Consider the following 121,081-nt stretch of genomic DNA (forward strand, 5'->3'; position numbering starts at 1 on the left):
TCTTATGTCAAGGAATTCCTTCCTTTCACCTGTGACCTTAATCCCCTTGCATGGCCTATTCCTGGGTTCTGAGGACAAGGACGAGGACATCTGCGGGGCCATCATTCTGCCTGTCACGGCACCAAGTGCGGGCGAGGACGCAGAGGAGCTAGATCTCTCCTCCATGGCCGGTGAGAACATGAAATGATGCAGCCTCGCTGTTTCTTGGGAAAGTTAAATGTGCATTTACGTGACCCAGCAACTGCACTCTTGGGCATTTACCCCAAAGAAAGGAAAACTTAGGTTCCCACAAAAAGCCTACACGTGAACGCTCATAGCGCTTTATTTTTACCAAAGACTGGAGACCACCCAAGTGTCTTGGGATGGTGGGCAGCCCGTCCGCATCCCGGGCCTGGCAGCCGGCAGGGATGGACATCAGCAACCAACACGCCCCAAGCTCAGATGAACCTCCAAGTACACAAGTGGAAACCAGATCTCACAAAGACACGGACGGCGTAATCCGGGAGCACGGCCTTCATTTCCCACGGGACTGCGGGGACGGGGAACCCATGAGGGTTTGCAGGGGTTAGGGACAGGGTCAGCGCGCCCGGGGAGACCCCGCGGTTCTGCGTCTCCACGGTGGCAGCAGGTGCACACCCGCTGGGGGCCGGAGAACCGGCCTCTGAATGAGTTCTGTGGGCTGTCTGGGGGTCTGTCCCCTGGCTTGCCGTTGTCCCGCAGCCACGGGGGGCTGGCGGGGGGTGTCGGGCTGGCCACAGGGAACGGGGACACTTCACAACTTCCTTGACTCTACCGCTGGACCCTGAACAACACAGGTTTGATCCCAGAAGCTATCCCGGACCCCGTTTGCTCAAGTGAGGTTGTGTGGGGCTCCCTCCCGGTCTCCCCTCCAGCTGGCCAGCGTGGATGCTGGGATCCTGCTTCTCTGAGGGGCCAGCCAGTAGGAGGGGGGTGAGGGTGGTCGGGGCCCCCTCCCCATCCTGGGCCCCCCTACACAGGCTCTGCTGGAGCCGCCCCTCCCTCAACAACCCCGCAGGGTCCCTTCACCTGCCACACCACCGTCAACAGCCCCAGGCTCTCAGGACCTGACTGGACTGACGGAGGCTCCGCTGGACTGAGCTGAGACCCGCCAGGGCCGCGGGGCAGGTGGGGGTCTGGGCCTCGGTCCTGGGTCAGCGGACGACCACCGGACAGGCCGGGCCGCGCCAGCTTGGGACTGGGCAAGACGGGGTCCAGTGCAGAAGCCACCACCGGGGGGGCAATCCCTCCACGACAGGATCCTCGTGCCCCCAAGGCCACAGCCCACCCCCGGAGGAGTTTCCGGGGCTGCTGTCGCCAACAGGCCCAGGGACTTCACACAGATTTATCCTTAGTTCTGGAGGTGGGAAGTCTGACGTCAAGGTGGGGGGCACTCCCCTGCCTGCTCCACCCTCGGGGCACATCGCCCGACCTCCCGCTCTGTGGCCACGTCCCCTTCTCTGACCCTGAGCCTCCGGCCCCTAAGAGGCCGCCAGTGAGGACCCGTGGTCTGCAGTCCGTTACCACGTAAGGGGACACAATCCAGGTTCCGCGCAGGGGGTGGAGAGCTCTCCCGGAGACCCACCGCCCCCTGCAGCCCCGTCGTGGGGGCCGAGATTCAGGGCCCAGCCAGCTCTTCACTCTGGGTGGCCCCCACCCGTCCTGGGTGGCCGGCTAGGACCGACGGCACCTGAAACGGAGCTCCAGCCTCTGTGGCCACAGAGTGTGACCTGCCACCAATGTCTGGCCCAGCCCCTCCCTCTGCCCAGGACCTAAATTCTGGAGCCGTCTGCACTCAGCATCCGAGGCCCCTCCCTCTGGCCCCGGTGCCCCAAGCACATTCCTGCCCTCGGATCCCGCCTGGGCCATCCCTCCGCCAGGGCTCCTGGCTCAGCCCCGCGCGGGTGGGTCATAGGGGAGCAGGTGGCGTGGTGGGGCCGTGGGGGTCAGCTCTGCCCCCGTCGCAGCCACAGCCGCCCGGACCCTCCACCCCACACCCCCCAGCGCTGGCTGGCTCCCCCGTTTACAAGAGAGCCCAGAAATCGGAACTTCGGTAAAATCTAGTTTTCAACACCAGCAACAAATGAAAAGATACTTTAATGGGCATGGAGTTTCGCTCTGGGAAGATGTGATGGTTCTAGAGACGGACGGTGGTGGCGGCTGCACCATGGGAATGTGCTCGATGCACCTGAACGTCACTTCGTGCCCCGCGTCACAGTATCTTAAAGGGTGTGGGCTTCCTGCAGCTGAGGCCCCCAGGTCACCTCCCGCCTTGAGATGGGGGAGGAAAGGAGGCCTGAGAAGTGGGGAGGGGGTCGGTCACTGAAGGAGGGCTGGTGGTGACAGCTGAGAGACACTCTGGTGGCTGGGTCAGGAAGACAGGGCTGAGGAGGGTGGGGGCCAGGGGTCTGCGGGGTCTGGCTCCTGAGCCCCCGTGTGGGACCATCTTGCAGCCAAGGACACGGAGGAGCAGAAGGCCCTCTCCACACCTCCACGGTGCCCTCTGGCTTGGGGTGAGGTCAGGAGCCCCTCAGGCACGCCCAGCCCTCCGGTGTGCAGGTCTGCGGGGTCACAGCGCCCCCGGAGGGGTCGACAGGTGCCTCTGCAGGACCTGCCATCCCACACACCCGGGTGCTGCCCTGCACCTTCCCGCCAGGCAGGGCCGCTCCTCTCCAGCACACTTCAGAAGCTGCTCCCTGCCGGAGACTTCAGGAATTGGGGTCAAAGCCAAGGCCTGACCTTCGCCTTCAAGATCTGAGCTGGCTGGACCTCTCCATCCCCTTGTCCCGGCCCTGGGGTGCACAGGGCACTGGGGGCTCTGTGTGGCCTGCTGAATCCACCCCCAGTCCCGTCACTAGCCCAGGTCACCCGGGGTTCTGGTGACTGAGCCACTTACCTCAGCTGTAAACCGGGGGTGCGCACCGTCTGCGACTGGCATCAGGGGCGTTGACAATCCCCGCTGAGGCCGAGGGGGTACCCAGGATGCTCTTCGTGACCTCGGATGATGCGTCCGGTGCTCCACAAACACCGCCTGCCTCCCCTCGACTGAGGGGGTTGACACACCCGGCCCGTGGGGGCAGTCCTGAGCCAGCCAGGTGCCCCGAGGGTGCGGGCGCCCCAAGGGAGACTTCACAGCAGCCGCCGCTCGGAGGGTGGAGTCAGGGGCCCTGGGGGGGGCGGTGAGCCCCGCCACTTTCACCACCAGAGATGGTCTCCAGCGGCGTGCCCCCCAACCCTACATCCGACGTCTTAGCAGGAGAGTGGTCCGGACATAGGGCGGGCAAGACGCCCAAGCGCCTGGGGGCTTAAGCGGGGAGGGGCCTGGAGCACCCTGTCTGGGTGAGGGGGGAGCCCACGGAGCTGTGTGGCAGGATGTGGGACCTCTCCCCAGGCCCTGTGGCTGTTTTCACAGTGGGGCTCAGAACGGGTCGCTCCTCCACGTCCCGGCCCCCGCTTCCCGCAGCCCCTCCGTGGCCTGCTCAGCCCTGACAGCTGACAGGTGGTCAGGGGCTTGCAGCACCTTCCCCACCCCACGTCCAGGCTCCTGCGAACCCAAACCCGCTGCAGGCCAGGCACACGTTGGAGGGCTGCTTACTCCCCTGCCGCGGCCCCCGGGAGACACTCGGCCGGCCACGGGATGGTCCTGACCCGTCTCTGGAGGGTTACCACCTGGGCAGCCTCCCAACCACCCTGCCCTGCGAGGGGTGGGCTCGCCTGCCCTGCAGAACCTCCCCCAAGCCTCTAGCCGCTCCATCTCTACACCCACACTGGGCCCCTCCTTGGGGAGGAGCGCCTGGGCTGTTTGGGTTCAGCTGGCAGATGACACCGGGGACTTACCCCCCCCCCCCCCCCCCCGCAGAGCGTCCACCAGCACCAGGCCTGTGCCACGCGGATGGCAGAGGCAGGGAGCCCCACTGGGGCGGGAACGGGGTCTGGCTCAAGCCTCAGGGGCATCACTTCCTCTGCGGCCCGCACACAGTGTTTGGGTCAGAACGTCCCCAAAGGTCCATCCAACCCTGGCAGAAAGCGCGGGAAGCGGCAGGACAGAGAATGCAGGCCTAGCCTGGTTTCCTTCCCCAGGGAACACGGTCTCGGGCCAGGCCGCAGGACACCCCTTACCCAGGACAACCACGCCAAGCTGCTGGGCAGGCTGTCCACGGCCGGGGCGTGACCGTCCCAGGTCATGGGGGGGTCCAGACTCTCCCAGCGCCGGCTACAGGGTCCCCGAACCCGGTCCTGTCCCCTGACACCGCCCAGGCAGGCGGCAGCAGCCCAACCCCTCAGGGTCACCGACGGGCAAGGGCTGTTGCCATCCACAGCAGAAGAGCCGAGGCGGCGCCCAGCTCTGAGGCCCGGCACACAAGCGGACCTCGGAAGCCAGGCCAGTCGTGAAGAATCACAGCGACTGAGACCACCACCAGGCTCGAGCAGACGCCTGGGTCCCCACCCAGCAGAGCCTGAAGTGACAGGATGTTGGTGCCCGACCACATCCACATGAGCGTCCCCCCCCGCCTGTGGAGCAGACCCCGGTCGGGTGGCCTTGGGTCTGTCCCCAGGTGGGCAGGCCCGGGCACACATGTCTGCAGGGCGGCAGCCGCCTCCCTGCCGCATTTCCCTACAGAACACGGAGACTGTTAACCTCCCACACGCTTCAGGACAAACTGTTAAAGATGGGGCCTCTCGTCCCTGGCAGGCTGGTTCTGGTCCCAGACGTGTGCGTGCTAACACCGCCACGCATCCTCCGTTCACTCAGGAAGCACCCCCAGGTCCTGCCCACTGAGCACGGTCCCCGGGGACGGGGGCGCGGCGGACCCACTGTGCCCGGGAGGGTGCAGGCAGATGCGTGAGCCCAGCACCGCGGGGCCGGCGCCACTACATGGGGCGTGGGGGGTCCTCTGGCGGAAGCTTCGGGATCCTGTGCTCACCTTGGGTTTCCAGGACCTGCTGGAAACCCACGTGGGCTCTGCGGCCACAATCCGTTCTTCTTGATCAAAAGCTCTGATCTTCTGAAAACCACAGGTTGAGACGAGCAGAGTTCGAAAGACACAGGAATCCCCCCTCTGGGGTTTGCTCTGTGTGAGAGCCAGGGGCCTCGTGGCTGGAGTTCCGGAAATGTCCCCATGCACACGCGCGCACACACACAACAGTCTCGGCAGCTGATGACACACACGGACGCCAAAGTGCTTAAATACAGATTTATTGCAAACCGACACTGGAGAGGGACTTCGCAGGCGGGCACCCTGCTCTCCGCGGACCTCGGCTGACGGAGCTCAGTGGCCAATCTGCGGCGGCCGCGTCTAGAGAGAGAAAACACGCAGGCTGCACGGGCTCCAGGGCCCAGGCCGGCAGCGAGGGGCGGAGGACGCCCGTGAGGACAGCCCGCCATCAGCCGCGTGGACCGGCGCAGCGGCCCCGGCCCGCCACTCCCAGACGCCGGTGAGCCACCATCACGACCGGCGGGGCGGGGCAGAAACACAACACTGAAGATAACGTCGGGCAGAGGAAGACAAGGGACCACAGAGTCCACGGCTCCCCGGTCTCCCAAGTGGCTGGGTGCGGGTGCACAGCCCCCCTCGTCACACCAGAAGACCCTCACGGCGTGGCCCAGGGGCCCGAGACCATCGAGAACAGTTCTCACACGAGACGCTGCTGACGTGGGGCAGGCGTGCACATCCCGGGGGCCCCCGAGGACGGGTCTCAGCAGCTCCACGACCAGCCTCAGTGCCAACTACAGGGGACAGGGCTCCGCGCCCCCCCCCCGGCGATGCTCCCACCAGCCACCTGGCGTCTGCACCTCCCTCGATGGCAGCAGAGCCACCCGATGCTTCCCAGGGACTGGGTATTCAGGCCTCCACGAGCCACAAACCTGCCCCCACACGACTGACGAGCCCCCTCCCACCTACTCAGGCGAAGGGGGCAGTTTCCAGAGGGACCATCACCCAGAAAGGAGTCCTTGTCCGCCCCGAGGACAGAGCCATGAGGGGAGGTCCCGGGAGACCTGCCGTCCGACGGCCGACGGGGCAGGGGCAGGGCCGCCGCGCTCTGGTCTCCTGGGGGCACCCGGTCAGCTCTTTTGACAAGAACCGGGTCCCACGAGAAGACGTCGAGGCAGTTCCTGCTGCGCCCGTGGCCACTGGGGACTGTGTCCCCACATCCAGAAGCGGCGACCAGGACCCCGCTTTCTGCTGCTCCTTGACGGGGATGAGCAGGTGGCAGACGCGCACAAACGCCAAGCGACACCACACGCACACGTGGGGCAGGGAGAGGTCAAGGCTAGGGCTCCCCCCGCCCCCCCGCACATCAGCAGCTGGCCCAGCACCCACTCCCCGCCCCCAGCACAAGGAAAGCAAGCAGAGCGTGTGCACGGCAGCAAGAGGAGAGCGGGTGGCCGGCGTCCCGCTCGCCCCGCACTGCTCCCCGCAGTCTGGAGATGGAGGACCGGGTGCCGCGGGTTCACCCTTGAAGGAAAGGATGGCAAGGGCAAACCCGCCGAGTCCCTGGCAGGAGGGAGCCGGGGGCATGGCCAACACCCCGCTCCCGGCCAGCGGGCACTTCCTTTCCTCCGGGCATTAAAACTGCACAGCCCCCGGGGAGATGTTGAACATGGCCGGGTCGAATCGCTGGCCTCGGAAGGGGGAGCCTTCAGCATCCCACCCCTTCTTCAGCATCTCATGGACTTTCTACAAACAGAAAACAGACACAGAGATTAACGCAGGGCCCAGAGCAGGGCTCACTCTGCCTCCTCCGCACGAGGACCCGCTGTCCCTCCTGCCCGCGGCCCCTCTCCCCTGGCGTTAAGCCCAGCGGTGCAGCCGCGAGCACGGCGGACACGGGCCGGGTTAACGGATCACTGCCGACCTGCGGTGCACGACCGCGCAGGGCCTAGAAACCAGCCCCGCCCAACACACGCCGCACCCACCCCTCCTCTCCGACTCCTGCCGCCCGTTCCAAGCCCCCTCCCCGCCGGCCACTCTCTGGACAGGAGCCCCATGCGAGCCCTGACCGCTGGTGAGGACTGTGTACCGGGGCCGTCCAGGGCCGTCAACTCCTGCTCCCCACACGGGCCCTGCCTCCTCGGGAGCCACCAGCCGGTCCTGCTGACCCCCTGGCCCCACATTTCCTCCTCCCGGGGACCTGCTTCCCTCCAGTTCGAGCCTCCACGGCCGTGTGACCTCGGCACCTCTGAGCTTCCCCAGATCTGGCTTCCTCACCACCAGCTCCCGGCACAGCCCTCCTGCCTCATGCTCTCGTGGTCCGAACCCGCTCCCCACACGGCGCTTCCCTCACAGCCGTGTGAGGACGGTCCTCCCCAAAGCCCCGCCGAGCGCAGAGGAGTCCTGGACAGCAGTGCTGGCGCCGCGCATTCAAGCGCAGGTCACCCGGGCGAGAGGCACACCCAGCCCCGGCTCCTGCATGTCTGCTCAAAGCGCCCGGAAAGCGCCGCTCGGCCCAGCACTCACGTCCCCCAGGGCCGCACGCTGCCCCCCGGCACGTGGCAAGTCCTTCCGGAGTCCCTCCCGACTCAAGGCACAGAGGCCCGTCTGTTAGCAGCATCTTTAAAGCTCTTCTTCGGATACGTCCCCATCGGCTGTCCGTCCCCGGGCCCGTCGGCGAGGGTCTCCTGCTCCCCACGAGGGCCTGGGTTCCCGGCCGCTTCCAGGCGGCGGCGCTCGAGCCCCTCCGCGGGGCCCAAGCTCACACTTTCTTCTGGTGGCCACAGGCAGCTGTCCTGTAGCGGACCGCGGCTGCCACCCAACGCCCATGAAGGCGAGGCCCCCATCTGCGAGCTCGGCTGTGCCAGCCGGAGACAGGCCACCTCGGCCCCCCCGGGCCCTGTAGGCCCAGGTGGTCAGGGAGCCCGACCGAGGGAGGTTCAGAGACTCGGGGCAGGAGAACAGAGGCTGGGACCCACTCGGGACTCAGGCCCCAGCCCTGCTGCCCGAGCCACCTTGACCACGAGCCGGCACCAGCACCCGATGCTCCTCTCATGACCCAGCCAGCCCTGCCCGACCGGCGGGTGGTCAGCGCTCCCTGAGTGACCCTCGCAGGAGCAAGGCCGTCTGCGTGGGGCCTTAGGAGAGGGCGGCAGGAGGGAGGACCAGTGAGGACGCCTCGGAACCCCGAATGGCATCGGGGGGATTCCCGTGTCGACACACGTGGAACAGAGAAGACCCCCTCCTCTGCGAGACTTGACTCGGCCGGTGCCCACCACACCCGGGAACCAAAATTAACCTGATAAAACCGGCCCTTCCTGCCCTCAACAGACATTCTTGGGAGCACTGAGCACAAGGAAGAATGAACACGCCTGGCGAATCCGCGTTCCTGCCCCCAGCACGTGCCGCGCGGTGCGGACCTCTGCTCGTGCGGACCCCTAGTGTCCCCTCCACGCTGGCCACCCGGACTTCTCTGGCCTCTGACGTTCCCAGGTGACTCGGAAGGATTTTCTTCCCATGGGCCCTGCAGCAGGGCTGGGCCTGGCTCCCCACAACTCTGCCGAGGGTCCCCGGGGGCTCGGGGAGGGGCCGTCTGGGCACTGTTCCCCCCCCCCCGCCCACACACAGCCCCGGAGAGCCCGGATCATGTGCGAGGTCCCACGTCTGTGTGGACCAGCTGCACATCACAGTCCTGCCACCTGGGCTCTGAACGGGCAGAACCAGTGCCCCACCCTGGAGGGCCAGAGCCACCTGCGAGGACTCCCCCTGCCCGCAGCGCCCCCCACCGCCCCCGCCCCGCACGCCTCCTCACCAGCTCGTGGCTCTGCGGCTTGCCCTGCAGCTTCTGGTGGTAGTCGAAGGTGAGCCTGTCCAGCACTGCGTGCTCCTCCTCGTCCACCGTGGCCATGGAGCGCTCCTTGTTGATCTTGTCGATGTCGATGTGCTCCTCGCCCTCCAGGACGGCGCTCCACCAGTACTCGCCCACCTTGTTCAGGCTCACCTGGGACACACGGGCAGACAGCGCTCCGTGTGGGGGCGGCCCTCGTCCCCCCCGCCCAGGTTCTCTTGGAGGCCGAGGACCTGCGTGTGTGAGTGCCCCGCACCCGCTCAGCGGCCAGGACCCCAGCCTGGCCCCCGCCCCAGCCTCCCTGCACCGCCGGGGAGAGGAGCCTCTGTCCACAGGCTTCTGCCCGCCCCCCCCAGTGCCCAGCACACCCCCGAGGACCTCCCTTGCCTCCAGCACGCCCCCCAAGTCAGGGTAGCGCACGGGGGAGGGGGGCCCAGACGGCATGCCTCCCTGTGGGCTGGTGGCCGAGCTCCTCAGAGGCCGAGAACGGACTGGTGGGCGGTGCACGGTCCCTCACACTGTCCACTTAGTCTCCAAAGGCACGAAAGCCCCAGTCACACCCCGAAGGCTGGGAGGCAGGGCAGACAGGACAGGCCTGCAGCCGGAGCAGCTCTCACTCAGAGCAGCACCCCGAGCAGAGGGTTCCTGGCCAGAGCACAATCGTGACTCCACAGACCCGGAACTGGCCCCCACCAGTGACGTCTGTGAGGACACCATGTGCCTGAGCCCCCCACCGGGGGTCCGGACCTGGCCACCACAGCAGGGCTCCGGCCCAGTCCCGGAGAAGGACTCGGGGTGTGGGATACGGGGCAGGCCGCACGGTGAGAGGGTGTCTGGGTGACAGCATGGCATGTCTGCAGGACAGAAATAAGCCTCCCCGCTGCCGACTACCCCGGCGGGCGTGGGGCGTGAAGACGGGGGGGGGGGGGGGGGGACCGAGACCGCGGGCTCGGAGATGAAGGACTTCTCCCTGCCAACGCCATGGTTGACGTTTGGGGTGGATCTGGTTTCCAGATGCTCCAGTCAGCCGCTCCTCACGGACTTTGCTCCCCAGTTTGTGTGCGGGGACCTGACCTGGCCCTCTGGGACCCCATACCGAGAGCACGGCCCACCTCCGCCGAGACGCAGATCTGTGTGCCAACACAGCCAACACCTTCCGGGGGGAGGGCGTTCCCGGTCTCACTAGCCCCGCTGTTCCCGGAGGGCGCTCCGAGGCCCTTAGAGGCCGCTCTGCCTCTGGGGAGAGACCCTCAGGCCCTTCCCACCTGCAGGCCCTCCGTCATCACCCCTGCCGGGAGCTCTGCACACACCCGGGAGTCAGCAGACCGCAGGGCCAAGGGCAGAGCCACTCGGGGCCCATCAGCGCCCCTCCGCAGAGGGCACAGCAGGGGTCAGGCCTGCAGCACCAGGCGCTCGCCGCCCGCCCCTCCACGTGAACCGCCAACCACACACAGGGCTTCTGGGCAGGACGGGCTGACCCTGCACACAAGGAGCTACCGGGCCTTGCTACCCACATGAGCCCTTTGCAAACCCAAAATCAAGATGAGCCGAGCATCACTTTTAAAAACACTATTTTGAAGGGCGCCTGGGTGGCTTAGTCGGTTAAGTGTCTGCCTTCGGCTCAGGTCATGATCCCGGGGTCCTGGGATCGAGCCCCACATCGGGCTCCCTGCTCAGCGGGAAGCCTGCTTCTCCCTCTCCCACTCCCCCTGTTTGTGTTCCCTCTCTCGCTGTGTCTCTGTCAAATAAATAAATAAAATCTCTAAAAAAAAAATAAATAAGAAACACTTGTGTTTTGAGAGAAAACTCATATAACACAGTCGATCATTCTACAGTGAACAATTCAGTGCGTTTAGCCCACTCAGTGTTCGGCAACCACCACCGCTATCCAGTTCAGAGCACCGTCCTCACCCCAAAGGAGCCCCGTGCCCACCACCAGCCCCTCCCCACCGTGTCGTTATGCTTCCCGGCCCCACACTGCGCACACTCGGTGTCCTTCTGAGCCCCCGCTTCTTGCACTCAGCGTGCTGTCCCCATGGCACGTCCACGCCGCCCAGGTGGGAAGTGGCACGTTGCTCTGGTTCGTGGTTCCGTGACCAAAGACGTTGCCACCCTTCCGTGTGCTCGTTTACCATCGTGTTTTTCTGAACATTTTATTTGGAATAATTTCAAACATACCCGTGTGTGTTTGTCCTGGGCTCCCCCACCGACAGGCTACCCCCGCTCCGTCACGGCACATGCATTTGACGACACGCATAACTCACAGTCCGTTCCACGATCTTGCCCGGAACCACCCCGATATCTCAATGGGTGCCTCCTTCCTGGGGACAGGGATGCTCTTTTCTTTAGCAGAACTTTCCCTCCTGCACAGGATCCAGGCTGGGGTCCCAAATGCACCTTAGCTGTCCTGTCCCCGCTCATCTGGAACATTCCATGGCCTCGTATTTAAAGACCATTCTTCATTTGAGGTTCGTCTTGTGTTTCCTCCTGATTAAGCTCAGGAAGGCGCCCCCAAGAGCATACTGCTCAAGTGACGCCATGCCCCGTCCAGGGTGTCACTCCGCCACATCCACCGGCTTCCTCCCTGAGCCCGTTTCCCCACAATGGCGGCAGGGGCCTCCTCCCCCACGGTGGAGCCATTTAACCACTGTCAGCACCACTCTCGGGTGCCCGGCATCTCGGTGGCTCCCGCTCACTCCCATCCCTCATCACGCAGGTGTTGAGAGTATCCTCGCTAACTCGCCCCCCCCCCTTACCTGGCCTCCCTCCAGGACCCTCACATCGACCTGGTCCCAGATCTCAAATCAGTTTCCCGAAGCGTCCTCACAGAAACTTCCAACCCTGGTGAAGGAGCTCAGCACCCCCACAACCTGTGCAATGACTCAGCAGCCCTGCCTCCCCCTCCCCCCTGCCTGGCAGAACAGCGTCCAAGCAGGGCGGCCTCGTGCCTGACGAGGACAGCGGCCCTCCAGACAGTGGGGACCAGGCGGACACCGTGAGAGCCGTGGACGGTGCTGGCCACGAGGGCAGACGGCGGGACCTGCTCCCTGCAGGCCCCTCCGGAAGGACGTGGGTCCGCATCCAACCACCGACCCCGGAGCTAGCCAGGCACAGCAGGACGACGGGCAAGCGCCCGGTGTTTCGTGCCGTCAACGAGCTTTTTAAGCTCACAGATCAGAGCACTGTGTGGGCCGGACGGAACAGGGCCGGGGCGTGGCTGTGCCGGGGGGGAACGCTGTCTGCGCTCGCCTCTGCGCTCACCTCGCCCCAGGACGGAGGGACGACCCTGCATCCCCTGGGAGCACAGGCCGCTGGTCGTGCCCGGCACCTTCCTGCCGCCCGCCCCCCGGAGCCACAGCTCCTCCCTGCTGGGACTCGGGGACTGCCTGGGGACGGCGCCACGGTGCTGACCGTCCCGACAAACGCCCAGGGTCCTGGGAGACGAGAGCGCGGAAGGCCGTTCCACGGACTGGCTTCCAGCACTTTCCAGAACGCTGAGGTTCCTGAGCCCGCAGCTGGGACGGAGGATGCGCTGTGACCCCGCGGGAAACGCACATCCTCGTCAGGACACGGAGAGGAACAGAGGACGGCGCGCGGGCAGGCCAGCCACGGTGAGTTTGGGTCGGCAAGCCCGTGCCGGCGGCCGCACACACACAGGGCGCAGGACAGTGTCCCCTGGCAGACGGCCGAGGACTACGGGGTGAGCCGCAGCTCCCCTGCTGAGAACTGAACTCCAGGAGAGGGTGCGGGGGCACAGCCCGCACGCACGCACACGCTCGGGGGAGCGCTAAGCGGGGCAGGGGCCGGCCCGGGAACACCCCGCCCCGGCAGAGGGGGCCGTCAGCACCACGCTGGGGGGGGGGGGTAGTGGGACAAGGACAGGGCGCTGGTGCGCCTCTGGGACAGCACGGCTCGGGGGAAGCGCTGACTCCCCGTCTCTCAGCCGAGAAAGGAGCCTGCCTGAGAGGCAAGGAGCCTCGTTTTACACTCTCGAGTGTGGGAGGGAGGGAGGTAAGAGCTGTCATCCGGTTTTAGCTGCCACCCCTGCCCGCTCCGAACGCCTGCAGCTTGTCTGATGTGCACGCCCTCAGGGGACGACGGGGGCTGGGAAGCCAGTGACGTCGCCCGCTGGGAGGTCAGGCACAGACCAAGGACTCTGGGGAGGTGACGGGCAGCCCTGGGGTCGCCCCTCGTGGTCCATGAGGCCCTCACAGCAGTCTCGCCCCTCGGGGCCTGTGCTGGTGCCCCGGGGCAGCCAAGGGCCTTGATGCTCTCCGTCTGGAGGCCGGAAGTCCGACAGGGGCTGCAAGGCTGGGCTGCCTCCGGAGGTCTCCGGGGACGGGCTGTGGCTGTGTCTCCCCAGCGTCTGCCTGTCTTCACATCACTCCTTCCGCCTGTGTGTCCTCCTCCGTCTCCAACCTCCCTCTTGTTCTCTCGGAAGGTCCCATTCGCAGGTTCCAGGCTCTGGCGAGGACACTGGAGCCCTTTCCAGGCCTCTGCAGCCCTCCGGACAGGCGCCCTCAACCATGTTTTTCAGTCGCCCTGGTGCCCAGCGCAGGGCCTGGCCCTGACCCGTCAGCAACCTACGGATGTCTGGGGCTGGACCAGCCAAGGCTCTCAGCCTCATCCTAAGGGTCAGGAATGCAGTTCCCGTGCAGCCGATGGGACTACCCGAGCCAGGCAGTGCCGAGCGGAGCGGAGGCCCGAGGGACGTGGCGCGTGCCCCCAGCAGCAAAGGCGACAAGGGTCTTCATGCATCACGGCAACGCGCTCGCTTGGCCGCGGTATCATCTCAGATACATGACGCCAAACGTCACATGAACCGCGACGTCCAGAACACGGCCCGTGGTCGGGAGGGGAGGCGGGGGGAAGCCCCACACCCCATGGGCAGGGCACGCCGGCTGTGCCAACGGGCAAGCTCGGGGGAGGACGTGCGAGGGCCTTCCCCACGCAGCCCCGGCTGCTGACGGTCAAGCCAGCCCGAGCACCGCGGGCAGTACTCGCCCAGCACCCGCGGACCCGAGGGCTCCCACACGGACCCGGCTGGCAGGGGCTCAGCGGGGGAAACTCCCAGAAACCACGGTCACGGGCAGCGCCAAGCGCACCCCCGCCGTGGCCGGCTCTGCACAGCCGAACTCGCCGAGCGGCAGGCGCGTGGCAAAGGCAAACTAGGGAAGTCAACGGCAGCGGGCACGGCGTGGGCGGACGGCAGGAAGGCCTCCCACGGGCGCCCGCGCTCCCCCCGCCCCTCCAGGGCGCCCCGCAGCTGGGAGGCCGAGAGGCACGTGGGGCTCCACCTCGGGCGAGTCACGTCCCGTGGACGAGCTTCTGGAGAGTTAAAGGGGCCCCGATGACAAGGTTTAACGGTCTGCCGCGAGCCACAGCCGGGTTCGAGCACTCGCACACGAACGCACCGAAAGGCAACGTGGCCGTGAGGACGTCAGTCACGGCTCCCAACCAAAGCCCCGGGACGAGCTCAGGGATCAGCAGAGGCGCGTTTCCACAGCGGACACGGAAAGTACGCGGGCGATAACCCTGACGGACGCCAGGGCAGCGGCTGGGAGGCCGCAGAGCACCAGCGAGCCCTCGGCCGGCCCGTCCGCGCAGGGACGCGGGCGCACACGTCCTGGCGGGGGCGTCAGGCAGAACGCGTGCTTCCCGGCTGGGACTCCCGCTGGGGCGCTGCTCGGGGCCCCCCCCACGCTGTCCGCAGGCAGCGGGCACCCTGGGTCTCGGGTCTCACAGCCCCACCGGCACAGGATGAGCCGCTGGGAGGCTGGGGGTGGAGGTGGTGAGGAGACCCTGACTTTACCTCCCGCAGCCCCGAGAAGCACCAGTGAGGCCGTGACCGGGAAGGCGTTCTGCAATGGGGCCGGGGCGTGGGGGACAGGGAGGCACGGCGTGATGGGCAGAGGGGCTGAGCCCCAGGATGACAACTGTCACAATCCCACGGAGAGGAGCAGAACCTCAGAAGGGCAGGGAGGTGCCAAGCAAGGTTGAGAACAAGAGCTGGGTGGGCTTGGCCTGTGCCCCACGACCTGGTGTCCCCATCACACAGAGGGCCCCGTGAGTGCGCCCCAGCAGCCCCGCACGACAGACCCCTCTCGCGCCAAGCCCTCCGGTCAGCGCACACAGGCTGGCCCACTGGTGCCCATCCTGCGAACATGAAACTGGAACAAACATGTTTCCTTCCCTCCTTCCTTCCGGGCACACGCGAAGAATGGGCCTGTGTAAAATCAGGAGGTTCTGTCCACAGACCTGGTCTGTTCCTGTTGCCCGCACCCTCTCACCAGACCCTGGTTGGGCACCCCCTGCCAGACCGGGTGCGAGGCCCCGAGGAGGGGGGAGGAGCCACTGAGGACGCCAGGAACGGGAGCACCAGAGCACCTGGCTTGGCTTCTGCAGCCCCAAGGGGCACAGCCAGCTGAGATCCCCTTTGTCAAACAAGCCGGTCTGTTTGAATCTGTTAACTCTGCATCCTCCAGTAGGACATCCGTGAAATTCAACCTGCCTTCCAATCTGTCACTTATTTGGTTCTGCCTCAGCTGTAGCCAGGTCACCGGCAAGCACAGCCAGGCTCTGGGGATGACCCTGCAGGAGCTCCTCTGTGGTCACCGCGTGCGGCCTCCGCGTGTGGTCACCATGTGGGCACAAGGACGGGGGACCATGAGTTCAGGCTCTGCTTCAGAGAACCAAATGGCGGGACCCCAAGGGGCCGAGGCCAGCAGAGGTGCCCCCTGAGCTGTGCCCCAGACAGCAGGAATCCATACCCCCACAGCCCGAGGATAAGCCCCACAGCGGGTGTGACCCCCACCCCCTCCCGGAGCTCGAGCACCAACGCCCACACTCACCAGGACGCACTTGCCAGGCTCCAGGCTCCAGAGAGAGCTCTCGGTGTTGACCTTGTGGGTGAACTTCCCTTCCATGAGGACGTGCTCCCCATCCTCCTCCAGCACAGCCACCCGGATGGAGCCGCTGCTCAGGGCCACCGAGACCTGGAACCGAGCAGAAGGGAGTCACTCTGTGCTGGAAGGTGGTGCCTAGCACGCTCCCAAGCAGGACCCGGCCGCAGACCACGGGAGAGCAAGATGCAAGGCCATCCTGGGGGTCCACAGGCACTCTGGACGAAGAGAATCCTACCGACCCAGTGACACTGGAAGCAGCCCACGCACCGCCGTCTCCAAGTAAACGTACTGGAAGTCCCGTTTCAACGTGCGTAATGATGACGCAGGGAAAACTACTGGTTTTCCACAGAAATCCCTTCTCCATCAGGGGAGACCGATAGCCACGGTGGAAGGCAAGCATGGCCGGTGCAGGTGGGGTTGTGCTCCCACCCCCATCTCGCTGTCGGGCCTCGTCAGCAGCACAGCTCTGGAGGACGCCCAGGAGGGCCGAGCCCCCGCACGCCCACTCTGCCTCCGTCCGCAAGCCGCTGTGCCTTCCCCGGGGACAGTGAGGCCGGCTCCCCTGTTCTCGAGAAACCCAGCCTCTCAGCCCACCATTCTCTCCTTGGGGACACTTGTCCTGGACAGTCTCTCCCCTCTCCCCCACAGCTGCCTCCACAACCACACTGGGACACCTGCTGGGACCCTGGCCTGAAGCATCCAAAGCTCGTGAACCCCTGGAGGTTCATCAGATCAGTAACCGGAAAAGGGAACCACACAGAACTCCTGTTTTTATTCCATTTCAATTCTTTTTGAACTCTAAAACGTGTGTCTGAACTGCAAAATCTTTTTATGACAGCATCTGCATGATGCGTGCATTAAATGAAAAGACACTGGAGGGGAGGACTCAGGCCTGAGGGTGGGGTTCCATCCGCTTTTGTTTGGAGACGACCCTCCCACATGGCTTGGTAAGTGCTCATGAAACACTCAGAAAGCATCGAACAGAAATTCTCAGTCACAGAATATTCGAGCTTGGCTCCTGTAACCTAAGTGTACTGTAAGAACCCTCGAGTAAAAGATGGACAGTGGAAGGGGTGCTGTTCCACAGTTCCCACCATCAGGCGGCTCTCGGGCAAGAGAGGAAGAATTCCTGAACCGTGCCGGGAGTGGGGGAAGCGGGGGAAGCAGGGAAAAGGGGACAAAGGTGCTGCTCCAGAGCAGAGTGACCCACAGCCCACACCCAACCTCTGGGGGTGTCCTGTTCACTCGGCCAGCTCTGCAAAGACACGGGCACGACCCGGGTTTACTCGGCATCCAACGGCCAAGTCAGCAGCAGCGTGGCACACTCCCAGACGATGGTCCTGACCATGAACTTGGATGTGTGGTGGAGGCGCCCCAGGAGCAAGCTCACTTTAATAAAATCCTCCCAGCCAACTTTACATAACACGATAATTTCCAAATTTGGGCAAGCTTCTCACACTGCGAGGCCTGCACAACAGGGGATGAGCCAAAGCACCGAAGGGGACCCAGATAGGAGATGCTTCCAGTCTGAGATGTCACTCTGGGAAGGGTGATCGTGTCCCAGCCTCTGTGACCCACAGAAACGACAGGAACAAAGCACAAAGAGAAAAACCCCAGACAATGCAAGGGAGGAAGGAGGAGGAGGAGGAAATGTGGAGACAAAGGAGAAGAGTGTGGGGACAGACAGCACGGAGCAGGGACGAGTGAGTGGTCTTGTCTGTGCACTGGGCTCCCGGCTGGCAGTCAGCAGGCAGGGAGGACAGGAGCAGAGCCGCTCAGTCGGCCCTGGGACAGCTGAGGAAGCCCCACCGGAGGGGACAGGACCCCGTTGTGGTACAGACCGACGGGGGCAGTGCTCCAGAGACAGGGTGCAGCAGTCTGAGGGGCGGTGTGGGCGGTCGGCCCCACGTCCTGTGCCCCTCGGCTCCGACCAGACCTCAGCCACGTAATGGAGAACACCATCAACACCATCCATCCCCTACGCAGAAGAATGGGGAAAATACGTTTTTTTAATTAAAAAAACTACTAAGGAATTAAGAAAGGCATCCTTAAAGCAACAGCATGAAAAAACAAAGACTACAGAGCAAGTAGGAAAAAAGGAAATTCGAAAGTATTTCCAGTATATATCCTCAGAGAGGCGTGAGAGGTGTGACTATGGAACCAAAATGAAATATGAAAATAGAACAATCACACACATACACCACTTAGAATTAAACACACAGAAGCTAAAATAGAATCTGCAACAGAAAGACTGGAAAACAAAGTCAAAAAACATCAAGGTAGAGACCAAGACCCATCCCGGCGGTGGGGGTGGCGTGCCGGGAACCATGGAGCAACAAGACAATGCTCCGGGGTCGAGGAAAACATGCCTTCGGACAAAACCCCACCGAGGGCTGTGCAGAAGGAGAAAACACAACGCACGCAAACTCGTGGACTCGTAACACCGAGAACTCAAAATAAGGCCCTAAAAATTCCAAAGACCAGGGATAAAAGTTTACTCACAAAGAACCTGAACGGAAGAGATCTCTAGAAACAGTTAACACTGGATGTAAGATGACAGGGAAGCAATGTCTTCAATTTTCTAAGGGGAGAACTTTTTTTAAAGTTAGATTTCCATACACACCCGAACCATGAAATAAGGGAAAGTTTAAAATAACTACATTTTAAGACATTCAAGAATCTCTTATTTACAACATACCTTGAGAAAGTTCCTTGAGGCTATAGCCCAGCAAAATGAGGAAAAAAACCAAACCAGAGGAAGATCCTGGGGGAACGGGGTCAAAGGAACAAACGTCCAATAGGAAGGTCAGTGGGGCCTGGACCGCCTGCACAGCGCGGTGACCGCAGCTCACAACATGGCACCGGGCATGAAGAAGCTGCTAAGAGAGCAGAACTCCAACACTCATCACACACAGACACAAAACCTTAACTACGTATGGTGACAAGTGTAACTAATCCTACCTTGGTGACCACTGTGCAATATAGATTTCAGAGCCTTATGTTATACCACAGAAGCCAACAGAGTGTCATATGTCAATTATACCTTAATAAAACTGGGGGGGTGGGGAGGAAGATCCAGAAGGGATCCGAAACACTGAATTTAATCTAGAAGTACAGTGAAAGGAAGCTCCAGGATGGAAACTATACAGCAGAACTGAAACATAATTGGTCCAGGTTGGAATCAGAGGTGAGAGGGCTTCAGGAAAAGCGATTTCTACACAATACGTTGTACTAGTGCGTCTGGCTGATTTGGACATTATGATGAAAAGATACTATTTTTTACAAGTTAAAAAGAAACACCAGGAAAACAAAAAGCTACACAAGAAATTCCTGATCCAAAAGTGTAAATTATAGAGTAACACCTCCAAAAAAGCTCTCTTTCAAAAAAGCAACAAGAATATTGGCAAAAATTGTCAATATGTACGTTTTCTGAACTTTGGAAACTAATCAAAGGTTTGCAGGAACCCAGAGAGCACTGATTCAAGAAAAACAAGCTTTATGACATTTTAGCTGACCCTAGGCCCGTTCTCACTCTCTAGCCCCTTGGTTACCCACATCCCCAGTACAGCCTGGCAGCCATCAGAGGGAGCACAGAGGAGCTGGAGCTCCTCCAAAACTTCATTCCCAAGAACTCCGATCACTTAACCTTGGGATGGTTCCCCAGAAGACCCCAACTGTTAGGCTGTTTTTAAATGGACTCAGAGAAGCCTTTTCCCCAGGGAGTGTTTGTTGAAAACAATCAGAGGCGAGTATTTTAACTTCACAGCTGACTGAAACAGGGGATAACAGCTGAGGCAGACAAAAGGAAAAGCTGCGGAATATAATGTCCGTGGAGATTTTGAAAACTTTGGACACATGAATGTGCAGGCTATGTGCAGACTTAGAAAAAACCCTTCGGTGAGGCCCTAACCTCTCACCACTGGCCGACTTTGAGACTCTGCATGAGCAAGTGGAGGCTAAGGCAGAACTTTCAACTGCTAGGCTAAGCGTTAAAGGCAGGCCCTAATACATACACGGAGTTCCCTGGGAGAGAAATTCAATGGTCCTAGGTGTTTAAGAAAGTCTGTCCAATCATTTGCTGATTACTAAGTTCACCAAGTAGAGACTTCACTGGCCACACACAATAAAGAATACAGACTTTAGAAAATTAGCTCAGAAAAGTCATCCAACAAACAAGAACAACTACATCAAGTACCAACAGCAATAAACCATGAGAAAAAGGGAGAATCTGAGGTCCAGAACTGCCATATTGTTATTTAAAATGTCTAATTTTCAACAAAAAATTACAGGACTCACTAAAACAAGAAAAGATAGTCCATATACATGGAACAAAAACAAACAATAAAACCTGTCCCCAAGGAAGTCTAGACATGGGCTTAGTAAAAGTCTGTAAGTCAGCTATTGTAAATATACTCATAAAACTAAAGAAAGCCATGTGTAAATAACTAAAACAAAGTATGAGAATACTATCTCATGAAGAATATCAATAAACAGATAAACATTACTTTTTTTAAAAAAACAAATACAAATTCTGAAATTTAAAAGTAACTGGGGAGGGTGCCTGGGTGGCTCAGATGGTTGAGCGTCTGCCTTCGGCTCAGGTCATGATCCCAGGGTCCTGGGATCGAGGCCCGCATCGGGCTTTCCGCTCGGCGGGGAGCCTGCTTCTCCCTCTGCCTCTCCTCTCTCTCTGTCTCTTATGAATAAATAAATAAAATCTTTAAAAAAAAAAAATAAATAAATAAAAGTAACTGGGGAAAAAAACTGAAGCAGAAAATCTACTAGAGGGTCTCAAAAGCAAATCACAGCAGCTAGAAGAATCAGAAAATCTAAAGATAGGACAAATGATGGGGCGCCTGGGTGGCTCAGTCGTTAAGTGTCTGCCTTCGGCTCAGGTCATGGTCCCGGGGTCCTGGGATCGAGTCCCGCATCAGGCTCCCTGCTCGGCGGGAAGCCTGCTCCTCCCTCTCCCACTCCCCTTGCTTGTGTTTCCTCTCTTGCTGCATCACTTTCTGTCAGATAAATAAATAAAATCTTTAAAAATAAAATAAATAAAATAAATAAATAAATAATAAAGACAGGACAAATGAGATTACTTCATCTGAGGAACAGAAAGAATGAATAGGGGCGCCTGGGTGGCTCAGTCGGTTAAGTGGCTGCCTTTGGCTCAGGTCATGATCCTGGGGTCCTGGGATCGAGCCCCACATCCGGCTCCCTGCTCAGCGGGGAGCCCGCTTCTCCCTCTCCCTGCCGCTCTGCCTACTTGTGCTCTCTCTTTCTCTGTCAATAAATAAATAAAACCTTTAAAAAAAAAAAAAAAGAAAGAAAGAATGATTAGAGCCTCAGAGACCTGAGGGACACCACTAAGCACACCACAACGTGCACAATGGAGCCACAGATGGAGAGGAAAGAAAAAGAGGGTAGAAAGAATATATGGAAAAAATGACTGAAAACACACATTCATGAAGCTTAATGAACGCCAAGTAGGATAAATTCAAAGAGATCAAAACCTAGATGCATCAAAAAAGCCAACAGAGAATCTTGAAAGTCGGATGAAAAGCAACTCCTCACATAGGAGGGCTCCTCAACAGGAGTAACAGCCGATTTGTCATCAGAAACCATGCAGGCTAGGTTGCCTGGGGGGCTCAGTCAGTTAAGTGTCTGCCTTCGGCTCAGGTCATATGATCTCAGGGTCCTGGGATCAGGCTCCACACAGGGCTCCCTGCTCAGTGGGGAGCCTGCTTCTCCCTCTGCCTCTGTGTCCCACCCCACCCCCGCTCCCCACTCATGCTCTAATAAATAAAATCTTAAAAAAAAGGGAGAGAGAGAAAGAAAGAAACCATGCAGGCTGGAATGCAGTGGTTCGGAATATTCAGAGGGTGAAGGGAAAGCACGTCAACAGAGAATTCTACACCAGGCAACATTATCCTTCACAGATGAAGGAAAAATTAGGACATTCACAGATTTAACAAACAAACACACAAACAACAACAACAAACCCTGAGAGAATTCATCCCTAACAGGCCTATCTTTTCTTACACAAGCCCTGCAAGAAACTAGAGACAGTTCTTCAGGCTGAAATGAAAGGACACTAGATAGTTACTTGAATCCACGTGAAGAAACAGAGAGTGCTGGTGAAGATAAATAGAAAAGACAGTGTGAGTGTACCTCTGTTAACTCTCTTTCTCTATTTAATTTAAAACAACTGCACCACAAAGGAACAGAGAACAGAAGTTATCATATAAAAGCCAATTCCGGATACACATTAAAATTAAGTTGTATTGATCTGAAATAGATTGTAATCCCAGAAAAAAACACTAAGACAATATCCCAAAAAATATAGTTTAAAAAAGAAAAAAAGAAATACTACCCAGGGTGCCTGGGTGGCTCAACCGGTTAAGTGCCCGACTCTTGATGTCAGCTCACATCGTGACCGCAGGGTCATGGGATCAAGCCCCACTTGGGCTCCACACTCACAGGGATTCTACTTGAGATTCTCTCTCTCCCGTTGCCCCTCCCTGCCATGCTCGCTCGCTCGCTCTAAAAAAAAAAAAATCTTAAAAATCTTAAATAACAAAAATAAAAAATAAAATACTACACTAGAAAATTTCTATTTAACATAAAAGAAAGCAGTCATGGAGGAAAAAAAAGAACAAAAAATTTCAAAATTTACTACAAAGATACAATAATCAAAACAGTGTGGTACCGGCATAAGGATGAACATACAGATCAATGGAATAAAATTTAAAATTCAGTAATAAACCCATAAATTTACAGTCAGTTGATTTTAAACAAGGGTGGCAAGGCAATTCAATGAGGGAAAGAACAGTCTTTTCAATAAATGCATCTATGACAAATGGATATCCACGTGCAAAAGACTGAAGTTAGACAACTTCCTCATACCTTATCCAAAAATTAACTCAAAATGGATCAAAAACCTGTATGTAAGAGCTAAAACTATAAAACTCTTAGAAGAGAACAAAAACGTAACTATCCGTGTCCTTGGATTAGGCAATGGTTTCTTAGATCTGCACAAACAACCAAAAATAAATGAATAAATTCTAGACCTTACCGAAACTAAAGATTCTTGTGCTTCAAATAACACCATCTCTTAAGAAAGTAAAAAGAGGGGCACCTGGGTGGCTCAGTCAGTGAAGCACCTGCCTTCGGCTCAGGTCATGATCCCAGGGTCCTGGGATCAAGCCCTGTGTTGGGCTCCCTGCTCAAGTGGGGAGCCTGCTTCTCCCTCTGCCTCTGCTCCCAGCTCGTGCACACGCGCGCTCTCTAATAAATAAATAAAATCCTTAAAAAAAAAAAATAAAGCAAAAAGACAACTCATGGAGGAGAAAATACCTGCAAATTATCTGACAAGGGTATAGTATTTACACTTAAAAAGAACTCTTACAATTCAACAATAAAAAGACAATCCAATGCTTAAAAAGTTAAAGGACTTGAATAGACCTATTATTTTTTAAATATTTACTTATGGGGCACCTGGGTGGCTCAGTCGGTGAAGCGTCTGCCTTTGGCTCAGGTCAAGATCCTGGGGTCCTGGGATCGAGTCCTGCATCGGGCTCCCTGTTCAGTGGGGAGCCTGCTTCTCTCTCTGCCCCTCACCCCACTTGTGCTCTCTCTCTCACATAAATAAAACCTTTTTTTTTTTAAGATTTTATTCATTTGAGACAGAGAGAGAGAGAGAGCATGAGCAGGGGGAGAGGCAGAGGGAGAGGGAAAAGGAGGCTCCGGGCCGGGCAAGGAGCCCAACGCGGGGCTCGATCCCAGCACCCTGGGATCATGGCACAAGCCGAAGGCAGACGCCCAACCATCTGAGCCACCCAGGTGCCCCAATAAATAAAATCTTAAAAAAAAAAAAAAAAAAAAGATTTGTTTTAGAAAGAGAGTGCAAGAAATCATGTGTGTGAGTTGGGGGGGGACAGAGAGAGAGGGAGAAAGAATCTCAAGCAGACCCAAGGCTCGATCCCACGACTCTGAGATCACAACCTGAGCCGAAACCAAGAGTCAGATACTTAACTGACTGAGCCACGCAGGAGCCCCCCAAGATAAAATTTATTAAAGGGCATTACTGTTTTATTGTCTATTTCCAGCAGAAGACTGCAAACAACCTCAGTGCCAATTACCAGGGGACTCGTTTAGTAACCAGCCTGCTGCCTGAAGGGACAAAGGCAGACGGAGCCCTGGGTGTGAGGGGCCGTGGGGTTCAGGGCACCTGCACGTTCGGGTTTCTGGCGGCCTGAGCAGGCACGCTTGGGGCACGGGGGGCACGGCAGCCAGCGTCAGAGACCAGAGCCGCCCCGGTGTGCCCACACGGGGAACAGGTGCGCAAACGTGTCATCGTGCTGGGGGGGTGACAGCACACGCTCGTACTTGATCACAGATCTGGCGTCTGTCTGCCAGGACGTCCCAGCAGCTCGTACGCGATGCCGGGGGCGGGGCGGGGGCCAGGAGAGGGCGGGAGGACAGACGCAGGAGACACTCCCTGCCATCGGTGTTGACACCCCTGAAGACAAACGTCCTGAGCGTTCAAACACTGCGACGCAGACACGGAGCCCGTGGCCCTCCTGTTACTGGAGCCGCCTCTCTAACGCTCCGGCCGACACTCGTTCTACACGCCGTCTGAGAAGGGAACCCCGGGGTACGGAGCTTTCAGACCAACTCCATCAGCTGCTTCGAGCTCAGGGGCAAAGCACTGCTGTACAAGACATGCTCAGAAGCCGGGGTGCCGTTCTGGAAGGTTCCTGCGGTGAAGACGCAAGCGGCGTGGGCCCACCAGCCAGGTTAGCGCAGACTCCCCCCAGCTCCAGCAGGAAGCAGCACACCCAGGAGGAGAGAAATCTGCTTGTCGTCCAACGTACTTGCCGTGACTTTGCAGCAACATCGTGACGCTGTCCCCCCCAAAGGCGACCAGCTCACGCGGCCGGGCCCGGTCTCCGCTCGCCGCCGCTCTCCCAGATGGTCTGCGGCCTCCGCCCGAGCAAACCAGCAGGTGTAGACTCCGACCCTCTGCGTCCCAAGTCCCAGCATTAAAATGCCAGGGTTCAGCGGAACGCCAGGCTCCTAACCAGCCCCAGCCGACCCCGGGGATGGCGCCAACAGCTCTGTGGTGAGCGCGCCGCTCGGCGCCCGCCCGAGGGCAGGAGGGGGCACCTGGCTGCCGTGCCCAGCGGCGGGGACGGAGCACAGAGCCCAGCACGCTCCCTCACGCGCGAGACCAGAGCTTCACCGTGAGTTTTTCCTCAGATTCTCCGGCAGAATAATCAACAGCAAAAAGCTGAAGCATTGCGCACATGCTCTTGTCCGTCCTCCTCGACCTCCAAGGGGCAAGTCCGCTTCTAGGAAAATCGGCCCCAGAGGCGATGCTCTGCCGCTGGAGAAGCGGGGGCGCAGGGGTCCTGCGGCAGCACGCAGCCCCGCCCCCCGCCCCCCCCACCGCGCACCCCCATCTGTGACTTTGTCCCCACGCTGCCGTGACCGCAGCTACCATCACGATGACATGTGACAGGTGCCACAGACAAATCCCAAAAATCAACACTGCTGCCAGGTGGCTGGGACGGGCAACTCGGAGAAGAGCTGGAAGGCGGCCAGTCCACAAAGAACATGGCAGCTCTGAGGGAAAACCCTGAGACCAGCAAAAGCCAAGACACACAAAATAAACCTATTCCGGAATTTTAAGTGAGTCATGGCTAAAATGCTTAGGTCGCTAAAAAAATGAGAGACCACAACATTTTAGGAGAAGGCTGCAGTGTGGGAATAAGGGGGAATGTGGAAGTTGCTAAGAGACTAAATCCCGAGAGTTCACGCCCCGAGGGAAACAACTCCGTTCCTGCGTGCGGCGACAGGCGTTAACCAGATTCCCGCAGACGCGGGGATCAAAGCGCCGGGCTGTGCGCCTGGAACCGGCACGTCAGCCGTACCTCAGCTAAAAAGACCAAACAACACAGTAACCTGGACAGAAGACACCCTGGAGGAGGAGGAGCAGGAGGAGGAGGAGCAGGAGGAGGAGGCTTCCCTCGCGTCAGCGATGAGGCCGGCCTGGCAGAGATGCGGTCAGCAGGTGTCACACGGGACACGGTTCCTCCAGCGCGGCACCGCCATCACCTGGCTCGCGCGCACACCTCTGCGTGCCGGGAGCGCTGGCCCCGGAGACCCCGGACAAGTCCTGTCCAGCACGGCCACAGGTGCCTCAGGGGGGGGAAAGGAAGGGGCCGGGCAGGGCCCGAGCCAACAGAGCACCCACTGACGCAGCGCACGCCACCTGCCGCTCCCCGAGCAGCCCCACCGGTGCCGACGGTCACTGCCTGATCCCCACGGACGTCAGCCCCAGAGCGGCAATCTTGGCCGAGCCCTGGGGACCATCACGGGCCCAGGAAATGTCTCGCCTGAGAACAAGCAAAACCCAGGGCTACACTGGGTGAAGCCGGGGCGTGTTATCCCAGAGGTCAGGACACCCGCACTGGAGAGAAGCGTGGATCTGAGCCCTGGGTACGATGGCCTGTCCCTTCGGCCATGTGATGAAGGGCAGCAGGACCCCCGCCATACAGGGCTCGTGGCAGGGTCAGGAGACACGCTGACGTCACCAGCATGTCCGCCTCCCGGGCGGAAAGGACAGCGGGAGAAGCCAGGTCACCCGGGTCTCCAGAGTCAAAGAGAAAATCACTAGTTTTGGGCTGGGTCTGACACGAGTCCTTCTGGAGAAAGCTCCAGAAGTTCACAGGTCAGACAGCAGACCAGCAAAGTCCGCAGCCAACACTTTTCGTAACTCCTTCACCTACGCACAAAGCAATGCCACCAAAAAATAAGCCCTAAATCAACACCTGCCCCATAAAACCCCAGCAGATGCCGGGCAAAGTACTCCCCCAGGAAGGTCGGCCTGCACCAGAGGGGACACGGTCACCGGAGGCAGATCCCGGGGGGATGACCCCCAGTCACCAGGTCGTGCCTTGGATCCCGAAGTCCACCTGACCAGGGGTCACAGACCCCGGTGAGATCTCCTCAGACAGGGTGGGAAGAGCGGTAAAGGGGGAAACGAGTGCATGGTGCCATGACAGCCAGCCACACACCAGACACGGAGCCACGGAGCCCGTGCAGCAGAACGGGCCGCCCTCATCGACGCACGGGGCGGGCCTGTTCCAGGTAGAGCGCGGGCAGTCTGGGGTCGGCACCTCGAGACGGGGGGCCCGGAGGGGCTCACTCACCGCCCGGTCTGGCTCTGGCTCACACATGTCCAGACCAGCAGCAGCCGGTACCACTTCACGTGGCGGCCGTTTCCAGAAAATGTGCGTGAACTCACGGACGAGCTCTGTTGTACGCGCTGTGGGACCTGCTCTTGGGAAGCAGCCAGCAGCGCTGGTCTCTGACTAGTGGGAAAGCAGCCTGAGCTTTGGGGGCTGACACCCTCGCACGAACCACAACCTCATCCCCCCATCGCCACCCAGACACACTCTGAGCGCGCTCAGTCCAGGCACGGCAAGAGTGGGGGACGCGGTGCGCTCCCTGTGTCAGCTCGGGAGGCTGAGCGACCCCTGGGCCTCACTTTCCCGCCTACGGACATGGAAGGTGCGGCTTGCTTGGCAGGCTGCAGGCTCTCCTGAAGGCTGATGCGAGGAGGACGTGCTTTCTCCGCAAGTATCAGAATTCTTCACGTTGAAAGGATTATGATAAAAAGTCCCGTTTCACAAACCACATGGGGCTTTTTCCTTTAAAGTGAAGCCTATCTACTTAGTAAAAGTAAACATCTCTCTCCCACTAAAAGATTAAATTTCTGCTCACGCTCACGGAGGTGGAGAGACCAAGTGGAGCTGTGAGTGCCACTGCTCCCACCTGACGTGGCCCCTGTCCGTGGGGGAGCCCCGCAGAGCACAGGACCGGGCGTCCACACGCCACTGCAGAGCCCGGGGTCCCTGCTCGGGACACCACCTTCTCCATCTGTGAGACGGGCACACCGACCACCCTACCTCCTCTGTGGCGCTTTCCACGAACACGCCGAGCAACGACCCACAGGACGACAGCGGAGCGAACCACCAGCCACCGGGTGTGCTCGCACAGCACGGCAAGCCTGGGCGGGGCACGTCTGGAAGGCCCGGCTCCGGCCCCGCCGCCCCCCATACCTGTGCCCGAAGTCAGAAGCCGCGCAGAGAAGCTGCAGGCGCCCCGCGGTTACCTGCCTGCCCTTCACCACGTGCTTGGGCACGGGCACCTTGAGCTCCAGGTCGGTGTAGTCCTGCGACCAGGCGTAGTTCTCTCGCACGGCACCGTTGTAGCTGTCGGGGTTCCTCTGGAACTGCTCCTGCCTCCTGCGGAAGAGCAACCGGTGAGATGCACCTGGGCCCAGACGCCGGAGCGCCGCGGCCCCTCCGCACGCCCGGGCCTCACCGCACACCCGGCCCCTCCGCACGCCCGGCCCCCCACCGCACGCCCGGCCCCCCTCCGCACGCCGCGGCCCCTCCGCACGCCCAGGCCCCACCGCACGCCCGGGCCCCCCACCGCACGCCCGGGCCCCCCACCGCACGCCCAGCCCCCACCACACACCACAGCCCCCCTCCGCACGCCGCGGCCCCTCCGCACGCCCGGGCCCCACCGCACGCCCGGGCCCTGACCGCGTACCCACGCCCACACATCTCCAGCTCCTGAGAAGCTGAGTCTCACACTTCCTGACCCTGCTACTCAGGCCTCCTAGGAAACTGCGGGGACAAAGGGACACTGCGGAGAAGCCCCTGAGGGCACCACCCGCGGGTTGGGGACAGCATCCGCAGCCTGGCTCCACAAAACAGCGGGCCTGCTGCCGGGCTTCCCGAAGCTCACGGACCAGGCCCGTCGCTCAACCAAAGGGTGGCAGTAATGAAGTCCCGGGGCTCCTGCTTTCTCACCACTGCTCGGCAGGGCCTAGCTCCACAAAACAGCAGAACAACTTCGGCCCGCAGCCGCTCGGCTTCCACCCTAACCCACCACAGCCTCGGCTTTCTCCCGGTGACGAGCGCCCAGCGAGGGCAACACACCAAAGCCCGGGCTACCTGGAAAACCCACCAGCCACGTCGCCTGTCCCTGCAGGGCCCGCCCAGCCCAGACGCACACACGCCTGGCCAAGCAGTGGATGGCACGAACGAAGTACGGTAGAACGGTTGCTGTTAAACGGAACGGTGCTCACGACAGCAAAAATAGCATTATAAAAGTTAAGTCTGGACTCACAAGCCCTCTACGGTGAGTTTTACACCTAAATTAAAGACAGAAGCCCAATCACGGAGGTGCAGCTCAGCCACCTTCTCCAGCCCTTCGGAAGGAAGCCCAGCGGACACCCCGTGGGGGGACACGGCACCGTGCAGGTCCTCCTCGGTGCACGTGAAGACACGTGGAAGAGGCTCGCAGCGCATGCAGGCCATCAGCCCCTCACCTCTGCCAGGTGGTGGTTCACGGGGAGGCACTTTTTCTGGCTGAAGCGTCAGGACGAGAATGTGTTTACCTCCTGTGGGTGTGCGTCGCGCGCCTTAGATGGGAGGCTGGGCATCCGTCACGGCCCACCCATCGGGGCTGGCAAGTGGCTGCCGTTAGGGGCCGAAGTGTGACCCCCAAAATCCTACGTCGTCCTAACTTCCAGCACCTCAGAATGTGCCTTACTTCCAAGTTAAAATGAGGTCATCGGGGGCCCCGATCCAATCTGCGTCCTTCACAAGGGGAGACCAGGACACGAAGATGCGCTCAGAGGGACGATGGTGTGAACACGGCCGTGCGGCCGCGGGCCACAAGGGCTGAGGGCTGTCTGCCTCCGCAGAAACTGAAAAGAGGCCAGGAGGACCCTCCCCAGAGTCTGGAAGTGAGCTCGGGAGAGAGCCGCAGAGAGCAGCGTGGAGGAGGCAGGAGAGGTCCGGGCCACAACACACACGCGCGCACAGCCGCCCAGCCCCAGGAGCAAGGCACCCGGCGTGCGGCTGAGTGCGGCCCAGGCCCGCTCCCTAGGAAGGAACACGCACGTGCGTCCGTGCCCACGGACAGGCCTGTTAAGTCTCTGTGGGGTCTCCGGGTGGTGCAGCAACGAGCAGTCTGCCTTTCTTCTCTTGGCCATTACCCAAGTTCCTCACGATACACACATCTGATCAAGAGAAAAACAGCTCTTTTTAAGACAGGGGGCGGCAATCCGCCTTGCGGCCCCACGACCGGGCAGCTCTGCCATGACCACTCCAGCCTGCTGGCACCTCCACACCTCAGACGGGGCCCGGGGAGACGGCACTGCACCCCAAGCCGCTCTAGCACCCACTGCAGCTCGAAAGCTCACGTCAGACGGACCACGCTCGAACGTGCAGACAACAGCTCCGCAGAGCCGACCAGGATGAAGCCGGGAGACGCACCCCACTGCTCGGCCCTCGGAACTGTGCGTATTAACGATTTAAAATCATCAACCATATGGAAACGCGGACATGAGATATACGCAAAATAAAGGCCAACACTGGCAGAAATCGAGAAATAAACCGCGGGACCTCTCACAGTGGTGGCGCGGCCGCGTCCCGCACCCAGCACGGAGCCCTCACCGGCTGGGGTCCACACGACCCCTCAACCGTAACGCGCAGCAGACACCGGCAGAGACGCCGCAGGGCCACGCGCGAGGGGCCACCTGCCCGCGGAGCTGAGCTGTCCCAGAGCCGGGCGCTCGCAAGAGGGGCTCTGGCCCCAGCACTGCAGGGCGGGCAGCCAGGCAGGCACCCGGCCGGCTCACCCCGAGCGGACCCGCAGCCGCCCCCCACGGAGCCGGGCACACTGCTGGGTGCTTTTTTAAACACTTGGAATCTACATTCTCTTTAAATAAAGTCGATTATTTCCAGCCAACAATGTGTAAAAATAAGCCTCCTGTCATGTGCAGGTGCTCCGGGCCCCCTCGCCTTGTCATCCCCGCCGGGCCTGGAGCCACGCCCCTGCAGCTGCCGGGAGCACACTGGGGGTGGGGAGGGGGGAGGAGCGTGAGTCAGCAGCCGGGGTGCAGGCGGCAGGCAGGCCTCCCTACGGCGCCCACGTCCAAGGAGCCCATCAGCCCCGTGACAGCGTCCTGACCGTGTGTTAAAGGGAAAGTGAGGCCAGGCTCCTCGCGCTGCGGGCACCAAACCAGCCCCAGCCGCGCGGGGGGAGCTCTGCGGGGCCCCTCCCTCCGTGCCCCTGTGCGCGGCAGGAACCAAGGGCCTCCTTCCTTGAGTTCAGAACCGCAGTGGTCAGGGTGGGAAGTGGTGGGTAAGGGGGTCACTGACCCAACATAAAGGCGTCTGTGCAGGAGGCTCAAGTGCGCATGGGGAATAGGGACCGGTGTATAAGTGGGGGCACAGGGGCCGCCCTCAGGCCCCTCCCCAGGTTCTGGGACAGTGGGTGGCTCCCCAAGTGTACCCAGTGGAGGGACCAGGCCTGAGCGTGTGCATGTTTAAGCAGTTAAATCTCTCCCTTCCCCGACATCTCCATCTCTCCCACTGACCTCCTGCTCACTGGTCCCACCACATCCGGCCCCCGGACAGGAGCCGCAGCAGGTGCGAACGCAGGGACTCTTCTCTGGGTGTCTGCATTTCGCAAGCTGGAGGAGGTGAGCCCACCCTTGGAGGCGAATGCCCCGCTTCAGAGCCTCACGTCAACTGTGCCCTCCTGGAAGCAGGTCCACAGGCCCCGTCTCGGCACCGAGACGTGACTGCCACACTCACCGTGCAGCTTGGAAAGGAAGGGTCCGACTGCAGAGTGTGCACAGTGACCCACCCAGAGGGCTCCGCACCAGGCAGGCCCACCGTGCTCACGGCCTCCCGTCCCAGCAGCACCCACCCGCCCTCCTGCCCCCCCGCACCTACAGGTTCCTTTCCAGCGGCCACCTCTTCCCAGCTCCTGGAGCAGCAGAAGCCCACAGCATCGGGTGCCCTGCTCCAGGCCCAGCTCCCCGCACACCAGCTCCGTGCGGTCCAGGCGCCTCCCTGACATCCGCTGTCCCCTCCTGCCCAGGGTCACTGTCGCCATCACACTTGGGTCGCCATCCTCTTCAGTGCATTCCCGCCTGGAAAGACAGTCTGGCTCAGGACACAGGCCTGTCAGTCCACTTTCACAAGGAAGGGAGGCTACCTGGCCCTCTGGGGCACTTGGGGAGACAAGCTGCACATCCTGCCTAAGAAATCTATACTTTACCCTTCCCCTTCTTTAAAATCTAGCTTCAATAATTTTCTCTGCACCCAGCATCACCAGTTCAGCATCTATCACCAGTCTTCCCAGATGGGAGCGGCCCGCGTCACACAGGGACCAGAGCCTGAGCAAGGACACCACTCAAAATGAGGAGGCCCCAAGAAAGGGACACACGAGCTGGCCCAACACGAGACAATCTGAACCTCAAAAGAGAACAACGTCAGGGCACAGGAGTGCCTCAATCAGTTTGGGCATCCAACTCTTGATTTTGGCTCAGGTCAGGATCTCAAGGCTGTGAGACTGAGGCCCGTGTTAGGCTCCGTGCTGGACGGGCAGCCCGCCTAGGGTTCTCTGCCCCCCCATCAAAAAAAAAATGTCCATAAAAGACTGAAGCATGTGATGTATTCAAAGGTCCGTAAGCTCATGAAACAAAAGCCCATCAGTCCCCTTGATGGCCAGAGTACAACTCCATGTGAAAATTAGTAAAACGGTTCTGCAGGAACCAGAATTTCAAAAAGCCAAGTCCCTCCATCAGGACTCCAGACAGTCAATGAAGAAGGCAGACCACCATGAGAAAGTCACCGTTTCGTCACCTGCACTGGAAACTTGCTTCTGGGCAGCAGGGCGGGCGGTGGGGGGAGGGTCTGCCCACAGAAGGGTCCAGAACACCAATGTCCACAATGCTAGACACCAGGCGCGTCCTGTGATGTCCCCACCTTTGTGACAGTCCCCAACACCAGGCCAAAAACCCACCACATCCCGCCAGGGTACACGGGCAGGAGCAGAGAACACGGTCACAAGAGCCGTGAATGCGCTGGCAGCCCAGTCCAGAACGTGGGAAAGTCTAACAGACAAAGTTCCAAGTTTCTGTACAAATAAACAGCAAGAGATTAAAGAGGGAAGGAGAAGTATTCTAAATCAGGAGGCTTAGAAGACGCAGCACGCAAACGCCACGTTGGGGCCTGCTGGAACGCGAATCTGAAAAACCAGTTGTGAGAAAGCTCCGTGAGACAATCGAGAAGAAGTGGCCATGGACTAGGCGTTAGGTGACCTTAGAAATTCACGACAATTACAGTAAGCTTCAGTCCTATTTTTACTGAAGTATGTATGGGTGAAATTTCATGACTTCTGGATTTGTCCTATCAAAACCAAAACCAAAACAAGTCTGGGGTAGGGAAAGACGGAACAGGGATCGAGAACGCCAGGTGAGGAAGCAGAGAGAAGCTTCGTGGGCGCTGCTGGTGCGGTTCTCTCCTTTCGCGGAATTGTGAAAATCTGGGGGGTCCGTCCTGGCTGTGCACCCAGCGGGGGGCCCCGATGGCCCGGGCTGTGGGGGAAGCGTCCCACTGAGAGAGCGCCTGCGGACTTCCAAGGCCGCCCCACGACCCAGCCCCTGCAGCGTGCCCACATGGGGTCCTACGACCCCCAAGACCCCTGCCCACCGAGCGCACAGGAAAAGAGTGTCTCAGTGCGACCTGCACTCACGTTCCCGTGTGTCCACGCTTACTGGCCACGTCCTCTCACTTCTGTGATGCTCCAGCCACAGCTTCTGTTGGTGCTTTCCCTGGTTTGCACAATAACTCTATGATCGGGGGGGAAGAACTCCGTCGGCTTCACAGTTCACAGACGCCGTCTCCTGGTGTGTAAGTGGTCCTCATACTTCCCTCACGACGTCTGTTTAACACAAGCCCCAGCTCTGGACTCAAGCGGCTCCTGGGGCCCTCCCCTCGCCAGGGTCGCCCCTGTGGCCTACAGGGCCCCCTCCTGGGCTCTGATCCCTACGCCCCACAGTCATCAGCCCATGTCCAACCTTGCTCTCACGCGTTCCTGCTTTGGCCCTGACCAGTCGTACCAGAAGCCCGTGTGAAGAGAAAGAGAGCGTGCGGCTGCGGCGCCCAGAAGGACTGGTGGGGACTCTGCCCACCGCTGTCAGGACTCAGTACAAAATTCTTGTAACAAGTACATTTTGACAATCTGCTTTTAACATTTTAATTTTGTAGCACAATTAAAAATACCAGATGATTCCTTACCTAAAAGAAAGGAGGCAAGGTTCATGAAGCCCGTCGTAATACGCCCGAGAATGATTTGATAGGTTTTAATGCAGATCACGGAGCACCTGGGACAAGCCGTACAGACAGCCAGCCGACAGACGGCGTCGGTACTTACCGCACGCTGTTCTCCTCCACCGAGAGAGGAAGTCTGTTATGGTGAGACTTTTTCTGAAGTCACGCTCATTACTTGAACAAGGGTGAGAGCATCCCAAGCATTTTACAAGCCCACGACTGTAAAATAGACATCTTCCAACAAAAGCGAGATCACCTGCGCCACGAACACATCACGTGAAGGACGCTGAACTCCTACCCCTAACCCGTTTTCTCCCCCTCACATCCGAGATCAGTCGCGGCATGAGCAGCTTTACTACTGCCATCCCAACAGACTGCCCCGCGGAGAAGCATCGCGCTCGAGGAAACGCCACTGCGCCTCCCGCACCCACCCACCTGCCGGAGGGACGCGGCCCGCAGCACAGCCCGGGGCCAAACGTTCACACCACACGCAGGGAAGCCACGGTGGCCGCGCCACGGCGGCAGGAGGCCCGGTCAGGGTGACACGGAAACCAGAGAGCCCCAGTATGAGACCCGGGGCTGCCCCGGCCTCTCCCCGCCTTCCGGACAGCGGCGTCCCCAGAGCCGCCCACTCTCCCGCGGATGTACACTCACCCCAGTTTGTAGCCAGCCTCCAAACCGCTCCTCAGACTGGGAGCCCCGTGGCACGCCCCCTCCTGCCCGCACTCTGACGCTGGAAGACCTCTGAGAAGCTGTCCCCGAGGCGAGCCACTGTCCGCGGTGTCGGGCCGGCAGGGCACGGGGTGGTTTCTGGGGCCACCGTGTGCGAACACACCAGGTGCACACGCATGCACATGGGAGGACACGGCGGGGCGCCGACCCAACAGCCTGCTTCCGGCGGGCCAAGGTTTGAGAACCAGAAAGTACCACGATGGAAGAGCCAGAGCAGGTGTCACTTTTATGAAAGGTAAAGCAGAAAAAACTGGGGGAAAAGGACGCTTGAGAGGCTGGGAAGGGTGGTGGGCCTTCCCTGGCCCCGGCAGCGGCAGGGTGGCTCTGTCCTGGCGACAGAAGCAGCTGCTGACACGCGTCACGGCGCACTGGGCACAGGCTGCCCTGGACCGGGGAGGGCTGTGGCGCGGGGAAGGGAGGCCCGAGCGGGAGGAGCGTGGACACAGCGGGGCGGGAGGGAAGACGTGAGAACCCGGGGGACGAGGCCGGGGCACGGGGTTCCGGCGGTCACGGAAAGGCTGCTACCAACAGGTCTGAGCCACACGGGCAAGCAAGATCTGGGCACAGAGGCCCGGCACCTCGTGTCGTTCCACTGCACTTCAGTCCCATCGCGCTTCCCACACGCTGCGACTCCCTGCGATTTACGTCTGAGGCAGCCCTGCATCCGGCCAGCTGTCATCACTGTCCCGCACACCTGACCCCAAGCACACCTGCCCAACGCATGTGCAGAGCAGTCCTCCTGGGTGTGTGTGCGCTACGGCATGGAGCGTGCATCCCCCACGTCAACGTCACACGACGCACGTCCCCCGACTTCCCCGCCTGGCCCTCACCACCTGCATCGAAACCCCAGCTTTCGCGCCCTGGGGCCAGCACCCCCACCCTCACAGGGTCAGCAGCCGAATCCTCCGAAGACGGACGGATCCTACCAACAGCGGCCCTGCAGGAGGGCTCTGGACGGGACCTCAGCACAGCAGGCCCGGGGGCCTGGGGAGCCGAGCACTTGGCATGAAGAGGGCGTCCATGCCGATCCAGCCCCCCGTCCCCCAGGAAGCCTCCACGCTCTCCAGCAGCTGTGTCACCTGGTCCTCGTCTGCACGAACACCACAACCTGGAATGACCAAGTGGTTCTCCATCTGGACCCCTGGGCACACACCTCCTTCACCTCACACACCTCACGGTTCTGTAAAGCACACGAGAAGCTACAAGGTTTCTATTAAATGAACATTTTCTCCAGGATTAGCACAAGTTAACAACCACCGTACTTAGTGATATAGGAACCTCCTTCATACACAATCCCACAAAGATGAAAAAGAGTCAATTATCCTGAAATAAGTTATACCCTGTTTTTAAATTTGCCTGGATTTCATCTCATTCTGCAAACAAAACATGTGTTCTCGACACATAAGCATTAGAAACAAATATAGAAACAAGACCCACTTAACAGTAGGAAAAAGGTTTAACTCAGGCTTTAAAATAAAAAAAAAAAAATTAAGTCAGGAATTCTTAGTTCAAATTCTGTTATCACGAAGTTAAAGTTTTAAAAACTCTTTTCTAAACTGAAAAACAGACTTAAAAAGCAACCAATTTATACCACAGAACCCCCAACTGCTGAATCGGGACACGAGCCCCCTGAAGAAGAGAAAGGTGGGCTGGGTACGGGGAGGGGTGCGACCGTGTCCAGAGGAGGGGCCCGTCCCCACTCCACACCACCAAGGGCACCAGAGTAGAGATGCATCTGCGCACGTCCAGCCTCTCACAGCAAGACGACGCTGGGCCGTGACAGGAGGACAGCGTATGATTTACAGAACAGTGGCAACGATCCGTCTCAGAAAACAAAGAGCGTGTGGCAATGAGGAATGAGAGCAAAGGAAAAGCCAACTCAACACGAGGACCGGCAGATACAGCTGAGGAAAGATGCATGAATCTCCCAGGAAAAAAACAAAACCAGAAAGAGAGAATGTAGAAGGAAGAAGCTGGGACACTGGAACCGGGAGCTGAAGAATAAAGAAAACAGAAGGGAGGCGAGAACCAGAAAGAACGAAGGAACGTCTGTGGAAACGCAGGACGGGCGTCGAAACTGCAGGCGCACTCGGGGGACCCGGGAAGGGACAGCTGCCCGCCCAGAGCAAGAGTCACCGCCTGAGAGGTCACGGCCAGCCTGACGTGCCACGGCTCCAGTGTCCGCCGCGCACGGGCGAGGCCCAGGCATCCCGCGCGGTTCCCGGGCTTTCCTCCTTTCAGCACTGGAGTCCCACTCGGTCACGGGCAAACCGTGAAAGCCCCTCATCCCACGACCCCCTGAATCCTGGGAAATCAGGGAGGCTGAGGTCCCAACAGCTCCTCTCAGGGCCACTTTCTCTGGAAGGCGCTAGAGGACGTTCCCAACAGGGACAGGAGAAGGGCGAGGGCCCTAGATTCCGCTGCGCTTAATGCTGAGTCTGAGCCCTGTCCCCACGACTGGGGACCGGACAAGGGGCCCGCTCTCCGTGCTCCTACTCAGTATTGTGCCGGAGGCACCAGGCAGGACAACGAGGCAAGAAAATAAACAAGTAAAAGGCACTCAGATTGGAAGGAAGAAGTAAAACTCTATTTGCAGATGATACGACCTTGTGTAAATACATAAAATTCTTAAGAATCTATTAAATATTTAAATAGAGTTAGTAAACGAGTTAAGCAAAGTTGCAGCTTACAAAACCAATATGCAGAAATCCACTGTATTTCTATACCGTAGCTATGAACGTTCTGAGAGAGACGTTAAGAGAACAATTCCATTTACAACAGTATAAAAGGGGCACCTGGCGGCTCGTCCGTACAGCATGCGATCGTGATCTCAAGGCCCTGAGTTCGAGCCCCATGTTGGGTGTGCAGGTTACTTAAATAAGTAAAACTTAAAAAATAATAATAATAAAATACTGAGGAACAAATTTAATCGCAAAAAAACCCAAAAAACCCACAAAACTGAATCTTCAAAAACAACAAAACGTGGTGAAAAGAACTGAAGAAGAGCAAATAAAATAGAAAGGCACCTCAAGCTCATGGGCTGGAAGACTCCCCAGCCTGACCCACGGCCAGTGCGGTCCCCATCAGTGCCTGCACCTGGCTTCTGTGCAGAACCGGACGAGCCGATCCTAAAACCTACATGGAAATGCAAGGACAGAACAGCCAGAACAGGGGAGCCTGGGGGACTCGGTTATGCACCCAACTCTTGATTTTTTGCTCAGGTCATGATCTCAGGGTCCTGGGATGGAGCCCCGCGTCGGGATCTGTGCTCAGTGGGGAGTCTGCTTGAGAGCCTCTCTCCCTCTCCCTCCGCCCCTCCCTACAGTGCTCACATTCACACAAAATAGCCTAAACAATCTTGAAAAAGGAAGACCAACTGGAAGATTCACACTTGCCAATCTCAAAGCTTCCTGTAACAGCCACAGTAGTCAAGACAGGTGGGACTGGCATAAGGACAGGCACGGAGCTTCAACAGAACAAAATGGAGGGTCCAAAAAGAAACTCTCCGATTCATGGCCAATTGCTTCTCAACAAGGAAACCAAGTCCACTGGACGAGGAAATAACAGTCTTTCCAACAAGTGGTGCTGGGACAACTGGATATCCACACAGACCACAGCCTCAGACACACGGAAATAAACTCAGAAGGGCCACAGAATGCAAGAGCTAAAATATATAAAACTCTAGGAAGAAAACACAAGAGTAGATCATTGCAATCTTGGGCTAGGCAATAGTTTCTTAAATACGACACCACAAGCACATGCAACCAAAGAAAACCGAGATAAAACAGACCTCATCAAAATTAAAGACTTTTGTGCATCAAGGACACGGTCAAGAAAGAGAATGAGAGAAAACACTGGCACATCATGTATCGGTAAGGGCCTCATATCCAGAATACATAAAGAACTCTTCCATATCTAACAATAAAATGACAGCCCAATTAAAAAATGAGTGACAGGTCTGAATAGGCATTTCTCCAAAAATGTACAAATGGTCAATAAGCACATGAAAAAAATAGGCAACATTTTTACTCACCGGGAAACGCCCATCTAAACCGTCAGATGGTCACGGCCAACAAGACAGACAGCAACAAGCACGGGCTGCAGAGAAACGGAACCCCACGTGGTGCTGGTGCGCAAGGGGGGCAGCCGCTCTGCAGAAGTCTGGTGGCTCCTCAAAACGCTAAACGCAGAGCTACCGGAGGACTCCACAATCCACTCCTAGGTGTGTGTCCAAGAGAAAAGGAAACGTGTGTCCACACAGACACGTGTACACAAATTTTCACAGCACCATTCCTCATACAGACAAGGCAAATGTCCATTAACCAGTGACTTAAGAAACAGGGTGGTGCATCCACACAATGAAGTCTGACTCAGGCAGCACAAGGAACAAGGTCCTGATACTTCCTACAAATACGGGTGAACCTGGAAAACGCGACGCTGAGTGAAAGAAGCCGGACACTAGGCCACAGATGGCAGGATTCCAAGTATACAAAATGTCACAAGTGGCGGGGCGCCTGGGTGGCTCAGTCGTTAAGCGTCTGCCTTTGGCTCAGGTCATGGTCCCAGGGTCCTGGGATCAAGCCCCGCATCGGGCTCCCTGCTCAGCGGGAAGCCTGCTTCTCCGTCTCCCACGCCCCCCCCCCCCCCGCTTGTGTTCCCTCTCTAGCGGTCTCTCTCTGACAAATAAATAAATAAAATCTTAAAAAAAAAATGTCACAGCGGCAAAACTACAGACACCAGGGTAGACTGGCGGTGGCCTCGGGCTGGGAAGTCAGGGGACACGGGGAGGGAGGCTCTTTCCGGGGTGATGATGACGTGCGGGAATGAGCCAGTGGGGAGGGTGGTGCAGCCTTTAACTATATACTAAAAACACCTAACTGTACCCAATCGAGAGGACTTCTACAGCGCCTGGTTATATGTCCGTTTTTAAAAGCTGTCTGTGTGTGCGCATGCATGAGCATGAAAAAGGTATGTGAGCAGATTCTCCGTGCTGTTTAACATCAGCTACAGAATTAGGTAAAGATTTGTACACATAGGTATTTGAAACTCACCTGTTACTGTGGCCAAGTATTTTCTAATGTTAAAATGCTCTAACAAATAGCAAATGTAAGTTGGTTTTTTTTTAAAGATTTTATTTGAGAGAGAGAGCATGGGAGGGGGAGGGTCAGAGGGAGAAGCAGACTCCCCGCCGAGCAGGGAGCCCGACGCGGGACTCGATCCAGGGACTCCAGGATCACGACCCGAGCCAAAGGCAGTCGCCCAACCAATTGAGCCACCCAGGCGCCCGCAAATGTAACTTTTTAACTGGAAATTCAACAAGATACCAATAGTGACGAAACCTGAACAATTTTCTGGTTTCCCAAATTTTCTAGACCTTGCTTTTATTACTCGTATAATTAATGACCTGCTTCCCTGTCCCAAGCTGTAGCATAGTGGGAAGGATACCATTCCTAAATGCCACACACACAATAAATATCTAGTTATCAACTCATCTCAGGACACAGGAAATCTGTATCGAATTCTCCAGGGTAACTTTCCATACCCGAATATAACAGGAGAAGAAAAGGAAGCCACAAACAATGCGATGATTTCAACAGCACAGTTAATGAAAGGAGATCAGTAATATTCCTCAAGTTAATACGCAGTTTCACCGTGACATCAACTAAAGACCCCAAGGGTATAAAACAGAAGTTAACCATGTCAAGTGACATTCATTTTAAAGGAATCAAACAACATTAAAGAACAGTCTTGACCCCTTTCACAGACAAGAGAATGGTACGTCCACTCTACAGCGTGAAGGGAGACAGAACTCTCTAAAATCTAACAAAGGAAATCACCAAAGACAAGACACATGATCAAATCCCTACACAATTCAGGGGATCGACTGGAAAAAGGAAAGCAGTGCACAAGAAGGCACGTGAATTTTATTTATAAACCCAAGAGAAGGGCAGCAGCCAGAATCCAGGCGCTGGAGCAACAAACAGAAGCAAACACCACGGGTAAATCATGGTGTCGAAAACCTCATCTCTCTTCTCATTAAAGGGGCACAAACTAAGCATTAAGGTAGCATCATGCAGGTCTCAGTACCATCGAAAGCCCGCTCGTTGTCCCTGGCAACTCTCCCGGGAAAGGCAGTCAGGAAGTGCCCCCCCACCCCCACAGCCTGTCTGCGGAGCACACCACCCTCAACCACAAGCCCTTTCCAGTAAGCAGCGGTATATGGAGTATCACCACCACCAAAGCTACACTAACTAAGGGAAAAGAAAAAAACCCACAAGAAGAAAAAACAGCTTTCAGCCCTGACGCCCGGCGACCCTTTCCCTCTCCCCGAAGGACATTAGAGAACCAGCCACCTCGAACAAGTAGAGGAAAGTAGGAGTGTGGGAGAAATCCTTCATAACCTCATTGTAGGGAAACTTTTCTTTCCTTTTTTTTTTTTAAAGATTTTATTTATTTGTTAGAGAGAGAGCATGGGTGAGAGAGAGTGAGCGAGAGCACAAGCAGGGGTAGCTGCAGGCAGAGGGAGAAGCAGGCTCCCTGCTGAGCAAGGAGCCCGATGCGGGACTCAATCCCAGAGCACTGGGATCATGACCTGAGCTGAAGGCAGCCGCTTAACTGACTGAGCCACCCAGGCGTCCCTAGGGAAACTTTTCTAACTCAAAATCCAGAAGCAAAAGAAAATAAGTAAGACTGATAATACATTTTATAACCAACATTTTAAATATTAAAAAGCACCTCTGCTCGGAGGAAAAAAAACAATCGTAAGCAATATCAAAGACAAATAAAAAAACATAAATAAACTGGAAAAATATATTACAGATAAAGATCTAATTTTCCCAGTATACACAGAAAGCTCTAAAAAATTGAAGGACAAAATAACAAAGTCCCACAGAAAATGGACAGAAGACATAAGGAGAGCATCCTCAGAAAAAAAGGCACAGTGTGAAAATACAACATCACACATAATACAAGAAGTAAGCGCTCAACCGTCAGGGTGCCCCTGTCGGGCAAGCACGACTTGCAAAGCATAGCGCATGCCCCCCAGCCCAGCTGTGGGGACAGGCTGTCACTTGTTCTGCAGAGCCGTCCACACGGGCTGGGGTGGCCTACCTAACAGAACAGGGAACAGGGGGAGATGGGGGGAGGCCCTGGGGAAGCTTCCAGTTCTCTCTCATTTGGGAATATCTCGTTCTGGGTGGTGACTTAGGGCAACGTTCAGTTTGTAGAAATACATCAGGCTGTACTTGAAGCTACACCCACATCAGAAGTGGGTGGCATGTCATCTTGGCTAAGGGGGCCCATCCTCCCGCACCCCCTTCCCGCGCAGTTCTGAGTCAGTCAGAAGACGCCTGAGGACAACGTGCAAGGCTCGACAGGGCTGCAGCCGCGGCCATCGGGCGCACGACAGACACGGGCTCAACAGCACCGCTCACAGGCGGCGCAGGGCCTGGAGAGAAGGCAGAGCGCGACCCCCCCACACAAGGCAGGGTCTGCCAGGCTCGTGCACGTGTTCTCGTGTGTGCACGCGTATGCACAGGGCGGCCTGTTTGCACGCTCAGACGAGTGAGCAGGCCCGGGGTGGGGGGGAAAGACTCCAAGCCCAACTCTGTGCACGCGGCCCCTTCCCATGCATGCACGCGCGCGCGCGCGCACACACACACACACACACACACACACACACACGAACGCACGCACATCTGAACCAGGCGGCACGGAGCCCAGAGCACAGCTGGGAGACGGACGCCAGGGCTCCGCTTCCACAGCACGGCAGCCGGCACGGGCCCCCAGGCCGCCCCCCAAGGGCTGGAGAGCGCAGCCCCAGAAAGGTGATGGCCTTCACTGGCGCTCCCGGGAACCTGGAACACAAGACCGCGGCTCACCAAACCCTGAGAAAGCCAGCTTCCTGGAGAGGCTGAGGCCGCAGGACGGCACGGCAGGCATGGTCCCGGGGGACACTGGGGACGCTGGGGAGGGACACAGACAAATGCATCAGCCGCTGTCTGAACAAGTGCAAGCCACGCTCGCTGAAAGGGACTCAGCACGGCTCAGAAGCTGAACTCAAGAACGGTCATGACCTGTGCGAGCGCCCACGACCAGCGGCGGGTCTGTGGTTCCACACGAGTGTCTTCGTCACTGGTGCAAAGAATAATGAAAAATCGCAACAAAACACACTTTCGAGATGAAATCAGGAGAATTTAGGTCTTCTACGACCTCTTAGGCTCCTCCAGAAAACAGTCCCTCAAGATGACAGCAGGCTAACCGGGAAAGAAAAGGCCCCGGGGTCCAACTCACGTGGGAAACGGGGGTTACCTCACAGGTGGCTGGGCGACGGGCACCGCGGCGGCAGGGTCACGGTACTGTGTGCCGCCGACTCCGCCACACGTGCACACCGGCCCTCACTCCTTCCTGCCTGCACACCCGTGGTCGTTCAGAAAGAGGACCACCGCCACCCCTTGGTCCTCGGGCTGCAGAGACCCCAACGGTGCTGGCTCTCTCCCGGCACAGGTGCGGCCCACCCCTGCCTTCCGACTGCGCAGCCCCACCCCTGCCGCAGGGCACGCGTCCGCCACAGCAGCTGACTCACGGCGTCTACACGGGAAAGTCGGTTCTAACTCTAAGTGTCTGCAGGACAGAGGGACCCAGACTCTGTGGGGGCCCAGCCGGGCACGACTCGGTGACCACAGGGCACACAACGGTCATTCCCACTGTCAGGAGACACTTAAAAAAAAAAAAGTTATTTATTTTGGAGAGAGCACGTACGTGCGTGCGAGCATGGGAGGAGGGGCAGAGGGGAAGAGAGAATCTCAAGCAGACTCCCTGCGCGGAGCCCTACACGGGGCTCGATGCCACGACCCTGAGATCACGACCTGGGCCGAAACCGAGAGCTGGACGGCGCCACCAGGCGGCCCTCAGGGGACACTGAATCCTTTCGTCTTGGTTGAACGTGTACTTCCTAGTTTTCCCCAATGAACATGTGCCACTTTGGGAACCCTCACGGTCGAGGGTTCAGTCCACGCTGGGCCGTGATTCCAGAACAAGGCCAGCGGAGCAGACACCAAGCCGTGGGCACAGCCCAGCAGGGCACCCTGGGGAGCTGCTCCAGAGGACACGCAGCACCTGCGAGGCCGGGGTGGGAGCGCGCACGACGCAGCACCTGCGAGGCCGGGGTGGGAGCGCGCACGACGCAGCACCTGCGAGGCCGGGGTGGGAGCGCGCACGACGCAGCACCTGCGAGGCCGGGGTGGGAGCGCGCACGACGCAGCACCTGCGAGGCCGGGGTGGGAGCGCGCACGACGCCCCGCGCACGCAGCAGGGCACCGCCGCGCAAACCGACCGCGGGCAGCAGGGCGTGCGGAGCACGTGGGGGAGACCTGGAGTGCCGGCAGGGCTGTGCGAGAACTGGGCCGCTCACCTGGGCTGGGAGCCCGGGGCGCGGAGGAGGCGCGACCAGCATCCGCCCGCCTTCACGTTCTCCCGAAAGGCCACTCCGTGGAGAGACGGAGCCAGGGGTCCTGGGGAAGGAGACAGAAGATCCACCGCACCCCCTTTCCACTGCCACAATCTCTTCAAATATCTGCAGGCAGCATTTCCAAAACGCCAGTAAAAAAAAGCACTTGGGGGGAAAAAGGAAGCTCCAAGGCTGGAGGGCTACCATGGAAACGGATCTAAATACGGGCTGCAGCCGCGAAATCCACGGCGCTCAACCAGACAGCGCGCGGGGACGAGCCGCTGGTGCAGAGAGGCGGGGTGCAGCGGTGACCAGTGCACCCGGGTGGGCAGCCGCTGGCCCGCAGCCGGGACGGGCCGCCAGGCCAACGGCGCGTGCCGCCCCAGGGCCCCCTCGGCGGAGGTCTTCGCGACGTCCCTGTCATCAAGCACACGCAGCCTCACCCGGAGAGCTAGGACAGCGAGCTCTCCGCGGCCGTGAAGAGGTCCCCCTGACCTGCTGGAGCAGACAGCGCGGCCCCGTGTGCGGGCCCTCGTGGGGGGCTGCTCCCCTCCTTCCTGACGCTTGTTTCCTTGCGGTGCAGCAGGGCTCGCTCTGTTCCAACACGGGCCCCGAGAGAGGGGGCGGGGGTGGGCAGGCAGCCCCGGAGCGAGTCGGGGAGTCAGTCACCCCACGCCCACCCCGTGCAGCCCCCTCCAGCTGGGGCACGGGCAGCGGGGCGTGGCGTCCGCAGCAGCGCCGTCCGCAACGAGAGCAAACAAGGACCTGGAAGTGTGTTCTCCTGGGAGGACACGAGCATCTGAAATGACATCCCTCCTACTGTACTCAGCTTCCCCAGGGACTCCTGGAACACGCTCAAGTGTTTTTAGGTCACAGGCAGTCCTCCCACCCACTTACCGCGGAGCTCGGGCAGCGGCGGACAGAAGGCTCTCAGGGAGCTGCCTGCACTGGGCACAGGACTGGACCCGCCGGGGGACGAGCGCAGACTGGCCTCCCCCCACCCCCCGCAGGGCCCGGGAGGAGCGCGCCGTCCCCCCGTGGAGAAGATGCTGCCCAGGCGCACGGGGGCCACTACTGCGGACCCCCGAAGGGCGCTGCCGCCCCCCAAGCTGTGCCTGCCAGAAGCCACCGCACAGCCCCTGGAGGGGAGAGGCTCCTTCGGACCCCACGACGCGACGGTGCCGCCACAGGAAGCAGCACCGCTCGCATCACGGGCGACGGAGGGGCGCCCAGCCCTCTCTCCCCACGGCCTCCGGTCAGAGGCCCCAGCAGGCTGGCGCTCCCGCCGCCGCCTGGCCCAGGCCGAGTCCAACGACACAGGCACGGCTGGGCGCAGGCAGAGGCCCCGGGCTCGGCTCCAGCCGACACTGTCCCCGCACCACCTCACGCAGCCCTGCCGAGCCTGGAAGCCCAGAGCGCCCCCGCCCCAGTGCCCAGGCGGGAAAACAACGGCCTCAAGGCCGGCAGCTGAGTGACTCAGAGCTGGCACGTGAACGCAGGGCTCTTTACTCCCAATCTGCACCCCACATTCCGTGAAAGGGGGAAGAAGGCTGCAGTCAGGAAGTGAAAAGCCGAGCAGGAGCGTTGCAGAGGGTGACGAGAAACAGACCAGGAAACGGGCATAAAACAGGGCTGGAGCCCAGCCCCAGACCCCCGTTCTCGAGTCAAAGGCCCAGGCTGCCCGCCTGCCCGCGGGAGGACCTGCACGTCATGTGGTGCGGGGACACGGAGCCAGGCCCAGGAACAACGCCCACGCGTCAAAGGACGTGCCCACTGGAAGGGGCACTGCGAGTGACAAAACCAGGGAGGGACATCAGTGAGGACAAATGAACACACACAATCGCACCCACGGCTGAGAGGAGCCTCTGCTCCCGGGGTGATCTCCATCTGTGACCGCAGAAGCAAGGAGGGAAGCAGAATCGCAAGCTGGCGGCCACCTCACCGATCACGGTCACAGGCAAGAACAATCGCTGGTCGCTAAGGTTCGTGGGCAAAAGTACGTGGGGAAACAAGATGCACACCGAGCGTCAACACACCTCCAACAAGACACCTGCGGCGTGACAAAGGGGACACGGAAAGCCTCAGCCGGAAGCACGGCAGCACTGCCGGCACGTCGGCTGGTCCCAGGGGAACACCGGCAACACCACACCAAGGGACATCCCGCCAGGGAAGATGGAGTCCGCGCTCCTGACGAGTGCCAAGGTCCTGAGAGACAAGACGGGGGAACTGTGCCCCGAATGCAGTGATGACCATGGGCTGCCCCCGGGCTGGGATTAGGGACACTATGGGAAGGACAGGTGACATGGGAACAAGGTTCAGAGGAGCTCTTAGCAGCCCCGAGCTACAGAAGACGCTGGGGACACGGGACAATTCTTTGTATGATCTTTGCAACATTTTTCTTTGCAGACCTGAGTTATCTACAAACACGAAGTTTTTTAAAAGAGCACAAAGGAACAGAAGCTGAGAGGAACAAGACGGAGCACATGCCGGCCTTGCTCAGCAGACGAACCCAGGCCTGCACACTGGCTCCCGGCTCAGGGCCCAGCAGACGCGCAGACGCACACTCATGTGACTCCCAGGGTCCTCACGGCAAGCTTCGAGCACCCAGGCCCTGCTTGAGGCCCCAGCCCTCCATCAGGCAGACGCCCAAACTCTGCCTGTCGCACACCAGGGGCGTCCCAGAGGGTTCCACTTCTAAGCACGAGGCGTATAGTCCAGATTACTCCCACCGCCTCGGTCTGGCTCGCAAGCCCGAGGCCTGTGTGAGCAGTGCCCTGGCACGCAGTCCTGGGCTCTGTCCCGCTGGGGCTCATGCTGCCAGGGAGCCCGAGCAACTGACCTCCCAGGGAAATGCCACAGCGGCTTCAGGACCCGGCCAGGGAGTCTGAAGAACACGGAGTTGCCCTAAAAGGCGACAGGGACAAGCAAAACAGATGCCAGTGTGAAAGGCAGTACTCTGAAAACTCAAGGGACGCAGAACGTTACTAGGTCACAGCCTTCACTAGATGTGCTCAAGTTCAAAGGGTTATTTTCTGACCCGACTTTAAACTTGAATCATTCATGCACTCCGCTGTACCGAGTGCCAACTACGTGCCAGGCAAGTTCCAGGCCTGGGATGTAGGGTGGACGAGATAACCGGGGCCGAAAGCATTGCCCTGACACCAAATTCAGACAAAGACTCCACTAAAAAAGAGAACTACAGGCCAAAATCGCTGATGAACACGGATGCAAAATTTCTCAATAAAATACTAGCAAACCAAGTGTAGCAATACATTAAAAGCATCATTCAGCATGATCAAGTGGGACTTATTCCCAGGATGCAAGGGTGGTTCAATATTTGCAACTCAATCAACGTGATTCATCACATCAATAAAAGAAAAGATAAAAACCATATGATTATTTCAATGGATGCAGAAAAAGCATTTGACAAAGTACAACATCAATTCACAATAAAGACCCTCAACAAAGTAGGTTTAGAGGGAATAAACCTCAACATAATGAAGGCCTTATATGAAAAACCTACAATATCCTACTCAATGGGGAAAAACTGAGAGCTTTCTCCCTAGGGTCAGGAACAGGATAGGGAAGTCCACTCTCACCATTTTTATTCATCGTAGTACTGGAAGTCCTAGCCACAGCAATCAGACAACAAAAAGGAATAAAGGGCATCCAAACTGGTAAGGAAGAAATAAAACTCTATTTGCACATGACATGACACTAGATATAGAAAACCCTAAAGGCTCCACCAAATAGCTACTAGAACTAACAAATTCAGTAAAGCTGCAGAATACAAAATCACCATACAGAAATCTGTTACATTTCTATGCACTAATAATGAAGCAACAGAAAGAGAACTTAAGACAACAATCCCATTTACAACTGCACCAAAAATAATAAAATACCTAGGAATAAGCTTAACCAGGAGGTGAAAGACCTGCGCTCTGGAGACTATAAAACACTCATGAAAGAAACTGAAGAGGACACCAAAAAATGGGAAGACATTCCATGCTCATGGGATGAAAGAACAAACATTGTTAAAATGTCTACATACCCAAAACAATCTACAGATTTAATGCAATCCCTATCAAAATACCAAGAGCATTTTTCACAGACCTAGAACATACAATCCTAAAATTTGTACAGAACCAGAAAAGACCTCCAATTAGCCAAAGAAATCTTGAAAAAGGAAAGCAAAGCTGGCGGCATCACAATTCCGGACTTCCAGCTCTATTACCAAGCTGTAGTGATCAAAACAGTATGGTACTGGGGCGCCTGGGTGGCTCAGTCGTTGAGCATCTGCCTTCGGCTCAGGTCATGGTCCCAGAGTCCTGGGATCGAGTCCCGCATCCGGCTCCCTGCTCGGCGGGAGGCCTGCTTCTCTCTCTCCCACTCCCCCTGTTTGTGTTCCCTCTCTCGCTGTGTCTCTCTCTGTCAAATAAATAGATGAAATCTTTAAAAAAAAAAAACAAAAAACAGTATGGTACTGGCACAAAAATAGACACATAGATCAACAGAACAGAATAGAGAGCCCAGAAATGGACCCACAACTCCATGGTCAACTGATCTTCGACAAAGCAGGAAAGAATATCCAATGGGAAAAAGACAGTCTCTCCAACAAATGGTGTTGGGAAAACTGGACAACCCACATGCAGAAGAATGACACTGGACCACTTTCTTATACCACAAACAAAGATAAACTCAAAAATGGATGAAAGACCTAAATGTGAGACCTAAAACCATAAAAATCCTAGAAGAGAGCACTGGCAGCAATGTCCGACATCAGCCATAGCAACATTTTTCTAGATATGTGTCCGGAGGCAAGGAAAATAAAAGCAAAATAAACTACTGGGGCTTCATCAAAATAAAAAGCTTCTGCACAGCAAAGGGAACAGTCAACAAAATAAAAGGCAGCCGATGGAATGCGAGAAGATGTTTGCAAACATACCTGATAAAGGGTTAGTATCCAGAATCTATAAAGGACTTATACAAGTCAACACCCAAAAACCAAGTAATCCTGTTTAAAAATGGGCAGGAGACATGGAACAGACATTTCTCCAAAGAAGACAACCAGATGGCCAACAGACACATGAAAAGATGCTCCACATCACTGATCATCAGGGAAATGCAAATCAAAACCACAATAAGATACCACCTCACACCTGTCAGAATGGCTAAAATGAAAATGACAAGAAATATGGTGAGAATATGGGGAAAAAGGAACCCTCGTGCCCTGTTGGTGGGAATGCAAATGGTGCAGCCACTGTGGAAAACAGTATGGAGGTTCCTCAAAAAGTTAAAAACAGAACTACCATATGATCCAGTAATTCCACTACTGGGTTATTTACCCAGAGAATATGAAAATGCTAATCTGAAAAGATACGTGCACCCCTGGGGCGCCTGGGGGGCTCAGTCAGTTAAGCGTCTGCCTTCGGCTAAGGTCAAGATCCCAGGGTCCTGGGATCGAGTCCCACGGGGGGCTCCCTGCTCCACGGGGAGTCTGCTTCTCCCTCTCCCTCTGAGGCTCCCCTGCTTGTGCTCGCTCGCTCTCTCTCAAATAAATAAGTAAAATATTAAAAAAAAAAAAAAAACCAACCACCATATTACAATAAAGCCCTGGTAAACAGTCACTCCTGCCCAGGGAATTCGTCCCCCAGATATTCACACACATTGTCCAAGACACACGTGCAGCATCACTTGTGACGGCAGCAGACCGGACACAAGCTCATCACACTCCGAACAGCGGCACTGCAGCACACGGTGGGACAGCGGGAGGCCGTCGGGAGGAACCTCGGCTCCAGTCAGTCACCTGGAAAGCTTCTGAAAATCCTGACACATGGCCTACCCAGGACAACGCAATCAGATCGCGGCGGGCGGGCCCGGGAACCAGCATTTGAAAGCCCCAGTGACTTCAAGGGAAACCCCAGTTCCACGGCTCATCTCCAACATTCTCCAGCACAGCCGGGCTGGGTCCTTCACTGCAGCATGTGGTCCTGACCAGGGCACCGTGAGGACACAACAAAGCAGATGCACCAGGAGACCCCCCAGCAGCGGGGAGACCCCCCAGCACCCTCGGGGGTGTAACAGAAAGTCCACACACAACACAGCGTACAGAACGGGGGACAGCAGAGAGACTATACACGCAAAGATGAAAAATAAAAATTGTATAAAACATAACATTTGCAAAAGAAAGCATGCGCAATGGTCCCCTTTAGGGAGAACTCACTTCCACTACACACTCTTGTAACTTTCAAAAATACTCACCCTAAATTTAACTGCCAATTTACTTCACCGTGTAACAATCAGAGAGTGGGAAACTCAACATACCCCAGCCTGCTGTTCTTGCCGGTGAGCTGCAGGCCAGATCAGGCCTGAACTCACCACCCCGAGATCGAGAGTCACACGCTCCACCAACTGAGCCAGGCAGATGCCCAGGGTTTGTTTTTTTTTTTTAACAAATAAATTGTGAGAAAATAAAAGAGAAATAAATGATGTGTGGCTGGAGCCTTATTTGTAGATCTCAACAAATCTTTATTACTATTTAAGTACAATATAGAAAAAAAACCGGAAGCTTAAATACTGGTTTTTTTTTAAGATTTTATTTATTTATTTGACAGAGCGAGAGCACAAGCAGGGGGAACAGTAGAGGAAGAGGGAAAAGCAGGCTCCCCACCGAGTAGGGAGCCCGACGCGGGTCTCGATCCCAGGATCCTGGGATCATGACCTGAGCCGAAGGCAGTCACTTAACAACTGAGCCACCCAGGCGCCCCTAAACACTGGTTTTAAATATTTACAGATGAAATGACCAAGTAGAATTTGGTTTACGATGACGCCTGAGGGGGAAAGGTCAGGTAACGAGGGTGACGCGAGGGCATGGGGGTTCACAGAGCGCTGCTCTCCTTTGTATTTAAATTCTACCTAATGCATTTTTTGAAAGGTGCATATATGTCTTTTTCAATGAAAAAGAAATAAGCTAGCATACAAAGTTACATTCTCTAATGTTCTAGAAAAACATTTAACTACAAGCAGGTCATTTTACTTCTAAAAAGCATCTGTCAGATAGTTCTGCTAATAGTTGCTTTTTTCTTAACACAGCGAAGCAAACATAGCCAAGTTCAGGCCTCTGAGCACACGGACTCTTGCCCGAGTCCCCCTAACCCTGGCCCTCTCTCCTAACTGTATGATTTTAAGCAAATCTCTTCCCCTGTAAAAAGCAGCACCCTGGGTCCTCCACCTTGAAACACACACTTGCAGGGGGCCGAGCTCCCCAGGTTTCCTACAGCCCTCCCTCCGACGCACGCGCGCTCCCCGCGGCCCTCCACCCTACAGCCTAGGACGCCAGGTCATCGCTGCCACACACTTTCAGTACTGAACACAGGCAACAGAAGTCACTGTTGTAAGACGTGAGGCGAACCTCTTCTAAAACCGAAGCCTGTCGGCTATAAATGCATTGCAGAATTAAAAAACGCAGCTTCTAGAAAGAAAGTAAGTACTCGTAACGGACAACCGAAATCGGATTTCCTGCCTTGGGACCTAGATCACAGCCTGCGGAGGGCTCGGAGGCCCAAGGTCCGCAGAGAAGGGGCGGTTTCAGAGCGAGTGCTCAGAGGGCCAGGCAGCAGCTGCCCCCCCAGGGGCCACGGGACACCGACCCCTAGGCAGGCGAGAGTGCGTCCACGGAGGGCGGGCCGACATCCCCACGGTCCCAGCTTCCTGCCCACTGCTCTCCGAGCGCACGATGACAGCCAACACCCTCGTGTGAGCACAGAGCCTCCCAAGGCACACAACACTAGACGGAGGACGACACAAATGCACAGTCAGCAACAGGGAGGCAGGAGGGGCTCGGCATACAAGGTTCGGCAAGAGAGAAGCCAGCGTAATACGGCCGTGTAAGCCTCTGTGCGCGTGTGCGTACACTAACACACACATTCACACGCACACAGGCAGCCAGAAGAGCTCCCAGCACGTCAACAGGGAACAGCGCGGTGCCCTTATTCTTCAGACACCTGTCTGTACTTTCCGAATAACCTCCCTCGTGCATAACTAGGAAGAGAAACGGCCGGCTTGGTTTGTTCGAGAGCGGCAGTACTGTTAACAGCGGCCCGCACCCACGCGAGTGCTCCCTGGCGCCAGGAATCACGCTCCGCAGGCGTGACGCACGGACTCGGCCAGTGCTCTCCATCTGGGGTGGCGTTTCGGTATGTCCACGTGACTCTACCAAGGGGCCTCCTGCCACAGGCACCTGAGAAGGGCGGGACCAACAAGCAAAGGACCCGCTGAGAGACAAACCCAAGAACCCAGCTCTTAGGCAGCAGACGGCCCGGCAGGGAGCAGCACCTTCTGCTCTCCTGGCAGCCCCCTAGGGCCACCGAGGGCCCAGAACCAAGGGAGAGGTGCTAAGCACACACCAGGGGCCCCGCTCACGCAGGGCAGAGCAGCTCTCGGCCCCAGCGCTGAAACACGTGGGAACGAGCAGCGCGAGCGGACGGCCAGATGCGACACGGGCTCCGGGGAGGCACAGTGAGCTGCAGGAGGGAGGGACGGAGGCGCTGCTGAGGGGTGGGCACGGACGGGAGCACCGAGGAGCGGGGCAGCGGAACCGGGAAGGAGAAGCAGGACGCGGTACGACTAGGAAGCCTGAAACCTCCCCTCCACACTATGCCATCCCTGCCCAGGAAGCACCGGACCCCTCCAGCCGCTGCACACAAAGGCCATGCCACCAAAACCAGAGAAAGCACCGAGCAGCGGCCTAGCACCCTGTGCTCTCCCAGGCCTCCGGGAGGGGGTCAGCACGCCAGTGGTTCCCCGACACCCCATCCTGTGCAGGGGGCGGACGGCCTGGGTGTACCCAGCACACACACCGCCGCTCAGCATCGGCGGCATGGAGCACCTGTCCCTCATCCAGGCACAGCTCCCATTTCCACGTCGTAATTTACTCCCTGCTATTTCTCCTTTCTCTTTCTTCTCCTTTAAAGAATTCTATTTGTGACTTACAAAGGCAAAAGCCAGACAAGGCGCAACAGCCTTTGGGGATTCAGGCAGGCATGCCGGCACCACAAGTGCAATTGTCACCGCGTGACCTACAGCGACACCTTCTGGCCTAGAGGCGGGCTGCAGGAACTCCGCCGGCCACGGCGCGGACCAGACCCCAGGCCAGGGAGGAGACCCCCGGTGCAGAACAAGAACCCCAGCATGGAACGCAACAGGGGAGCCCCACGGAGCTCTGACAGGGGCCCGACAGGCCTTTGGTGCTGCTGGCTTCTGTCCCCGCTCCTTCCACGGTACTAGTGATGCTGAGCAGCAGTTCCGGAAGCTTCCGAGCACCCCAGGAGTTCCCTGAGCCTGCGGCCCGGGACTCGAGGCAGCACCTAGTAGGGGTGTGTGCTGTGGACGACTCCGTGCAGACAACGTCCTCAAACGCCACCCTGTGTGCACAGGGAACTCTGTGTGCCCAAACCCCATCTCCTCTCTAAGGAATAAAACCGAGCACCTGAAGCAGTGGGGCGGGCCCCATTCCGCATCTTCCCCGGAAAGGTCCTGACAATGACAGCACGGCAGGATGCAGAATGAAATTCACAGCGATGGGAAAATTAGACCCAATTCAGTTTCCCTCAAATATCCCCTCAATGACCCCCAAAATACTATACATGTGGCTTTAATATAAAAATCAGTATGTAACTACGTACAAAAGAAAGTGTACCCTGCACCAACTCGGGCAGAAAACGGCTGTGGTTGGCAAGGTCTGGATGGGGACGGGGTGACTCCAAAGAGGCAAGCGGGACCCTGGCCTCCGGAGCCTCGCCTGCGTGCAGACAGGCACGCCACGCTTCGGTAAGTAGGCCTCGGTACCGCACTGCACACGACAAACAGCCGACGACAGACACGCACGCGGAGGACGCAGAAACCGACACTGCGCTGTCTCCCTTCCCGCCCTAGTGTGCAGGCTGACCCTGTTTAGATCCAAGCAGCGTACGTGTGACTCTCCCGGCCGACGGGGCAGGACCACCAGCCGGGGGTGGCAAACAGGAGTAGCAGAAATCAGCCAGCTCAGGCCCAGACTGCAGGTAAGTGGCTTCTGGACGTGCGGGGTGGGGGGGGGGGGCAGAACAGGCAGTGCTTCCGTGTGCTCACATACAGAGCCCCCACCTTATGTCAGTCAGTCAACGGAACCCGAGAGCTACAGTTTATAGGACACACCATCTTGGGCACTGACGGGAGGCACGAGGGGCACCACTAAAGGGAGAACGAGGAGAAGGATGGCTTCCACACTGTCTTTCCAGACCTTCCACAACACTGCCCGCCCGCTGCAACGGGAGACGGGAGCCACAACCCCCTGCTGTCTTCACGGGAAGCCAGTGAGTACCGGAAGGCGAAGAAGGTGCCCGTGCTGGGGAGGGTCGGTCCTGCGGCACCAGGTTTCCCGGAACACGCCCCTGTCGCTCTGGACCCACGCTGGCACCAAACTCATGCAGCTCGCTCTGATTCTAGCCCAGGACACAACTTGTTGGTTCAAGAATAGAAAAACTGGGTCTCTGTGAGACAACAAGGCAGCCATTCCCAACCCAGGGATCAAAACCAAATCCTCTCTTTGAATAAGGTTTGTAGAAATTCCTTTCTTTTTTTACTTTTTAATAATATCATCAAGAAAATAAAAATTTTGTAATAAAAATTGTTCCTACTGATACAAATTCTTTAATGTCATTTTAGGCCTGTTTCCCGTGCCCTAGAGGTAGCGTTGGGGAGCAGTAAGAAAGCCACGACTTCAGGAACCGCAAAGATAATTGATGAGAAACGATTTTAAAAATTATCTATACGTGTCAAAGTACAGTTATTAGTTCTGTCAGAAAATAATCTTATTGTTGAAAATTCTTGTCACTCTTGGGGCGCCTGGGTGGCTCAGTTGGTTGAGTGTCTGACTCTTGATCTCAGCTCAGGTCTTGATCTTAAGGTCATGAGTTCAAGCAGTGCATTGGGCTCCATGCTGGGCACAGAGCCTTAAGCCACTCTTCCATTTTTTCAATAATTTGCTCACTTTCTTTTCCTCTTCCATGAGTCAAGATAAGACCTTGGATGATAAGCCAATCTCCTCTGTAATGTAATGGGGACATATGACTGTCTCACAAGATCCACTCTTGTGCCGGGAATGGCCAGCAATCCCTGTACCGATGGATGAAAGATGACTCCGAACTTTGCTGTGAAAGAGAGGAGAAGGCAAGGGGGTCAACGCTCAGAGACGAAGACCCTTTGCTCTTCTTTGCTCCTGTAAGCATTATTTTTAACATGCAAAAAAAAGGGGGGGGGCACCTCGGTGACTCACTTAAGTATCTGCCTTCAGCTCAGGTCATGATCTCAGGGTCCTGGAATCAAGTCCCACATCGGGCTCCTTGCTCGGCGGGCAGCCTGCTTCCCCCTCTGCCTGCCGCTCCCCCTGCTTGTGCTCACTCTCCACCCCCACATGTCAAATAAATAAATAAAATCTTAAAACATAATAATAAATAAAATGCAAAAAAAATATCAGCAAAATAAAATGTATGTTCACTGCAGGAAAATTAGGAAAGAGAGTACTGGGGGCACGAGGACAATGAGACCCAAGTACACCCCTTCCTGACAACCACTACTCATCACCGACTTCCTGCCGGCCTTTTCCTCTGCAGGCCTACAACCTCAAAGGTTCTCCAATCCGTTATCCCTTTGAAAACTGCGGTTGTCTCACAACACTCCAGGACACGGGGATCTGCGAACATCAGGGTTCACCAGAGCCAGAACCAGCAGCCCACCTGCACACACATTCAGGGAGTGACAGCAGAACGGGCTCACGTAGCCGTGGTGGCTGCCTGAGCCACTCTAAAACCCACAGGGCAGGCCGGAAAGGGGGTGAAGCTGCCGTCCATGGCGTGGATTTCTTCTGCTTCAGGGAAGCCCTGGCTCTGCTTTCAGGGCCCTTCAACTGACGGTTAAGACCCACTCGGGTCACCTAAGATGCTGACCCTTACCTGAAGCCACCTGGTCGTGGACGCTGAGCACCTCCACCAAACACCCTCACAGCAACACCCAGGGATGGGGCCCGGCCAGGCTGCCCCAGAAAATGGGCCGTCACAATCCCCACATCAGTCAGCTTTTTAAAAACAGTTTATAAATGTCCATAACCATTCCCCAAATGAAAATGCAGCACTTTCTTCCAAAATTTTGCTGAAACGAGTAATGCTGGAATAAATAAAACTAAAGTGGTTAACTGTATGCTCAGTCTTCACTCTGATATCTAAATATTTTATGCAGAGACCCCTAGAACAGGGCAGCTACATGGAGAAAGAACTCAGAAAACTGCACAGGGTCTCTGGGTCTTTGCAGTCAACTGTCCCCACATGAGTGTGACGCAACGGGGAGGGCAGACACTCCTGGGAACTAGCCCACGTGACCCCAAAGCTACCGAAGGGGTGGGAGGTGTTCCTGTTTCTAGCAGCAACAGCAGAACGTTCTGGAGAACCCAACAGGCCCTGTTCTAGGACAAGGAGAACTAGCCGCAGAATCAAAGTTGCTACGGACACACCCCCACAAGTTTAAAAACAAGCTTCTGAAAGATCATATTGGTCTGCAAATAACTACCTTTGAGAACAAAACTCAACACTCTTTAAAGGAAGAAAACAAAACCCAGAGATGCAGCTACATAACGTCCACAATGGCAGGCATCCAATAAAAAATTACCAGCTATGGGGCACCTGGGTCGCTCAGCGGGGTTAAGTGTCTGACTCTTGATTTCGGTTCAGGTTGTGATCTTGGGGTCCTGAGATCGGGCCCGGAGTCAGGCTCCTCGCTCAACACAGAGTCTGCTTGAGATTCTCTCTCTCCCTCTCCCCCTACTTGCACACGCACGCACTGGCTCGCTCTCAGTTAAATAAAATCTTTAAAAAAAAAAAAATTACCAGATATGTAAAGAAGGAAAATGTGACCCAAAATCAGGAGAAAGCAGCCAACAAAACAAAACATTACAGAAATGATGGAATGAGCAGATCAAGACTTTAAACAGCTATTACAAACATATTAAACAACTTCAAGAGAAACGACGAAGGTAGAGATCAAAGCCATAGAAGAGAATCAACAGGAAATGCAGAGCCGAAAAATCCATTATATGAAATAAAATCATACTGAGTTTAACTGAGGATTAGACACTAAAGGAGAAAAGACAATAAAGGCGACGACAGGGCAACAGAAACTGCTCCAAAGGAGGAAGAGAGTCTCAAAAAGGGGTACACGCAACAGGGCAGAACAAAGCCCAGAAACCCCAGCGGTGCAAACTCGGAGAACACCACCCCAAAGCAGGTGGTAACCAGATCGCTGAGACTAATCATAAGTATCTTACAAGCACCCAGGGGACCCATAAAGGGGAACAAAGAACACTCACTTCTTATCAGAAGACAACAGAATTCTTTAAAGTGGTGAAAAAGAAGTGTCAGCCGGGAATTCTACAGACAGCAAACACATTCTCAGAAATGAGGATCAAATAAAGACTTTCAGACAACTGAAAGCTGAAAGGATGCCTCAGCAGCAGACCTGCACTACACTACGGGAAATGTTGGAAAAAGTTCTTTGGGCTGAAAGAAACTATCGGATCTCTGCCCTCTGCCCAAGAACCCGTCCACATCCAGGTCCCGGACCCCACTTTGCCCCTTTTTGACCCGAGTTCCATATCCACGTCCTGCTCTTCTGCACCAGCCCATTCGTGCACCCGACACTGCGGTCTCTGAACCCCACGGTTCAGCCTGGCCTTTCGCCTCTGCACCTTCGCCCACCATCAGCTTCACAAAATGTATCCCCCCCCCCAACTCTGCGTTTTACATCGCTGCAGACTGTTGGCTTTCCTTCGCTATCCAGGAACCACAGAGACACAGGAACAGGTCAGAGAGATGCACGGAGAAGGGAGAACCGCAGGGAAGTTAGGACAGAGGAGGGACGACGGCGGGAGCAGCCCTATCCAAGAGGGAAGACGGCGGACTGTGCTAGAACGGAGCAGGCCGGGAGCATCAGGCTGCCTTTCAGAGCCCGCCACGGCTCCCACACAGGGAGCGAGCAGCCTGTGCACCCACGTGGAGCACTGAAGGACCGGCAACCAGGGTGTCACGCCAGCCACGCGGCCTCGGCCCCGGTGACGGCGGCAGCAGCCTGAGGCAGGGCCGGCACTCTCACCTCCACTTTACAAAGGAGAACACCGAGCCACAGGTAACACTGCGTGCCAGGTAATCCACTCACTAAGTGGCAGTCTCCAAGGGGACTCTGGGCCCACGGTCACCCATGCCACCGACAGGACCAGGGGCCCGCACCCCAGCAGTGCCCCGAAGAGAAAGGACAGAGCCGAGACCCCGAGCCGCTGCTGCCCCCCGGGCGGGCAGGTCTCAGGGAAGGCCCCGGGCGCCCGGTGCTCTAACCGCGGCTCTGAGCTGGCCGTACGACAGGCAGCTTACTACCTCGCCTTCGAGGGAGGAAAAGACAGCAGCCAACTGACCTCCCGTCCCGCGTGACCAAAGCCCCGTAACGCAGTTTACAAACATAAATGCGGACACAGTCGGCCTGGTACCACGGGAGAACCACACTGGACCAAACCAACCACCCGCTGCCAAGCAAGAAAGGAACTGCAAAGTAGAAATTCTTACTTGGGAAGAGCTGGGGGTTCCTTCGGAAGTTCGGCGGCACCCGCCTGAGCCCCCAGAGGCTCTGCCTCGCCCGAGCTGGGGGCCGCCTCCGGCCCGGCACCCCGTGGGCCCGGTGGTCCCTGAGGCCCGCCCGAGTCTGCGCCGGGGCCGACCTCCACCTCCTGTCCCGGGGCTGGGACTGGCTCTTGCTCAACGGCGGCCGCCACGGCCTCCTCTGCCTCCTTCCTCCTGGCCTTCTCCTCCAGCTCCTTCCTCCTCTTCTCGTCGTCCTGACGGGCCATGTGGTCGAAGGCCGTGAATACCTAAAATCAAAGAGCAATCCAACAGTGAGTTCGCCTGCCCAGTACCAGACCACACGTGCCGTAGGAAGGTAGTAAACTCTGGTTCAGAAGAGGATGACAGAGCAGGAGACCACAACACGTTCGCACAACGCAAACACACTTCAACTTCACCCGAAGCTGCTCCGAGGCGATCTTTAACAGCCGTGCCAGCACCAGCAGAAGTGAAACCCTGTACGCCACGACACCTACACGCCCACGAGCCCAACTCCGGGGACCCAAGGACGCGTCACTACGTGGTCTGTCGTCCTTTCATTCACAGCGCCCAGTAAGACTCGTTTGCCACGGAAAGAACACACCATCCTGGTACCAAGAGCTGTAAAGGTGCCAACAATTCAGGCTCAAGAAGAGAAGATGAGAATCGAGCTGAAACCACAAAGCATAAGCCGGAGAACCAGGCTGCTGCTGTCTCCCCACACTGCACAGGTGCAGGGGACGTGTGGCTCTCAGAAACCTGGCAATGGGGGCGCCTGGGGGGCTCCGTCAGTTAACCGTCTGCCTTCGGCTCAGGTCATGATCCTGGGGTCCTGGGATCGAGTCCCGCATCGGGCTCCCTGCTCAGCGGGGAGTCTGCTTCTGCCTCTGCCCCTGCTAATGCGCTCTCTCTCTCTGACAAATAAATAAATATGTCATCTTTAAAAAAAGAAAGAGAACATGGCAATCAATTCCACAAACAACCAAGTGCCTACAACGGGCAAGGAACACAAAAAATCCAAACGACAGCTCCCACCCTCTAAGAACTCGATTGTGGTGCGAGGACCAGCCCTTACCCTTTCCTGGGACACAGTGACATCCATACAAGCGCTGGGACTCTCCACTCACAAAGGACACCGGAAACACGGCGTTTTGCGTGCACCTTTCACGGGCACAGACCCACTCGCGGCAGTGCCAACAGGAGGGGCGTGAGGAGCAGCTGTGGTCCCTCCCGATAAGCATACAGATGCACACTCCGTCCCGGAAATCTACGGAAGCTCCTTGGGAGGCACGGGCTGTGCAGCAGACCCCGAAGACAGGCGCACGTTCCCCAGGAGACTACGGGGGGGAATGCCACAGCTCTGAGACGTGGGGCCGTCCACGGAGCCGGAGGCAGGACGGCTGCGAGAGTCTCCTCGGGGGGCTGGGGGGACAACCCTGCTCCCTGCTATGTCCCCAGAGGAGCTGAAAACACACCCACACAGAGACCTGCCCGCGGGTGTCACAGCAGCGTCATCCATAAACGCCACAACTCGGTAGCAACCAAGGTGCCTGTCAGGGGGTGAACGGTCCATCCAGACGAGGGAGTATTTATCACTCTGGGCTAAAATGAAATGAGCTATCACGCCGTGAAAAGACCTGGAGGAAACTGAAATCACATTACTAAGTCAAAGAGGCCAATCAAAAAAGTCTATACGTATTCTGCATGATTCCAATTCTAGGACATTCTGGAAAAGGTAAAACAACGGAGACGGTAAAGATCCGTGGTGGCCAGGATGGGGTGGGAGGAAGGAACGAGTAAGTGGAGCACAGGAGATTTTTCCAGCAGTGGAACATACTCTGTGCGGTGGATACCTGTCGTTATAGGTCTGTCCAAACCGCAGAAAATGCGCATCACTGAGAGAGAACACTAAAGCCAACCAGGGCTTGGGTGCTCCGGGGTGGAAGGCGCACGGGTTCACGGACCGCAGCAGAGGCCCCCCCGGTGGAGACAGAAGGTGCTCGGGAACTCTGTACCGGCCCCTCCGCTGTGCCCTGAACCTAAAACTGCTCTAAAAAGTGGTGACAGGTGGGCAGGAGCCCTGTTCCAAGAGGCTAGAGTGCACACGTCTATCCAATGGTCCCGTTCCCCGCACAGAGCAGGAAGACAAAACAGAAAGTCACTAACTACTGAACTCCGCCAAATGCTTTTACGTTCTCTCAAAACCTTCAGGAAGATGCTGTGAGCAAGGCGGCACCGACGTTTCAAAGATGAGGAAAAACTAAGCTCATCCAAGTGGCACTCCACAGAAAGGCCACACACGCAGGGGAAGACCCATGTGACGCTAAGGCGGAAACCAGGCATCGATCCCAGACCCATGTCTACTCCCTCCGGGAACCTGAGCCCCGGCCCGACACCTCCCAGCCCCGTGTTTCTAGCACTGGACTTCACCCTCAGAGCCGCTCATCCTGACGGCCCAGCCCTCATCCTAACCCTGTCCCCTCGGCCCTGGGACCTCCCTGGACGCAGGGCCCGATGCTCCACGGCATGTGCCGACTCTGCCCCCCCGCCCTCCTCTAACCTGTCGCCTGCTTCGCCGCCCCCGTGGCTCCCCGCTCTGCAAGCACAGCTCTGTGGGGCTGGCAGGAGGCCTGTGCCCTCCCGTCGACCGTGTCTGCTGACACAGAGGACTCTCCCAGCAGGTTCGGTGAGGCCCACATGAGCCGTCCTTCCCGATGCTTGGGCAACAGGCCTCAGCAAGCAGGCTTCTCACACTGGACCCAGGACGAGCACAGGGGATCAAGCAGAGAACAGCTCCCCGGGACTCGCCCTCAGCGGCCCAACAAACACCCGGGGCACGTCTGCTCTTAAAGGTCCTCAGGCACCGCAGACTGTTAGAACCAACTCCGGGAAACGCTGGAGAGCGGCCCCTGGGTTTCTGTGGACCCTTCTGCGCTGCCCACTGCCTTCATGCCCCACCGCGCACGCAGCCCCCCGCTTCTCCCGTCCCTCCACCGAGATCATCCCCCTGGTGCTGCCCTCCACGGTCAGCTCTTCTTTCCCTCAAACCACTCGGGTTCCTCATCTCCCGCAACACCCTGTCCCATGGTTCCAAAAGCCCGCGAGCAGGGACTTCCGTCTGCTTTTCTAACTTGTCTAAAACTGAGCTTCCCCCCTCAACTCGGGGCACCGTTCAGTGACCACATTATCATCATCCCAGTCACCCAGGTTTGAAACCACAGATCATCTCCGACTCATCCCTCCATTAAACTGGTCCCCAAGTCTGAGACATAACAGCCATTTCATACACTGTGACCAGATCATGTCAAACAAGGGCAAAGGCCAACCTTTCAGGTCCGTGGGATTAAATAAAGTAACACCTGAGGTGGAAACCAGTACATCCTAGGTGCTCAGTACACCTTCTTTCTGCTGCTCCGCGTCTTTCCTGCAAGCTACTGATGTCCTCCCACCCTGCTGTGGACCAAATAACGGAGCGGAAAGATCTGGAACCCCGAAGATGAGGTTCTGCGTTCCAGCCCCACGAGGAGTTTGGAGAAACCACCTAACCCTGCTGAAAAGGCACCTCATCGGCCACATAAGGCCGGACCGGATCGATGTCAGGGGCACTGACTTCCCTAAGGGCCTCTGAGAGGCCGTCCGACGGCCTTCCGACCCCTGAAGCCCCGGGCCGGAGCCTATCTCCGCCGGTGGTCCCTCCGACACCGAGCTTCTGCGTCTCCACCCGAGCAGAGGAACATGACACCCGCGCAACCCGCCGCTTGCAGCAACACTGCAGGAGACGCCATCGGCCGGCGCCCAGCGAACTATATATAAAGTCCTGCGGGGCCACGGGGGGGGGCGCCAGCAGTTCCACCTTCTCGGGTTCCCACCAGCAGGCGCAACCCCACCTGCCCTGCAAGACGTTCCTCCGACTTCCAGACACCGCCTCTACCCCGTTCCCCGGTCGGCCCTGCACGGTTCCGTCGCCGCGGCGGGACCACGCGCGGCCAGCACGTCCCAAGAAGAGGCCCGTCCCGGGCCAGGCTCATCGGCGGCGCTCGGCCGACGCACGCACCGTCGGCGAACACCTGCTCGCCGCATCAGGCCCGCGCCCGCGGGGACGGCTGTGACCCGGACTCGCCCCCACGGCCGGACCCCCGCCCTCCCCGCCCCCGCGGGCCAGGAACTCCAGCGGCGGCCCCGCGAGCTCGCGGGCGCGGCCGCGGGAGGCGGGGCCGGGGGAGCGTCGGAGGGGGAAACCGAGGCCGGGAGCGGAGGGCCCCCCGCCCTGCACCCCGAGCCCGCGGCCGCCCGCCCGCCGCGCGCTACCTGCAGCACCAGGGCCTGCGCCGCCCCGGGCGGGAAGCCCATGCGGTCGGACGGGTGGCGCAGCAGGCGGTAGAAGTCGGTCTTGCGGTAGAGGAAGCCGAAGAGCACGCGCAGGAAGTCCTGGACGTTGCCCACGTGCTGCAGGATGCCCAGCAGGGCCTGGTCGTACAGCTCGGCCGCCCCGGGCTCCATGGCGTCGCCGGCCGCAGAGACGCTGCTCACTGCGGGCGCTGCCCGGACGCCGGCCCACGGCCACTTCCGGCTCGCTGCGGTAACGGCTCCGCCGCCAGCGCAACTTCCGGCCCGCGCCCGCCCGGCCGCCGCTCGTCGGGCCCGGCCGGGTGGCGCCGGGGCGCCCGTACCGCGAGCCCCGCCCCCGCCGCCCGGCCGGCTTTCCCGGGCAACCTCGCGGGGAAGCACACGCGAGCCCCTAAGTGGCTCCTAGGCGCGAGAAGGCCCGGGACGGCGGGACCGAGAGCGCCCAGCGGCCATGTTGCAAACGGGCGGAAGGGGTGTGGCTTGGGCCGCGTCACGTGAGCCCGGTGTTGTCACGTGGTGGGCGGGGCGCCGCCCCTTTCTGGGTAGGGAGCGGGTCTGGGGGGCCGGGGTCCCCGCAGCGGGCGGGTCGGGCGGGGAGGGTGCGGGCGCTGTGTGTCCGGTTAACGGCGCCGGGAGTGAATGCACGGTGACGAGCGGGCACGAATACTCAGTGGAAAGAGCTCGTTGCGGAGTGGAGACTCTGCCGTGCCATCGTCGTGAGATACACATACGTACGCGTGGGTAGCGTGCTCTCGCGTGTGCATCGTCTGCGTGCATAACGCTCGGCACACGTAAGGTCCTCGGTGTCCGCCCTGGCACGATCCCTAGCAAGCCCCAACATAACGCCCATTCAGACACGGAGTGAACACATGCCAAAGATGCCGTTCGACGAGACTGAATTAATGAAGGAAGCAGTGATATGGTAGGACTGGTTCCAAGAGCATTTGGAGGAACTGGGTATTTATAAACACTTGGAGAAACAGTAAGATTGTTAGGTTGGGTCCAAAGCTGGCTGGTGTCCTACAAAGTGATAAAACCGTAGGTTAACTTCTCTAGTGGATAGAAATCTCGACTGGACTAGTATCTACCAATGAACATGTATCTTCACAGTCTAGGGGCTCTAATTAATTGTAAATAAAGTCAGAACCAGATGAATTGCCCTAGGGCAGTGGTTCTGAAACTGCTTGGAGTCATTTTCACTTTAACATTTATTGAAGACTCCAAAGACCTTTTATGTGGGTCGTTCTTAATAGTTACCATATCAGATATTAAAACTGACAAAATGTTTAAATACATATTCATTTTTAAATAACCATGAAAAGCACATTACATGTTAACATTTTTATGAAGGAATAATGTTCTTCAAAGCAATTAAGATTACTGAGAAGAGTAGCATAGTTTTAAATTTTTGCAAATCCCTTTACTGTTGGGCTTCATGGAAGATAGCAAGATTCTCACATCTTTTGCGTTCACTGCATTGCAATATGTTGTTTTGATGGAAATACATGAAGAAACCCTGTCTTACACAGATTGTAGTTGGAAATGAGAGGAGTATTTTCATTGTCTTTTCAAATAAGAGCATTATTTTTTGAAACCAAAGTTGAACAGGTGGTAGTTTCTTAACAGCTGTAATATGGAACCTGAAACATCAATCAGTGTTTCCTAATTGTCACATTAATACCCATTGGTCTGTCCTGAACTTTGAATGGATCTTTCACAGGCATGATTTCCTAACACCAGACTGGAATGCAGAATGTAGCAAAACAAACCGCATCACAAATGTGTGAAGCAGCCTCACTGAATGGGCTGACCTAAGTACGTCTGGAAATGAACGGAGTCTAAGACTAAAGGCAAAGGGAGCTAAAAATAGACGCTTCATCCTAAAGTTGTTTCCCGTGGGGGTGTGGGCTATCATCTGAAGATACTACCCACATATAAGGGAGGTGAGCGATCAGGCAAGTTGTGCGGGTGGTGGAATGAGGCTTCTCACTACTGGCATGGGAGCTTACTTACAGAGAAGCCGGGGAGGAGTCCAGAATGATTCGTGTGGCGATGAATCAGAGCTGGAAGCATCAGCATGAACCTAAGTTAAGCCTCCTCTGGCTACAGATGGCTACACGTAGAGAGATTTATAAAAATGGGCACATACGTGTGTCAGTTTACACACGTATACTTGGTTGCTCTCCCGGCTGAGAGAGCCCAAGAGCAGCAATGCCCCAGCAGCAAAGTGCACACGGAGTGCCAGATCCTGGGTTCGAATCCCATCTCCAACTGAAGGGCCAGGACTTCTTGGAGAAATGGCTGATTCTCGGACTTGGGCAGAAAATACACAAGCTGAACCTGCACCAACTTGCTAGTAGCGCCGAGAGCAAGGAAAAAAGGAAGAACCTTCCATGATGGGCGTATGACAAAGGGACATAGGAGCCTACAGAGAGAGCTCCCGATGGCCCAAGCTGGAACGATCTGAGCAACACAGTGAAGTAGTATCATATGAGAGCCCAGACTACAAAAGGAATGTCCGTGGGTCCATACAGTATATATCACACTGAATGAATGAACGTACGGAGGGAAATAGACTATTTTCCTGTGGAGAAGAATTCCAAGTAATTTATGTAAGTACTCTGCCCTCCAGGACGTGGAGCACAACTCCCCACTCCCTACGTGTAGGCCACACATGGTGACTTCCCTCCAAATAGCACCACGTGAACAGCACGGAAGGCGGGAGCGTAACTACCGAGGAGACACCTGACAGACATGACCTCGGCCAGGCGACAGGAGTCCATGCCGGCAGTGGGAAATCGGGGATAGCCTGCACCCTTTACATCATTTGCTGAGAAGGACGCTCCACCTCGTGGTGTCTCGGCCAAAACCCCATAATTCCAGTCTAGTTAGGAGAAACACACCAGACAAACCTCATTTGAGGGACATTCTACCAAATGCCTGACCAGTCCTCCTGGAAACTGTCAAGGTCATCGCAAACAAGGAAAGTCTGACAAACTGCCACAGCTAAGAGCCTAAGTAGACATAACAACTAAATGTCACGTGCTGTCCTGCATGCGATCCTGGGACAGAAACAGGGATGCCAGGTAGACTCTAAGGAAATCTAAATAAAGCATGGACTTGAGTAGTCGTTATCAATACTGGTGTATGAACAGTGCATTGATGAATGTACTAGGCTAATATAATATGTTAATCAGGTAAAATGGGTGTGAGGTCTATAGGACCTCTCTGTACTATCTTTGCAATTTTTCTGTAAATCTAAAACTATTCTAAAATTTTAAAAAGTTTGCTTTTTAAAAATGCATTTTAAAAAAAGATAATCATCTATAATCCTACCCTTTCCCCCAAAGAGCAAGTGGGATGTACTGTGTTGGTGTTGGTCCAGGGAGGGAGGCCCCCTCATCCGCTGCTGGTGGGGGTGTGAAGAGGGGAGCAGCTCTGGGGGTTCGCTTTGTCTGTACCCCTACATTACCTCGCCAACACCGCCTCCAGGTAGCTCTCCCGCATATACTCCAGGAGACCGGTAAATACATGCTCAGCCTCACAGAGGCTCCTGCTCTGTACCTGAAATCCCATGGGTGAGATAAATTTTAGGAATTAGGCTTTTAGAAAAGTAATACGATGCTTAGGCTGTTTTAGATAATGCACCCCATCAGGGCCTTGCCTGCACACAATGTAATCAGGCTCATCAACTGCCCGAATATCTGGCCGCTCCCATCAAGGACAGCAAAGGGCATAAATACCCCATTCATGAAGCATATAAATAGACACATCTTGTCTGGTCACTTTTTGCCACCAAATGAGTTTGTCCCAAACTAACAAAGGAAAAAGAAGACAAACTAGATTTTCAGAGATTTGGGGATTTGGGAATTCCATATGAGTGATTATCGAGGTGTAGAGAAAAGTAATTGGGGGCATTGTGCCCACCAGCAGAGGAAGGGATAAAACCACTGTGTTGGCTCACACAGGGGAATCCAGTGGGGCCACCGCGACCACTGGGCAAGGACTACGGGTCCCCCGTGAATAAATCTAACGTGTGTAGCCTGGGAAACGCGCTGCAAAAGCGGACGCCGAGTATGATTCCATTTATGAAACATTTTAAAATGTGAAATAATACTATATATTGTTTACATATAGATATATGGAATTAAAGTTTAAAAACTTGCAGGAGGAAGACACACGCCAAGTTCGAGAGACAGGAGCAGGTCACCCCCATGCTGCCGCTCGCCGCCTTCAGCATAACCATGTCCTCATGGGTACAACCCGGTGGCCAGAGAAGGTCCCACCACAGGCACCCCCGTGGGGACAGCCTCTCCCAGAGCCTGTGGGGAGGACAGGGGAAGGGAACCCGAGTGGCCCCCGGTGTCATCAGAACTCGTGTCCCCTGCGGGGCAGAGAACCGTCAAGGCCACTCTCGGCGGGAGGTTCGAAGCCGTAGTTGACGTAGGTGCTGCTGGCCGCGGACGTCGCGTCCGGGTGGCTCGGGCAGGAGGCCATCCTGGCCCTGGCAGCCCCTTCCATCTGCTGCTCCAGCACCAGAGCTGCGTTGACATCAGGCCCTGCAGGGGAACAGCCACAGAGGACCGCGGTCAGGGCGGCCATGTGCTGAGCGGGAGGCTCCTCCCCGCCCGGAGTCTGTCAGCGGGAGGAGGAACGGCTCTCTTAGCACGGAGGGCTTGCTGGGGGCTGCCACCGGGCGTTCCAGGGGGAAGGGAGAGAGGGGTGCCCAGGCAGGCGGGGATCTGCTCTGCAAGACAGATGTGGGGGGCGATGGGAGGGGCGGGGCCGCTGTGTGGGAGGCGCCCTGCTGGGCGGGGACTGCTGGGTGCAGGGGGCGGGGCCGCTGTGTGGGAGGCGCCCTGCTGGGTGCAGGGGGCGGGGCCGCTGTGTGGGAGGCGCCCTGCTGGGCTGGGACTGAGGGGTGCAGGGGGCGGGGCCGCTGTGTGGGAGGCGCCCTGCTGGGCTGGGACTGAGGGGTGCAGGGGGCGGGGCCGCTGTGTGGGAGGCGCCATTCTGGGATGCGGCTGCTGGGTGCAGGGGGCGGGGCCGCTGTGTGGGAGGCGCCCTGCTGGGTGCAGGGGGCGGGGCCGCTGTGTGGGAGGCGCCCTGCTGGGTGCAGGGGGCGGGGCCGCTGTGTGGGAGGCGCCCTGCTGGGATGCGCTGCTGGGTGCAGGGGGCGTGGCCGCTGTGTGGGAGGCGCCCTGCTGGGTGCAGGGGGCGGGGCCGCTGTGTGGGAGGCGCCCTGCTGGGCGGGGACTGAGGGGTGCAGGGGGCGGGGCCGCTGTGTGGGAGGCGCCCTGCTGGGCTGGGACTGCTGGGTGCAGGGGGCGGGGCCGCTGTGTGGGAGGCGCCCTGCCGGGCGGGGACTGAGGGGTGCAGGGGGCGGGGCCGCTGTGTGGGAGGCGCCCTGCTGGGCTGGGACTGAGGGGTGCAGGGGGCGGGGCCGCTGTGTGGGAGGCGCCATTCTGGGATGCGGCTGCTGGGTGCAGGGGGCGGGGCCGCTGTGTGGGAGGCGCCCTGCTGGGATGCGACTGCTGGGTGCAGGGGGCGGGGCCGCTGTGTGGGAGGCGCCCTGCTGGGCGGGGACTGAAGTGTGCAGGGGGCGGGGCCGGCTGTGTGGGAGGCGCCCTGCTGGGCGGGGACTGCTGGGTGCAGGGGCCGGGGCCGCTGTGTGGGAGGCGCCCTGCTCGGTGCAGGGGTGCGGAAGGCCCTGCCCCCACGCGCAGGCGCCTGGGCACTCACCCAGGTAGCTGAGGACCACCGGCAGGAAGACCAGGCCGTGCAGAAGGCCCAGCACGGTGATGAGGAGGTTGAGGCGGAAGAAGAAGATCTGGATGAGCTGCGCCTTGGCCAGGCCCAGGACGAGGATGCCGGGCAGGTTGGTCATGGCCACGCCAGCGAACACCTGGGGGTCACAGGCAGGCGTGAGGCCGGGCACGGGGCGACGGGCGGAGGGGGGGTAGGGGGGCGGCGGGCCCGCTCACCGCGCTGCCCATGAAGACGGTGGCCTCCTTGGCCCTCTCCAGCCGGGTGGGCCGGGTGCTGACGGCAAAAGCGCGGGTGATGTGCGACACGAACTCCACGGAGATGCCCACCGCCTGGGGGCAGAGAGGGGCGTTAGGCGTGCAAGGGCCGGAGCGCGGGGTCTCCGGAAGGCAGCAGAGTGTCGGGTGAGGACGGGTTACCGTGACCAGGTTGATGAGGGACACGGCGTTGTAGCTGATGCCCCACAGGGCCATGAAGCCCACAGTGTCCACGAGGATCATGATGATGGAGAACAGGTTGAGGAGGCCCGAGCGCAGGTCCATGCCCAGCAGCAGGCAGCAGACGATGAAGGTGGGCAGCAGGCAGATGGCCAGCATGAAGAGGCCCTCGGGGACCACGTTCAAGTACTGCTCGTAGAACACGTTGGTGATCCTGCGGGGGGCGGAGCGCTGTCACCGCTGGGGCGCGTGGCCTCCCGCGTCGGGCTCGGCGCGCCCCGGGGACCCTCTCCGCTCCCGCCGCCCCTGCCGCCCCCGCCGCCGGGCCTCACGTGTAGGGGAAAACCTCGAAGGCCGGGTCGGTGCCCGGCACCTGCCGCAGGTAGGCAGTGATGTTGGCCGCCAGCGCGCGTGACGCCCGCAGAGCTTCCGTGTAATCCTGCGAGTTCCGCAGCGGCTTGTGGTAGGCCATGAACCGCGAGGCTGCGCCCGCGGGGGGAAGAGGAACAGAGGAAGGGCAAGGTCAGAGCCCGCTGCAGGCACCCTCAGGCCCTGGGGCACACCGGACTGCGATCAGGGTTGGGAGGCCACCCCGATGGAATATTCCGTTGTGAGCAAGCGGGGTTCACACTGCAGCCCTGCAGCCGGTCCTACCCCCGCAGGAGCCCCGGGCCCAGCCTGCCTCTGCCGGGTGCACCCTAAAGACACCGCCCAGATAAACCCAGATGCTGTGCTCTAGGGTTTCAAAACACGCATTGGATTTTTCAAATTAAGTCAATTACTTTTCCAATGTGCATCTTCCTAGAGGGAAGGTCCAGAAGGGCAGACAGAAATGCAGGAGCGGTTCAGCTGATAGGGTGACCGCAGGGCAGGGGCAATCGTCATCCGTTTAGCCAGCTGCCCACATCTGTGGTGATTTGTGCATGTGAGTAAGGGGTGTGGCTGACCCCCCCAGCCCTGGAAGAGTCCAGGAGTGTCTCGCTGACTGAGGATTTGGGGGAGAAGGAAGCAGGGCAGACGGGTGAAGTCTGAGAATGGGGAGCTGGGTAACATGGCCTCTGAGGACAGGGCCAGGGCAGGTGGAAGACTCCCCATGAAGGAGGAAGGGGAGAAGATTGCAGATTGAGAGGCTCTTCCCCGGGGCTTGTGGTGACCCCCAGGGCAGCTAACTCTGACCTTCCCTGCCGGGTGAGGCCACACTTACCTAAAATCTGGCCATTGGGTCCCAAATGCACAGAGGTGTTATACGCGGCCAATCCCCTGCAAGGCCGGAGCAAAGGCTTAATCAGGGACCTCGGCCACCCTCGCAGACCGTCTGTGCTTCCCACCCAGGCTTACCCTTTGGGACACTGGATGTTGGGCGGGTCACTGAGGAACCAGGGAAGGTACTTGTGAAACTGCTCCTCTGAGGGCCGGACAGGGCCCAGTGTGAAGTTCATGCAGCTCTTCAAGCAGGCCAGGGAGTCTGCAAAGACAGCGGGGGCTCTGGGCAGTGGCCCCCCGGGCTGGGCGGCCCTCCATCCCCATCCAGGTCCCCAGGCACCTGCCGCCCCCAAAACATGCAGCACGCGTGTGGCACGTGTGCTCTGGAGGAGGAGGGCTTCCCCTCTAGGTCATGGAAACCACCAGCAACTATAGCAGGTGCGGAAGCCAAGTGTAGGGCCAAGAGATGACCCCCTTCGGCCTCCCCACTCCGCTGACAGATGCAGCTACTCTGGGGCCAGAGCCACATGCTACACTTGGCTCTCCCCCTTCCACCACCCGTGAGATCACAACTCGGGGGGTGCTCACCCCCACACGTGCCCCAAGCCTGTGCCCCCACCCTCACTGACCCTGCGAGAGTGCGGGAGGGGCTAAGAGGGCCTAGCCATGCTCCCCTCGCTTGCCTCAGTTTCCCCAAGCTGTGGTAGGCCGGGAGCCCCCAGAGGCCCTGACTCACTGACGGTCGAGGGGCAGAATTCGCCTTTATGAGCACCAAAGGCATAAAGGCGGCAGCAGGAGGATGGCGTCAGCCAGTCGATGAAGTCATCCACCCAGGAGGAGGCGGGGATGGCCAGGTAAGACCTGAGGGTCAGGGGAGAGGACGCTGGGGGGGGCAGGACCTGCTGGGCAGGTAGTGAGTCCTTCCCGGGGCCCGCCCCCCTCCTCCCCAGGCACAGGGCAGCGGGAGGACAGGTGGGTGAGGTCAAGGAGTCCGGAAGGGGGGGTGGGGGGCACAGACAGGGCTTGGCTGGGGCACTCACTCCTCGGGGAACTCGGTGGCATACTGTATCTTCTGGGTTAAGGAGTAGCTGTCGCATCCCGCACTAGAGCAAATGGCATTCATACCCGCCTCGCTGGAGAAGTTGTAGCCCCCCGTGGTGACAAAGTAGACTGGAACCCCCACCTCAAAGTAGCGGTTCAGATTGAAGAAATAGTCCAGCAGGTATGAGTCCTGAGAAGACGGAGTAGAAGGTACCAGGCATCCATCCCCCCACCTGGACACCCCTGCGCCAGAAGCACCTGTCTGATAGACATAGTTTGGAGCTCCGGGGTCTGCCGAGAGCTTGCAGCTCCCAGGGAAAGGCCTGGAAGCTGAATAGTGGTCAGTGCCAATCGCCTTCAGCTCTCAGCATGGTACCGGCTGGCTGGCCACGTGCAGGCACTTTGCACACAGCTTGTGGAGCCCAGCGTGGGACAGGAGGACCCCGGCCCCTAAAGATCATGGGTTTGCACTCTGATTGCTGAGCACTGCTCCGATCTCAGTGGTGCAGAGTCGGGCTGCTGCCGTCAGCCCCCTCCTCAAGCTGGCACGCCTGCTGAGATGTTTAAGTGACTAGTGACAGGTTTATTAATTTTCCTCACCATGTTTTCCCTTTTCCCCCTTTTGGCAGGCAGACGTAGAAAGAATGGGACATTCAGAAGCAATCACAAATACAAGAGAAGTCACCGTACGTTAGGGTACCGGGGAAAGGCTCAGGCTCAGAAAAGATCTGATAAGTCTTTAATTTTACGCCTCAGGCTAATCTCCAGGACCGAGACACCAGCAACAATCACATTTCTTTTTTTATTTTTATTTATTTTTTTTTTTTTTAAAGATTTTATTTATTTATTCATTAGAGACAGAGAGAGAGAGAGAGAGAGAGGCAGAGGGAGAAGCAGGCTCCCAAGGAGCAGGGAGCCCGATGCGGGACTCGATCCCAGGACCCTGAGATCATGACCTGAGCCGAAGGCAGACGCTTAACCATCTGAGCCACCCAGGCGCCCACATTTCTTTTTTTAAAGCAAACCCCCTGGGAAGGGGGAGAATCTGATCTTTAGAGATCAGATACGATAAGACTCAACTGTCCATTTCTCAACAACAACCATCCCAGACACTCATCAGACAGACACTTTAAAACATCTGCCTTAGGGATGCTCAAAGGGCATCCAGACAAAGCCAAGAAAAGAAAGTATGGACAAAATGGAATGATCAACCAATAGAAAACATAAAACAGAATCCAGAAAGGAATTTTGGAGCTGGAAAGTACGAGGGCTACATGAAAAATTCTGGTCATAGATTACATAATCTTACATACATGAAACTCTAAAATTCCACCCCAAACCCCTTAAAACAAGTAAATAAATTGAGCAAGGTTGCAAGTTACAAGATCAACACATAAAAATCAGTTGCATTTCTATACATGAGCACTGACTAATCCAAACAGGAAACTAGGGAAAGCCTAGTTACAATAGCATAAAGAGAATAAGGTACTTAGGAATTAATGTCACCCAAGGGGTGAATGGACTACACGCTGACAACCACACAGCATCGCCGAAAGAAATTAAAGAACACACAAATAAGCAGGAAGACATCTGCGTTCATGGGCCAGAAAACTGATTATCATCCGCTAGAGAGTCTCCAGATTCAGTGCAATCCTGTCCAGATCCCAATGACCTTTCTTGCAGAAATAGAAAAATCCATCCTAAAATCCACAAGGGACTCCAAATAGCCCAAACAATCTTTAAAAGAAGAATAAAGTTGGAGGACTCAGGGCACCTGGGTGGCTCAGTCAGTTGGGAGTCCAACTCTTGATTTTGGCTCAGGTCGTGATCTCAGGGTCGTGGGATCCAGCCCTCCACTGGGCTCCACACTCAATGGGCACTCTGCTTGGGATTCTCCCTCTCCCTCTGCTCTTCCCCGCGCTCACTCGCTCTCTCTCAAATAAATAAATAAATTTTTTTAAAAAGTTGGAGGACTCACATTTCCTGATTTCAAACCTTGCCACAAAAATACAGTAATCAAAGCAGTGAGGTGCCAACACGAAGACAGACACATAGACCAACCAAATGGAAGAGCAAGCCCAGGCATAAACCCAGGCATATATGGCGACATGGAATTTGACAAAGGAGCCCAGGCCATTCAGTGGGGAAAGGAAGTCTCCTCAACAGATGGTGCTGGGACAATGGGACATCCACACAAAAAAGAATGAAGTTGGAACTTCAAAAATATACACAACTATAGCAGCAATGTCTACAAGAGCCAGACTGTGGAAAGAGCTCAGATGTCCTTCGACAGATGAATGGATAAAGAAGATGTGGTACATATATACAATGGAATATTATGCAGGCATCAAAAAGAATGAAATCTTACCACTTGCAACAACATGGATGGAACTGGAGGATATTATGCTAAATGAAGTAAGTCAATCAGAGAAAGACAAATACCATATGATCTCACTCATATGTGGATTATAAGAAACAAAACAAAGGATCACGGGGGAAGGGAGCGAAAAATAAAACAAGATGAAATCAGAGAGGGAGACAAACCATAAGAGACTCTTAACTCTAGAAATCAAACTGAGGGTTGCTGGAAGGGAGGTGGGTGGGGTGATGGAGTAACTGGGTAATAGGCATTAAGAAGGGCATGTGATATAATGAGCACTGGGTATCATATGCAACTGATGAATCACTGAACTCTACCTCTGAAACTAATAATACACTGTATATTAACCAAATTGACCTTAAATTAAAAAAAAATACATACATATATGTTATATATATGTATATAATTACATATACATAATTTTGGTTATATGCTCTTAAATGATTATCAAAATATCTATATCTCTTTAGAAATATAGATATATACTCTTTCTAATGTGTTATCTCATTTATGTAAGTACATTTTCTTCTGTGATTAACTTTTACTAATGTAAAACTTGCTTTGATTTCTGTGTGCCTCATTCTAGTCAGATAATGAAGTGACTATGCAATCTATGAGAAAAACAATTATAGGGCGCCTGGGTGGCTCAGATGGTTAAGCGTCTGCCTTCGGCTCAGGTCATGATCCCAGGGTTCTGGGATCGAGTCCCGCATCGGGCTCCCTGCTAGGCGGGGCGCCTGCTTCTCCCTCTGCCTCTGCCTCTCTCTCTCTCTCTCTCTCTCACTCTCATGAATAAATAAATAAAACATTTAAAAAAAAACAAAACAAAGAAAAACAATTATATAACGAAGTGTTTGTGACACAGGTATGATAATTTTTTACATTAAAAATATAATCACAATAAAAAAATTATACACAACTATGGGGCACCTGGGTGGCTTGGTCAGTTGAGCATCTGACTCTTGACCTCAGGTCAGGTCTTGATCTCGGGGTTATGAGTTCAAGCCCCATGCTGGGTTCCACACTGGGTTTGGAGCCTACTTAAAAAAAAAAAGGAAAGAAAAAAATATACATAACTATGTACAAAAATTAACTCAAAATGGATCCAACACTTAAGAGTTGAATTTGTAATACCCTTAGAGGAAACATAGGAGAAAAGCTTCAAGATACTGGATTTGGTGATTATTTCTTGAATGACACCAAAAGCCCAGTTAACAAACAGGAAAATAGGCAAATTGTACTTGATGAAAATGAAAACTTTTTTTTAAAGATTTTATTTTTAAGTCATTGCTACACCCAACGTGGGGCCTGAACTCATGACCTGAGATCAAGAGTCACATGCTCTTCCCACTAAGCCAGCCAGGCACCACAAAACTTAAAAACTTTTGTTTATCAGAGCACACTACCGATAGAGTAGAAAGGCAACCAATAGAAATGAAGAAAAATCTGCAAATCATGTATCTGGTAAGGGATTACTACCCAGAATATCTAGAGAACTCCCAAAATTCAACAAAGAAACAAAACAACAACAACAACAAAGCAAGGTGTTTCAAAAATGGGCAAAACACTTGAACAGACATTTCTCCAAAGAAGACACACAGATGGCCAATGAGCGCATGAAAAGATTCCCGACATCACTGCTCATCAGGGAAAGCAGATCAAAACCTCACTGAGATGCCACTTCACACCCGTCAGGACAGCTGCCATTGAAACGGAAAAAGAAAAAAGCCAGAAACAACAAGTGTTGGCGTGGACAGGGAGACATCGGACCCCTAGAGAGCCATAGAGGGGATCATAAAACAGAACAGCTGCGTGGAAAACAGTATGGTGGTCCTCAAAAAACTAAAATTAGAATTATGATCTGATCCAGCAGTTCCACCTCTGGGAACACATCCAAAAGCAGGTTCTGGAAGAGACAGATGTGCACCCGTGTTCACGGCACCCTCATTCCCAGCCGCTCAGACCCAGAAGGATCCTGTGTCCATAGCAGACAAATGATGGATAAACAAAATGTGGGGTATGTGTATGAAAATCCTCAGCCTGGAAGAGGAAGGACATTCTAACACCTACTCTAGCGTGGATGAACCTGGAAGATGTGATGCTGAGTGGAATGAGCCACACACACAGGACACACTGTAGGGTTCCCATTCTGGGAGGTGCTGAGAGACGTCCAATCCACGGAGACGGAGAGGAGATGGTGGGCACCAGCACGGGGGGACCACAGGAGGGTTGGTGGGGGTCCACAGGCAGGTGGGATCATCCTCGATGCTGTCCTCCTCAGATCCTACACATGCTCCAGCCCCTCACACCTCTCTTCTACCCACGAGGCTCTCCAACTCCTCCAGCCACAGAGCCCCATGGGGCCTGGGCATTCATGAACTGATTCAGCTTCCCTCCCCAGGTCAGCACCGTGAACAGCCCTGTACCGCCCGCCAAGCCCCTGGCCCCTGCCCTGCACCAGCCGTGTGTGCTGACCCTCCTGAACCCCAGGGGAGTGAGGCCACTAACTAGAGGTCACCAGGCGCGGCTCACCTTGGGCAGGGCCAGCTCCTGATCCAGTCCCACGCTGATGTGGCACATGAAATAGAGCCCCACTCCAAACAGGCCCATGAACAGCAGCGGCTGAGGAAGTAGGGGGATATTCTGGAGCTGGGCAGACTTGAATCCCAGCTGCCCCTGTGCTTGAGTCCCGGGGCCGGGGCAAGCTGTCGACCCCTTCGCAGGCAGGCAGGACCAGGGGCCAGGCTGAGCAGACCCTCCCACTCCCGCTGCCCCAGGGGTGGGAGGACCCCCAAGCCGTGCCTCCCGCCCCACTCACCACGACCACGCGCGTGACCCGGTGCAGCAGGAGTGGGACATAGAACTTCCGGAAGAATCGGAGCAGGAGCCCCTCGCTTTGGTCAGGTGGGGGCAGCTTCGGGATGCGAATGCAGGGGCAGACATCCAACCGGGAGGCCTAGAGGGAAGCAGTCCCTCCGGGTGGCCCCAAAGCAGCCCCGGGCACTGCCTCCCCCCCCGCCCCCCGCGGAAGTGCCTCGCAAGGGGATGTGCCAGAGTGCTGTGTTGTTTGTTTTTCTATCTTGATTAAACACCTCTAAACTTTGCACTGTCGCAGAAACGCTAGCTCCCCGTCAACATCTCACTTCCATTTTTTTCTCGACCTTTTGTACTTTGCAGGTTTGATCATATTCCCCTAAATCACCTTTTCTATGGGGCCCCGGGGGCTTCGTGGCCCACACATCCCAGCACGCTGTCCCTGCATCCAGCCCCACTCTCTGAGCCCTGCCCCCCATCCCCGCAGAGATGAGGCCGGGCGGGGCCCTGGGTCCTGCACCACACCTACCTCCTGCCTCCTGCTGTCCAGAGAAAACAGGGCCACGAAGGCGGACACCTGGAGCAGGAAGTCGAGGACGATCGCAAAGCCGGAGGTCAGGGCAAAGGTTCTCACAGCTGGCATGGGGGTCAAGGCCCCTGGGGGTGCAGGGGTGAGTCTCAGGGCGAGGCGTCTGCTCAGAGCAGTGGAGGGAAGGGGGCTGCCCACACCCCGTGCCCCCAGCCCTCCTGCGGCCTGGCGGGGAGGGGCCGCCCAGGCTCACCGAGAAAGAAGCAGATGGCCTCAGACAGGCTGCAGAGCAGCATGCTGGGGGCCACTCTGCCCAGCGCGCGGCCGATGTGCTCCTCTCGCTGCTCTCCGGGCCTCCGAGGCAGCCTCTGAGTGGGGACATCAGGGACAGGGTCCAGAGCCAGCCATGGGCAGGGAGCTGGCCCGTGCCCGCGCTCACCCTCGTCAGGAGCAGACCCCCGCGAACGCTCTGCTCTCTGCCTCGTCCACTTCGCGGGGTCTGGCCCAGAGACATGCTTGGCGCGTTTGGGGATGTCCATAGCCTGCTTATTCCAACATATCCCCGGGTCCCTCAATGTCCACCGACAGGAGAGCCTAAATCAACTTGGACTGTGCGTCCATGGCATGCCCCGGAGGAGACTGTGACCCTCATAGAGGGCATGACGGCCCGAGGGAGAGCGAGTGCAGGGGACACACGCGCTATGAAGATGACCCGGAACCCTCCGATCTCTACAGGAACCTGGGACGTGCATGCACGAGCAGAGCTGGCCAGAAGCCCGGGGGGTGCAGGGCCGCCCCAGCGAGAGGGGGAGACCCCCCCTGCCCTCTTACCTGGTACTCCAGAACAAAGATGAAGATGTTGTCGGCCCCCACGGCAAGCACCAGGAAAGGCACCACCTGAAGGATCACCAGGGAGGAGGGCACGCCCAGGTAGGAGAAGAAGCCCATGGCCGCCGTGACTGCTCCCAGCACCACCGCCACTCCGCCCAGGCCCAGCGTAACCTTGGAGTCCACCTGCCATGGGACCGGGCTCAGCCTCCGGGCTGCACCCCACGGGAGCCCGCGCCTCTCCCGCAGCACGCCTTGTGGGGTGTTCTAAAGCTCAGCTCTGTCTGCTCCAGGGCAGGACACCCCCAAGAAGCATTACCCCTTGGGGAAGCTTCCGGATGTCCGGACAAGCCACCCCGCCGCGCCCCCGCCCCCGAATTCTCACCGGCACTCGGCGCCAGCTGGAGTATCTGCCCAGGGCCAGGGAGATGTACAGGAAGATGGCGATGTAGCTGACCCCGAAGACGGGCAGGTCCTGGGCCGTGGTGCGGTTGATCTCGTCCTCCAGGGAGCGCTGCGGATGCACAGCCCAACGGCACTGACCCAGGGGCTCCCTGAGCCCCAGCGGGGCTGCAGGAGGGGAAGAACCCACCCGAGGCCCCCCCACCGGCCCCCCCCCCGCAGAGCCAGGGACCCTGAAACCTACCTCCGCCATGAATGCGACCTGGAACCTGCCAGCTGTACGCTGCTGGAAGGCTTTCACGTGCTCCAAGAAGGCCGCCTCCCAGAGCTTGGCCTGCGCCAGCCGGGGGTCCCCGGGGGCATAGTTGTTGAGGGAGAAGGTCATGATCAGGGCCTCTGCCTCAGAGTAGTCCTTCCCTGGGATGAGAAATGCTCAGCACCCTTCTTCCTCACCCCTGCTCCCCTCCCCGACTCCAGCCCATCCCTCCTCCCCCCCAACTCCAGCCCCATCCCTCCTCCCCTCCCCCACTCCAGCCCCATCCCTGCTCTCCTCCCCACTCCAGCCTCACCCCTGCTCCCCTCCCCCACTCCAGCCCATCCCTCCTCCCCTCCCCCACTCCAGCCCCATCCCTGCTCTCCTCCCCACTCCAGCCTCACCCCTGCTCCCCTCCCCCACTCCAGCCTCATCCCTGCCTCCCCCCAACTCCAGCTCCATCCCTGCTCCCCTCCCCCAGTCCAGCCCCATCCCCGCCTCCTCCCACTCCAGCCTCACCCCTGCTCCCCTCCCCCATTCCAGCCTCATCCCTGCCTTCCCCCCAACTCCAGCCCCATCCCTGCTCCCCTCCCCCACTCTAGCTCCATCCCTGCCTCCCCCCACTCCAGCCTCACCCCTGCTCCCCTCGCCAACCTTCCGTATCCAAGTCATTGTCTAACCCCTCCACCCGACTTCCCTTTCTCAGCCAAGGGCAGGGCCTGTGAACCCAGGCACAGACCAGAGGACCTGAGCGGGCTGGGAGAAGCTGAAGGAGATGGCAGGTCTGCGGCCCCCGCCAGCCCCCACCAAACCTGGCCACCCCCAAGCAGCAAGAGCCCATCACTATTCCCTCCCGCCACTGCCCCTGCCCCATACTGCCCCCTTGCTGGCCTCCCCTGGGGCCACCCGGCTTACCTTTGTAGCCCCCCACAGCAAGGAAGGGGAAGACCGGGCCCCCGTAGTCAGCCATGCAGCTCAGGGCTAGGGCCGTGCCGTCCTTGAAGGTGAGCGGGGCACTGGGGGCAGAAGGAAGGACCTTTCCTGGCCCTGTGCCCATTGCCAGGCCCAGCACCCAGCCCCAGGCCGTTAGCACCGGCACCTGACCCCATGGTCAGAACCATTTCTCTCGACAGGATTTCACGCGGCCCAACCCACAGTGGACCCTCTCCCTGCACACCTGCCCGAGGCTCCGGGCTCAGGGCCGCAGCCCAGACGAGGGGGGACGCCAGGACTTCGCCCCTGGAGTCAGCACAAGACAGCTGCCTGGGCCTCGAGCTGCTCAACCTCTTCCCTCGCCAGCCTGGAACCCTCCAGGCCCTGAGTTCAGATCCTTCTTTCTGCGGACAGGTGACCAGCCCGGGACCTTGGGCACGTCTCTACTGAGCCTTCCTGCAAGCACACCTTGGGCACCTGGACAAAGTGCTCTTTGCGAGTGACCACGTCGGTCACCAGCTGTCCTGGGCGTGCTGGTTTCCCTGTGACCTGGAGCAGCTCACTACACCCCTGGGCCCATTTTCCTGTCTCGAATGGGGATCATCAGTCCACCCAATAGCTGTTGTGAGCATCCAAAATCAAAATAAAGCCAACATGAGGACTAGAACCGGGACCAGAGCTTCCTCCCTGACCCGCTAGTTCTGAGGGCCAGCTGGGGCTGAGGCACAGACTCTGGGAAGTGGCCCAAACCATGGGCTTCCCCGAGGGGCAGAGCCCTGGGTCTCTCTCCTCTAATCCAGTGGTTCTCAGGGTGGCGTCAGGGCCCAGGGTCTGCAAGGCCAAACCTATTTTCACGGTAACACTACGATGCTTTTTGCCTTTCCCCCCTCATTTGCCCTCGGATATAAGCGGTACAGACGGTTTACCAACACGGCTTCAGACTCCATATTGCAACTAACATCTAGAGAACAACCGCCGCTGACTGGCGTGGTATCAAAGGTAACCCCCGGTTTGTCGAAGGCTGTCGCAACACGCCTCCCTCGTCTGGCCACGCAGGGGCGAGGCCAAGTGTTCTCACTTGCCTCCGACCGACAGACCACACGCATCCTGCCCGGTCATCGCAGGCGCCAGGACCCAGCTGTCTTCTACTAAGCGAGACACTGTGCTACCTCGGTGGGCATGCAATGGGCTCATGACTGCGATTGGGAAAGAACTAATAAGATCTTTCATTTCTCAGTTTTGCTTTCCCGTGTAGGAGGTGTCAGTGGACAGAACCTGTGTTCTCTGTCTAGAGCTCTGCGGGGACTCGGGTCTCTCCAGACGCTGAGGACTCTGCCTGCTGCAGCCTCAGGGAGCCTCGGCCACTGCCTGCCCACCGGCTGCCCTCCAGGCCGTGGTGGCCTGGGAGTCCTCACTCCCAGCTCCGAGGCCCAGAGGCCTCGTTAGCATCCTGGCTCACACCGCGGCAGAGTGGAGGCCGCTGGGGACCGAACCCAGAAAGCACCAGGCTGTGTGGCCGCCTCCTGCACAGGGGCACCCAGCCCAGGCGTGCGGAGCCTGAGACGAGCCCCAGCCCCTGCCCTGGCCCGAGAGCACCTCGCGGGGGACCCTGCTGGCCTCAGGGGCCCGCACAGAAGCCCACGCACGCGTGCGGGGCCATCAGAGTGCTCTGTAACACACACAGCAAGGACACGCAAGGGTGCCGCTGCTACGTCCGAGTGGAGTCGGAACCGGGGAGGCCGAGACAGCCCCGCGCGAATCTGCGACAGCGAGTGGGGCCCGTGGGGGAGGCTTGGGGGGAGAGGGCGTGTGCAGCCCCTGAGACCGAGTCGCGGAGCCCCGCGGGAGCCCCGGCTGGAGCGGGCCGCGGGGCACTCACTTGGCGCAGTAGAGGAAGTGGTCCCTCCAGTCCACCTGGGAGGTCTGCCCCGTGAGCGTCTGGTTGGCCGTGAGCAGCAAGCGCGTGCGGTTGTTCTGGAAATACTGCAGCAGGCTGTTGACGCAGCAGTCGGACAGACTGGCGTTGCGCGGGTTGAGGGGCGCGAAGCAGACGTCCCGCAGCGAGATGTGGCGCTGCTCGGCGGGCGACCACACCTGCAGGTGCCGCAGTGACTCCTGGAGGTCCAATAGCTCCAGCAGGACGTCCGAGACCAGGAGCCCGCTGAAGTTCTTGGGCCCGAGCAGCAGGGAGTCGTAGCGGTAGCTGGGCTGGTTGGGGGCCCTCAGGATCACCTGGTTGGTCCGGAAGAAGGGGTCGAAATGCTCATCGTGGAATGCCTTCTCGCTGCGGGCTTGGCTGCTGGGGGCCGACCACAGCTCCACGGGGTCCGTGGTCAGCTCCACAAAGGCCAGGCCTCCCGACAAGGCCACCACCCCGGCGATGGACAGGAAGAGGATGGTCAGCGGCCACGAGGCCACCCACGTGCCCCAGCCCTGGAAGCACTGGCTAAGGACGGTGTGGGTGGAGAGGCTGAGTCTGTCGGACAGGCTTACGCCGGCCTTGGGGTCCGGCATCTTGTCCCGGCGGCGGGCCGAGGCCAGGCGGGTCCCCACCAGGAAGGCGGTGAGCAGGGCGAGTGCAGAGCAGAGGATGACGACGAGGGCCGGCCCGCCCGCCATCCGGCCCAGGTAGAAGGTGGCGTCCAGGGCCTGGGGCCGGGCGATGACCGGGCAGGATGCGGCGCAGTCCTGGCAGGAGCAGGCCGCCGTGCCGTTCCCCTGGGACTCGTTGCAGGGCCTGATCTCCGTGTTCAGAGGCTGCATCCCGCTCCCGGGGGCCTGGCCCGGCTCCAGCAGGTGGAAGGTGATGTCCAGGGGGGCCAGGCCATTCCCGGTGTCCCCCTGGAAGTTGAGCCAGCGCTGAGCGTTGCAGAGCGCGGAGCCGTAGACGCCGCACATGGTGCCCACGGCCAGCGTGGCGGCCGAGGGGATGCGCACCCGGCTGCAGGAGTCATAGGTCCGCTGGGCGAAGCTGCTCTGGTAGAAAGCCTCGTAGGCCACCACGGCCTGGGGCCGGCCGCCCCCGCCGCCCGCCACGCGGGTCACGTTGACGAAGAGGCTCTGGTCGGGGCTGCAGGTGTTGTGGCAGTGCAGGTTCACGAAGTTGTCGGAGCAGGCGGGGCAGCGGGTGAGGAGGGCCTTGGTGACCGCCAGGCTCACCTCCAGGGACACCAGCTGCTTAGAAGAGCAGCAGGCGTAGGTGGTGTTGGGGCCCGTGTAGAGGCGGGGGCAGATGCGCTGCAGGAGGGCCAGGTGGTGGCCTGTGACGTGGACGGCGGGCGTGTTGGACAGGCAGGACACGTTCGACAGAGGGGCCAGGCCCCCGGACAGCTCCGGGTTCTTCCCACACTCGTCGTAGAAAGCGCAGTAGCCGGGCTGGTGGATCGGCGTGTACAGCGCGCCCTGGGCCTACGGGGCAGGGCGACGTCACCACGGGCCCCGCACCAGGCAGCGCCTCGGGAGGCTGGTGGGCAGCGCGGGCGGGAGGACCCGTGGCAGGGGCACGCGTGGGGTAGACCGCTGGGGGACCCAGGGAGAGGTGGCGTGCCTCCCGCCATGTCTGGGGCAATGGGCGGGCGGGCACAGCCGGGCCGTCATCCTGAGTGGCGGGGGTCACTGGAGAGGGAGGTGCCCGGACAGACCTGCATTTAGCAAGGTCATGGCAGAGGGTGAGGGGACAGGTGGGGAGAACGGGGTGGGCTGGGAGACCCCTGGAGGCTGCAGCGTGGTCCTGCTGGGACACGGTGGCCCCTGACGGGTCAGGGGCTGAGTCCAAGTGGCCCTGTGCCCTTGGGGCACGGTGGCTTCGAAGGTCCCGCCGTCTGCCGGAGCTGCAGCCCACACCCGGAGGCCCAGGGCCCCTCTTGGAGATTCTGTGCAGAGCTTCCCCTGCCCTCACCTGCTTGGGGCCGAAAGCCTTCGCCCGTCCTCCCGGACGTGCGAGTGACGGAGAAACTCGAGGCAAGAGCCCCAGAGCTCCCCCGGCCTCCAGATGCTAAATCCTCGTCAGGTGATCCCCCTGAGCCCACCCCACAGCATCCCAGGACACAACCCTCCCTCATCCCTGCGCTCCCACCTCAGGCCAGGACGTCCACGGCGCACCAGCGATGGGAGGCACTCCGTCATCCCCGGTCCCCGGGACCCCCACCCCGCACCCCTGCTGGGGCCACCTGGGATCCCTCATCCGTCCACAGACCAGCACCTCAGACTCCAGGCCCTCCTCGCCGTGCCCATGCAGCCCCGGCACAGTACCCCCCCGGCAGGCGGTGGTGGAGGGGCCGCCAGCACCCGGACTCACCAAGTGCAGGAGCAGTGCCCACAGCAGCCAGCCCCTCAGGCCGGCCTCCGCCATCCCAGTGCAGGGGAAGGGGTCCGAGGGCAGTGGGGCTAGGCCACGGGGACAGCCGGGGACAGCCAAGGGCTGGCTCTTGGAGACACACCGTGCTTGTCTGGGTGGCTCATGTACTGAAACGGGGTGCACAGCTAGGCAGCCTCCCCGTTACGGACAGCCTGGCCTGACTTGGCTGGGACCAATGGCACTGAGCCTCACACCTCCCAGGGCTCCCAGCTAGTTAATGATCCACCTTCTCCTGCCCTCCTGCCTTTGTCCCACTCTCTCGATGAGCCTCCTGGTGAGGTGCTGGGGTCTCCCCTTGGCCCACTTCCCAAAGCAAGAGCTGGCCCTCCGAACCCCCCGCCCCCACCCTGCCCACCCTCACCCCGCCCAGCCTCAGACCCCCTGTCTGCCCAGCCCTCTCTTGAGAGCACGCCAGCTGTGGTTGGGACACACCCTTGCACTGTCAACCTTAGCAACAGTTGTTAATTAATATTAACAACCTGATAACAGAGGGGACAGTTAGGGGTGGAGTGACCAGTGACAAATCTCCTCCTCTGGGTGGGGGGGAAGATCAGCCCCCCGAGGCCTGACAGTGCCCAGAGGCCCCAGATGCGAGAGCCACGGCCTCCTCTGCCCGCCCGGCTCTCCCACCCTGTCCCCCTCCCTCCTGTCCCAGGCCTGGCCTGTCCCCGCCAACCCTGCAGGGGCAGTGAAACTGGGAGCCCCACACAAACAGCGCAGGTGCACGGTACTCGCCTTCTGCTCCCTCCCTTGGGCTCTCCCTATCACCGGATGGACCAGACCTTGGCCCCCACGCCAAGGCTGAGCTGATAAGGGAGCCTGCGGGGAGCACCTTCTGTGTGGCTGCCTACCCAAGGCAACTGCTATCTCTCAGATCCTGTGTCTCATGGACCCTGGCCTGACTCAGAAGAGCCACCCCAGACGTGCCAGGGAAGACAGAAGCCGAGGGGGGCTCAGGCCCACCCTGAGTCAGCTCTGAGTCAGCCGCGGGTGGGGAGAAGAGTCAAGGGCCCAGGGCTGCCTGTGTGTCACCATCCGGTCCCCTCCGGGCCCTGCCCCCATACACCTGGCTGGCCCATGCGGAGACTCCAGCCCCCACTCAGGGTTTCCGTCCCCGCTCCAGGATCTTCCCCCTGAAGCAGAGCCTGAGATGGGGATTTCACTGCACATAGTTTATCACAGGTGATCCCAGATGGCCCTAGCGCGGGGGCGGGGATGAGCCAGGGAATGGAAAGAAGCCTGTGTGGTCTCCGGGGTCTTAGTGGAGACTCAGTCAGGCTGAAGCAGCAGCTGGACCCTGAGCAGAAGATGGACGTGCTCCCCAGTCTGTGTGCTTCCCGCCGGGCCGTGTCCTGCAGAGCGACAGATCCAGCTCCTGGAGCCAGAGGCCAGCCGGTGTCATTATGATGCCTTAGTTTTTGGTTTGTATCTTTGTGCCCAACTGTAGTTCCTCGATCTTGCATTGATTCAGACCCGAGATCCTAGAGAGGAGATCAGTGTGCCAAAAGGCGCCAGGCTTATGCCCTAAGTGCACGGCTGACAGCGTCGGGGGAAGGGCTCAGACGACTGACGCCCCTGGACTGAAATGCTTTCCGCTGACACCAGCAATATCCAAGCGCCCCAGTCAGCAGCCTCGCCTTCACGGTGCGCTGTCTCTGTTGTCAGACTGGAGGCCTCAGTTTCCCTTTTCCTTCGTGCCGAGAGAGATGGGGTATGCCCGCTCCGGCCCAGAGAGGAGTGAATGGGAGCCAGTCTCCCAGCTCAGGAGACGGCGGGGAGAGAAGCCTGCTGGGGTCCAGGTTGGCGGGTGCTGGGCAGTCTGCCCCAGGCAAGTCCTGCCCCTCCCGGGGGGGGGCCTTCGAAGAGTCCGCAGTCTGGGCTGAGAGGTAGGGGTCAGGCTGTGGCGCTCAGCCGGAGGCGGCCCGGGCACGACACCTGGCTGGGTCTGCGTCTGACCAGCCCGGGTGCGCTGTGGGGACTCCCTGGGCGCCAGCCTACGGGGTGAGATTTGGGGTCTGGAACTCTGATGCTACTTGCCGAAGGCCTGTGTCCACAGTGCCGGAAGGAGACGCTTCTTTGCCCTCCCAGCCTCCTTTGCAGCTGCCAGTGGCCCCGTGATCTGGTTCTGGACAGTGTGAAGGCTTTTTCTTTTTTTTAAATAAGTGTCATTTTTTTTTGGAGCAGTCTTCTGTTTACAGGAGTTCCCATACACTCCGTCATGTGCCCACAGCCCCCCGTACTAACCTCTTGTGTTAGTGGGGCACATTTGCCGAAATCGTCCTTGTCTTTCTTGTGACCGGCTTATTGTACCGAACAGAAGGTCCTCACGCTTCATCCCTGCTGGAGCGGGCATCAGAAATTCCTTTCCTGGGGCGCCTGGGTGGCTCAGTCGTTAAGTGTCCGCCTTCGGCTCTGGTCATGATCCCGGGGTCCTGGGATCGAGCCCCACATCGGGCTCCCTGCTGGGCGGGAAGCCTGCTTCTCCCTCTCCCACTCCCCTTGTGTTCCTGCTCTTGCTGTCTGTCAAAATAAATAAAATCTTTAAAAAGAAAAAAAAGAAATTCCTTTCCTAAGGCTGAATGCTAGTCCGTGGCGTGGACAGACCACGTGGTGCCGATGGACGCCCTGGGCGCTTGCACCGTTTCTCTACTGTGAGTAATGTCAGGACCGTGGGTGTGCAGCTTGCCTTCCAGACCCTGCTGCAGATCTCTGGGGTATGCATCTAGCCGTGGGATTGCCAGGTCAATTGGCAACTCTATTTTTAGCTTTTTGGGGAGCCAGCATACCGTGTCCCACAGTGGCTGCACCCTTTCCCACCCCCCCTTTCCCACCTTCCACAGGTGCCTTGCTGCTGTTTCGGTGCTGCCATCCTGATGTTCTCATCTGCAGTTCCCTGATGATCAGCGATGTTGAGCGTCTTTCATGTGCTCACTGGCCATTCATACATCTTCCCTGGAGAAATGTCTATTCAAGATCCTTGTCCATTTTGTAATCAGACTGGGTGTTTTGTTTGATTGTTTCTTGCTGGTGCATTTAAGTGTTGTCTATAAAATCTGGATATTGATCCTTTATCAGGTATGTGGCTTGCAAATGTTTTCTCCTGTAGGTTGCCTTTTTATGTTGTTGACAGTGACCTTGGATGCACAAAGTTTTAGAACTTTCACGACATCAAATTTGCTGATTTGCTAACTGTGTCTTTGATGTCATAGCCAATGACTCACCGACAAATGCCATGGCCCGAAGTTTTTGCCCTGGTTTCTTCTAAGAGTTTATAGTTTTAGCTCTTATTTTTTTTAAGTAGGACCCATGCCTAATGTGGGGCTTGAACTCACGATCCTGACACTGAGAATTACGTGCTCCACCGACTGAGCCAGCTGGGTGCTCCTACAATCTATGATCCAGTTTGAGTTCATTTTTGTCTATGGTGTTAGTAAGGGTCCAACTTCATTATTTCACAAAATGGATATCCACTTTTCCAAACATTTCATGAAAAGACTGTCCTCTCTCCATTGAACAGTCTTGGCACCCTTGTCAAAAGTCATTTAACCGTATATGCAAGGGTTTGCTTAGAGGCTGCTTATTCTGTGCCATCCCACTGGTCCACAAGACTGTCTTATGCCAGCACCATTGTCTTCATTGCTGTATTTTTCTTAGAGAGCGAGAGAACAGGGGGAAGGGCAGAGGGAGAGAGAGAATCTAAAGCAGACTCCACACCCAGGACAGAGCCCGATGCAGGGCTTGATCTCAAGACCCTGAGATCATGATCTGAGCCAAAATCAAGAGTCAGATGCTTAACTGACTGAGCCCCTGATTACTTTTATTTTGTGGTAAGTTTTGAAGTCAGGAAATGTGATGTCTTCCAACTTTGTTCTTTTCTCAAGAATTTGTTGTTGTTGTTGTTTTTTACTCTTTGAGGTCCCTTAAGATTCCAATATGAATTTTAGGATAGATTTTTCCATTTCTGCAAACAATGACATTAGGATTTTGATAGAGATTGCATTAAATCAGTAGCTCACTTTGGATAATAACAATATCAACTATTCCAACCTGTCCATGAACATGGTGTTCTGTTCCAGTTACATCTCCTTTAATTTCTTTCATCAATGTTTTCTCATTTTCAGTGTATAGATCTTTCACTTCCTTGGTGCAGTTAATTCCTAAGTATTTTATTCATTTTGGTGCTATTGCAAATGGAATTTTTTCCTCAATTTCCTTATCAGTTTTTTCATTGTTCTTGTATAGAAATGCAACTGGTTTTTGTGTGTTGACTTTGCAACTTTGCTAAATAAATTTATTTGGGTTTTTTTTTTCAAAGATTTTATTTATTTGACAGAGAGAGAGACAGCGAGAGAGGGAACACAAGCAGGGGGAGTGGGAGAGGGAGAAGCAGGCTTCCCGCCCAGCAGGGAGCCCGACGTGGGGCTCAATCCCAGCACTCTGGGATCAGGACCCGAGCCGAAGGCAGACGCTTAACAACTGAGCCACCCAGGCGCCCCATAAATTTGTTTATTTGTTCTAACAGGTATTTGTGTGAAATCTTTAGGGTTTTTTACATATAAGACCATATCATCTGCAAACAGAGATCATCTTACTTCTTCCTTTCCAATTTGGATACCTTTTTTTTCTTCTTCTCCCCTAACTGTTCTGGCTGTACTACGCTCGATGGGAGTGGTGACGTGGGCATCCCTATCTTATTCTTGATCTTAGAGGAAAATCTCTCAGTCTCACACCACTGAGTACGACGTTTGCTGTGGGTTGTTCGTAGATGACTTTTATTATGTTGAGATATTCCTTCTACTCATAGTCTTTTGAGTATTTTTATCATGAAAGCATGTTGGATTTTGTCAAATGCTTTTCTCCATCAACTGAGATGTCGTAAATAGTAAACTTGTTGGGCTTTTCCCCTACATTTTGTTGATGTGGCGCATTACACCAATTGACTTTGCATGTTGAACCATCCTTGCATTTGTTTAATAAATCCTACTTAGTCATGATGTTTAATTCTGTTAATATGTGCTGAACTCTGTTCACTAGTATTTTGTTGAGGATTTTTCCATCAATATTCACAAGGGATATTTGTCTGTAGTTTCCTTTTCGAGTAGTGTCTTTGTCTGGCTTTGGCATCGGGGAATGCTAGCCTTTTAAAGTAAGTTAAAAGTGTTTCCTCCACTTCAATTTTTTAAAAGATTTTATTTATTCATTTGGCAGAGAAAGAGAGAAGCAGGGAGAGGCAAGAGAGAAGCAGGCTCCCCGCTGAGCAGGGAGCCCGAAGCGGGACTCGATCCCAGGACCCTGGGATCATGACCTGAGCTGAAGGCAGATGCTTAACCAACTGAGCCACCCAGGCGTCCCTAGGGTTCATTCATTTTCTATACTATTTTCCTACTCTCTATTTCATTGATCTCTGCTCTTATCTTTATTATTTCCTTCCTCCTCCTAACTTTGGGTTTAGCCTGTTCCTCTTTTTCTAGTTCCTGAAGTTGAAAAGTTAGGATGATGATTTCAGATCTTTCTTTTTTCTAATGTAAACATTTATAGTTGTAAATTTCCCCCTTAGCAACTGCTTTCACTACATACCCTAGGTTTTGGTATGCTGTATTTTTATTTTATCTTTAAGTATTTTCTTCTTTCTTTCTCTTTCTTCTTTCTTTCTCTTTCTTATTTTTCTTTCTTTTTTCTTTCCTTCCCTCCTTCCTTCCTTCCTTCATTTTTTGAGAGGGTAGAGGGAGGAGCAGAGGGAGGAGAGAGAGAATCTCAAGCAGACTCCCCACTAAGCACAGAGCCTGACACGGGGCTTGATCCCATGACCAAGATCATGACCTGAGCCTAAATCAAGAGTCAGACGCTCAACTGACTGAGTGACCCAGGCACCCCAATCTTTAAGTATTTTCTAACTTTGTGATTTGTTCCTTGAGCCATTGGTTGTTTATGAGTGTGAGGTATAATTTCCACAAGTTTGAATCTTCCAGTTTTCCTTCTGTTTCTAACTTTATCCAGTTGTGGTCAGAGAAGATATACCATATAATATCTATCCTTTTAAATGTTGGGATTTAATTTGTGACTTAATTGCATGTATATTTGAGAAGAATGTGTATTTTGTTGCTGGTGGGCAGAGTGCTTTGTATTTGTTAGATCTAGTTGGTTTATTGTGTTGTTCACATCCTCTATTTCTTTTCTTACTGTATGTCTGGATGTTCTACCCATTATTAAGAGGAGGTCTTGGACTCTCCTACTATTGTTATAGAACTTCCTATTTCTCCCTTCAATTGTTAATTTTTGCTTCATAGATCTTGATGGTCTGTCATTAGGTGCATAAATGTTTATACACACTAATCTTTCCTGTGCTGAACCTTGTATTAATATATAATGTCCTTCCTTATCTCTTGTAATCTTTTAAGATTTTATTTATTTATTTGTCAGAGAGAAAGAGAGCATGAGCAAGGGGGAGGATCGGAGGCAGAGGGAGAAACAGACTCTCTGCTGAGCAGGGAGCCTGACGAGGGGCTCGATCTCAGAACCCTGGGATCATGACCTGAACCAAAGGTAGTCGCTTAACCGACTGAGCCACCCAGGCGTCCCTCTTGTAATCTTTTTGATTTAAAGTCTGTTTTGTCCGATATTAGTATGACTACCCCTAGTCTCTTTTGGTAACATTTGCATAGAATATCTTTCTCCATCCTTTCACTATCAACCTGTGGGTTTATTTGGATCTCAAATGAGTCTCTTGTAGACAGCAGAGTTGGATATTTTCTTACCCATTCTGTCAACTTTTGACTTTTTATTGGACAGTTTAATTCATTTACATTTAAAGTAAGTACTTTAAATGTAGTAACTTAAAAAGGAGGGACTGGGCACCAGGATGGTGCAGTTGGTTAAGCATCTGACTCTTGGTTTCAGCTCAAGTCCTGATCCCAGGGTCATGAGATCAAGCCCTGTGTCTGACTCTATGCTCTGCATGCAGTCTGCTTGGGATTCTCTCCCTTCCTTTCCCTCTGCACCTCCAGCTCATGCTCTAATAATAAAAGAAAAAAGGACTTACTTCTGTCAGTGTGCATTCTGATTTCATGTCATTTGTTTTCAATATACCCTATAGCTTTTTGTCCTCATTTTCTGCATCCCTGTCTTCTTTTGTGTTTAAGTTTTATTTTACAGTGACATGTTTAAATTCCTCTCTCATTTCCCTTTCTGTATATTCTATAGCTATTTTCTTTGTGGTTGCCATGGGGATTACATTTAACATTCTGAAGTTATAACACTCTGATCTGAATTTATACCAGATTAATTTCAATAATATACAAAATCTCTGCTTCTTTACAGCTCTACCCCACCTCTTTCAGTTCCTGATATCACAAAATTACACCTTTATACATCATGTGCCCAAAACATAAGCTTATCATTCTTTAAAATGCCTTAGTCTCTAGGGACGCCTGGTGGCTCAGTCCGTTGGGCGTCTGCCTTCGGCTAGGGTCATGATTTCGGGGTCCTGGGATCAAGTCCCGGGTTTGGCTCCCTGCTCGGCGGGGGGTCTGCTTCTCCCTCTCCCTCTGTCTGCCCCTCCCCCTGCTTGTGCTCTCACATGCACTCTCTCTCAAATAAACAAAAATCTTTAAAAAAAATAAAATGCCTTAGTCTCTTAAATTATGCAGAAAACAAGATTTGGGTTGACAAAACAAGATATTCTGACTTTTAATTGTTAACTAATAATTGTTTTTTAATTTAAATTTATTAGTTTATTAAATCATGTAGAAAACAAAAAGTGAAAGTACAAACCATTGTTACAATGAAATAGCTTTTATAATTACCCCTGTATTTACCTTTATTGAGAACTTTATTTCTCCTCATGGCTTTAAGTTACTGTCTAGTGACCTCACTTCACTTTGCAGAACTTTATTGAGCATTTCTCACAGGCCAGGTCTAGTGGTTACAAACTCCATCAGGGTTTGTTTAACTGAGAATGTCTTAATTTCTCCCTTACTTTTGAAGGACAGTTTTTCCAGATATGATTCTTGTTCATACTTATTTTGTTTTTCTTTTGCATTTTGAATATATCTGCCTGCTGCCTTCTGGCCTCCAAAGTTTCTGATGAGAAATTTGCTGATAATCTTTTTGAGGATCCCTTGTATGAGATGATTTTCTTTTCTCTTGCTGCTTTCAAGATTATCTCCTTGGCTTTTGTAAATTTGACTGTAATGTGTCCTGGTGTGTGTCTCTTTGACTTCATCTTACTTGGAGTTCACTGAGTTTCTTGGATGTCTATATTCATGCCTTTCATCAAGTCTGGGAAGTTTTCAGCCATTATTCAAATATTCTCTCTGTGCCTTTCTCTCTTCTCCTTTTGGGACTCCCATGATGGGTGTGTTAGTATGCTTGCTGGTGTCCTACAGGTCCTTTGGGCTCCATCTGCTTTTCTTCAATCCTTTTTCTTTCTCCTCCTCAGACACAGTAAATCCCATTGTCCCGTCTTTAAGTTCACTGATTCTTTCTTCTGCCTGTTCAAATCTGCCTTGAATTCCACTAGTGAATTTTTCATTCCAGTTATTGTACTTTTCAGCTCCAGAATTATTTTTTAGGTTCTCTATTTCTTTATTGGTATTTCCATTTTGTTCACACAATATTTTCTTGACTTTCTCTACATCTTTCTTTAGTTCTTTGAACATCTTTAAGACAGTTGTTTTAAAGTATTTGCTTAGTATGTCTTCCATTAGGTCTTTTTCAGAGAGTTTCTGTTGATTTTTTTCTTTGAATGGGCTATCCTTTCCTGTTTCTTTGTATGCCTTGTGATTTTTATTGTAGTTGCACACTGGACATTTGACTCTAATAATGAGATAACTCTGGAAATCAGCTTCTTTTCCTTCTACAGTTTATTGCGTTTGTTATTCTTTTTATTGGGGTTTGTTTGATTACCTCAGGCTGTCTGTGTGTCAAGGATCAGCCTGAGGCAAGAACGTAATGTCTGCTCAGGTCTCTTCTGAGGCTTTCCCTGGGCATGTGCACAGTCACTTTCTAATTTCCCTGTATATGCACTTGTTTCTGAATGTCCCAATTCTTAACGTCTAGCTCTTGAAAGGGGAAAAAGCAAAAAATGAAGTGGAGGAATGAAGGTGCTCTGGCCCTCTAGATCCCCTGGAAGTCACTCCAGCTGGACAGGAGAGGCTCTCAACAATGGGGGAGGGGTGGCAACAGCAATAACCGGCCGCCTGCCCCTGTGTCTGCACCTCCATGATCAGAAGCAGCAATAGCTGTCAGAGCAGAGATCCCTGATATTTGGAGGACAGGGTTCTTTTTGCCCACTGTGGCTCCCACAAGCTGTGTGCAAGCTGCTCCCAGATTGTGTGCATAATGCCTGCCAGGGGTCTAGGAGTGCAAGATCGGTAGATGCTACTGTGCTGAGAGCTGAAATTGACCAAATTAACTGCAAATTTCCCCTGGAAGTTGCAAGCTTTCAACCAACTCCAGAGTTACAGAACAGTTACATTGGAAAGATTCTGCCAGTGCAATTGTCCAACTGCGCCATCTTCCCAGAGTCCTCTTTTCCCAATATGAAGGCTTTTGTTTTCCTCACTAAAGGGTATGTATGCAGCTGGCCCGGTACTCTAGTCTTCCTTCTTTCTCACGGCCCTACACATAGATGGGATGTCTGGAGCAATAGCAACCGTCTTGTGGTCTTGAGGCATCAAACATGAAGAAAATGGCAAGATGTATAAGATTGCAGAGGGAGTGACATCAGCAAAGTGGTGGACTAGGAAGCTCCAAGCTCTTGTTTCCCCACAGAAACATTGAAAAAGAAAACAAAACAAAACAGAGTTGGGGCGCTTGGGTGGCTCAGTCAGTTAAGCACCCAACTCTTGATTTCAGCTCAGCTCATGATCTCTGGGTTCTTAGATCGAGCCCATGTTCAGCATGGAGCCTGTTTAAGATTCTCTCTCTCCCTCTCTCCCTCTGCCCCTTCTCCCTGCAAAAGACAGTAAGAACTGTCAGAACCAACCTCATGGGAGCTCTGGAAAACAATCAAAGGTCTACACAGCAAAAAGCAAAGGCTCAACCTAGAAAAATAACATCTTCAAAACAGTGGGAAAGTTTGTGGTGTTTTTGCTCACCCTTGCCCCACTCCCTCCCTGGCTTGGTGGAGGCCTTGGTTTTGATGGCAGCACAATTATCTAATTCCCTCCTTCTAATCAGAGGGAGCAGAGCCAGCCTTCTTTGCACATTATCGTGTATATATGTTCTCCCCTGTCTCAGGAACCTAAAGGACTGATGCAAGGCACTCATCTCTTTTTTACCTGACGCAGGACTCAAGTGGGCAAAGCAGCAGCCGCTGTTCATAAAAGACACCTGGGGCAAGGGATTATGGGTGGAGACATACAGTGGATTATCTAAAGCCCAGAGGAGAAGCTTGGAAAGTTAGGACATTCAAAAGCAGCTGTGTATACAGGGGTATTTAGAAAGCCCCATGCGTGCACAGCAAAAGACAAACACTCAGAAAAGACCTGCAAAGACCTAGAGCTTTCACCCTGGCTGATCCTGAGGCTCACAGCAAGCCTCACCAAATGTTAAAGGAGAGCTCCAGCACTGAGCCAATCTGAAAAGGATGGGAAAGAAGGGGTTTGTTTGTTTGTTTTCCTGTGTGTGTGTGTGTGTGTGTGTGTGTGTGTGTGTGCGCTCATGCGTGCGCGCATGCACACATTTTGTTTGTTCAGTTCCTGGTATTTAAGGAAACCTCTGCCAAATATTGGCTGAATGAGTTAAAGGAGCAGAGACTACAGTGAACACACACAAGGAGTAGTCTCTGCAAACGCCATTTGGAAAAGTATCAAAATTAACAGACTACTACAGCCTTCAACAGTAAAAACAAACACAAAGCAAATGCTGGAGAAGAATAATCTTATTTCCAGAATTACCACATTATAATAGTCAAATGTCCAGTTCTCAACAAAAAAATGACTGCGTACAAAAAAATAAGGAAAATATGTCCATTCAAAGGAAAAAAATAAATTGATAGAAACCATTCCCAAGGAAGCCCATAGACAAAGACTTAAAAAAGCCATCTAAAATACGCTCAATAAGGCAAAGGAAAAAGGTGCAAAGACTAAAGGAAGCCAAGAAAACCACGTATAAATGAAATGATGTTATCAACAAAAGATAGAAAACCTAGAGAGAAACCAAAAAGAAACTCTAGAGCTGAGAAATACAACACCTGGAATGAAACCTTCACTACAGGGTTCAACAGCAGGTATGAGCGGGCAGAGCAAAGAATCCACGAGCTCAAAGACAGAACAATTGAACCAAACAAGTCATGAGGAGCAGAAATTGGAAAAAAAAAAAAAAAAAGGCATGAAAAAAAGTGAACACAGTCTAAGGGACTTCAGAACACCATCAAGTAAAGTAACATATGCATCATGGGAGTCGAGGAAGGAGAAGGGGGACAGAAAGGTTATTCAAAGGAAAATGACTGAAAACTCCCCCAAATTTGATGAAAGATGTGAATGTATAAATCCAAGATGCTCAATGAATTTCAAGTAGGATAAATACAGAGACCCACATCATGAAAACACAATATACCAAAACTTAGGGGAAACCAGTGCTGAGAGGAAATTTTATAGCTATAAATGCACACCAAAAAAAAAAAAAAAATCTCAAAAGAAAAAACATCTCAAATCCATAGCTTAGTTGTATACCTTACAGAACTAGAAAAGCAAGAACAAACTAAACCCAAAACTGGCAGAAGGAAGGAAATAATATAGATTAGAGCAGAAACAAACAAGATAGAGAACAGAAAACAGTAGAGAAAATCAATGAAACTGAGTTAGGTCTTCAAAAAGAACAATAAAATTGATACAACTTTAGGTAGACTAAGAAAAAAAGAGACGACTCAAATAATTAATTAAATCAAAAATGAGAGAAAACATTACAACAAATTTTAGAGGAAAAATGGGTAACATGAGCATACTACAAACAACAGATTAGATACCTCCATGAAATAGATAAATTTATAGAAACACATAGCCTGCCAGATTAAATGATGAAAAAATAGAAAATCTGAACAAACTTACAATAGTTAAGAGATGAATCAGTAACCAGAGCCTTTCCAACAAATAAAAGCCCAGGACCAGACGGCTTTACTGTGGAACTCTAACAAATATTTAAAGAAGAATGATCACCAATCCTACTTAAACTCTTCAAACAAACCAAAGAGGAGGGAACACTTCCTAACTCATTCTATGAGGTCAGCATTACCTTGATAATAAAGCCAAACAATGGCATCACAAGAAAAGAACATTAGGCCAATATCCCTTATAAATACAAATGCAAAAGTTATCAACAAAACACTAGCAAACCAAATCCAACAGCACATAAGAGGATTGTTACATCATGACCAAGTGGAATTTATCCCACGAATGCACAGGTGGTGCAACATAAGAAAATGAATCGGTATAATATATCACATTGATAGAATAAAGGGGAAAAGTTACATAGTTATTTCAACTGATGCATACAAGGTATTTGACAGAATCAAAGACCCTTTCATCATCAAAAACACCAGGAAACAGGGGGCATCTGGGTGGCTCAGTCGGTTAAGCATCTGACTCTTGATTTCGGCTCAGGTCATGATCTCAGGGTCATGAGATCGAGCCCCATATTGGGCTCCACACTCAGAGCAGAAGACTCCCTCTTGAGATTCTTTCCTCCTCCCTCTCCCTCTCCTCCCCCACCACTCTCACTCTCTCTCTAAAATAAACAAACAAACAAACAAACAAAATCTTTAAAAAAAACCCCACACACTAGAAATAGAAGGGAACTTCCTCAATGTGATAAAGGACATCTATGAAAATCCCATAGCAAACATCGTAATGGTGAGAGGCTGGGAGTTTCCCCCTAAGATCAGGACAAGACAAAGATGCCTTTCAGCACTGCTATTTGACATCATACGGGATGTTCCAGCCAGATCAGGTAGGTAAGAAACAGAAGGCATCCAAACTGGAGAAAATGAAGTAAAACTATCTCTATTCACAGATGACATAATCCTATATGAAGAAAATCTCAAAAAATCTACAAGAAAGTTACCAGAGCTAATAAACAAATTCAGGGAAGTTGTACTGAAAGTATCAGTTGCACAAAAATCAGTTGCATTTTTATACACCAACAATAAACAATCTGAAAAGAAAATAAAGAAAAGAATTCCATCTGCAATAGCATCAAAGAGAATCAAATAGTTAGGAATAAATTCAAGGAGGTAAATTACTTATACACTGAAAACTACAAAACATCACTGAAAGAAATTAAAGAAGGCACAAATGATGGAAAGACATCTCACGTTCCTTGACTGGAAGACTTACTGTTAAGATGTCCAGACACCCAAAGCGATCTACAGATTCAATGCCCTTCCTATCAGAATCCCAAGGACGCTTTTGCAGGAATGCATATGGAAACTCGAGGTGCCCCAAATATCCGAAACAATCTTGACAAACAAGAACAAAGTTGGAAAATTCATACTTCCTGTTTCAACAATTACTACAAAGTTACAGTTCTCAAAATGAGTGTGGCACTGGAAGGACAGACATATAGACCAGGGATGGGCTTTTCAACACAAGGTGCTGGGAAAACTGGATGTTCGTATACACGAGAATGAGGTTGGATTGTTACCTCTCACCACAGACAAAATCTAACTCAAAACGGATCAAGATCTAAATGAAAGAGGTAAAACTATAAAACTCTGAGAACAAAGGGGATGTCTTCATGATGTTGAATTTAGCAATAGTTTCTATGCTAGAATATCAAAAGCACAGGCAAAAGAAAAAATAAATAAATTAGAATTCATCAAAGTTGAAGCGCTTTGTGCATCAGAGGACACCATCAAGAAAATGCAAAGGTAACCCACAAAATGGGAGAAAACATTTGCAAAACATGTATCTGATAAGGGATTAATATCCAGAATATATAAAGAGGACCTGAAATTCAAGAGCCAAACAACCCACTCAATTTAAAAACGGGCAAAAGACTTGAACAGACTTCTTGCCAGAGAAGACAGTGAGCACATGAAATGTTGCTCAGCATCATTACTCACGAGGATAATGCAAATCGAACGACAGGGCAATACCACCTCAGGCCCATCAGGCTGTTACTAAAGCAATGGAAGATACCAAGCCTTGTCAAGGAGGTGGAGAAAGGGGAGCCCTCAGGCACTGCTGGTGGAACGCAGTGTGGCAGGTCCTTCAAAGGTTCCACATAGAACGCTCGTGGCAGCATTATTCACAACAGCCGCAAGCCGGAGGACAACCAGGCGGCCATCAACAGATGGGGTAAAATGTGGCGTACACATGCCACGGACTCCTACCCAGCCACAGAACAGAATGAAGTCCTGACACAAGCTCCTACACAGATGGACCTCAAAGACGTGAGGCTGAGTGCAAGGAGCAGGTCACAGAAGGACACACCGTGTGACTCCGCGTGCACGAGGTCCCCAGAGCGGTCAGATCCACAGAGAGCGCAGAGTGGGCGGTGCCAGGGGACGGCACGGGGAGCTGGGGTTTCAAGGGGACAGAGCTTCAGTTTAGGGAGATGAGAACGTCCTAGACACGGACGGTGGAGGCCGCACAACAACGTGAGTGTGCTTAATGCCACGGAACCGCACACTTAAAATGATGAAGACGATACATTTTATATATGTTTTACCACTTAAAACAAAAAAAAAAAGATGGCAAAAGAGATGGAAGAACTTGGGCCTCTAATGGCAGAGTGATGGTCTGCAGCCTTCCGGACACCTGAGAAAGAAGCCACCCCTCGTGTCCACCCGCCATCTGGCGTCTGTCACTGCAGTTGTGTGCACTCCAAAGTCACATGGAGGGAGACCGCCGCCCCCTCCCGCCTGGCTTCCAGCGCACCCACTACCATTGCTCTGCAAGCCGTCAACCTCCCCAGCCAGGTGTCTCCGCGCGGGGCTTGCTCTGGGCGTCCAGAGGGTTTCAGCGGCATCCCTGGCTGCTGCCCAGTACACGTCGGTGGCACCGCCCCCCAGAGGGACCACCTAAATTGTCTCTGCTCTTTGCCAGACGCCCTGCAAGTGCATATCACCCGTGGTTGAGAACCACTGTCCCCCCACTTTTTTTTTTTAAGGTTTTATTGATTGATTTGCCAGAGAGAGAGAGAGCGCGCACACAAGCAGGGGGAGCCGCAGGCAGAGGGAGAAGCTGGCTCCCCGCTCGATCCCAGGACCCTGGGATCATGACCCGAGCCGAAAGCAGATGCTTAACCCACTGAGGCCCCCAGGCATCCCAAGAACCACAGGCCTATGGAAGCTAAGCCCACTAATCTGCTCACTGCTCTCCATGCACCCTGCTGGTCTCCTCCTCCCAGCTCTGCTGTGACCCCACAGGTTTTCCCAAATCCTGCCGGTCCTTCACCGCTCACACCAAATCCTCCATCAGTGGGGGGATGGTGGGGACCTCAATCACCACCCCAGGCCCCAGATGGCTTCCCCTGCTCCAGCCATCACGGCACTTGGCCTGTTGCCTTCTGTGTTTTGCTCCTGGAGGCTAAGTTCCTGGTTCCAGGGGGCAGGGATCCTTAATACGTATAGGGGTCCAATCTACACATTTCAGTGAACACATTAGATTGTTTGTCCCTGGAGCTCAGCAGCAGTCAGGCTGTCTGGTCTTTTGTCCCTGCTTCCTGGTGGGGCAGCCATCAGCATCTTGGGAAGCTGCTTCTCCAGGCCCTGCTGAGGTGGGGAAGGGCCTGCAGGCCCATGGAGAGGGTGACCCAGGCCTGAGGCCAGCAGAGGCCAGCAGTGTGCTTTATAGAACCCCTCCATGGACAATACCCCAGATCCCTCCCAAGGGCTCCCTGGAAGGGGCAGGTGGGCAGCCCAGACAATCTGCCCCTCACTGCTGCCTCCGTAAGCACCTCTGGCCCACCTCCAGGACCCAGAAAAGATCTTAGATCTCAATACACCAAGATATGGGCAGGGCTAAGAACACAGAGGCCAAACCACCAAGCAGGGGCTGTCAGGATTGGAGCCAGGTGTCCAGGCCGAGTGGGGACAAAGTCTGGAAAGCTGAACCTAGATGCTTATTCTCTACTTGACAAGCATCATGTGGCTCCTCACGTTCTTACCAGCCCTGTGAGCTGGGTGGGTGTCTTCACGGGGGCCCCCGTCCATGGTGGTCCCTCTGGGCACCACCACCTCTGGGGCCGAGGAGTCGGATGGTGAGCTGTAAGACCCAAAGGAGCCCCGAGAAGGAGTCTGAAGCAGGGTCCGCAGGTGGGGGAACCACCCCTGTCCAGGGAGCAGATGAGTGTAGGAAGGGATGGGCCTCTGACTTCACCAGAAACCAACAGCCTTGGCAACCAGCCCCAGCCTGGGGCAGCCCCACAGTCTCCACCCTGAGTCACAGAGGGGACATGTAGGGTGCGTCCAGGCTGTTGTGTCAGGGGGCAGAGTCCAGCCTGGTCAGTACATCCTTTTTGTCTTTCTCCTTTTAACTGGAAATAGTCAAGAGCCTCAGGCACCAGGAATAGTCTCAGGGAAGAGCTTGATCCTTTTAGGAGTCCCGGCTGGGCAGCAAGGCACTTGGCCCAGCCCCTGCCTCCAGGCCTCGCTGGCCAGGGTGGACAGCAGGCCAGAGACGAGCTTCGTGGGGTCAGGGCAGTATTAGGGACACACAGAAGAGGGTGCCCAGCCCAGGCGGGGAGTCAGCAAGACTCGCTGGAGGAGGATGCACCCCAGCAAGAGCACGTCCAAATTTAGCCAAGAAGGTCACCCATCCAGATATCGATTTCAGATAAATAATGAATAACTTTTTAGTGTATTACAAATACTGCATGCGACACCCTTCATCATTGCACCTCACAGATGAAGATGAGGCTCAGAGAAGGGATGGGACAGGGCTGAGCGGAGCTCGCTCACCTAGGGTTCCAGAGTGGCGTCCACAGATCTGAGTACCTGCCCACTCTGTCCCTCAGCCGGGTGGCACTGGCCTGGCTTGCTTTTTGCGAGCCTCAGCTTCCCAATCTGTAGAATGGGATGGGTGTGTAGGCATTCAGGCCTCCCCTGGCAGGGGCCCTGCCCAGGACCTGCTGGCTGGGACCTGCACCGTAAGCACAGGCCTCTATGACTGGGGCATGCACTGAAGTTTGAGGGGCACCCTGCACAGAGCCACCCGCGGGGGCGCGGAGGCTGCCTGACCTCATGGCGTGTCCCAACACAGGATCGCTGGCACAGGTCACTTTACCCCGCTCACAGATGAGACCCCGGGAGGAAGCCGAGACAAGTGAGGGGCCTCCCTGGTAGCCAGGCTGGGCTAGCACACTGAAGAGCCGCCGATGTTGCTGCTCCCGGCTTGGCTGCAGGGACTACGGGTGGGCTGGTGGGCAAACAGACACCGAGCTGCTGTCCTGAGAGGGTGTCTGCCCAGCAGTGCCTGGCCCCCTCCCCAGCGGATGAGCACTGCTGTTTTCCAGGTACACATGGCTGTGATCCACTCCACAGACCGGTGAGGCAGGACATCCTGACGCTTCCTCCCGGTGGCGGGGCGGGGAGAGAGAAGGCAAGCATCTGGCAGGGGCGCCTCCCTGCACGAATTCCACCTGATTGCCTGCCACTGCCCCCGGAGACCAAAGTGCCTGGAGCAGCGAGCGCCCGAGTCACCGATCCTCAGCAGATGCGGGGGTTAGCTAGTCGGAAATGCGCCTGAGCGCTTCGTGCTCTGGGTCCAGAGGTTTCTAGGAACACGGTGTTCTCCCACCCGTTATCGCCGCGGCTGCTGGCCTATCTGATCAGGGTGCTCCTCTGCTTGAAAACCACCTGCCCATTTCTTTATCTTCAGGCTCCTCGCCTGCCTCATGGAGCAGGTGGGACGGTCCACTGGGGACTGAAGCCCAGCAGCCTGGTGGCTCCAGGCCTGCTGGAACCCCAGTGGCCCACCCAGGCTCGCTAGCAGAGCCCCGCCTGAGCAACCCCGTCACAAACCGCGGCTACCCAGAAACCCTCAAACACAACAGGAGCGGGAAACATGGAGACCTCACCCACCCCAAGCACTATCACACCCGGACAGCAAGCGGAAGCGCAGCCTCCTCACGAAGCCCATAAGCAGGTGACGGTAACGCCAGGACTCCGCACCCTCGAGACCCCTGCCTTCTGAAACCAGGACCTGCTGGCTCAGTGAGGAGCATCCAACAGCGAGTGCACGCATCCCACCACCATGCCTGCGCATACGGAACACACAAATAAGCCTACAGGGAGCGGGGCGGGAACATGGGAGCCGATCCCCCTGGCTCGGGGGCGGAGGCGCCTGGATTTGGACGTGGAGGTATGGGGCTCCTAGCTGGGAAGGCTCACCGTCTCTGAGCTTCGGGGGAGGGAGGCCGGTCAGTCTGGCCGGCAGTGGGCTGGGCCAGAGACCCAGAGGAGCCGCGGCAGCGCCTCACAGCTGACCTCTGCTGGCCAGGCGGCCGCCACACACACCAGGCAGAAAGCCTCCTGGAAGCGGTTTAATTCCCAAGGTTCCCAGGGACAGGTATCCCTTCCTACTTGCAGGAAGCCCGAGTCAGGACGGCTGGAGTCTATTAGGCGAGCAGGGCAGCACCGCGGGCCTGCTCCGGAATCCAGTCCAGCCAGGGTAGGAAGCTGGTGCCCGCACCCTGCTCGGCGCTCAGCCTGGGAAGGGGCCCAGGGAGCCAGCGAGGCTGCGCAGACGACCTCAGGAAGGCACGGCTGTGGGTCCGCTTCTCTCTTTTCTGTGCCTGAAGCTGCGCAGGGGATTCTGGGTCTTGGCCTTCTGCAGGGCAAAGCCGCAGGTTAGCTGGGCGCACCAGACATCTGTCTGCCCAGACTCAGGGAGGTGAGAGGTGTGGCCCCTTGGCAAGGCCCTGCAGGCCACGAGCCGAGGACAAAAGCTGCCGCTGTCACCATCTGTGGCCCACTAAACACCCACATTCTTCCTCCCACCGCCTGGAGCAGAGGCTGGGCAGTGAGGACAGAAAAGCAGACCATCCTGTGTTCCTGAAGCTGCCTGGGGGTGGCCCAGGGAGTGTCCGGCCCCCACGACTTTGCCCCTCAACCCCAGAGTCTGGGGCCAGGCCTTAGGGCCTTTCCCCTCCCTCCCAAAGGCAAGGTGCGTGCGCACCCTGATGACAACGGATGAGGGAGGAGGGGAGCCCCGCAGCACGGCCAAGGCCCTGGGTCTCATACCTTGACCTTCTTGGAGACCAGCTTCTTCCGCTTCTTGTGAGGGTGGACGAGGCCGCGCAGAGCAGGGGGGACTAGAAGAGACACAGACTCAGCAGCTGCCACGACCCCTCGCAGCCCACCCCCTCCAGCTGCGCCCAGCGAGCCGCCCCGATTCTGATCAGGGCCTGGCACACCAGCCCCACGTCCGACGTGCCCAGGGCTGCAAGAATGGCCACCGCCGGGGCGAGAGCACAGAAACTCAGCCTAAGTCACTCCCCTGCTGCCTTTAAGCCGGCTGCAGTAAGCACGTGGCAGAAAACAAACATACCCGTGTTTCTAAGGAAAAAATACACTGCTAAAATACAAGAGTCTCGGGGCTCCTGGGTGGCTCAGTTGGTTAAGCGACTGCCTTCGGCTCAGGTCATGATCCTGGCGTCCCGGGATCAAGTCCTGCATCGGGCTCCCCGCTCAGCGGGGAGTCTGCTTCTCCCTCCAACCCTCCCCGCTCTCATGCTCTATCTCATTCTCTTTCTCAAATAAATAAAATCTTTAAAAAAATAAAAATAAAAATAAAATACAATAAAATACAAAGGTCTCTGTGTAACTCCTCCGGATATGGCCCGGTTACTGGTTCATCCCACACGGGACACCTCTCCCCCCACGGCCTTCCGACCCCCGTCAGGCCACCCTGTCACCACTGTCACCTGCGGCCCCTGAGGCCCCCAGCCTCACACTCCTGCCAGAGACTTCGCTCCTACGGGACAGAGAAAGGGGTGCCCTGGTCCCCATGGGGCCAACAGACTCCACCTGCCCCACCCCAGCCTCAGCTGGTGACTGGCCCCATGTCCTCCGGCAGGGGCGACAGCGCCTCCTGCCCGTGCCCCCTTCCACACCCCCACGGCTGCCTGACCAGTTGGTGCAGCAGGAGCACACGGCCTCCGAGCCGACTCTGCCCGCACCCGCGGCGCAGGGGTCTCCGTACTGCCTGCTTCCCGTGTCCCCAGCAGAGGGGGTCCCCGTCTCCACGGACCCCGGGGGCGCACGCCCACACATCCAAGCAGACGTGTCCCCAGCAGAGGGGGTCCCCGTCTCCACGGATCCCGGGGGCGCACGCCCACACATCCAAGCAGACGTGTCCCCAGCAGAGGGGGTCCCCGTCTCCACGGACCCCGGGGGCGCACACCCACACATCCAAACAGATGTGTCCCCAGCAGACGGGGGTCCCCGTCCCCACAGACCCCGGGGGCGCACGCCCACACATCCAAGCAGACGTGTCCGTGTGTGCTTGTGTGCACGCAGGCCGCCCAGTCTCCGAGGTCCCATCCGCTCACCCAGGTAGTCAGGGACGTGGCCCAGGTGAGGCTTCACCACAGCAGGGTGCAAGGGCAGGTCATGCCGCAGCAGCTGGAGGTCCCGGGGGTTGTCTTCAAAGTACGTCTGCGGGGGAGACGGGCACACGGCGGGGTCAGTCTGCCTCCTGTGGCTCCGCGGGGGCCCTTGGGCAGGTGCGCTGTGCCCTCCCAGCGGTGCCACCGCTCTGGCCTCCCCCCTCCCTCAGGCGCCACGTCTGCGGGGACACTGCCCTTCCTGAGGCAGCCATGCCCCACACGCGCTCCACACAGGGCCCCACGCGGAGCCCCCCCATGGCAACGTGTGCTGAGGACAAACTCCGCAGCGCTGATTCTGCGTCCCCCACGGATGCTGAGCCTCACCTTGAGCCTCTCTGAGTGCAGAAGCTCCTCCTTGATCTCCTTCAACCTCGCCTCTCGAATGGCCTGTTTGGTCACTGAGCGCATGGCATCCTGGGTATAGACACCAAAGATCAGGATGGGGGGCGGGGCGCTGCCCTGTCCTCCCTCGTGCCTGAGTGCTCAGCGGCAGGGGTCTGACCCAGGGGGACTCACCCCCACCCCCAACCACGAGATCCCGCTCACCCGGCAGCGGTAGCGGAAGCCCTCGATCTCCTCCATGCGGAACTGATAGGGAAGCAGGACGGGGGCCCCATTCTCTGTGGAGAACACGGCAGTGAGGGTCCCCTGAAGGTTCAGGGCGGGTCTACCGGAGGCCATCTGCTCAGAGGCCCCCCCCAGGCCCTCCCTGGGGCGAAGCAGCCCGGCACTCAGCCCACGCCTTCCCTGCGAGGAGCACGTATGGTGGAACAGCCGGGTCTCGTGCACAGCCCGTGACAGCTGTTCCAGCACGCTGTGGCTGAGCAGCCCGTCGTCCCCTGGGTGCCCGTCACAGCAGCCTCAGAACCCGCCTACCTACCCACTCTCCTCCCCCGTGGCCACTCTGGACACTCGACATTCGTGACACACCAGCGTCTCAGTGCAGCAGCAGCACTCGCGCTCCTGCCAAGCAACGTCCCGGCCCCTCTTCTGCACGATCCCACAGGGTCCTTCCGGGACCCCCAACACAAGCAGGACTGAGGCCCCTTTGGGGAGCCTCCTGGCTGGTGGGCAGCCCCACCCACGCCTCCTCTGCCAGCCGCTGCCCACAGCCTGGAACAGCGCCAACTGCCTCAGCGTCACCTCTGGAAGGCCCAGCGGGCGCCCGGACCTGGGCCTGGCAACTGGGGAGTCAGGGAAGGACCCCCCCCACCCCCCACTGAACTCCCTCTCCCAGGGTCCCTGGGAGACACCACCAGCCCCATCCCCATCTCCCAAAACCTCTTCCTCTTCCTTAGTCCTTCTGCCTCTCGAGTCCAGACCTCGGCTTGCTCATCTGTGGGGGACCCTGCCTGCCCCCATGAGGCAGGGATGAGGATGGAGCAGGAAGAAGGCACAGGGCGGGGCTGAGCGGGAGGTGCTATCTCACCAGCACTGGGCCTAAGGCATCGTGGGAGGAGCGCGCGGGGGTGCTTACCTCCGCTGAGAAGCTCCTCGATCGTGCCCAGGTGGGACTGCTCAGTGGGCAGCACGAAGGTCAAAACCATGCCCGGGTTGTTGGCGCGCGCCGTCCTGCAGGAACAGACGGCCCAGCCTGAATCTCTGGCTTAGGGCCCGAGGTCCCAGTGCCTGCCCAGCACGACCCAGCTCTCCCACCTGCCAGCGCGATGGATGTAGGCCTCAGGGGTAGGGGGCAGGTCAAAGTTGAGCACAGCAGACACGTGGTGGAAGTCTATGCCCCGGGCCACGCCTGCCTCCGGATCAGAAGCCCTGGGGGTAGACGTCCCAACATCAGACTGACCACCCCTCCTCCAGGCCAGCAATCTCAAGCCGTTTAATCAGCAAAATCACTTAGTAAAGCCTTCCACAAAATCAAAGAAGTCTCATAGGTTGAAAACCCTAAAATCAGAACTATTTCAGAAGCGGGGGTAGCAGCGGTGGCCAAACCCTCGCCCTGACCTCAGTGCCGGGGGAAGACGGAACTCGCCGCGCCAAAGGACAACCTGAGAACCACCCCTAGCAGACAGCCTGCTGGGCAGGCAGAGACTGAGGCTCCCGATTGCTTCGGAAACCTCCTCCTCACGGGTCACAGCTGCGTGTCCAGCACAGGCTGCATGTCTCCCCTTGTAGGACGACCCCCAACAACCCACTACGTTTGGCCCTTCCTGCTGCCTCAGGATACGTGCATGCGCGCCCTTTGCTCTTCTCCAGACTTTGGCAGCCAAACGAGGCCCCACCAGCAGCCAGGCCCCAACGCTGGACCCCTTGCTCTGGGCATCCGGTTTCACCACCTTCCGAAAGACTGAGAAACAGTCTCCCTGCAGTGCACTGGGGAAGGGAGACACCAGCACTCACCTGTCCCCCTTGGATCCTCGGCCCCGACGCTTGCCCTTGACCGGGGCCCCCAGGACTTCGGCGTCGGTCGCTATGACGCAATCGTAAAAGCCCTGGTTGAACTGTGAAATGATGTGGCACCTACAGCCCAAGAAAGAGGAAGGCTCAGCCCCCAGAGCCAGTGGGAGGCTCCCCCCACCCTGACATCATTACAACCGTCATCCCGACTCTTCCCTCTTCTCTAGCTCTGCTCCTGCGTAACCTTCGTGCCTCAGCTCCTCAGCTGAAGACGAAGCAACGGCAGAAATCTAAGAGCCACGACACAGAAAGCCAGTGAGAATCGGTCGAGCCCACAGCCTGGCCTCCACTGCCCACTGAAGACACAGGAGCACCCCCTGCGTCTCTCCTTCCCACGTCTCAGCCGAGGGGTCAGGCCAGGTGCACCTGGAGCACAGCGGGAGCTCTCCGTTGAGCACGCAGGTGGGGATGCTGAACTGCTCCAGGAACAGGCGCAGCCGGTAACTCCTCTCCAGAGTGTTGACAAAGAGCAGGGACTTGCCGCGGATCAGTGACAGCTTGAGCAGGGCATAGAGCAGCAGGAACTTATCTTCCTCTGTCTGACAGACGACCTGGAACTGCCGCAGCTGGTCTGGCCCCGGCAGCTGGGACTCCTGCAGCTTGAGAGTCACCTGCAGGGAAAGAGCCCTGTGATCAGGAAAGAGGAGGAGACAGAAAAGGGGCTGCACGCTGCTGGCTCAAACCAGGGCACCCCGCGTCCCCTCCCACTGGGTGACGTGACAACTCAAAGTGCCCCAGCCGTTACGCTGCGCAGAGAACGTACGGTTACAACGCGCTGGGGGCACAGAACAGAGAAACACAGGGTAAGTGAGGAGGGAAGCCCCGCAGCAGCAAGCTCTCAGGAGAGCCAAGTTCACGAACACAAGAGCTTTGGCCGTGCCACTCAAAGCAGCCTTTCTGACTCTCGGGGGTCCCTGCTTCGGCCTTTAGGTGAAGCATGTTTGAACCACGCCCAGCAGACATCTGCAATGACGTAGCGGCTGCAGACTGGGGGATGGTGGGGTCTTGATGACGACCAGCTTCTAGTGCCTCAGAACCAGGGAGGCTACGTGTCAGGGGCCCCGATGCTTCCGTAGCGCCCTTACTGGATTATGGAGTACCAGCTCCTTGAGTGCTTGGACGTCCTCGTTAAAGGTAGCCGACATCAAAAAAGCCTGGTAAATCCGGGGCAGGTGACTAGAACAAAACAGAGCCGGTCAGCCTCCAGCTCCAGGCCCTAGCGTCTAGTCACAGCTGCACACTCCCCTTCCTCACCAGAGCAGACTCTTGAGTTCTTCCTCAAAACCAAAGGAGAAAAGAAGGTCAGCCTCATCCAGCACCAGCAGCTCCAGGGAGTCTCGCAGGACCAAACTGTTCTGCTGCAAGTGGGTCAAGATGCGCGACGGGGTCCCCACGACTATGTCGGGCTTCTCCATCAGCACAGCTCTGCAGGTGGGCAACAGCTCCGTGTCGGAGAGTATGCAGCAACTCACACCGCACCCCGAGCGGCCCCGGTTACTGCACACAAACCCAGCAAATCCAATCCTGCATCCCTGTGCAGGTTCACTCCTCTGCGCCCCGTGGCTCTCACCCACCGCTGAGAGGCGGAGTCTTCGGCAGCGGAGACGTTAGCCACCCGGATGTCCCGAGCGCAGTAGGCAGCCAGCTGCTGGATCATGGACCGGGCCTGCCGAGCCAGCTCCTTGGTGGGCACCAGGACGAGCCCTCTCACAGCCTGCTCTACTGCAGGGCCTGTCTGCAAGAGCACAAAGGACAGACTTCAGCCAGCCAGCCCGCGTCCTCAGGGCCACCTAAGGCCCCCGACAATCTGACCCAACGGTGAGGCCTTCCACCAACCCCTCACTGACTGCCACCCTCCCCAGAACAGAACAGAGGGTAGCACAGAGGGCTCTTTCCCCGGGCACTGACCCTCAAAGGACACAACTCCGCGCTTAGCATGTTACTGAGAATCCAACACCTAGAGCGCTGGACGTTCACGTTAATTCTACAAACAAAACCGGGAGACCTGCCCGCTTTTTACAGCAGGAAGAGAAAGGGACGCGCTCGAGAAGACGCCAAGAAGGATGACAGCAGCGCCGCACCGGGGCCAGGCGACCCGAACCCCAGCCCGGAGCGCTGAGCACAGCGGCATCCCGGGCCGGCCCTCGGGGTGCGAGGCCGGCGGGAGCCCCGGTCCCCCCACCCCGCCGCCGCGACCCACCGCCTTCCTGTGGAGCAGCAGCTGCAGCACGGGAATGGCATAGGCGGCCGTCTTCCCCGAGCCCGTGCGGGCCCGAGCCAGCAGGTCCTTGCCCTCCAGCGCCAGCGGGATGGCCTTCTCCTGGATCAGCGTGGGTCGTGACCAGCCCAGGTCGGCGACGGCCTAGGAGACACGACGCGCGGCTCAGCGCGCCGCCCCGCCGCCACCCCCAGCCCCGCCGGCCCGGCCGCTCAGCACCCCCGGGTACCTGCAGGAGCCGGGGGTCGAGACCCATGTGCTCGAAGCCCAACGCCTCCGGGTCCGCCATGCCGCGACTCTCCGGTGACAGCGCGCACGCACGGCAGGAAGCGCGACGGCGCGTGGGACGCCACCACCAATCAGCTTCGCGGGCACCGCCCCCTCCCGGAAGTGCTGGAGCCTGGGCTTCCGGCGGCCCGGCGGGGCTCCGCGGCTGCGCGGGGCGCAGGGCCCAGGGTCTCCGGGAGGTGTCCACGCCGGCCGCCGCCGCCGCTCGTGCCCAGGGGCGGCTCCCGGCTCTCCCTTCAGTCCGCGCTTCCTTTAGCACCTCGCCCTAGGAGCTGCGCCGGCACCTGCCGTGCCCTCCGAAGCTGTGGTGCCCGGCGGGGGCGGCCCTGGGGGGAGCCAGCACGGGGTCCAGGGGCACGGGCGGGCCTGTGGGTGCCCATCAGTTACCCGCACAGCTTAGCGAACAGTGAGGACTCTCGGCTCCCTGTCGCTGCCACAGCCAGTCACCGTAAACCCCGGGGCATAAAACAGCACGCAGGTATGCTGTGCTTGTGCGGCTGTCCCGCGGGGTCTCGCTGGGCTGAAACCAGAACGTGGGCAAGGCTGCACTCCCTTCTGGAGACTCCAGACGGATGGCCCACTTCCTTCCTCCCCCGAGCCAGCGACGGAGGCTGGAGTCCTCACGTCTCACCATGGCGACCTTTTGCCTCCACTTTTAATGAACCTTGAGATGACCCTGTTCTCACCCACATAATCCGAGATGATCTTTCCATTTCCAAGTCAATCGATAGCAACCTTCATTCCCTTTTGCTTGGAAACCAGGCCTCACCACGACCACCCCCTCCCCCCCCCCCCGCCCCTCCGGTTGTTGTGGTAACGATGTCATACAGTCCAAGAAAGCAAGAATTTCAGAATAGAAGCAGGGTAGTATTAGGAGGAATATCAAAATTCCCTGAATGTAGCCAAACTTTCTGAAAACAACTTCCCTAGACCATGACGTATCTGTGATTGTCACACAGCAGCACGGAAATCCTCCCCGCAGCCGCCACCCGCTGGCCCATCCTCTGGCCATTGATATTCTACCTGCCCCATCCGTGGGACAAACGCCCCTTCCCATCAAACCTTGACAAGAGGAGAAACCCAGAACTTACCCACCTACTGGCAGAATCAAGATGCACTCAATTCTGTCTATAGCGGGACAGACCAAAGAAGGCTGCCCTGGCTCTCGGCGGTGGTTGCCTGCCCTCCCACAGCCAAGAACAGCCACAGTAGCAGAGACAGGTTCCCTTCCAGACCTGTCCCATAGTCCCCGGGAACCTCAAGCCAGAGGCCCACACGGCTAACCAGTTCCAGGACCACCTCATTTTCCCTGGGTTCATTCTAACCTAAGAAAACTGAAAACCATCCTAAATACTCAAACTTTAGAGAATAGTCACTTATGGTTATTTCACCTCATTGGACAGTTATACAACCACCCAGAATTAGAAATATAAGGAACACTTAGGGGCGCCTGGGTGGCTCAGTCGTTGGGCGTCTGCCTTCGGCTCAGGTCATGATCCCAGGGTCCTGGGATCGAGCCTCACATCGGGCTCCCTGCTCAGCGGGAAGCCTGCTTCTCCCTCTCCCACTCTTGTGTTCCCTCTGCTTGTGTTCCCTCTCTCGCTGTATCTCTCTCTGTCAAATAAATAAATAAATAAATAAATTAAAAAAAAAAAAAAGAAATATAAGGAACACTTAATTTTAAAAAATACTTTAAAAATATTAAATGTCAAAGCCTAGAAAACAAACTTTCATGTGTTTTTATGAGTAAAAATAGGTACATATATGAGCTGTATAGGATGTAAAGAAAAAGATTTCACCCTGTTGGTCAAATAAGTAGTGTATATTAAATAAATATGTATAATAAATAAAAGCATGAAGTAAAAAGCCAAGAGCAGGCAATTTTTTTTGTTTCTAGTCTTTTGAGAGAGAGAGAGAGCACAAGCCAGCTTGGGGAAGGGGGGCATAAGCAGGCTTCCCGCTGAGCAGGGAGCCCGATGCGGGGCTCCATCCCAGGACCCTGGGATCATGACCTGAGCCGAAGGCAGACGCTTCACCGACTGAGCCCCCCCAGGCAAAAGCAGGCAAGTTTAATACAGAAGGGCAGAAGGGCAACGTACTAAGATGCTTCAGTGTAACTCTAGGGGCCGAGAAACAGGTACTTCATCTCCTCACGTGATTCCCGGCCGGTGGGCCTACGTGTCTGACCTCTGTGAGCGGCCATGCCACCGCACCCATGAACGCCCATCGGGCCAAACCCTGGCAGCAGGAGCCCCCCTGCTGACGCCCTCCCACTGCCAGTCAGCATGGCAGCCAGCAAGGCCAGGGGCCTTTCTTCCACTGCCCTCTGTGCCTCCCCTCTGCCCACAACCTCTTAGTTCATTTTCAACACAGCTACTACAACACATTTTATTTCACTGGAAAAATCTGTATGAAGAACCAAATGTGGTTCCTGTGAAGAAAACATTTAGCACAGCTTAAATAAAATTGAAGCGAAGAGGGAGGGGAGGAGGGCCCTGCCTGTGCTCGCTCCACCACTACCTCAGCCTGGGGCCCCGCGGGATGGAAATCCCAGGTGTCCTGGGGAAGTCCCTGCTTGGCCCTCTCAGAAGGCCTGGAGAGCACCCGTGGTGTCTGAGAGCTGCTGGGGCCCTTGGCAAAAATGTACGGATACACAGACTGCAGACGAGGCCGCACTGGTCTTTTCAACTACTCAGACACAGGCAGGAACACTTCAACTAGGAAGTAAAATATATATAATTTATCAAAAAATAGTTCTAATATATAGAAAAACATTTCAATCCTCTGAAGCCTCTGCCCCTTATTTACATTCACAAAGCCACTGAGCAAACCCAGGACTAACGAGGGAACAGTGAGGCAGGGACTCCCTGGTGGGCATTTCAGCCGCCTACTGCCTAAATAGATGGAAAGAGAGAAGTTAAAGGAATAGCAGAGGTTTTTTTCACTTGCTCTTTTTGTGACAGGATAGAGGGGAATCACTGGAGGTGAAAGAAGCAAGACTTCGTCCCGGGTCAGTTTCGACTCTGCACAAACCCCAAAACAGACCTTTGAAAACTCGGACCAATGTCCTGGGTCCTTGAGAACCAGTGTGAGCGAGTGGCTGATGTGAGTGCTTTGTTGCCATGGAACCAATGTGGCTTGTATTCTTTTTTCATTTTTTTTCCCTCAAAATCCAGATGGATAAGGTAGTGGGTGGGGAAAGTACCAGATAATTGAGGTGATGGGGAGGGATCATACGGAGAGGATACTACACCAGCTTCTTGGCCTCAAAGAAGCTTTTGAGGTGACGCATCTGCCAGATACCAGTGAGGATGAGGATGACCGTCTGAGCAATTGACCACCACAGGACCCTCTGGTTGGTGCTCTCGCTGGTAAGACGGAAGCGCTCTTCGCGATACTGCGTGGGACAACGGGCCAGGATTAAACGTGCAGGACAAACGGTCCCAGCTATTGTGAGGCCCCTCCCTCCTGCGAGAAATCCACCTTCAGGACCAAATGCCTTCGGAGACACTGCCTCGGATTCCACCGGGAGTGCCCCAGGAGAGTGTGTGCTGCCCCTCCACAAGCATCTCTGCTAGGTCGGGAGCTGTGCTCGCTTCACTTCTGTCTACAAAGCTTGGAAACGGCCGTGTAGACGGACACTCTCCACCCCGTTCTCTGAACAGCTGAGCTCCCAATCGGGAAAGGCCCCAAACAGAAACTTCCAGTGGGCGTAGCAGGCACAAAGGTCAACTGCCACATCCGAGAACAGTCAGATGCATGCTTACCCTCTGGTAATCCTGCTCCTTCTGGATCTGTTCCACCTGATCAAGCAGCTGGCGGGCTCGGAGCTGGAGCTCGGTCAGTTTGTCCTTGGCAGCAATCTCCGGGTAGTTGTTGGCATGCTCCCCAACCTGGATGTCCAGGTGCACGCGCTAGAAAGACACAGGGGTGGTGCCCCAAAGCCCTAAGGTCAGAAACCCTCCGACTCTCTGTTCCAGGCTGGGGAACCTACTCTCGTCCCTGGCTGTGGGACAGAAATGCAACACCGTCTCTCTGATTGTGACTGTGTCCCAAAGTGTCCCAAAGGACGGTGGCCGTTAACTCAAAACTCGCCGGAATCAGGGGAGGGATTCTGAGCTGTGGCCGAGGAGGCAATCCTCTTACCAGTCTGCCGCCAGCAAAGAGAGCCATCCTGGTGGAGTTCGAGTGCAGGCAGATCTGATGGTCACCGGGCGTGTGGGAGGTGAAGGTGAAGCGGCCGTCGGAGCCGTACTGCCGGGACAGCACCACCTGCAACGGGACACACCGTGACAACCCCCACCTGCACGCAGCTCCGTCCTGAGCCCTGCACGGCCCAGAGAGCTCCGGGGAAGCGTGGCCTTGTGGAGGCTGCAGACCGCCCGCGCCATAGCCCGAGCACGACCAGCGGGGCCCTACCTTGCCTTCCGGGTCCTTCACCTCCACATGCATGCCCAGGCCGGGGGTCGAAGGCAGGAAGACCTCCTTCTGCTTGTCCCACATCTGGGTGCGGTAGTTCCCTGCGGAGCAGACAGAGCCGTCACGACCCGCCTGCTCCGGCCGGCTCCCACACTCCGCGGGGCGCCGTGGCCGCGTCTGGGGGACACACAGGGCCCTGTCCTCCCTCGCCCCGCCTGACCGATGACCATGGTCTCGTCGGGGATCTCCTCGATGAAGCACCGCTTCTCGGTCTCGCCGATGTGGAAGTAGAGTCCCCGGGCGCCGGCTGCGCACAGCGCGAGCAGCAGCAGCGCCGGTCGTCCCATCGCCCGCCGCCACCCGCCCCGACACCTGCCAACGCGCGCCCTCCGCCCGTCGCGCATGCGCGCGCATGCGCCCCAGTCCAGGCGACGCAGCAGAGCCGAGCGAAGAGCGCGCATGCGCTGTGACTCGCGCCCTGCGTCCTTCTCAATCCGCCGGTCTTCCCGGCCAAGCAGCCTGGCCGAAAGGAGAGTGCGCATGCGGGGGACGCCCGGATCTCCTTCCAGCCAACCGAGGGACGATACTTACTCCGACACCTACCTACGCGCGTCCTCCGCCCTGCGCGCATGCGCAAGCCTGCGCCCCGCTTCCGGGAGAGGCTGCGCGGCCGGGTTCGCAGCGCGCATGTGTCGATTCGTTCGCGACCCCGCTTCTCCGCGGGCGGGACTTGGCGGGGGTCTAGCACTGGAGACGGGGCGTGGGGACGAGGGGTCCCAGACGGGGGAAGGAGCGTGGGGACGAGGAATCCAGCACTGGGGAAGGAGCGTGAGGACGAGGGGTCCCAGGCGGGGGACTGGGAGTGGGGTCCCGCGCGGGGGAAGGAGCGTGGGGGCGGGGGTGTACTAGGCGGGGGAAGGGGCGCGGGGACGAGGCGTCTCCCAGGGGGGAAGGAACATGGGGGCGTGGGGTCCAGCGCGGAGAGGAGGGGTCACGTGTTAGGGGAAGGGACGTGGGGTCCCGCGTAGGGAAAGGGGCGTGGGGACGTGAGGTCCCGCGAGGGGGAAGGAGCGTGGGGGCAGGGGAACGGCATGGGAACGAGGGGTCCCGCGCGGGGGACGGGACGTGGGGACAAGGGGTCCCAGGCGGGGGACGCGGCGTGGGGGCGCGGGGTCCAGCACTGGGGAAGGAGCCTCGAAAGGAGGGGTCCCGCGCGGAAGGCGGGGCGGGGGCGGCCCGAGCTGGTGGCGTGGACTCGGGAGTGGTGACCGCCAGGCGTGACCTGTGACCCTGCGGTTGTGCTGGGGTTTCCTGACCTTGCGTGGGAGGCACTCACTGGGGGCGGGGGGGGCGCGCGTTAGCGACCCTGCTGATCATAAAGGAGATGCGGAGGGCGTGGCACGAGGGCTAATGAGAAAAGGGTTTCTTCCTCAAGTTTACTAGACTCTGCAGGATGAGGCGTGGCGACGCGTCAGCCTCGTTCTGTTCCCGAAGGCCCCGCGGTTTTCTGCCAGCCTGTCAGACTGGACTGCTCTTTGTGCCCTGGGTGAAGGCTGAGGACCTGGGGGTCCCTGAGAGGTGCACGGGGGGCTCGGCGCGCCTCTGCTGAGAGCTGTCGTTGCAGAGAAACCCTGTAGCAGCGCTCTGGGTGCTCTGGGCCTGGTTGGTGTGTATGCTGCTGTTTATCCTGTAAGTGCTGGTTCTGAGCCAACACAAATATCCTGGGGATCAAAGTCGTTTGAAAGGCAAGCTTCCTCAGCAGCAGTTCTGTGTGAGGACCCGAAGCCTCTGTTTAAAGCTCTCTTCTTCAGAAGCTGGAAATTGGGGTTTGGCATGAAACTCCCTGATTTTTAAATATGGGCATTTAACTCACTTATGTCTAATGGAATGACAATAAACAATCTCTGGCCACCTTCTGCAGTCTGACATCAGTTCCAATCTGGAGGACAGGCATGGGTTAACTGACCACCTGTGTGCTGTTGCAGCACCCCCCCCCCCCCAATTGCGTTGAACATGTGGTGCAAAATGAGACTGAAAATCTGGGCTAAGAAAATGGAGAGTATGAGGAAAAGAATGAGTAGGGTGACCGGGCGTGTTGGCCTCTCCTAGTTACAGCACCCCCTTCTCTGGGACAGAGGAAGATGAACACCAAGCCAGAACATTGTTATTGGGCGTAGAGTCACAGCTGAGCATGGTTGAAAACTTTGTTTTAAATTTTTTATAAAGAGAATTTCCAAACACACATGAAGAGGGAATAGTTACAATGAACTTTGATATACTCATCACCTGCCTTCAACAAAAATCAGTTTTTTGCCTGTCTCATTTCATTTCTTTTGGCGTGTTTTCCCTGAAGTATATCAGTGTATTTTTTTGGACATACATCATTTCACCTATAAATACTTGAGTGTATATCTCTAACAGACAAGGACTTTTAAAAATACCATTATCACATTCAAAAAAACAACTCTTTAATGTCATCTAATACTTAGTATATGTTCAGTCCCCCCCCCCCCCACCATTGCCTTTAGATTGCTTAATCAGGGTCCAAACAAGGTAAAGTCACTGCATTCAGGGACACAGCTCCTAAATCTCTTTGTTGTTGATGATGTGGTGCCATTTCTTACTGAAGCACCTGGATCACTGGACCAGTAGAATCCTCCACGTTCTGGATTGGGTGGGTTGTATCTTAACATGTCATTTCATATGTGTATTTGTCACTGCTGTATCCTGTAAACCGTTAGATCCACAACCAGGGAGGATTTGCAGTAAAACTAATTGTGACTGCGTACATTACAATCATTACCCCTTTTAATGTTCAAATTGTCTCAGAAGATGTCCCAAGTTCTCTGCCCTTTTAACACAACTCAGTCTTTAGTGGCTTCCTTGCTTTCCATTTTGTACACTTGCCCGCCCTACACACAAAATCTGCCGTTTAGGGGCGCCTAGGCAGCTCAGTTGGTTGGGCATCTGCCTTTGGCTCAGGTCATGATCCCAGGGGCCTGGGATCGGGCTCCCATCGGACTCCTTGCTCAGTGGGGAGTGTGCTTCTCCCTCTGCCCTTCCCCCTGCTCGTGCTCCCTCTCTCTCTCAGAGCTCTAATAAATAAAATTTTTTAAAAATCTGCTGTTTATCCAAGGAATCTTGATTCACTTTAGTGACAAATGGTATTTATATTTCTAATGTTGTAATTTTTTTTTCAAGAAGACCCTAAAATTTGTCCTGATGGGTAATCTTAAAGAGATTGCATTACCCACAGTAGAAAACCTACGTTAGGTAATCTAAATCCCCAGGCCCCAAAACTTTTCCCCTCAAAGGTGGTGGGCAATTACTGCCAACATTTACCTAAGCCAGCTGTCCCTTCATTCAACCAGTATCTATGAGCAGCCACTGTGCCAGTGTTCTAAACCCTGGGGACACTATGGTGAACAAAACAAAAATCCTTGTCCTCGTGGATTTATTTTGATTATCACCCTTCAATACATACTCTATAGCATGCCAGAGGGAGACAGGTGTCAAGGAGAAAAATGAAGCAGGGAAGAGGTCAGGGAGTGTATTGGGTGGAATGGTGTCCCTGCCAAAGAGGTATCATCAACACTGAAGTCCCTGGAACCTGTGAATGTGACCTGCTTTGGAGTCTTTCCAAATGTAATTAAGGATCTGATGTGATAATCCTGGATTATCCTGGGCCCTAAATCCAGTGACCAGTGTCTTCATAAGAGACATGGAGACACCCACACACCCACGGAATGGCTGCTATAAGAACCAAATAGAAAGTAAGGACTGGTGAGGATGTGGAGAAATCAGAACCTCGTGAACTGTGGGTGGCATCATAAATGGTGCAACCACTATGAAAAATAACATGGAGGTACCTCAAGAAATTAAAACTAGAACTACCATGTGACCCAACAACCCCACTGCCGAATATATCTCTAAAAGTACTGGAGACACGACCTTGAAAAGACACTTGCATACCCACGCTCACAGGAGCACCATTCACAGTGGCCAAGAGTAGAAGCAGCCCAAATGTCCATCGATGGATGAACAGACGAGATCGTAAGTGGTACATGCACACCATGGAATATCATTCAGCCTTGAAAAGGAAGAAAATCCTCAGTGTGCCACAGCATGCATGGGCCGAGGACGGTATGCTAAGCGAAATAAGCCTGTCACAAAAGACAAATACTGCATGATTCCACTTGTAAGAGGGAATCTGAAGTAGTCAAACTAGTAGAGACAGAGAGTAGAATGGTGCTGGGGGAGGGGAGGATGGGGAGTTGACTAATGGATACAGAGTTTCAGACTTGTAAGATGAAACAAGTTCTGGAAATCTGTTCCACAAGGTAACTGTCACTGAACTGTACACTTAGTAAAGAGAGAGAGGTGCAGATAAAAGGACTCAGCCATGTGATCACAGAGGTAGACGTTGGAAGGGATGCAGTCACAAGCCAAGGAATGCCTGGAGCCACCAGAAACTAGGAGACAAGCAAGAAAACCTCTCCTAGAGTCTCTGGAGGGAGCACAACTCAGCTGACATCTTGATTTTGGACTTCTGCTCTCCAGAATTGTAAGACAATACATTTCTGTTGCTTTAATCCACCATATGTGTAGTAATTTGTTATGGAGACCAATATAGGGAGTGTCTGATTAGAGGCGGGGTGGGGTACAGTGGACTGGCCAAAGAAGGCTCACCGAGAAGGTGCTGTGTGAGAGAGGTCCTGGGGGGCAGGTCACGTGGCTCCCTGAAGAAAGAGCAAGAGCCCCAAGGCTGGCGTGAGTTGAACGTCAAGGAGGCCAGTGTAGCAGGAGGCACAAGCATGGGAGGGAAGTAGGAGGAGATGAGGTCCTAACTGGGGATGGGAGAATTGGGTGGGCCTGTTAGGCCACTTTAAGGACCTTGGCAAACGAGTGAGAACCCCTTAGGGGATTCTGAGTGAGGAATGACTTGATCTAACTCAGATTTTAAAATTCTGATCCTGTCCAGGCAGCAGATGATCACTGTACAATAATAGGGTCATCAATGGATCAAAGGATCAAATCGCTGATGTAAGTAATGTTCAATCTACATCAGGTCTTTTGGGGGCACCTGGGTGGCTCAGTTGGTTAAGCGTCTGCCTTCGGCTCAGGTCATGATCCCGGGGTCCTGGGATCGAGCCCCGCATCGGGCTCCTTACTCAGCAGGGAGCCTGCTTCTCCCTCTCCCTCTTCCTGCTGTTCCCCCTGCTTGTGCTCTCTCTGTCAAATAAATAAATAAAATCGCTAAATAAATAAGTACATAAATAAATCAGGTCTCTTGTTCCATCTTGCAGTTCACAGGAAATTCGAAAGTTCTAGGACATGGTGAGGCAACAAGAAGGCAAATCCAGAATATGGAACAACTGGCTTCTTCCAAACACTGAAGTCAAGATGAGAAACAAAAGTGGGGGAAATGTACTTAAAAACCGAGCTGAGAAGAAAGGACTAGAGGTGCACAATACTACAGAAGGTGTGTGACTGCCCCTGGGCCTCAGTGTGCTAGAATTGATGGGGGAAACAAAGGCAGAAGAAAAATTACTAGATTTCCTTACTACCTACAGCCCACTGACAAGTCCTTGAAACAGGCAAAGTGACCTTTCTCTAGGGACTCAGCTGCCCCGATGTTGACACTTTGCTAAGGGCAAAAGGCAATCTTAGGTCCAACCCCCAGGATCCTGTAAGTCTACTTTAACATATAAAAATTCCTTTGGAAACTTCCTTTATCTCTAAACCCAAGATACATGTTGGCAATCATCTCCCAAGCATATGGCCCACCGATCTACATCTGAAGGGTCTCATGACTAGGGTTTTATTAGACGGCAATAAATGACCTCTTCCCAACAATAGCTAGCCCCTCAAGGTCCTGGAAACCTTGCTCCCAAATTCCTTAGGGACTCACACTATCAGGAACAAGACAAGGAGGCCCATGTCCACCACTGCCATTCAAGATTGTCCCGGATGTTCCGACCAGATCAATTAGACAAGAAACTGAAGGCATCCAAACTGGAAAGGAAGAAAAACTATATTCACACGTGACATGATCCTATATATGGAAAAAATTCTCAAGAATCCAAGAGAAAGTTACCAGACCTGATAAATGAATTCAGCGGGGGCACGTGGGTGGCTCAGTTGGTTAAGCGTCTGCCTTTGGCTCAGGTCATGATCTCAGGGTCCTGGGATCAAGCCCCGCATCGGGCTCCTTACTCAGCAGGGAGCCTGCTCCCCCTGCTTGTGCTCTCCCTCTCTCTGTCAAATAAATAAATAAAATCTTTAAAAAAATGAATTCAGTGAAGTTGCAGGGCATATCAGTACACAAAAATCAATATACCAGGAATGAACAATCAGGAAAGGAAATTGAGAGCAATCCAGGGGCGCCTGGGTGGCTCAGTTGTTAAGCATCTGCCTTTGGCTCAGGTCATGATCCCAGAGTCCTGGGATCGAGTCCCACATTGGACTCCCTGCTCAGCAGGAATTCTGCTTCTCCCTCTCCCACTCCCCCTGCTTGTGTTCCCTCTCCCGCTGTCTCTCTCTCAGTCAAATAAATAAAATCATTAAAAAAAAAAGAGAGAGAGAGCAATTCCACCTACAGATGCTTCTCAAAACAAACACGCTAGTAATAACTTTAACCAAGGTACAAGGCTAGTACACTGAAAAGTAAAAATAATGCTAAAGGAAATTAAAGAAGACACAACTAAATGGCAAGATATCCTTGGACTGAAGACCCAATATAGTTAGGACCCTGGAATCATGAGCCGAAGACAGATGCTTAACTGAGCCACCCAGGTGCCCCTGTGGGGATAATTTCTTAATGTATAAAAATATTAAATTACTATGATGTACACCTGAAATTAATGCTACACTGTAACTCAAGTGTACTTCAATTAAAAAAAAAAAGATACTCATCCAGTTTTGTAAAAAGCTAAAACTATAACATGCTCAGAAGAAACATGAGAGTAAACCTTCATGATGGTGGGTTTGGCAACGGGTTCTTAGCTGTGACAGGAGAAAGTAAGAACAAACAGACAGAATGGATTTCTTCAAAATTAAGTTTTTGTTCATCAAAGAACATTATTAAGAAAATGAAGACAACCTATGGAATGGGAGAAAATATGTGTAAATCA

General features: G+C 56.0%; 4 protein-coding genes and 3 long non-coding RNA genes across 9 annotated transcripts; 2 read left to right on the forward strand and 5 right to left on the reverse strand.

The window, feature by feature from the left end:
* Window positions 1-5,199: 5,199 nt before the first annotated feature.
* On the reverse strand, window positions 5,200-63,565 carry NUDCD3 (NudC domain containing 3). 2 transcript variants are annotated; one of them, XM_036085264.2, is made up of 6 exons: window positions 63,077-63,565; window positions 58,736-59,037; window positions 27,919-28,015; window positions 15,651-15,794; window positions 8,764-8,952; window positions 5,200-6,698 (listed from the first exon to the last, which is right to left on the reverse strand). In XM_036085264.2, exons 1-6 carry the CDS (start codon window positions 63,266-63,268, stop codon window positions 6,588-6,590), a joined length of 1,035 nt encoding a protein of 344 aa, XP_035941157.2. In that variant the 5' UTR covers window positions 63,269-63,565; the 3' UTR covers window positions 5,200-6,587. The 2 variants fall into 2 exon arrangements, with proteins under 2 accessions (XP_035941157.2, XP_035941156.2); XM_036085263.2 differs by having other exon boundaries at window positions 27,883-28,015; window positions 63,077-63,387.
* LOC118531308 (uncharacterized) lies at window positions 10,923-15,642 on the reverse strand. Its single transcript, XR_004915113.2, has 2 exons — window positions 11,556-15,642; window positions 10,923-11,220 (listed from the first exon to the last, which is right to left on the reverse strand). It is a non-coding gene; the product is annotated as an uncharacterized LOC118531308 (long non-coding RNA).
* A 146-nt stretch (window positions 63,566-63,711) lies between the features above and the next one.
* On the forward strand, window positions 63,712-66,239 carry LOC118531309 (uncharacterized). The gene is made up of 2 exons (XR_004915114.2): window positions 63,712-64,097; window positions 64,836-66,239. It is a non-coding gene; the product is annotated as an uncharacterized LOC118531309 (long non-coding RNA).
* A 956-nt stretch (window positions 66,240-67,195) lies between these two features.
* Window positions 67,196-84,369, reverse strand: NPC1L1 (NPC1 like intracellular cholesterol transporter 1). 2 transcript variants are annotated; one of them, XM_036085261.2, is made up of 19 exons: window positions 83,999-84,350; window positions 81,581-83,109; window positions 79,684-79,784; window positions 78,760-78,932; window positions 78,499-78,627; window positions 78,117-78,299; window positions 77,539-77,653; window positions 77,286-77,413; window positions 76,761-76,898; window positions 76,475-76,564; window positions 71,562-71,752; window positions 71,258-71,382; window positions 70,657-70,783; window positions 70,523-70,578; window positions 69,651-69,801; window positions 69,301-69,532; window positions 69,100-69,213; window positions 68,858-69,020; window positions 67,196-67,674 (listed from the first exon to the last, which is right to left on the reverse strand). In XM_036085261.2, the coding sequence occupies exons 1-19, from the start codon at window positions 84,050-84,052 to the stop codon at window positions 67,484-67,486; spliced, it is 3,990 nt and encodes a 1,329-aa protein (XP_035941154.2). In that variant the 5' UTR covers window positions 84,053-84,350; the 3' UTR covers window positions 67,196-67,483. The 2 variants fall into 2 exon arrangements, with proteins under 2 accessions (XP_035941154.2, XP_077916011.1); XM_078059885.1 differs by lacking the exons at window positions 67,196-67,674; window positions 68,858-69,020; window positions 69,100-69,213; ... (4 more) ...; window positions 71,258-71,382; window positions 71,562-71,752 and adding an exon at window positions 74,797-74,979 and having other exon boundaries at window positions 83,999-84,369.
* Window positions 84,370-102,528: 18,159 nt separating this feature from the next.
* DDX56 (DEAD-box helicase 56) lies at window positions 102,529-110,276 on the reverse strand. The gene is made up of 14 exons (XM_036085233.2): window positions 109,471-110,276; window positions 109,224-109,385; window positions 108,598-108,758; window positions 108,278-108,448; window positions 108,109-108,199; window positions 107,390-107,634; window positions 106,967-107,086; window positions 106,268-106,381; window positions 106,089-106,183; window positions 105,158-105,231; window positions 104,936-105,025; window positions 104,555-104,660; window positions 103,245-103,315; window positions 102,529-102,831 (listed from the first exon to the last, which is right to left on the reverse strand). Exons 1-14 carry the CDS (start codon window positions 109,528-109,530, stop codon window positions 102,754-102,756), a joined length of 1,638 nt encoding a protein of 545 aa, XP_035941126.1. The 5' UTR covers window positions 109,531-110,276; the 3' UTR covers window positions 102,529-102,753.
* Window positions 110,277-111,903: 1,627 nt separating this feature from the next.
* On the reverse strand, window positions 111,904-114,348 carry TMED4 (transmembrane p24 trafficking protein 4). The gene is made up of 5 exons (XM_036085235.2): window positions 114,169-114,348; window positions 113,949-114,049; window positions 113,676-113,801; window positions 113,297-113,443; window positions 111,904-112,926 (listed from the first exon to the last, which is right to left on the reverse strand). Exons 1-5 carry the CDS (start codon window positions 114,293-114,295, stop codon window positions 112,777-112,779), a joined length of 651 nt encoding a protein of 216 aa, XP_035941128.2. The 5' UTR covers window positions 114,296-114,348; the 3' UTR covers window positions 111,904-112,776.
* Window positions 114,349-115,046: 698 nt separating this feature from the next.
* LOC118531295 (uncharacterized) lies at window positions 115,047-119,963 on the forward strand. The gene is made up of 2 exons (XR_013443040.1): window positions 115,047-118,991; window positions 119,255-119,963. It is a non-coding gene; the product is annotated as an uncharacterized LOC118531295 (long non-coding RNA).
* Window positions 119,964-121,081: the final 1,118 nt, after the last annotated feature.

This window comes from Halichoerus grypus, chromosome 12 (assembly GCF_964656455.1).
Source record: "Halichoerus grypus chromosome 12, mHalGry1.hap1.1, whole genome shotgun sequence".
NCBI lineage: Eukaryota > Metazoa > Chordata > Mammalia > Carnivora > Phocidae > Halichoerus > Halichoerus grypus.

Excerpts from the sequence above, each read along its gene's own strand:
- NUDCD3 (XM_036085263.2), bottom strand. The coding sequence starts at position 63,268 with ATGGAGCCCGGGGCGGCCGAGCTGTACGACCAGGCCCTGCTGGGCATC. Across the intron at positions 28,016-58,735 it reads GAACCCCCAGCTCTTCCCAA|GAGGCAGGAGCAGTTCCAGA; the intron begins GTAAGAATTTCT and ends GCTCTTCCGCAG. Across the intron at positions 15,795-27,882 it reads ACGTGGTGAAGGGCAGGCAG|GTCTCGGTGGCCCTGAGCAG; the intron begins GTAACCGCGGGG and ends GCTCGGTTCCAG.
- NPC1L1 (XM_036085261.2), bottom strand. The coding sequence starts at position 84,052 with ATGGCGGAGGCCGGCCTGAGGGGCTGGCTGCTGTGGGCACTGCTCCTG. Across the intron at positions 79,785-81,580 it reads CACTTCCTCTACTGCGCCAA|TGCCCCGCTCACCTTCAAGG; the intron begins GTGAGTGCCCCG and ends TTCTGCCCCCAG. Across the intron at positions 69,021-69,099 it reads CCGTCTTCATGGGCAGCGCG|GTGTTCGCTGGCGTGGCCAT; the intron begins GTGAGCGGGCCC and ends TGTGACCCCCAG.
- DDX56 (XM_036085233.2), bottom strand. The coding sequence starts at position 109,530 with ATGGCGGACCCGGAGGCGTTGGGCTTCGAGCACATGGGTCTCGACCCC. Across the intron at positions 108,200-108,277 it reads GAACTCAAGAGTCTGCTCTG|TCACCTGCCCCGGATTTACC; the intron begins GTGAGGAAGGGG and ends GTTTTGTTCTAG. Across the intron at positions 106,382-106,966 it reads CGAGGATCCAAGGGGGACAG|GGCTTCTGATCCGGAGGCAG; the intron begins GTGAGTGCTGGT and ends GTCTACCCCCAG.
- TMED4 (XM_036085235.2), bottom strand. The coding sequence starts at position 114,295 with ATGGGACGACCGGCGCTGCTGCTGCTCGCGCTGTGCGCAGCCGGCGCC. Across the intron at positions 113,802-113,948 it reads TGAAGGACCCGGAAGGCAAG|GTGGTGCTGTCCCGGCAGTA; the intron begins GTAGGGCCCCGC and ends GTCCCGTTGCAG. Across the intron at positions 113,444-113,675 it reads TCTTTGCTGGCGGCAGACTG|CGCGTGCACCTGGACATCCA; the intron begins GTAAGAGGATTG and ends GTGTCTTTCTAG.